Source organism: Narcine bancroftii, chromosome 8, assembly GCF_036971445.1.
Source record: "Narcine bancroftii isolate sNarBan1 chromosome 8, sNarBan1.hap1, whole genome shotgun sequence".
Lineage (NCBI taxonomy): Eukaryota > Metazoa > Chordata > Chondrichthyes > Torpediniformes > Narcinidae > Narcine > Narcine bancroftii.
In genome coordinates this window covers 139,696,542-139,840,720 of record NC_091476.1, presented here as the reverse complement: position 1 = coordinate 139,840,720, position 144,179 = coordinate 139,696,542, and the positions used below count along the sequence as shown (strand labels likewise).

The 144,179-nt window shown below is 41.3% G+C and overlaps 2 protein-coding genes and 2 long non-coding RNA genes across 15 annotated transcripts in view; 1 reads left to right on the top strand and 3 right to left on the bottom strand.

Moving 5' to 3' along the window:
- LOC138741254 (importin subunit alpha-7) overlaps positions 1 to 40,856 on the bottom strand; it is a 55,648-nt gene extending 14,792 nt beyond the window's left edge. For 2 of the 4 annotated variants that reach the window (XM_069895040.1, XM_069895043.1), the window contains exons 1-10: positions 40,554 to 40,856; positions 36,418 to 36,541; positions 33,594 to 33,689; positions 30,482 to 30,581; positions 27,289 to 27,383; positions 16,155 to 16,286; positions 10,054 to 10,142; positions 9,549 to 9,648; positions 9,209 to 9,372; positions 5,321 to 5,399 (exon numbers count right to left, since the gene is read on the bottom strand). In XM_069895040.1, the coding sequence (XP_069751141.1) occupies positions 5,321 to 5,399; positions 9,209 to 9,372; positions 9,549 to 9,648; positions 10,054 to 10,142; positions 16,155 to 16,286; positions 27,289 to 27,383; positions 30,482 to 30,581; positions 33,594 to 33,689; positions 36,418 to 36,516 (954 nt within the window). In that variant the 5' untranslated portion in view covers positions 36,517 to 36,541; positions 40,554 to 40,856. The remainder of the gene's footprint in view (positions 1 to 5,320; positions 5,400 to 9,208; positions 9,373 to 9,548; positions 9,649 to 10,053; positions 10,143 to 16,154; positions 16,287 to 27,288; positions 27,384 to 30,481; positions 30,582 to 33,593; positions 33,690 to 36,417; positions 36,542 to 40,553) is intronic. The other 2 variants (XM_069895041.1, XM_069895042.1) reach the window with 2 other exon arrangements.
- On the bottom strand, positions 23,223 to 25,273 carry LOC138741255 (uncharacterized). Its single transcript, XR_011343429.1, has 2 exons — positions 25,087 to 25,273; positions 23,223 to 23,356 (listed from the first exon to the last, which is right to left on the bottom strand). It is a non-coding gene; the product is annotated as an uncharacterized lncRNA (long non-coding RNA).
- A 14,785-nt stretch (positions 40,857 to 55,641) lies between the features above and the next one.
- Positions 55,642 to 104,649, bottom strand: tmem39b (transmembrane protein 39B). Of its 8 annotated transcripts, XM_069895035.1 has the most exons (10): positions 103,269 to 103,487; positions 89,119 to 89,302; positions 84,530 to 84,749; positions 78,139 to 78,222; positions 75,863 to 76,017; positions 73,150 to 73,480; positions 70,370 to 70,557; positions 60,340 to 60,460; positions 57,658 to 57,755; positions 55,899 to 55,984 (listed from the first exon to the last, which is right to left on the bottom strand). In XM_069895035.1, the coding sequence occupies exons 2-9, from the start codon at positions 89,244 to 89,246 to the stop codon at positions 57,690 to 57,692; spliced, it is 1,293 nt and encodes a 430-aa protein (XP_069751136.1). In that variant the 5' UTR covers positions 89,247 to 89,302; positions 103,269 to 103,487; the 3' UTR covers positions 55,899 to 55,984; positions 57,658 to 57,689. The 8 variants fall into 8 exon arrangements, with proteins under 8 accessions (XP_069751132.1, XP_069751140.1, XP_069751131.1 ...); XM_069895031.1 differs by lacking the exons at positions 57,658 to 57,755; positions 103,269 to 103,487 and adding an exon at positions 104,361 to 104,649 and having other exon boundaries at positions 55,642 to 55,984; XM_069895039.1 differs by lacking the exons at positions 57,658 to 57,755; positions 103,269 to 103,487 and adding an exon at positions 104,232 to 104,406 and having other exon boundaries at positions 55,642 to 55,984.
- On the top strand, positions 103,638 to 114,743 carry LOC138741253 (uncharacterized). Of its 2 annotated transcripts, none has more exons than XR_011343427.1 (4): positions 103,638 to 104,668; positions 104,833 to 105,205; positions 112,992 to 113,082; positions 114,544 to 114,743. It is a non-coding gene; the product is annotated as an uncharacterized lncRNA (long non-coding RNA). The 2 variants fall into 2 exon arrangements; XR_011343428.1 differs by having other exon boundaries at positions 114,441 to 114,743.
- The last annotated feature ends 29,436 nt before the right edge of the window (positions 114,744 to 144,179 follow it).

The window sequence follows — 144,179 nt, the reverse complement described above, 5'->3', positions numbered from 1 at the left end:
TAAAGTAGCCAAATTTATGGTTAAATCAATGCAGGAAATGAAACTTATGGATATATGGAGAAGGCAACACCCAAGAGAGAAGGAATTTTCATATTATTTGAGTAGTCACAAAACTTATGTTTTTGTTGTCAGCCCATATTCAAGGGAGAGTTAGGAAAACTGAGTATAAAGCTAGACTACTATCAAAGCATTCACCCCTATTATTAGCAATAGAACTGGAGGACATCCCACCAAGAACATATAGATGGAGGTTAAACTCCATGCTACTTAAAAGACAGGAATTTAGGGAGTTTATTGAATGCCAAATTAAAACATATTTTGAAATAAACACAGGATCAGTGAAAAACATATTTATATTATGGGACACAATGAAAGCCTTCATTAGAGGGCAGATAATAAGTTACGTGACTAAGATGAAAAAGGATTACAATTGGGAAATAGAGCAGTTGGAAAGGGAGATAGTAAGTACAGAAAAGGAATGAGTAAAAAGGGATGATATAATGAAAAGGAGAGAATTGGCAGACAAAACAATTAAATACGAAACGTACAAGGAGGAGAAGAACATAATGAAAGCAAAGCAAAAGTATTACGAACTGGGAGAAAAAAACACATAAAATATTAGCCTGGCAACTTAAAACAGAACAAACTAATACTGGCATCAAGGAAAAAGGACAAACAAATTACATATAATCCAACAGAGATTAATGAAAATTTTAAGAAATTTTATAAACAATTGTATCAACGAGTGGAACGAGGGCAAAGATGATAAAATAGAGAAATTTTTAGGTAAAATTGAACTGCCAAAATTGCAAGAAGAGGAACAAAAGAAACTAATAAAACCATTTGAAATAGAGGAAGTACAGGACATATTAAAAAAAGATGCCAAACAATAAAACACCAGGAGAGGATGGATTTCCAATAGAATTTTATAAAACATTTAAAGAGTTATTCATTCCTCCTCTCCTGGAAGTAATGAACCAGGTAGAAGAAACACAAAACTTGCTGGATTCATGTAAGACAGCAATAATTACAATAATACCAAAGACGGGGAAGGATCCATTAATACTAGCATCATATAGACCAATATCTCTATTTAACTCAGACTATAAGATAATAGCGAAATTATTAGCAAACAGATTGGCCGACTGTGTACCTAAAATAGTAAAACAAGATCAAACTGGATTTATTAAGAAAAGATGAACAGCAGACAATGTCTGAAAACTTATTAATCTAATCCACGCAGTTCAAGGAAATAAGAAACCAACAGTGGCTGTTGCTCTAGACGCAGAAAAAGCCTTTGACAGAGTAGAGTGGAATTACTTATTTAAAGTATTACAGAAGTTCAATCTACCCGAAAAATATATAAATTGGATTAAAGCATTGTATAATGGACCATTGGTGAAGGTAACAGTAAATGGATATGTATCGAGTCAATTTAAATTAAGTAGATCAACTAGAGTTTTGGAGAGGGGTGGGTAGAGGGGAGGGAGGGAAAGGGGGGAAAAAAAAGGGAGAAAAGACCACTGTGTAAATTTAATGAGAAAAGTTTGTACACATTTTGGTTGACATGGTTCATAGTGTGAAAAATAATAAAATATTTTTAAAAAAGAAATAAAATCAGATCAGGAGAGTAATTTTATGTCAAGTTTGTTTCAGTAATTAGTTTATAAGTTGAGAGCTAAACATTATTTTCATATCACCCAAAATCTCAAGGGGCTTTAAAAAGATTCCATTCAACCCTAAAAAAAACATGACAAGAACCTATTCTCTCGAGAAAGAGAAGGATTGGGATGAGGGTGTCGATTCAATTTAATTTGCAGTGAGAGAGTCTGTACAAGAATCATTAGGTTTTAGTCCTTTTAAATTGGTATTTGGACATAAAGTTAGAGGACCTTTAATGTTGTTGAAGGAATAATGGATTAATAAGGATGTGCAGTTGAATTTGTTGGATTATGTTTCAAAGTTTTGAGATCACTTACAGAAAGTCTATAAGATAGCTGAGGAGAATTTGAAAGTGGCTTAAGACAAAATTAAACTCTGGTGAAGCATGATAAAAGAAAAGGTATGAGAAAGAACTTCTAAACCATGGGATAAAGTGTTAATTCTGTTCCCAATAAATTTAATCCTCTGAGAGCAAAATTATCAAGATGATATGAGATAGAATCCAGGGTTAATGAAGTCAATTACGTGGTTAAAACATCTGATAGGAGACATAAAACACAGTGTTGCCATGTCAACATGTTAAAAACCTTATTTTGAGAATTTGAAGCAGCCGTCACCAGAGGTAATTGGTTGTGGATAAAACTGAAGGATTTGAGGCTCATGAAACAATACAAGCTGATTCTTGTGAGGGTCATGTGCTAAGGGTGTAGGTCAATTGGTTGTAAATTGGGCAGCATGGTGCTGTACATCTAAATTTTAAAAAAATGGCTGATTAAAATCCATGTACACCGCATTTACCACCCTATCTTCATCAATATTTTTTGTCACTTCCTCCTAAAATTCAGTTATACTTGAGGCATGACCTACCCCTCACAAAGCCATGCTAACTATCTCTGAGAAGACTATGCCTCTCCAAGACCTTGTAAATCTTGTCTCCAAGGTTCCTCTCCATTAGTTTGCCCACCACTAATGCATGACTAGCAGGTCTATAATTCCCAGGATTCTTCCTATTACCTTTTTTAAACAAGTGTTATTTATAGTTGCCATTCTCCAATCCTCCATTCCATCCTCTATAGTCAGGAGAATGCAAAGATGCCAATGCCCCAGCAACATCTTCTCTCACTGCCTTGTGAAACCTGGAGTATATCTTGTCCGGTCACAGTGAATCTGTCAAGCCAAATGCTTTTAAACAGCTCCAGCACTTCCTCTTTCTTATCCTGAACCTCCATTACATGAGCCTGTTCTATACTACCTCACATTGACCCCACAGGTCCCTCTCTCTGGTGAACAGTGAAGCAAAATATTCTTTTAGGACTTCCCCTGCCCCCACACATGTTCCCTCCTTTAGCATTAAGCAGCCCTATCTTCACTCCAGACATCATTCTGTTCTTCATGGATCCCTAGAACACCTCAGGGTTCTCTTTAATCCTACTTGCCAAGGCCCTCTCATGCCCTCTTCTAGCTCTCCCTAGTCCCTCATGGCGACCATACAATTCTCATGAGCCTTTCTTGATATTTTTTATTTTAAACCTATTTATGCATCATTTTTTCTCTTAACTAGCTGTCTCACCTCTTTTGTCAACCATGGTTCCCTATCCTACCATCTTTTCCTGGTCTCAGTGGGACAAACCCATCCAAAACCCCACAGAAGTGGTCCCTAAACATCCTCCGCATTACTCTCAAAGAATAACTCAAGATTCAATTTATTGTCATGCAATAAAGACAGAGCAATATTACACAAAATTTATTTTAAGGCAGACAGATTCGCCATCATCAGAGATGGCCTGAAGCGCCTCTTACAGTCAGAGAAAGAGAAGCAAAAGCGAGTCTCTCCCAGAGTCACTGAGTGTCCATGGATTCGCCTCCAATGCTTCCACAGTTCCCTCAGCCACACAGAGTCATCCAAACCATCAGCAATCACTCTCCCCAGTATCTGCCTGATCCTAATTAGCCTTTTACTAACTGAACACTTCACTATTTTGTCTACTCCTATCTTTGTCCATAGCTATGCTAAAGGTCAGGGAGTTGTATTCACTGTCATTGAAATGCTCCTTCACCGAATTCTGTCTCCTAACCAGGTTCATGACCTAGTACTAGATCCAGTATGGCCTCTCCTTTAGTCAGCTTGATCAAATACTGTGCCAGGAATCCTTCTTGGACACAATGACAAATTTTGCCCCATCTATCCCTCTTGCAATTAGGAGGTCCCTGTCAATATCAGGGAAGTTGAAATATTCCATAACAACAACCCAATTATTTTTACATCATCCCAAAATCTGCCTATTTATCTGCTCCTCAGTTTCCCAAGGGTTATTTGGGGGCCTGCAGACTACTCCCAATGCAATGATCGCTCCGTTCCTATTTCTTACTGACTCAGTAAACCCTCCACAATGTTGTCCCTTTCTGCAGCTGTGATACTATCCCTGATTAGTAATGCAACTCCCTCCCCCCTCTTTCACCTCCCTCCCTATTCCTTTTGAAACAGCTAAACCCTGGTACCTTCATGAGCCAATCCTGTCCTTGTGTCAGCCAAGTCTCTGTAACAGCCACAACATCGTAACTCCATGTACTCTTCCATGCTTTAGTTCATCTCCCTTATTCCTAATACTTCTTGCATTGAAGTAACCACATTTAAATCCCTCAAACTTACTACGTTTATGCTCCCTCAACTGCCTGTCCTTCCTCACCATCTCATGACACGTTGCATCAGCCCTTCCCACCATCTGTTCTACCCTATCATTCTGGTTCCCATCCCCCTGCCAAATTCTTTGACAGTACCAGCAGATCTTTCTGCCAGCATATTGGCCCCCTTCTAATTCAGGTGTTATCCATCTTTTTTGTACAGATCTATCCTTCCCCAGACCCTGGCACGTGGGAGGCAACAAACCATCCAGATGTCTCTTTCGTGTCCCTGGAATCTGCTGTCTGCTCCTCCAACTGTTGATTCTCCTATCACTGCCACTTTCCTTTTCTCCCACCTTCCCTTCTGACCCAAAGGGTCCAATTCCAGAAACCTGGTCACTGTGGCTTTGTCCTGTTAGTTCGTCCTCCCCAACAATATTCAAACAGTATACTTATTATTGAAAGGGGTAATGGCCACGGGATATCCTGCATACCTGTCTGTTTGCTTTTCCCTTCCCTCTCCTGACAGGATAAGCTGGCTGCCTCCTGCAGTTTCAGTGTGATTGCCTTCCTGTTGTTCCTATCTTTGAACTCCTCATTCTTTTGTACGAGCTGAATGGTCAATGAGCTTCAGCTCCGGTTCCCCAACACAGTCTGTACGGAGCTGCAACTTGATGGCAAGTCTCCCAGAATTCCCACATCTCACAAAACGGACACTCCACTAACACTTGAAATTCTGCCATGACAGCAATACAAAGTCAAAGAATAAATAACAATAAAATCTCATGAGAGTCTTCCGTTATTCGTCACCTCTTGTTGCTGAAGCTTCTTGAGCCAATGCCTTAACTCACCATTGCAATTCTGGTCCACTTGCATGATGGCTGCTCTGCTTATACCTTTCCCTTTTGCATTCTCTCGCTCAACTCCCATTAATGTTAGTTTTAACAAAAGTGATAATAATAAAAAGCTATAAAACTACAAAAGGCAATATTTCTTTACAATTGGCTTCAAACTCACAGTTCTGTGGTGCGCATACCTGTGTCTGGATATCATCACCTGTTACTATGTTACCAACAGCTCTTAATGCTGGTGATGCAACTTTATAATTATTATGCCTAAAAGAAATACAGAAAAATTACCTTTCACAAATTATTCATTCAACATTTCAACTGCCGATATTATACAAATGACACAAATCCTACTTAACATGAGCAATTCTCAAGGATGTGTACTCACTCCCCAACTATATAACCTCCAGAGCCATGACTGTACGGCTAAATACCATACCAACTCCGTCATTTACCAATGACTCCATAGTTGTGGGCCAAGAATCAAATAACAATGAAACACAATACAAGATATGGGGGGAGGGGGGGTGGTTTAAATTAATTTGGTAAGGGTGTGGGAACCAGAATGAGACTGCAAAGAATAAGGCAGAAGATCAAAAGCATGATGCTATGTGTTCTTAGCTTGTGAGGAAGGACAGACAGGGGACAACACATAAATATAGTCAGTAAGAGGGTTTGAAATGCGTCTATTTCAACACTAGGCATATTAGGAATAAAGGGAATGAACTTAGAGCATGGGTCAGTATATGGAATTATGATGTCGTGGCCATTGCAAAGACTTGGTTGGAGGAAGGGCAGGATTGACTGATGCAGGTACGAGGGTATAGGTGTTTAAAAGGAATACGATGGGAGGTAAGAAGGGAGGAATAGCATTACTGGTCAGAGATAGTTTCATGGCTACAGAAAGGGAGGACGCTGGTGAGGGAGAGCCTACTAAGTTGGTGTTGGTTCAAGACAGAAATAGGAAGGGAGCAATCACTGTACTAGGAGTAGTCTACAGACTAGGAGTAGTCTACAGGCCACCAAATAGCCCCGGGGTGCCGAGGAGGAGATAAACAGGAAATACAGGGTTGTAGATATGGAGACTTTAACATCTCTAATATTGACTGGCATTTCTTGACTGCAAGAGGGATAGATAGGACTGAATTTTTCAGGTGTATTCAGGAAGGATTCCTGCACAGTATTGCGGCAGAGTATATAGAAATGATTTGGGGAGATAAATTGGGAAAGGTTTGTTAGAGTAGGTCACATGCAAACACTTTAAAACAGATCTTATTTGAAATATTGGAGACATAGTGGATTCTCACACCTTTTTGCAAGAGCTTTGAAGAGTGCTCAAAAGACTTTACTAATGGGTCATTGTTTATCAAGGCAACGGATGAAAGAGCAGGCTGAGAACTGTGTGTGCCTGTAATGCCTTACCAGGGATAGTGGTGGAGGCTGAAACATTAAGAGCATTTAAGAGACTCTTAGACAGGTACATGGATGGAAGAAAAATAGAGGTTTACAGGGTAGTGAGGGTTTAGTACCTTTTGTAAGGAATATATGGGTCGGCACAACATCGAGGGCTGAAGGGCCTGTACTGAGCCGTAGTGTTCTATGTTCTAAAGTAATTGAAAGTCTTGTTGCATGATGTCAACATTGCCTCTTTCTCAACATCAATACAAAGAAGAGGAGGAAAATTCCTGACTTCAGGAGAGGGAGCAGAGTTCTCAGCCATGTCCACATTAATGGTGGCAAAGTCAAAAGGGCAGATATCTTCTTGTCCTGAGGAAGAGATCTCCAATGACCTGACCTGTGACAAGCATGTTGATATGACAGTCAAGAAACCACACAAAACCTTCTACTTTCTTAAAATACCAGGAAGTTTGCATGACTGCTCCCCCAACAGCTTCTACATGTGCACCATCAACAATTGCCAATGCCAGAAGACATCTGTTTCAGACGAGTGGAGGAAAGTATAGGGGAGATGTTACTGGCAAGTTTTTTTAAAACACAGAGTGGTGGGTGCCTAGAATGCATTCCTGGGTGGGTGGTGGAGGCTGGTACAATGGAAGCAAGAGAAAAAGAGGGTTATTGGCTGCAAGGTTTGGAAAAGTTAAATTGATGGTTGGATATATTTTTATCAGTTGGCACATGCTGTGGGCCAAAGGGCCTGCATTGTTCTATGAAAGTATATTTGCTGGATGCATCACAGGCTGGAGCAGCTCAGTACGTAACAAACCCATCTCCTCCATGGACTCCATCTACATCTCCAAGAAAAGGCAGCCAACACACTGTGGACACACTCACTTCTCCATCCTTTCATCAGGGAGAAGGCTAAAGAGTGGGAAAGCTCTCACCAACAGGCTTAAGACAGTTTCTTTTCCACATCCTTCACAGTCCTGATTGAACCCCACAACAGTCCTATCGTGCTGTTCTTCTTTGGTGCCCAGTTGATCATCCTTTACTTGTAATTCTATATTCTGTCCACAGGGATTTTTATAGAGCTCAAGTCAAGTTTATTGTCATCTGATTGCACAAGTACAACCCGATGAAACAGTGTTCTTCGGGCCTCAGTGAAAAATATGCAGACACACAATCAGACATAACACGCATAGACAAACAATACATATGCAGGACAAGTATTCATATTACAAACAAATAAATAAATACTGTTTTGTTAATATGCGAGTCTCAGATAGTTAGTGTGAGCAGTTCTTTTGGTCGTTCAGCAGTCTCACTGCCTGTGGGAAGAAGCTGTTCCTCAGCCTGGTGGTGCTGGCTCTGATACTCCTGTATCTCCCAACAGGAGCAGCTGAAAAATGATTTTGCACGCTCTCTTCAGACAACAATCCCAGTAAATCATGTTGATGTGGGTGGGGAGAGAAGGGAGATCCCCTCTCCCACTCTTATGGTCCTGTGGATTGACCTCCAATCCATTTTCTCTGCAGCAACTGTATCACGCTGTGATGCAGCTAGCCAGGACACTCTTGATAGAACTCCTGTAGAAGGTTGACATAATGGGTGGCCAGTAGCCTTGCACGCTCAGTCTTATCAGGAAGAAGTCACTATTGTGCCTTCTTGACAAGTGAGGAGATGTGTGTCTGGTAGGTCACTAGTTATGTGAACTGCAAGGAACTTGGTGTTCTCCACTCTATCTACCACAGAGTTGTTGATGTGTTTTGGAGGGTGGTCATCCTGATTTTCCTAAAGCCTACGATCATCTCCTTCATCTTGTCCTCATTGAGACTCATGTTGTTACTCTCGCACCACATCACAAAATTTGGCTTCATTGTTGCTGATGAGGCCAACCACTGTTGTGTCATTGCAAACTTCATGGCACTGTTGGATCTGGATCTGGTGATGTATGAATGTTAGAGAAACTTGTCAGACTGCTCGCAGGAAAATCCTCATTATACTTGGAATTTTGTGACAAATAAACTTAAATCACAATGGACAGATATTGCTCAATATGTCCCCTTTCTCCAATTATTTATAAAAAAAAATTTGTTGCTTGAAGAAAAACAAGATACAACTAAGAAGCCAAACACAGCAGCTGCTGGAAATCTGAAATAGAAACAAAGGCAAAAATACACAGCAAGTCAGGAAGCAATGGGGAGAGAAACAGTTAACATTTCACATCAATATTCTTTCATTTGAAATTCAAAACATTGTTTTTCTCTCTCTGTCTGACTTGCCAAGCATTTCCATCTTGATTATTTAAGGCGTGACCAATTTAGCAGGCAATCTGGCAAAGAATATTCTTAACCCTCACCTTTCCAAAACTGATAGAAATAAAGCAAACTATCAGCTGCGTAGAAGACATGTGGACCCACAAATAGTCATAATGGGGTAAAATCCAAACAATACAATGTACGTGAACAAACAGTTAGAAATGGTTTTGTGACTTTAATAAGAGAAGATAAAATGGAAGTAAGCTAATAATTGCTTTACTTCATAAAGTTTTGGTTCAACCCATCGAGCATTGAATGCTGATGTTTCTAATCTTTGTCTAGAAGCTTGCCATGAGTAAACATTTGTGACTCTTGTCTGAGATCACACAAGAAAGTGCCACTCTTGGTAAATAAACTTACATTAAGAGTTCCACTAATCGTTTGCAAATCCCAGAATCAATAACAGCTTGAATTTTCTCATTAGGTCCATCTGACAAGTATGATAATGCCCAACAAGCATCAGCAAGCAAATCAGGGTCTCTGCTGAACAGCAATCTGGACAGTACAGCTAAACATGGTGATACCTGTAAGTAAAAAGGGAAGACCTTTCAGTTGCTTTGTAAATTGAAGATATCTTTGCGACATGGGTATTATCAAAGTGTTTGAGATAATGTTCTGCCAATAACAACATGGAAATACACCTGGTAAGTATTTAAATTAAACTACATAGTGATATAACTAAATAAAGGAGGATATTTACCTTTTCAAAATCAGGAGGTGGATTTTTCCCTCTACACAAATTGGACAGTGCCCAGACAGCATTCCTTCTCATTGTGACTCTGTTAGATGTTGACAAGAGCCTACCATAAAAGAAATGCAGAATTATGCAGCTGCTAGAATAATCAGATTACTAGTGCATTTTTCAGACAATAACATATGCTAAAGTTTAAAGAGAAAAATGTACCAGAAAGGATATTTCATGAAATAACCCCACACAGCTTCTTGAACATGTATACTAATATTTTACTGTGAGTTCCTAATCCATATTCACACATTTTATAGAATCTCAAATCCTGGTCAAAGAAAAAAAGTTAATTGACTTTTACTCCACTTATAATTTAACTGAACGACAACTCAAGCTTTAAACCATATATTTCACAATGAAATTCGTTGGCCTAAAGGCAACATGATTTTTCACTCCTGCCCAGCTGCTAATTAATTCCTCATATTTCTTGTGAAAAGTTCTGACAAATACAAATACTTACTGCAACAAAGGTGGAAGGATGCCACAGTGAAGGACGAAGTCCCTGCACATTTCACTATCACCTGCAATGTTCCCCAAGGCCCAAACTGCCTAGGAAACAAATTCAAACTTGAAAGCAAAAGATAATTTTTCATTAAAAGGCAGATATGTTGTAAAAAGTATCACAAACTATAGCATTGGCCAATTTACCTTATTCTAAACAAAAAGGAATACAATTTAATGTAGATTTCTTTTTGAATATATATACTGCACCATCACAGCCCCTTCCAGCACACAAGCCTGCACTGCCCAAATACACACTTGTGACCAATTAAACCCCATAGATTTTTGGAACATGGGAGGAAACCAGACCACCCAGAGGAAACCCACACAGACATGGGGAGAACGTGCAGACTCACTACATTATCTGTGCTATCCTACAAGAATTGAAGGGATATCTAAAGCAACCCATCCTTCCAATACAAGTGTTCTGGGTTCCACAATTTTGAAATATTAACAAGGTGTCGGGACAAAATTTCTTGAATAATACCAGAAATTTAGTTTGGTGGAAAGATGAGAGGACCCAGAATTAAGAGCAGAAAATACAGGAAATAGTCAATGGAAAAAGGAAAAAGAATTAAAGTTTGAGGGAAACAGAAACAGAGAATATCGATACATCTATTTTAAAGTATGGAGTATCTGGATAGGACAAAGAGAAAAATCTCCTTTTGAGTGATGCCGAGGACACTGAGGTGATCAGGTTAATGGATTTACGAGAATAGACCCATTTATTCCTTGTCTCCTGTGTTTTTAAGCAATTTGTCAAAATACTGCAGAGTTTTTGTCCAATTCTATATGCTTTACTTTCACACAATGTCATATATGGGATTTCATCCAAATTGGCTTGAAATCTTTTTTTTTTCTTTCTTATCTACCAGTTTCATCCTCAAATAATTCCAAGTTTGTCAATGCCACTTTTCTTTCATAAGTCTATAAGAGCTAATCCCTTTGGTACTTGCTCATCACCTTATCATAATAATCTTGATAATCCTGCAAATACATCAAGAGCAAGAGGGCAGTAGGGAAGCAGCAGGTCCTTTGTGGGTGAGATACTATATGACTATTTCTCATCTGTTTTTACAAGGAGAAGGACACTAGAGAAAGTGAGTTCTGAGAGGTGCCTGCATAATTTTGTGCATCGGCTTTCACCAGCCATCTTGGACCTCACCATGCTGCTGGATCCAGGAAGGGAGTTGAAAGAGTGGGTCTGGACCTGTGCAACCCTATCTCACCTAAATCCATTCATGCACATGCTGTTCCTTTCTGAGGAGTGGGGTATCCTTGTATCAAATCCCACAAACTGACTGAAAGGAACCATCATCATCCTATGGGTTTGATAGCCAGATAGAAGAAGATCGGGAAAAGGAAGTTGAGATGTCACGGGACACGAATTGGTTAATAAATTCCTCAGGGCCTAATGAGATCGATTGCAGATTGCTATAGGAAACAATGGAGAAGATTGACACGGCCCTGACAGAAATATTTGCATCTTCTTGCAGCAGAGATAAGCCAGAAAACTTGGCTATTGAGTCTCACATCAGAAGAAGGACGATTCTGTTGGAAATCAAAAAGGATTTGATTCATTTTTATTTGAGTTCAAGTCCCACAGCAGAGAAACATTGGCTAAGCAAGTCTAGTTTGTTGTATTTGGCCCATAGACCTCGAAATATTTTTAGTCCAAGTGCCACGCAACTGCCTTTCGAACATTACAATTGTCCCGCTCTACCATTTTCTTTAGCAGCATTCTCCATATTCCCACCACCCTCTGTATGAAGATGTGCTCCTCAAGTCCCTCTTAAATCTTTCCTTTTTCACATTAACTCTATGCCTACTAATTTTAGATTCACCTATTCTGGGGAAAAGGCTATAACTAGCCTGATGTCAGTGGTAGGTAAATTATTGGAACCAGGAGACTTATCCACTTTTACTGACCCTAGAAGCTCCAAAACCCTCTCTTTACTAATCCCTGTCTTTTCCATGACTAAGCCATTTGCCTCATTTATCTCACATAGTCCAATGTCCTTTTCCTTCATGAACATAGATGAGAAAAAAATCATTTAATATCTCTCCCATCTGATATGGTTCCTCGCACAGTTCACCGCTCTCATTTCCCAGCGGTCCTATTCTATGCTTAACCCTCATTTTATGATTTGCATATCTGTAAAAACCCTTAGGATTTACATTTACCTTATCAGCTATTGACGCCTCAAACCTTCTTTTTGCCTTTCTAATCTCTTTCTTAAGGTTTTTTCTGCAATCTACTTAATAATCATATATCTTATTATTTTTTTGCTTCTTAAATTTAGTAAATGCCCCTCTCTTATCTTGAACCAACTTCCTAATTTTTCCAGAAAACCACAGTTCCTTTGAACTTTTGCCCTTGCCTTTTGATCTGACTGGCATGTAAAGATCCTGCACTCTCAATATCTCTTCTTTAAATACCCTCCAAATCTCCTCTACATCCTTTCCTGAAAAAAAGATCAGCCCATACAATTTTCTGCAAATCCCTTCTTATTTCTTCGAATCTGGCCTTCCCCCACTCGAAGACCTTCAACCTCGGTCCTGACCTATCCCTTTCCATATTTAAGTTGAAGCTAATGATCACTGGATCACTGGATCCAAAGTTCTCACCAACACACAGTTCCGTCACCTGCCCTATACCGTTCCCTAACAATAGATCTAACACTGCCTCCTCTCTAGTAGGCACCTCAATATACTGCTGTAAAAAGCAATCCTGAACACATTGTACAAAGTCTAAGCCATCTTGCTCTCTCTGATTGTGTTTCCCAATCAATGTTAGGAAAATTGAAATCCCCAACTATCACAACCTTATTTCTACTACTCATCTCAGCTATTTCCTTGCACATTTGCTCTTCCAGTTCCCTATCCTCTTTTGGCAGCCTATAATATATCCCTATATTTGTGGCCTCACCTTTCTTATTTTTTAGTTCAACCCACAAAGCCTCCTGCGATGAGTCCTCCAGGTTAACTTGCCCCAGCACTGCTGTTATATCTTCCCTGACAAGCAACGCCACACCTCCCCCTTATACCTCGCCAATTCTGTCATGTCTAAAGCAGCAAAATCCTGGAATATTTAACTGCCAGTCACAACCTTCCTTCAACCATGTCTCACAAATTGCTATCACATCATAATGTCACGTGTCAATCCACACCATTAGTTCATCCACCTTGTTTACCACCCTCCTTGTATTGAAATAAATGCATCTCAGAGATCTACCACATTTAACTTTTTGCCTCTCACCTTCTCTACAATTGTTACTATGGCCACTATTTATTACCTGCTGCTGTTCCACCTCCAGATTGTGTGAAAAAGCCTTTTTTTCTTTGCCTAAAGACTCTGTTCTTGTTATCCTCCCTGACATGAACCCTTGTCATCAACCTTACTAGTTTAAAGCCCTAGCAAATGCCCCCGCCAGGAGACTGGCACCTCTGGGATTTAGATGTAACCCATCCTTCCAGTATAGGTCTCATCTCCCCCCAGAAACAGTTCCAGTGGTCCAAGAACTTAAAACCCTGTCTTTTACTCCACCCCTTCAGCCTCACATTCAATCTCCACGTGACTCTATTTTTGCCTTCACAATCGCGTGGCACAGGAAGTAATCCAGAGATGACACCCTTAGTTGACCTTCTTCTGAGCTCCCTGCCTAACTCCTTATATTCATTTTGCAGGACCACTTCTTCCTTCCTACCAATGTCATTGGTACCGACGTGAACCACAACCTCAGGCTCTTTCCCTTCCCCCTTTAGGATGTTCTGGACACATGTAGCCACATCCCGATCCCTGGCACCAGGGAGGTAAACCACCCTCCGGTTTTCTTTATCTCGTCCACAAAAACCTCTGTCCGTCCGCCTCACCATCGAGTCCCCTATAACTATTGCCCTATTCTTCCTATTACTTCCTTTACACCTACCTTAGCCTGACTATCCCCTTCCTCAGTACTCAAGGAGGAGTACCAATTTCTGATGATTTCAGGCTCAGATGCTCTCTCTGGAGCCCGACCTTTCTCTTTCCTCCTCCTAACAGTAACCCACTGCCCCTCCTCCCTTGGGCCAGGTGTGACCTCCTGACTATAACTCCTATCTATGATGGCTTCACTCTCCCTGACCAAAACAAGGTAATCGAGCTGCAGCTCAAGGTCCCTGACTCGGTCCCTTTGACACCGCAACTCAGCACACTTAGTGCACGTGTGGACATCCGGGAGGTTAGAAGACTCCATGACTTCCCACATGTGACAAATTTTCCTGCACACATTTGACAAACTCCAAGCCAACCAGCCCTTTTACAGTATGGGAGTCCAAGTCAATAAATAGAAAATAACTATCTCCTACTATCACAACCTTGTGTTTCCTCCAATTGTCCGCTATCTCTCTACAGATTTGTTCCTCAATTTTTCGCTATTGGGCAGTCTATAATACAATACCATGAGTGTGGTCGTACCTTTCTCATTCCTCAGCTCCACACACATATAGCCTCAATAGATGAACCCTGTGAGCTGTCCTGCCTGAGCACAGCTGTAATATTTTCCCTGAAGTGGAATGCCATGCCTCCCTCTTTCATTCCCCCATTCTATCACGTCTAAAGCAACAGAAGCCAAGAACACTGAACTGCCAGTCCTGCCCCTCCTTCAACTAAGTTTCCCTAATGACCACAATGTCATAATTTCATGTGCCAATCCACTCTCTAAGCTCATCTGCCTTTCCTACAATACTCCTTTCCTTGAAATAGATGCACCTGAGAGCATTTCCACCACGTTTAACCCATTGACTTCTAACATCACGTGCAACTTGTGCATCATCTTTTTTCTCCTCCACTCCTCTATCTGCTTTGGCACTCTGATTTTCATCCCCCTGCAAAACTAGTTTAAACCCCGGAGCAACACGAGCAACCCTTCCTGCAAGGATATTCATCCCTCTCTAGTTCAGATGCAAATTTTCTCATCAGAACAGGTTCCATCTTCCCTGGAAGAGAGCCCAATGATCCATAAACTCCTTCTTTCACCATATGTTAAGCTGCACTATCCTCCTATTGCTAACCTCAGTGGCATGTGGCACGGGCAGCAATCCTGAAATCAGAACCCTGGAGGTCCTGTTCTTCAACCTAGAACCTAACTCCCTGAACTCTCCTTGCAGGACCTCCTCACCCTTCCTACCCACATCATTGGTCCCTCCATGGAGCACGGCATCTGGGTTCTCACCCTCCTTCCTGAGAATGCCATGAACTCGATCCAAGATATCTTGGACCTTGGCACCAGGGACACTACATACAATCCAGGGAGGCAACATAATATCTGGGTATCCAAAAAAAAAGGGCAAAAGTTTAAGTTCAAAGGTCAGAATTTTAAAGTGGATTTAAGATTTTTCTAAAAGAATGGTTGATATCCGAAATTCTCTGGCAGAAGAGGTGGTGGAGCATTCAGATATAATTACGACATAAGAGACACTTGGACAAAATCTTTCAATAGGAAAAACTTACAGTATATGTATAAATGGGATCAGTGCAGTTGGGTAAAAATGTTGGCATTGTCATAGAGGGCTGATTGGTCCATTTGCTGGACAAATCTAATATTACATCATTTGAATAGATCAATATTTTCTAGCAATAACAAAAGAATAAATAGCAAGGAATATTAACCAAAAGTAAAAATACATTGAAATGCTGTAGGGACTCAGCCGGTCCTTCAGTTTAAGTAGGACACAAAGATATATTGGCAATGTTTTGGACCTGAGCCCTTCTTCAAAGAATCAGCAGAAGGTTTCTCCAGCATTTCGGTGTGTTTTTACTGCAATCACAGTGGCTGCAGATTTTCATGTTTAACTCATATTAACCAGACGATTGGCAAAAATAGAATAGTAAATTTAAAAAAGAAACAAGGAAAATTAAACAGCATGGGGATCGGCCACCTAGACACCTTTTACAAGGAGCTGTCCTGGGCACAGTAGGTTAATGGTCTCTCTCAGGAGACAGAAACATGGGCAATATAAATATAAGGCTTGGTCTTTGTGATGCAAAAACGTCAATTAAAATGAAATATAGTATCTTACCTGTTCTTGTACATCTTCATATTCAGAGTTTAGCAGCTCAATAAGAATTGGGACAGCACCAGCCTCTATTACCACTTTGGTCTGGAGAGATGTACCTGAAGCTATATTTGTCAAAGCCCATGCTGCTTCAAACTTGAAAAGAAAAAAAGAGAAAACTGGAATTTTATTTTAGTCTATGTCAAAGAAAATAAAGTTACCTGATACAGATTATGTGTTGAAGGTACTCCAGTAATATTCTGAACCAATATTAATTTCCAAAAGCAAATCGCATTGGATTACTCACCTCCAGCTCCAAAAGTAAATGTGTGAAGAGAAGAGAAATGCACACAAAATGTTCAAGTAACTGTCAGTAATTTTCAAACATATATCAAATATACATCTTTTACATAAATATAATAAAATAGCCTATATGCTGCTTACATACAAGATAAAAATCCTTCTTAAAAAATACAAATTTTCATAAATATTTGTAACAAAAATCAAGCAAAAAAAATCCAAGCAATAAACATTCAAGCACCCTCCCCCCTCCCTCTGCTACCTCCTTTTCCTTAACTTAAGCAGGATAAATGGATATAGGGTCTTTCTGTCCACTGCCAGAGCTTACAGACTATTAAACTAAAAAAAATAAAAATAGTATAAAATTGAGGGAAGATCATACCTGTTTTGCGGAAACTGCCAAAATGTTTGGCCTAGAAGTCAGCCTGAAGAAAACTGAGGTCCTCCATCAGCCAGCTCTCCACCATGACTACCAGCCCCCCCACATCTCCATCGGGCACACAAAACTCAAAATGGTCAACCAGTTTACCTATCTCTCGGCTGCACCATTTCATCGGATGCTAGGATCAACAACGAGATAGACAACAGACTCGCCAAGGCAAATAGCGCCTTTGGAAGACTACACAAAAGAGTCTGGAAAAACAACCAACTGAAAAACCTCACAAAGATTAGCGTATACAGAGCCGTTGTCATACCCACACTCCTGTTTGGCTCCGAATCATGAGTCCTCTACCGGCATCACCTACGGCTCCTAGAACGCTTCCACTAGCGTTGTCTCCGCTCCATCCTCAACATTCATTGGAGCGACTTCATCCCTAACATCGAAGTACTCGAGATGGCAGAGGCTGACAGCATCGAATCCACGCTGCTGAAGATCCAACTGCGCTGGGTAGGTCACGTCTCCAGAATGGAGGACCATCGCCTTCCCAAGATCGTGTTATATGGCGAGCTCTCCACTGGCCACCGTGACAGAGGTGCACCAAAGAAGAGGTACAAGGACTGCCTAAAGAAATCTCTTGGTGCCTGCCACGTTGACCACCGCCAGTGGGCTGATATCACCTCAAACCGTGCATCTTGGTGCCTCACAGTTTGGCAGGCAGCAACGTCCTTTGAAGAAGAGCTCAGAGCCCACCTCACTGACAAAAGACAAAGGAGGAAAAACCCAACACCCAACCCCAACCAACCAATTTTCCCTTGCAACCGCTGCAACCGTGTCTGCGTGTCCTGCATCGGACTTGTCAGCCACAAACGAGCCTGCAGCTGACGTGGACATTACCCCTCCATAAATCTTCATCTGCGAAGCCAAGCCAAAGAGAATAGATTATACTTATGCACCAATATTATTCAAATACATTTGCCAGGTCTTGAGGAATATATCATGTTTGTTTTAAGTGATCTTTTCCATAGGGATGCAAATGTCCATTTCTGATATCCATTTTGCCATAGAGATCAGTGTATTTGACTTCCATGTGACTGCCACATATTTCTTGGCTATCGCCAGTGTAATTTTAATAAACGATATTTGATATTCTGTTTTACATTAGGTTTGTAATAAAATGTTACAATTTTATTGTAAAATTCCCCAATATATATAATTCCAGGAACCAGGAAAATTAACTCTAGTAATCTTTGTTAAGACTTCTGACACTCTTTGACCACACATGACCACACAGAATGTAGAAACATTCCTTCCTCTATTTCGCATTGAAGTATCTGTCTGATATTTCTGAGTTTGATTTGTGCAATCTTTGCAGAACCAAATATAATTGATGCAAAAAATTATGTTGCACCAAACCATACCTTGCACTGATAATTGAAGTTACCTCATCTTTACACCATTCAGCCCAAGATTGTTCTGATATGTTCACTGCTAGATCTGCTTCCCATTTTTCTCTTGACCTATGTATTCCAGACTTCTTCCTGTCCATTTTCAGGGCAATGATATATTCAAATAATCAATTTAGGTATTCTACCCATCCATAATGTACATTCCAAATGACTAATTTCAGGAGTCATATCATTTTCCCAAGTTTCTCCTAGAAAAGTCCTTAGTTGTAAATAACAAAGAAAAGTGCCATTTGGAACACCATAAGCTTATTTTATTTGTTCAAATGACATTAAATCCCCATCTTTGTAGCAGTCAGCAATATATAAAATCCATTTCTGTGACCAGATATTTAAAATCCTATTTCTCATTATCATAGGCAATATTGGATTATTATAATGGAGATCTTAAAGATATTCCAGTTTTCCTTTCTATATTGTCAGTAATATCTTGCCAGATCTTTATCAAATGAATCATTAAATTCTCTTTCGATCTTTTTTTGTAAATGACATGATTTGTCCTCTTAAGTATGCCTTTAATGTATCTCATATTAAAAAAACTATTATCTGTCGATCCCAAATTTGTTTCACAAAAAAATTCAATCTGCCATCTTATAAATTGTCTAAAATCCTTCCTTTTTAGCAACATCATATTTAATTGCCATCTATATTTGCTTTCCTGTTTCTCTGATATTTGCATAATTAGAGTTAGCGGCGAAGGATCCAATGTAACCTGGGTAAGAATTCTGTTTTTACTACTCTGTCCTTCAAACACAACAAGTCTATTCTGTATGTGAATCATGTTTTTGAATAAAATGAGTAATCACTTTCCTTTGGATTGGACTCCCTCCACACATCCATCAAATTTAAGACTTTCATATATGAAAAAGTTAACTTAGCCACCTTAGCTCTTGTTACTGCTTTTGCCAATTTATCGAGAATTGGATCCAAACAAAATTTAAAGTCTCCACCAATCAATATATTTTGCTTTCCCTTTAGAAACAAATCCTTCATAAAGGCCTCGTCGTCATAATTTGGGGTGTAGATATTCATCAACATCCAAGATTCTAAATAAAGTTTGCCATTTATCATTAAATATCTACCCGCTTGGTCCATGGAAATATTTTCTATGGTAATCGGAACATTTTTATTAATTAAGATTGCCACTCCCACTGCTTTTGAATTAAATGATGAAGAAAATATCTGCCCCCTCCCCCTTATAACTGCTTCAGTTTATCATGTTCTTGTGTTTCTTGGAGAAATGCCACATTGGATTTTTATCTTTTTAAATATGTAAGTATTCTTTTTTTCTTTTGACTCTTCTATTCAAGCCATTAGCATTAAAACATAAACTTCAATGTCTTTGCCATAGCAGCGTATTATAAATTCTGTGCATATAAATAAATATGTAAACAGTTTCATGATCTGTACCCTCACTCTAAAAATTACGCAACCTCCGCTCTGCAAGTGACGTCAACAAGAAAGTCCTCAAGGCCCACCTAAAAAAAGCCCATAAAAGCCTCCAGGGATGAGGAAGAAGAAGAATCCCACCCTAAAGCACCATCTTAGAAACTAAACTCCCCTACAGATGCCATTACCCCCCCCCCCTGAAATCAGAGTTGCACTGTACTGTTACCTTCATTACCTTCTTTCCACTCTCCAAACTCCCCGAGAAACGTAGATAGGATAAAACTTTAACATTTCTTAATAAAATTAAGATGACCTTCACAAAAAACTTTACTATGTCCATAAAATATCTTATTTATACCAATCCTTTCTCTTGTCTTTCTTCCTTTTCTTGCTCTTCTTAATAGTTGTCGAATAAACTCTTCAGCCTTGTCTTTCAATTTGAAATATCTTCTGTTACCTTCAGAGATTTCCACTCCCAACATCGCTGGGTGCAACATCATGTACTTAAAGTTCTTTTCACAGAGCTACCTCTTGACCATGTCAAATTCTTCTTTTCTGAATTACCATATTGCTGAAGTCCTGAAAACACATGATCTCTGCATTTTCCCACCTTATTGGGAAACAAGAATTTCATGTATTTTCATAAGCATCTCTCAGGATAATCTCTCTACCCTTGAAGCTCAGCAATCTCACAAAAATGAGTTGAGGGCGTGCTTCTCCTATTCTCCTTTGTCCAAGCATTCGGTGAGTATGTTCAATATGGACTAGTTTTCTGAGTTCCTCGGTGCGAAGGACTTGAGGAATCCAAGTCTCAAAGAATTTTGCAGCATCTCTGCCTTCTGCACCTTCTCTCAGGCTGACTATTCTCACATTGATCCTCCGTCTGAAGTTCTCCCTATGATCCAGTTTGTCCAGAAGATGTTGCTTAACTGTCACCCATTTTTCGGCTTGCTTTTTCAATTCTTCAATTTGTTTGTCATGTTTGCTGAGATCTCTTTCACCGCTATTCATTCTTTCAGTTAAATTGCTAATGACCACTCACCTCTTTCACTGAAGTATAAGCTCTTTAATAGTAGTCTCCACATTTGTGAAATGTTGTCCCAGACCTCTGAATTCTTGCAACAGAGTTTCCAGATCTAGTGTTCATTGGGAAGATGAGGCACCTCCATCCATACTCTCCATTGGAGCGGCTGGCGAAGCCAGAGCGTATTCCATCGTTCATTTTGTTTTTTTTCCATGCGATCTTCCAGTCATCCTTCAACAGTTTTTTTCAGAAGATATATCCACAGCTTTTCCAGTAAAAAATTCTGTCAAAATCACTTTTTTGTCATCTTTTGATAACTTCGGAGAGCTCGGAGAAGAACATCTGCTCAGCCGTCCAGCATGGCCACGCCCACTCTCTGTCAGTAAATGTTTAACTACAGTAAAACCCCTGGTATCTGACACCTCAGGGGATTGGTAGATGCTGGATATTACTTGAGACTCACTCTTACAATGCCTAACTAATACACCTGCATTAAGAATAAACAATTTAAAAGACAAAAATGCTATACTGTACTTAAACGGAACAAATTTCACTTGCAGTATATATTTTATAAACCTTAAAGCATTTTACTTTATTTTCAGTCACATTATTTGAAAACATTTAACTGTTGCTGCATCTGCAGGTTCCTCCCCTCCACAGAGCTGCCCGAAAGATGAACAATAACGTTATAGATAATTAACCCTTCCCTCTCCAAGTTCACAGAAAAAGCCTTACTAATATACTCAATAATATACTAATAAAGACTCTTACTAAACAGGGAGCCAATGGTGAATTACATCAACCAGCTCTTCATTCTCAGTTACAAGATGACTTAGAACATTGGAAAGATTTACCACTAACACTGATAGGAAGGGTAAATTGGATTAAAATGAATATCTTTCCAAGGATACAATACCTATTTCAATCATTACCAATTCCCTTAACAGAGAAATTCTTCAATGAGCTAAAGAAAATAATAAGGAAATTCTTATGGAAAGGGGGGAAACTGAGGATAGCACTAGATAAATTAACAGAATGGTACAAACAAGGTGGTTTGCAGCTACCAAACTTTAAGAATTATTATAGAGCAGCACAATTAAGATATCTATCAGATTTTTATCAAACAAGGGAAAAACCAGATTGGACCAGGATAGAGCTAGATAAAATAGGGGAGAAGGTACCAGAACATATACTTTATAAGTGGGATGAAAAATTGGTGCAATATAGAAGTTCACCAGTACTGCACCATCTGCTCAACATTTGGAAGAAGATTCACGTAGAAAGGAAAAAAAACAAATTACCAACTACCAAAATTATTATTGACGCAAAATCAACTAATCCCTTTCACAATAGATAACCTTTCCTTTAGAGAATGGGAGAGAAAAGGGATTAAAAGAATAGAAAATTGTTTTTTGGGAAATAATTTATTATCATTTGAACAAATGAAGTACAAATGTGGAATAACTCATGGTACAATGTTTGCATACCACCAAATGAAAACCGACTTAAAGGACAAACTGGGAAGCAGACTGATATTACCAGAAGGAAGCAGCTTTGAATATGTGATTACAGACACAATGATAATTAAAAGATTTATAACAAACACGTACATTAAGCTGCAAGAGAAAGAAAATGATGAAATAAGCTATAAACCCAAACAAAAGTGGGAAAAAGATTTAAACATAAAGATAAAAAATGAAATATGGGAAAAGGTATGCTCTGGAACTATGAGAAATATAATAAACACGAGGTTACGCATGATACAATATAATTGGTTGCACAGGCTATATACCACACCCCAAAAGTTAAATAAATGGGATCCAACATTATCAGATAGATGTTTTCGCTGTAAGAAGGAAACGGGAACAACAGTACATGCAATTTGGGCATGTGAGAAAGTGGAAAAGTTTTGGGAAGATCTAAATCAGGTATTAAATAAAATCACAAAAAGCAACATACCAAAAAATCCAGAGATCTTTCTTCTAAGTAATATAAGAAGGAAAGAATTAGGCTTCAAACTGGATGAAGCGCAAAAAAGATTTATTATGATAGCCTTAGCTGTAGCAAAAAAATGTATAATGTCAACTTGGAAATCAGAAGAGAGCCTGAGAGTACAGCAATGGTACATAGAAATGAATAAATGTATTCCACTGGAAAAAATAACATTTACAATTAAAAAAAATAAAGTCACATTATTTGAACAAATTTGGGAACCGTAGATGGAACATAACATAGAGGGCTTGCCTCGGACCTCCACCCCCTCAAATAATAGAATGAGAAGAAGACGAAATGAACGGACCCAGTGTGTAACAGTAGATGACACAATTTTCTTGTTTATTTTCATTGTGTAATGACATTGTTTAATGGGTTTATTGTGTTGTATATGTTGAGCGTTTAATGGGTTTGGAGGGGGGTGGGAAGGAGGGAGGGAAGGGAGGGGAAAAAGGGGAGAAAATTAGGGAAATGTTTATGTGTATTTTGGTTAACATGGTTCATAGTGTGAAAAATTTAAAAAAATAAAAAAACCCCAGCTCTTCATTCTCAGTGATGCCATTTTATTCAAACATAACTTTATTCAAACAGCCATCTCTTTGCCCATTCTCCAATTCTCTCTGCAGCCTTTCCATGTCCTTAGCACCACCATCTCTACCATCTATTTTGGTGGCATCTGCAAATTTAGCACAAAGTTATCCATCCCATAATCCAAATCATTTATATACTATGTTAAAAGAAGCTGCCCCAACACTGAACCCTGTGGAGCACACTAGTAACAGGCAACCAACCTGAATAGGATCCCCTTAATCCCATTCCTGAAAGAGCCATCAAAATACTGGCACTTTTGAAGATCTATCATCCTCTCAGATTCATAGGTTTTCAACAAGTTTCTGTTCAACAATTCTGATTTATCACAGATAGTCGTCCAACTCCGTGTGTGTTCCTTTGTTTCTGGTATTCTCACCGAGCGTTACACCTATTTTGTATTCAACTGTCACTTCTCTGCCCTTGTAATGCTTGATGTATCGCATTCAAGAGAGTATAGTCCATTGTATAAGTGTAGTTTCTTTTGGTCAACACTTGTGTTATTAATTTGTGCAGAGCTTCAGACTTCAGCAAACAAAACAAAAACATAAATGCTGATAAAGCCCAACAGGTCAAACAATGATTCTGGAGTAGGAAACAAGGTCAATGCTTCACCTCAAATCGTTCATCACGTGAAAGGTTACGAGTCTGAGTTTTAGAGCTCAAAAACAAGCCCTTCAGTCTAACATCCATGCCAATCAAGCTGTCTACCCAAGCCAGCTCCATTGGCTTGTGTTTGGCCCATCCCCCTCTAAATCTTTTCTATCCATGAACCTGTCTAGGTGTCTTTCAATGTTACATGTACCCATCTGCACACTTCCTCTGGCAGATCTTCTATATACCCACTACCCGCTCTCTCTGTTCCCCTCTCACCTTAATTCTATGCCCTGTCATTATTGATTCTCCTAACTTGGGAAAAAGGTTACTTGGCCACTCATAATTTTATAAACCTCAACCTGTGGTCTCACCAAAGCTCTTACATTCCAAGAAGCCCCAGCCTGTCTAGCCTCTCTTACTGCCAATCCCAGTAACATTCTTGCAAATGTTTTTTTGCATCCTTTCCAGTTTAATGATATTGTTCAGCAAGCTGGATGATGCTCATAATTGTCCAATTGTCACCTCACTGGTTGGAAATTGACATCCCTGCTCCTGTACTTAACACACTGTCCAATCAAGCCAAGTGTGCCAAATGCCTGTCTGACTGTGTTGTCACTTTCATGGAATTATGTACCTGTAACCCAAGGCTGCAGCACTCTCCATTCACCATTGACCTGATACACTCTGCAGTGGTTTGCATTCCTGATGAAGGGTTTTGGCCCAAAATATCAACTGTCTATTTCTTTCCATGGATGCTGCCTGACCTGCTGAGTTCCTTCACGACTTTGTGCATTGTGACTTGAGATACTAGTTCCCTCTCCACCGATACTGTGTGCTGAACATTTCCAGCACTCCCTGCTTTTGTGTATTTCAGACCAGCTGTAAGTTGAGTGGATAGCAATCTTTAATAATGCTCTGCCACCCAGGATTTCAATTACAGCATTACTATTACTTCTGACATTATGCAGAGAAAATCACAAATAGAAACAGCATGAAACCTGCAACACCAGGTTCAAAATGCACTGAATATCAAAATCTGAATACAATATATTCCAGCTGCAGATCTTGTTGTTAAGAGGATAGTGGTGAGGTTTGTTTTTCTGTCCACTCTGTAACCAGATGGTTACAAAGATGGTTGCTGAATCTTTGTTAAAGGTCACATATATAAATGCTCCAGCTCCCTCAACAGCCCTTAAGGCTAGAGCTGGATGAGTTCCTCACCTGGGAAGAGACATATAAGGCAAATGAACAACTGAAAAGTGGCAAAGCAGCAGGTATGGATGGAATCCCCCCCAGAGGTCTGGAAGGCTGGCGGCAAAACTCTGCATGCCAAACTGCATGAGTTTTTCAAGCTCTGCTGGGACCAAGGAAAGATGCCTCAGGACCTTTCTGATGCCATTATCATCACCCTGTACAAAAACAAAGACGAGAAATCAGACTGCTCAAACTACAGGGGAATCACGCTGCTCTCCATTACAAGCAAAATCTTCGCTAGGATTCTCCTAAATAGAATAATACCTAGTGTCGCTGAAAATGTTCTCCCAGAATCACAGTGCGGCTTTCGCGCAAACAGAGGAACTGCTGACATGGTCTTTGCCCTCAGACAGCTCCAAGAAAAGTGCAGAGAACAAAACAAAGGACTCTACATCACCTTTGTTGACCTCACCAAAGCCTTCGACACTGTGAGTAGGAAAGGGCTTTGGCAAATACTAGAGCGCCTCGGATGCCCCCCAAAGTTCCTCAACATGGTTATCCAACTGCACGAAAACCAACAAGGTCGGGTCAGATACAGCAATGAGCTCTCTGAACCCTTCTCCATTAACAATGGCATGAAGCAAGGCTGCGTTCTCGCACCAACCCTCTTTTCAATCTTCTTCAGCATGATGCTGAACCAAGCCATTAAAGACCTCAACAATGAAGACGCTGTTTACATCTGATACCGCACGGATGGCAGTCTCTTCAATCTGAGGTGCCTGCAAGCTCACACCAAGACACAAGAGCAACTTGCCGTGAACTACTCTTTGCAGACGATGCCACTTTAGTTGCCCATTCAGAGCCAGCTCTTCAGCGCTTGACATCCTGTTTTGCGGAAACTGCCAAAATGTTTGGCCTGGAAGTCAGCCTGAAGAAAACTGAGGTCCTCCATCAGCCAGCTCCCCACCATGACTACCAGCCCCCCCCCCCCCCCACATCTCCATTGGGCACTCAAAACTCAAAACAGTCAACCAGTTTACCTATCTCGGCTGCACCATTTCATCGGATGTAAGGATCGACAACAAGATAGACAACAGACTCGCCAAGGCAAATAGTGCCTTTGGAAGACTACACAAAAGAGTCTGGAAAAGCAACCAACTGAAAAACCTCACAAAGATTAGCATATACAGAGCCGTTGTCATTCCCACACTCCTGTTTGGCTCCGAATCATGAGTCCTCTACCGGCTTCACCTACCGCTCCTAGAACGCTTCCACCAGCATTGTCTCCGCTCCATCCTCAACATTCATTGGAGCAACTTCATCTCCAACATCGAAGTACTCGAGATGGCAGAGGCCGACAGCATCGAATCCACGCTGCTGAAGATCAAACTGCGCTGGGTAGGTCACGTCTCCAGAATGGAGGACCATCGCCTTCCCAAGATCATGTTATATGGCGAGCTCTCCACTGGCCACCGAGACAGAGGTGCGCCAAAGAAGAGGTACAAGGACTGCCTAAAGAAAGCTCTTGGTGCCTGCCACATTGACCACCGCCAGTGGGCTGATATCGCCTCAAACCGTGCATCTTGGCACCTCACAGTTCGGCGGGCAGCAACCTCCTTTGAAGAAGACCGCAGAGCCCACCTCACTGTCAATAGACAAAGGAGGAAAAACCCAACACCCAACCCCATCCAACCAATTTTCCCTTGCAACCGCTGCAACCGTGTCTGCCTGTCCAGCATCGGACTTGTCAGCCACAAACGAGCCTGCAGCTGATGTGGACATTACCCCTCCATAAATCTTCGTCCGCGAAGCCAAGCCAAAGAAAGAAGATATCCTTGATCTATCTGAGCATCAGTGTAATGGAGAGGCAGCATCCACCATCGAGTGGCACTGCTGCGCTCCTGTTCGGAGGACACACTGCCTGCCAATCAAAGTCAAAGACTCACCCCAAGTCATCAAGGTGACCCTTATGATTGGCCCACCTAAATCACCAGATGCCGCAGTCCAGGCAGCCCGCCTGGACTCGCCCCAACCTTTGCTCGATTGGCCCAGATGAATCACCTCAGTTCACCTCTGCTGAGGCCCTGCACTTGGCTTTGAGCCATTGGCCACAGCAACCAACCTCAGTCAAGAGCAGTAAACCATTCATTAAAGCAATCCTTCTCTTTAGCACTAGCTATTAGCATCAAACATTATGTAAAATCAAAAGCATAAGATTGTAAAATGTACCTGTAGTGTGCAATTTTCTTTTTTTTTCAAGAATTCCACAAATCTTTCCACAACACCAGGTGTGTTGATTACTTCATCAATGGGGGGATTTGGTTCTACAGGAAACAAGATTTCATTGAGATGGGAATTTATGCTCCCACTTTATCTTAAATATTGTATGCAGTTCTGTTCACCATAGTATGGAGAAAATGTGATAGTGCCAGAGAAGTTACAGAGATTTTCCAGGATATTGCCTGGAATTAAGAGCTCTGACGCCATAACATATCCACATCATTTCATGAATCAACCTGGTGAACCTCCTCTGCACTGCCTTCGAAACCATTATATCTTTTCTTGAGCAAGGAGACCAGAACTGCACACATTACTCCAGGTGCAATCTCACCCATACCCTGCTCAGTTTGCAGCAGAATCTCTCTGCTCTTCAATTCATTCTCTGGCAATTAAGGTCAACATCCCATTTCCCATCTTTCAGATGTCAAAGTGAAGAAATGCAAAGGGTTGGATGAGATTTATCCCAGACTTCGACAGAAGGCAAGAGAAGAGATTGCTGAGCTCTGGCTGAGTTTTTTTAAAATAAAATCTTCGGTGAACACATGAAGTTTCAGATTAACAGAAGATCACACATTGTTCTTTTCAAGAAGGGTTGCAGGTAAGAACCAGAAATTATTGATGTGTTGGTCTTGCAGTAATTATAAAAATTTCTAAAGGTCAGGATTATTGATCACTTGTAAATGTAGGAACCAATCAGAGGCAGGAATAGATCTTATCTGACTGAATTTTTGAAGAGCTATTGATGAGAGTAATGCAGCGGATGTGATTTACATGGACTTCAACAAGGTTCCACAGTCCTTCTCTGAATGCATTCTTTGAATCCTAATGATGCTAAGACATGCATTATGAATGGGTCCAAGGGAGCACTGAGGAAAAGATTGATCTTGGCATCCAAATCCAGAGATCCTCAAAGATGTCAGCCCAGGAAGATAATGTGGTTAAGAAAGAGCATGGGACACTGTTCTTCATTATATGGGATACTGAATGCAAGAACAGGGAAGTTATGCTCCAACTTTAAAAAATCATGGTCAGACTTTAGCTTGAATACTGTGTGCAGTTCTGGTCACCACACTGTGGAAAATATGCGAATGAACTCAAGAGGATGCAGAGGAGATTCTCCAGGATATTATCTGGGATGCAGATCTCCAATTCATGAGGAGCCTGGGGAGCCTGGGTCTGTTTTAACTGGAGTAAAAAGAGATTAAAGGACATGTGTGGACCCTTTTTAGAACCATACCAGACCTTATACTTGGAAATGACTCTGTCCAGGTGATTAGAGTTTCAATGAGGGCGTATTTTGGGATAGTAATTAACATGCCTTAAATTTCAAGGAATACTAAATTGGGGAGGACAAATTATGACATTATTAGGCAGGAGCTAGGGGGAATTAATTGGGAGTTGTTGTGACCAGTTCATGAAGTCCAGGATCAGCATGTTCAGTGCACAGGAAGGTCAGGGATGGCAAGGGAAGAGAATGAGAAAGGTCATGAATAGACTCAAAAGGAAACTGCAAGATTTAGGAAGCCAGACTTGGACATGAGCCTGGAAAAGTAGGATTGTTGGAAAGTTCAAGCAGAGCATTAGGAAAGCCAAAAGTGGACAGGAAATGTCTTTGCGAAGCAGGATTAAAGAGATTCCAGAGGCATTTTATAATTACATTAAAAGCAAGAGAATGACAAGGGAAAGAACAGGACCACTCAAGAACAAATGAGGCAGAGAAAGTGGGCGAGATACTGAAACAATATTTTGCATCAGTATTCAGCAAGGAAAAGGAACTGCACGATGATGATGTGGTGAATGTATGATGTGTTAAGGCATTTTGAAAACAAGAGATAGTGCTGGGTCTTTTGAAGAGCATTAGGATGGATGTCTGCATCTTAGGTTATTGAAAGAAGGAAGAAAGGAGATTGTTGGGGTCTTGACAAAGAGTTTGTATCTTCACTTACAACAGATGTGGATTTGGAGGACTGGATAGTACGTAAAAGGGATAATCCAAAAAATTAAATCCTGATTATCAGAGGATCTTGAAAGATGAAAGAAAAGTCAACAAGACTGGGAACTGATAAAATTACTGCAACTGACCAAAGAGATGGTCAGCAACTGTGGAGCTTACAAGTGGCATTGGAACAGGGAAGGGTTGGTGGGGGTGAACAGGATGGTAGTTGGTTAGAAAATTGGTCAAGAGTCTGAGACGCTGAAAGTTTGGAGTGGTGCAATTGGAGGACTATGGAATGTTGATCACATCAAGGATGAGGGGCAGGGTGCATGGTAGATGGCCCTGAAACCAGGTGTCAGGAATATGGGGTCCAAGCCAGTTAACTAGGACTTACATGCTGGTTATGTAGGCAGGATACCTAGATGGTTTTAGATTAAATACAGTTTACGCAAGGGGGACATGACATTGGTTTGGAGAGAGAAAGAGAAAAATAAAAGGTAACTCCAATGACCTGATCCCATTGCGATCGCTATTCATTCTGTCAAGTACACTTAAATTTCTGGCTGTTAATGTTCAATCAGAAGGAACAATAAGTTCAAGTTCATAACTGTCTCCAATAGCGACTTTGCTCTTGCCATTTTTTTTGTTTGGGCATGTTCCTACCAAATTTCAAATATTAAAAGAATCAAAAGCAAATCTAATTTAAAATGAAAAGCCTATCTATTTGATTATTACTTGAATGCAGACCGTGCCTTTTAAAGAAAAATCAGTAGTTCTCTTCTCAGCTGAAGGTGAATAAATAAACAAACAGATTGCTTTTGTAAATTTGGCATGAACAAGGATATTTGCTACAATTCTACAATAAAAATAATATTATAAGGATTATATAAATGATCATTCTAATGCACATTTTAATATTTTGTACTTTCATTTACAGAAAAAGGTTTTGTTCAGCTGTAGACCACTTTTGTTCTAGATATCCTAGGGTTTTACTGACAAACTGTTGGATGATGAAAATTCTTGCAGTGTCTATTTAAGTTGAGATAAATCAACACAAGTCATGGTGACTCAACCTCCATTAGCACCACACATAACAAGGTGGATTGTCAATGCAACTAAATCTCTCAAGTTAAAAAAAATCCTACTGGGTTTCTCTATCAGGAAACTTAAACAATAGCAAAATATTTTTGCATGAGCTATTATTACCTTTGGAAAGCAATTTTCGAAACTTCTGAGTGCTAGCTAGTAGCTCTTCATTATTATCAGAGAAAAGCATCTGGACCATTTCTCTTGTGATCAACCCCTCCTGAAATGGAAATACAATTGTAAGATTCCATTTCTGAAATGTATTTTATAACAGCATCGCAAGACAGGATATCTTTACAGAAAGCACCTTATAAAGATATTCTTAGCCAAACAAGTGTGGACCTGCATCCAGATCTGTAAAGCAAACACATACAAGTGAAGAAAATCAAAACAAAACTGTTCATGGGGATGATGGTTGAATTATGACTTTGCTTATTTCCTTCATAAAGTCGCAGCTACAAGATCAAGACAAAAATAAGGCTGTCGTGAAAATGCTTGCAGCTAAATAATAAAATAATGATCAGGATGTTGATATTATTTGCCATGTATCAATGCTTCATCTGGACTCTGTCATCACTAACGGGTAGTCCTGTTGTCTCCTGGCCAAATGGCAATCTGATAAGAGATTTGATCAACCCTGCTCCCAGCCTAACATTGGAGTTGTACAGTCCCGCTGCTGTCACACTTTCTTGCTTAGCCCACCATAGAATGTCAGCACAGGCCACATCACTCCATGGATCAATGAAATCCTCATCCGTCAGCAGCGCGTCAATATCTTCTGGCAACTGCTCCAAAAAAGCATGGAGTTGTTCAAGTGAACCGGTACGGACTTGAAGGGCCGACATGGCCTGTTTCCGTTCTGTAAACGGTTATATGGTTATAACCTTTAAATAGCTTGAGCACTATTTCTCAGTGTCAGGACTTCACGTGCACTCTGTCCACACATCACTTATTGCTGTAAGCTCCCAAGTCTGTCAGATACTTGAGAAATTGAGAGATAAATTTCCAAACCACTTGAATCAAGTGGCTCTCTGTTGAACATGGTGTACACAAGATCATAAGACCACAAGTACAGAATCAGAATTTAATGTCACGAACATGTCACAAAATCTCAATCAGATTTTTAAGACATAATGACCTACCCTGCTCAAATCTATGTTGACTATCCCTAACCTGACTCGGCCTTTCCAAGTGTTCAAATCCTCTCCAATAGTTTCCCTACCTCTGATGTGAGTACCAGCCAGCCTATAATTTCCTGTATTATCCTCATTTCCCATCCTGAACAAAGAAGCAATGTTGGCTTCTCTGGGGACAGAGGGTAGGGGTGAAAGGGCATTGTTCTGTCTGTAGGTCTGTGAGCAATGGTGTTGTTGCGATAAGCGCCTGTTCACCTGCAACAAGTAAGAATTTTAGTGCATAAGTACATTATATTATGTATATGACAACCAACTCATTACCATTAAAGCTTTGATGTGCAGAGTTATCTGGGGGTCCAGGTCTATTATTCTTTGAAAGTGGCCACTCAAGTAGATAGGGGGAAGGGCAGCATGTGGCATGTTGCCTTCATTGGTTTGGACCTTGAGTACAAGAGTAAGGAGGTCACAATGAAACTGTACAAATTTAAGAGCATGGGGTGCAATTCTGGTCACTTTATCACAGGAAGGATATGGAGGATTTGGAAAGGTTATTAGTGATTTACCAGTGATGCTACCTGTATTAAAGGGTAAGAGCTTTGGAGAAGGTTTGGATAAACTTGGGTTGTTTTCTCTGGTGCGTTGGGGGAAACCTGATGGAAGTTTATAAAATCATTCAAGGCCTTGAACGTGGTCAGAAACTTATTTTCCCAGGGTAAGAATGAGGTGGACTGAAGGATGTACATTGATTGATACTTGAAGAAAATACGCGAGCAAATTTTATTTTAATCCAGCGAGTGGCAGATTTGTGAGATTGGCCCCCAGGAGTTGTAGTAGAAGCAGATATAATAATTTAAAAGGGTTTCAGAGAGACACATGAAAGTGGAGGAAATAGAGGGCTATATAACACGTGCTAGCAGCATGTTGAGGGCTGACTGGCCTGATTCTGTGCTGCATTGTTCTTAGTTCTTGGTTGGCATGCGTAAGTTAGGCAAAGATCTGTTCCCTGTTGTGGAGCTTTAGTATTTATTCGTGGCCAAAATTGGAAATGCAGAACATTTTTGGTAAATGTCTTGTTAATTTTGCCAAAAAAAAAGAATAGAAAGCTATTATGTAAACAAGGAGAAAATGCAAAATGCTGCAATAGAAAGGGATTTAGAAGTCATTTTGTTTGAAACACACCATATGCCTTCATAACTTCCTGTTCCAGCTGCAATCTCAGTTTTCAATGAATTCACAGCCTTATTTGCAAATTCAACCACTTACTTTTTTAACAATATTAGACTACAGGTCATTTACATTTTTTTGACATACAGCATGGTCACAGCCCACTAGCCCATGAAACCCAAATACACCAAATTACCAACAAGCCCTGCACATTATATAAGAGTGGAAGGTAACCAGATAATCTCTTCCCCTCTGCTTTCCAAAATGGTGTGGCCACATTTTTGTACCCTCCAATTTATAGTAACGATTCCAAAATCTACACAATTCCTCAGTCACTTCCTTATTCCCATGACAATTCACCCAGTTCTGTATGCAAGGGACCCACGTTTGCTTTTTTCCTTTTTCACGTATCTTAAGAAGATCTTACAATCTGTTTTTATGTTTCTCATTTGTTTACTCCTGTGTTAAATCGAAGATTCTGAAAAATTGACATATTGGAAAAAAATATATAGTTCTTAAAGGCTTCTATAAAGAGGGACCTGAGTATGTTCATGCATTAATCTTTAAAGATGTTGCAGAAGATTAAGAATATTAAAGCATGCTTGATCCTGGATTTTAGAAAGAGCTATATGCTAATAAACACGACAGGAGTTTTATCCAGGCTGTATGTGACTTTCAGCCAAAACTCCGGAGTGCTAAACCAAAGCAAGATGCAAAGAACATTCTTGAACCAAGAGTCAAATGGTAACAGGTGCCACTATGGATCTGAAATGTTTCATTGTCATTCATTTTTTTCCTGTTTAAAATTAGTAAATTTATTGAATGCAATTTCATAATTCACCATACCAATTCACAACCTCAAAACTGCTCATTCCGAACCACTGCCACTTTGCATCTCCTTAAATAGGACTCATACATTACATTGTTCTTACTCTTGATGCAGAAGAGATGACAAATGAATCAGTGAGAGGGCTTTTAAATATGGCAGATTCTTCATTGATAAGTTCCACGTTTCTCCTTTTAAACAGCTGGAAAAGAAAAGATATATCAAATCGCAAGAACTGACAACTATGGTGTTCGGTGAAATAAGTTTTTTCTGAAAATCAACTGGAAATAGGAGTTACTGACTTCCTGCATTTGGGTTATCATTTAGCCAAACTCTTACACTCTGTCTATGTGTTTAAAAAAGTTTGAAATTCCAGTCACCAACCATTTCAATTCTCTACCATTCCCAAACACTCATATTTATCCTACACCTCAGCGTGAGAGCAAATGTAAACGTGGCAAACAGCGCATCATTTTATTCCTGGAATGCCTTAATCCTGGCATGAACAAAAATCTTTCCAATTTCAGGTAGCCTCCAGCTGCATATGGGTCCACTGTTTCCATTCATTGTTTCCCTACTCCTGTTCTTAGTTTCCTCACTAAGTGGTCTCTCCACCTTTCCCATTTTCTGTCCAATGTGCTATCCTCTCCTGGCTTCTCCAATCTTCTTTCCCACTTAATTTACATATCATCACCCCTTCCCTCTTACTATAGTTTTAATAAATTGGCCCTTCCAAAATGCTGAGTGATCATGATCCCAATCTCATCTGGTGCCACCAGATCAACACAGGTCTCCATTTGAAAGACTTCCACCTTGGTAACTCAGGTAAAACACTGTCTTGCAACATTTCCTCAGGTAGACCCAGGCTCTTTGTACCCACGATAATGCACCAGGAGGTTTTCACTGCCTTCCATAACCTGTCTCTTTCAGGTAGGAGAGTGTTGGTCAGGCTGATTACTGAATGGTTTACCTGGCCTCACATTAAGTGTGATGTCAGATTATGGGCGAGGATCTGCTTACTGTGTCAACGTTCTAAAGCTCCAGACACACAAAATTCAGACTGGAAGAGTTTCCTGTTTCAGATTCTCATTTAAATCATGTGCACCTGGACTTGGTCAGTCCATTCCCACCATCATGAGGGTACCCTTATTTACTCATACTCATGTATGGGGACTGAGCTACCAGATGGCAGGAGGCCATTTTGGTCACCAACATCTCTGTGGAGACTGTCGCTCGGGCCTTCGTTAACATTGGATTTCGGCTGTCGGAGCCCCAGGCAACATTACGACAGAATCAGTCAGCACTGTTCCGAACCCTTGCTGATCTTTTGAGCACCACCCACATTCTGACTACAGCTTATCATCTGCAGGGCAACAGCCTTGTTGACCGTTTCCACCGCCAATTAAAAGAAGGATTGACAGCGGGTGGTGATTCGCCTCAGTGGAGCGAACGTTTGCCCATGGTCCTCCTTGGGGTGTGCACTGCTGTAAAAGCAGACCTAGGTTATTCAGCTGCGAAACAGGTATATGACTGCCTGGTGAATTTGTTGAACCATGTCCTGTGACTGCACTGTATAAACCGTCCAATTTCGTCAACCGACTACGGGAGTCCATGTGATTGTTTAGACCAACACCCTCACAGTGTATGTGCAACTGATTTACGACACTGCAAACACATTTTCATTCAACATGATGCCATTCGTTGGCCACTCCAGCATGTAATGGATTAAGAGTAGTTTCTGGGAAGTAGAAGGTTGTTTCTTGAATAATAAAATATTGACACCATTTTGTGCTGAAGAACAAGTCTATCTTGCAGTCACAACAATCTCTCAAGGTTGCAGTGCAAGTTGACAGGTAGTTAAGAAGGCTTATGGTATGTTGCCCTTCATTAGTCGGGGGATTGATTTCAAGAGCCGTGCAGTAATGTTGCATCTCTATAAAATTCTGGTTAGACTACACTTGGACTATTGTGTTCATTTCTGGTCACCTTATTACAGGGATGATGGAGATTTACCAGGATGATGCCTGGATTGCAGTCAAGCTTAACAGAGATAAGGCATTTCTCTTTGGAATGAAGAAAAATGAGAGGTGACTTAATAGAGGTCCACAAGATTGTGAAAGGCACAGATCAGATGGACAGGCGGCAGCTTTTCCCCAGGATGAGAGCAGTAAATACAAGAGGTCATCAGAGATGAGGAGAGGAAAGTTTAGGGGAGATGTCAGGGGTAAGATTTTTAAAAATTACATAGAGAGTAAAGGGCACTTGGAATGCATTGCCAAGGGTGATGGTGGAGGCTGGTACAATAGGGTATTTCAAGACTCTTGGATGGGTACAGAGATACAAGGAAAATAGTTATTGGTGTGACATGGGGAAAGTTTAGTTTTTGAGTATGTTTCTATCCATTGGCCCAATGTCGTGGGGCTGAAGGGCCTGTACTGTGCCGTAACTTCATGTAGATTCCATGTAGAATGAGTGGAGATTTACTAGCGGTATACATAATTATGGATATGTTACATGCAAGCAGACGTTTTCCGCTGAGGTTGGGTAAAACAAAAATAGGAAGAAATAGATTAAGGATAAAAGGCAAAATGTTTAAGTGTAACATCAGAGGGAACGTCTTCATTCAGAGGCTGGTGAGAGAGTGAAACAACTTGCTAGCAGTGGTGGTGATGTGGGCTTGATTTCAACATTCAACAGAAATTTGGATAGGTACATAGATGGGAGGGGTATGGTGGTCTATGGTCTGGGTGCAAGTCAGTGAGACCAAGCAGAATAATGATTCAGCATGGACCAGATTTGCAGAAGGGCCTGTTTCTATGCTGTAGTGTTCAATTCGGAACCCTTCATCAAATTTTTTTTCTCCCAGTGATGCAACTTCCCCCAACTGGGCTCCCCCAGCATACTTTTGTTTGTTGTGATGGAATATATACCTGTTGTTCTCGTTTTTGTTTCCTGAGCTGAATCCCTTCTTCCTCCCTTCTCCTACGCATCTCTTCAGGATTTAATGCTTTGTTCTTGTAACGATTCATTCTATAGTTTTCTTTTGCTGGACTGCTGGTAGTTTTGAAAGGAAAAAAAAAGCTCAGTGCTCAAAAGGGAACAATGCAGCAGTGATGGCAAATGTATAAGAAAAACAGTGGAAGCACTCAACAGGTCAGACAACGCATATGGAAACAGAAACTGTGCGATTGATGCCCATCTGAGATCCTTGGTCAGAAATAGGAATGAAAGGCCCAAATGTTTAACTCTCTTTGCACAGAGGCTGCCAGACTTGCTGAGTGCTTCCAGCATTTTCACTTTTTATTTCAGATGTCCAGGATCTTTAGTTTTTAATTTATTTTCATTTACTGAAGACAAGCGTCTTGTATTAGAATACCTCGGTGTGCTCATTGATCCTCCAACGATGAAGTTATATCCTAATTTGCTGGAAAAATTACAATGCAATGAACAAATTGGTAACATAACAATAACTTGATCTGGATCAGCGAAGATTTAACAAGGCCCTTAATTCAGCAAGGATAGTGGTGGAACATGCATTTGGCCGTCTAAAAGGCCGCTGGCGGTGCCTGTCGAAGCATTTAGATAGCTCTACCGCCTTAGTCCCAGATGTTGTGTTTGCCTGCTGTGTTCTGCACAATATATGTGAGATTACCAAGGAAGACTTCCCTTCAGAGTGGACATTGGTTGAAGCAGATGGTTCTGCACCCAATAGCACAGATTGTGCTGATCAACAGGCCATCCGTTCTGTCATCATGTCCATCCTGTAAGGGTATGTCCCTGCTACCCAGCTCCCCATTTTCCACAACTTGTACCCCCCTCCACCCTCCCCACCCAATGCAGTGACATGAGCCTGCTGCCTGGTATGTCATGTGCTCTCGCGAATGAATGGGTGCATAATAAATGAAACATGTGACTTGTGTGCTTGTCAAAAATTTAATACAAGACATTCTTTGAGAAATCTCACTGCTTCATAAATATCTGAGGTAGACATCACAATGTTAACATTTCACTTCATTCTTAAACTTGAAGTAAACCATGGAATGGACAAATAACAGTGCAAATCCACTCCACACTTGAACACCAGAGATCAAACACTAAAGCAGTAAACACAACAAACACAACCACCCGGCACCATACCATCTCCCTGCTGAATGTTTCCATCCTTAAAGTGTCGCACAGAACATTGCACTTATGAGGGGCTTCATGAACAACAAAAGTGAACAGTGAGTTAGCAGCATGAAGGATGTATATTCTGACACATTCCAGCATTGAGAGGAATGAGTTGAGGGGGGATGATGAGGAACCGGTACCGGACCCCAGCATCTCAGTCATGCCAAAGCGTCCACTACTGTGATGCACTGGTGTGGAATGAAATGGCATACTGGATGGAGGGGCCAGGTCAATGGGATGAGGCTGACCATATGACTGTGGGAATGAGGATGGGGAGGCCTCCAATCGTGTGACCAATCTGCCTGTTTATTGCAGCACTCAGACATCGACTGGGCAGGGAAGCTGCAAACTCAGACATCGACTGGGCAAGCTTCTCCACTTCGGAGCGGCGCGTTACTTCCTCATCCTCCCTCAGGTCAGTGAGTATGACTCTCTCGTGATCCAGTGCCTCCTCTGCATGCTGGCGATCTCTCTCACTGTCCTCCCTGTCAAGTGCCAACATCATCGCCTGCAGCTCCTTTGTGAGAATCTGACCCTTGGTCAGTCACTGGCGCTTGCGTCTGGGACCAGTGGCAGTGGGTGGAAACAGGAAAAGTGCATCAGCATTGGACTTGGGTGCTTCTCCATAAACATAACCTCAATGCTACTGTACCTGTGTTCTCTGTTGAGAGTGCCTCCTTGCCACTTCCAGGGGCAGTGACCTCTGAGCTTCCTCTCTCAGGGTCATCCAAATCCATGGCTGCTGGGTCCTTGGCGGTGGCCTCCTCCTCCTGGACCAGCATGTCTCCTCCATTGCCGCTGTGTGAACCCTGAGATCCCTCAGGGATGAGGTCTGGGGATTCAGGGGTCTCCAGAGTGCTGGCTACATTGAAGGGAGTAGCTGAGCAGCTAGCCCCCCAGAGAGTGTGGCACTGGTCGAAGAACTGCCACTCCTTGCGCCCAATGCCGCTCCTCCTGTTGTGGTCCAGGACTGCGTGGAATTTCTTCCTCATGCTCTTCAGCTTTGTAACCATCTGGTTTTTACTGCGCTGTGCCCTTGTGCTACGAGCACTCCAGACAGCTGCTCAAAAGTGGGACCATCCCTAACTGTCCCAGTGAGCTCCCTTTTTTGGTATTCCTGAGACAGATGGTCTAGAAGCAGTCTTCCCTCTTCATCAGACCAGTTACAAGCTTTTTTTGGAGTCATTGTTCAAATGCACTGTTTTCCTGCACTGCTAAACAAGACGACTGAATCTGCACTAGCCTGCCTGCACAATGTGCTTCAAGATTCGCGCCAGGCGTCTCAGGCTGACGACGTCACTGCCACGTCAGCAGCCCACTCCTTTAACAGCCGCTTTCAGCCAGCTGCATTCAGGTGGCTGGGGGAGCCACTGAGTTGAGCTGATTATCCCTCTCAGAGGAGGGTTATGTAGCTCGCCTCAAGGGTGCCTCCTGCATATTCACGTGGCCTCCCCACAGCCGCATATTGCCAAAATATGCAACTTTACATGCGGGGCAATTGGCCACCTGAAAGTGCCTTCTAACAGCGTCAGCTCAATCCCGACCCAATGTTTCAGCCCAGAAGCTTCCCTCTCCACTGCTAACTTTAAGGGCTTAATATTATTGTGAAACCAACTCTTTACATATGACAATTAAAGACCAGACATACAGGAAACAGAAGTCACTGTGTATTGGAAGCAACTTTTCCAGACCTCTGTTAATTTTATAAGCAAGAAGGATATCTTTTAATTATGACTTGTACATGTGAATAAATGATTGATGTCAAACCATTTCTCTGTCTTTAGAAGGGAGCGATACCTTATGTAAAATTTTTTAGTTTGTAACAATAATTTCAAAGAGATTTCTATCAGATTGGTATGCAGGAAAATACCTTGTATACTGAACCTTCTCACTGTGATTTTCAAATGAGGTTCTGGTATTATCTAAGGCGACTTGGTCTACCTTACCTTAATACCATTCATTCCTGCTAGCGAAATGTAATAAAGGTTTTTGTATTGCTGTGTAGTTGCTGTGCTTTTCTTTCTATCTTGACAGTGGGGTCACTGCAGTGAACTGGAATTCATTGTCTATGTATTGTTCAGATGGTTGACTCCTCCCTTGGCTCCACCTTCACCTACCCCTGGTTTTCCCATCTTACCTCGGACTAGCCCAGCAACAACTTCAAGGGCAAGTAGCAATGGTCAATAATTTCTTGCCTTCCCTGAGGACTATTATGAAAGCACCCACACAAGCGGATTGGGTATTAAAGATGGCATTTCGCAGTGTAAAAATATCACATACCAGAGGAGATCTTTTGAAGCTTAAAGAAAATGCAGGGATAAGTTTTATTTTAAAGAAAACAGAGTTGTAAATGCCTGGAACAGATAGGTAGATGCACAGACAGAATGTTAGGGACAGTGGTAGCAGCAGATAATAGCATTTCACAATGAGAGTTTCCTGTTAATGAGCACATTTTAAATCCAACTTTCACTTTCTCTTGGGCTTGTTTGTTTTTAGATTGATCTGCCATGGGAGATTTAGATACAATCTGCCACATCAAACACAATTGACCCTCAAGAAATTCACAGTGAACAGCCTTGATGAACAAGTGCCTCCCTAATTTCTGATTAGCACCATCCCAGGAACTGTTCCCACCTATTATGCGGACAGATTTGAAATTCATTGTTCATCTTTGTTTAAATGACCAAGTTTCATTCCTTTGATTCCATACCACAGCTGAAGATCATATAACATTGTTGCCATTGTCAAATTATAGGTGCAAAATAAAATATAGAATAACCCATCCTCTTCATTCCAATTAATCAGCCACCAATATTTTGTTTGTGGAAAAATTACATACGCATCATCATGACTTTAATATCAGAAAATTCCCAACCCAACAGCATTGTGGGAATACCTTCAGTGTACGTCTTTAGAAGTTCAAATAGCCCAGCAACAACTTCAAGGGCAAGTAGCAATGGTCAATAATTTCTTGCCTTCCCTGTGATGTCCACCTCCTGAAGAATGATTTTTTTAAAAATTCTCATTTATATGCTCAAGACGACGCAGAGGGATCCATCCACTTTTCCCCCCGAAAAGGAGAAACAAACTCTTCTGTTCTTCCGGCCAACGTTCATTCCTCAACCGCACCACTAAAAAGAGATTAAGTTGACATTCATCTCAAGAACCTCGCCCTGTGAATTAGCTACCTAAAAGTGACTATAATTCAAAAGCTAATAATTGGCTGAAGTGCTTTGTGAGGTCACAAGGACATAACAATGCTTTTTAAAAAACAGTTTACTTAAAAATACAAAAATAACAATCCAGGTGATTTTATCTTTTTCTCTTCCCTAAGTAATGCTGTGATCAAAATCCAGTATTCACCAGATGACCAACTTTCATGCACCATTCATCCAAATTAAACTGATCAGTGGTGAATTCAATGCCATTCAAGTCGACAATGGAACTTGGAAGGTGATGTCATCCATCACCTCTTCAAAATGATTCCAGTTTCATGGGGTTTGGTTTTTAATGAATGCAAGACTCAGGATTTGGAGGGTATGCAATCTTGTGTAGCCTAAGAAAGAGGTGCCATTCTGCTTCTTTTTTTTAAACTCTGAATTAATCTAACACTATAAATGCATGCCAAAACAATTCAGATCCATGGAGAGCATATTGTGTGCAATGTGTGAACACCAGGATGCTTCCCACGTGTGGATAGAGATGTCAATTGTAGGAATTCTCCATATTTTGGAGTCTGACCAACAACTGGAATCATTGCAATTCATCCTCAAAGTTAAGTAGTTCATTGATGAAGTAAATGAAACTGGCAGGTTTCAAGGGTCAGGACATTTAACAAATCAAAATGAAATGAGAGATCAGTGGCACAGGCTAGTGAAGAGGTGAATGAAAATCAAAGCAGAGAGTAGCAATGAGTCACAGAAATTGGAAGCAGGGTATCAAGTTGCAAAAGGGTAGTTATAATAAACAACCAAAAGTTGGAAAATCATAGAACATTGAAGAATAGAACACGACCTTCAGCCCAGTGCTGTTCCATCCATATAAACTTATTCACTAACAACAAGCTATCCCTTCCCTTCCCTACCATACACCAATAATCCTCTATGTTTATGACATCCATGTGCCTATCTAAGAGCTTTTTAAATGTATCCACTGGACCAGCCTCCACCACCAACTCAAACAATGCATTCCAGATACCCACCACTCTGTGCAAAGAACTTACCTCTGATGTCACCTGTAAACTTTCCTCCACTCAGCTGAAACAGACGAAACCTGGCATTTGCTATTGTCACTCCAGGAAAAAGGTGCTAGATGTCCACTCTATCTTAGCTCCTCATAATCTTACATACCTCCAATAAGTCTCCTCAAATCTTTTGTTGCTCCAAAGAGAAAAGCCCCAGCTCAGTCAACAATGCTTCCTACATCACGTAATCCAAGCAACATCCTGGTAAATCTCCTCTGCACCTTCTCTAAAGCTTCACATCTTCCAGTAAACAATCCCCAAGTGTGGTCCAACCAGAATTTTGTATAGCCTCAAATATTACCTCTTGGTTCTTGAACTCAATCCCCCTGCTGATGAAGGCCAACACACCATGCCCCTTCTTAACCAGCCATCAACTTCTACAGCAACCTTGAGGGATTATGCACTAAAACTCCACGATCCTTTGCTCCTCCACATATGAAAAATCCTGCCATTGACCACATAATCTGCCTTTAAGTTTCACCTTCTAAAGTGCATCATATCACACTTATTCATATTGAGTTGCACCTGTGTTTTGTGTGGAGGGAATGTGGCCTCCGATCCTGCCTGGAATGTGTGTATTGTGGGTGGTCACATGTCCTCCCTACCTGAAACATTTGGAAGTCACATTTCCTGTCAATTAAGGTTGGACTCTTGGCCACCCATTAGTGCACACCTTGCCATTGGCTAATTTAAATTACCTAGGATCATTATTGGCTAGGTGCCCAGATCAGAATTGTATAAATCATTGATGCACAGCAGATTTCTTTCTATCTGCCTCGTGGTCCAAGCCCTGGACATCGGTCTATGGCAGGTCGCTACTGTGGGGATCTCTGGAAGTGAGGTTTGCCCTACAATGAAGCTGAGCCATAGTATTGTAATAGATCAATACTTGCAGAGAGCCTCACCTTGTTGGTACAGGGAACGGGGTGTGAGTCAGAGTCCCTGTTTGTAATGTGTGTACTCAAGACTGTGAGTGTGTCGAGTATGGTTCACTATTATTGGAGTCCAACCTGGATCCAAGGTGAAGGTCTATATCATTGCTTAAGTGAAATAGTAATCGAGTATCATTTGATATTCTCCCCATTTATCTCCCATGTGTTAATTAAAGTTATGTGTGATTATAACACTCATCTCTCTGTGAACCCATCGAACCTGATACTCTCCCCAACATGACAATCTGTCATCTCCCCACCCAAACCTGTATCCTGTCTATATCCCATTGTAACCTCTGGCAATCTTCCACAGAATCCTCAACCACTCCAACCTTTGAGTCATTTGCAAACTTACTGATCACTTCCACTTCTTTGTCCAATATGTTCCATCTTCTCTACCACTCTCAACTTCTGAGGGCAAAGCAATTTCAAATCCACACAGTCAGGGATCCATGGACCTCATGCCTTATGACGCTCAACCACATCTCCACAATATTTTAATGAATGGCATTGAAAAATAAAGAAGGTTGATAACAGCAATTGCTAAACATGGCAGGGCATGTTTAGTAATTGGAGATATATGTACATCAGACTTTTGAATTTAATAATATTATGGAATCTCATTCATAAGTTAGGTCACCATTGTAAGGATTCTATATGATGAGATTATTATAGAGGTCCAAATCCTAGATGTCATGATGCTGTGCCATGCCACAGTGTCTGGACTCAAGGAAAGATTGGGAATAAGTGGCCAACATGCAGAAACAGTTCAGTACAGAAAAGTGCTGTAGAATTGCAGAATCATGCAACATCCACATAAATTAAAAGGCAGTCAATGATTTGGGCCTGAGCCCTTCCTCGTGAGTGCCCAAAAATCAGGCAGATACCTGAATAAAAAGGTGGAGGTTGGGGGTGGGAGGCGGAAAAAGAGGAGAGGAGCATCAGCTAAGAGGTAGAATGGAAGAAGAGAAAGAAACTGAGAAGTGATAGGAGGAAAGGGCAGAGGAGTGGGGGAGCTGGTGGAAGGAAAAGGGAAAGAGAGAGAATGGGGTGGGGGGATTAACAGAAATTGTCAGTCAATATTAATGCCATCTAGTTGGTGACTGCCCATATGGAATACAAAAAAAAACAGATTAATATGCAGATTTTCAGTGAAAGGCAGGTGCCTGAATAAAAAGATGGGGCATGGAAGAAGAAAGGTCAAGAGGGAGGGACGGGGGGAGGAACAGGCTAACAGGTAAGAAGTAATAGGTGGGAGAGTAGAAGACAAAAAGCTGAGGTGGCCATTGGCAGGTCCTTGCTATTGCAGCAGAATGAAGGTTCTCAACAAAACAATCTCCCAGACTGTATTCAGCTTTCCTGATGTAGAGCAAGGGCCTCCCAGCAGCCACACACCATTGCCACATTGACATGTCCATCCATTGCTTTGTACTACAAAACCGGGACATTGACATGTCCATCCATTGCTTTGTACTACCAAACCGAGCCCACATGCAAATTGGAGGAACAACACCTTTTACATTTAAAAGAAATTTGGACATACAGCCAATGAGCCCGTGCCGCCAAATTACACCCAATTAAACTACAACCCCTGGTACATTTCAAACAGTTTCCCCCTCATCTCCATTCAAAATCTACTACCCTGAATCTTAAGGCGATGTCCCCTCGTTCTCATCTCATCTCCTAATATAAACAACTTATCTACCTCTATCTCATCAATGCCTTTCATAATTTTTATATATTTCTCGAAGATCCCCTCTCATTCTTCTGAATTCCAGCAAATACAGTTCCGAGTGACTCAATCTCTCCTCATAGACTAACCTCCCGCAATCAACCTGGTGAACATCCTAACTTACGGATAAGTATTTTATGCAACGCCTTATCAAATGCCTTCTGGAAATCCAAGTCAACAACGTCTATCTGCTCCCCTCTATCTACAGCACTTGTTACAACTCAAAGGACTCCGGTAAATTTGTCCAATAGGACCAGTCTTTGTTGAATCCGTGCTGTGTCTGTCTGATGAATCTATTTCATTACAGATGCTGAGTTATTTCTCCTTTAATGATAGATTCAAGCATTTTCCCAACTACCCCTATGTTAAACTAACTGGCCTATAATTCCCTGCCTTTTGCCTACATCCTTTTTTGAACAGTGGTGTGTCATTTTCCATCTTCCAATCCACCAGGATCTGCCAAGAGAATTTTGGTAAATGATCACCAAACCCTTGACGATAACCTTCCACTTCTTTCAGTACCCTGGGATGCATTCCATCAGGACAAGGGGACCTATCTATCTTCAGACCCTCAAGTTTGCAAAGGACTACCCCTTTAGTGATAGGGATTGTATCTAGGTCCTCAAATCCCACCACATCCATAATCTCTGTCTTTAGCATGGCAGACACGTCCTCCACCACAAAGGCTGACACATTTTTTGAGTGAGAATTAAAATTTATTTTAATGCTTAAAAAGCCTTTCCTTGTTGTTTGTTGTTGTATAAACACTGTTACAAGTGATTTGCTGTTGCTACTAGGCTGCTTTTAAAAAATGACCGGTTCTCCAAAAAAAAATGTTTATCCAAAATGGGCCTGCTCCAGACCATTTCAGATAATCGGAGTGGTACTGTATCTGTATTCCCAGGTCCTTCTGTTCTACTGCACTCCTCATTGCCCTACCATTTACCATGTACATCCTTTCTTGGTTTGTCCTTCCAAAATGGAACACCTCACACATGTCTGCATTAAATTCCATTTGCCATTTTTCTAGCTGGTCCCAGATCCCTCTGCAAGTTTTGAAAACCTTCTTCGCTATCCACAATGCCCCCTTTAGCCATATTAAGACAGCGCTCCCAGTCAATGACGCCTGTGGAGAAATCACATGCAGTGCCATCCACTACTGTTCAATATGCATGTTCAATATGCAATTCTTCTGTGCAGGTGTGACTTGATGAATGGCACAGGCCGCGGATGCAGAAAACACATCATCGGTTTCCATGATGGTAAGTGACTGTCAGAGTCCAAAGAGTCAAATAATTGACTCCATCTCCAGGTAGGTCCCCATTCATTTATCTAATTATGCCTTACACTCACTATTCTTTCCTGGACCCCTCACCACACAAACACACCCCTTTTCTCAAGCCATTCTGATGTACCAATCCCAGTCCTCATTTCCAAACACCACCAATCAAAGCTTCTGCACTGAAGCTCAATGTTACAATATATCCAAGAGCACATTAAAAAACAAAACAAGTTAGCACCCAACCCTTCAAATCTAAAGAACTCTAATGCACCCCAGTTTTAATTGGTTACCCTGCCATCTGCATCTGTCTCCACCTTTGAGACAATCTGAACAATGGGATTTTTTTTTTTTGAGTTGGAGTCAGGAGGTTGCAAGGAGGGTCTGTGAGTGTGTGGTGCGAGTAGCCATTTCTATTTTTTTTTAATTTGGGAAAGAAGAGGGCAGACTCCACAGGTGCATGATGTTGACACAGCTGAGAGGGAGGTTTGAAAAGTTGGCGTCAGGAGGCTGCAATTGAGATGATAGATGAGAACATATAAAAAGAGGGACAGCTATTAAACTGGCCAGCAATTGAATGGCTCAGAGAGGCGGCGGCAGTGGCGGTGACATTTGTTGCTGATGACTACACCTACAAGAGGTGCATCCAGCTACAGCTCCTGATAAACTGAGTAAGGGAACTGGAGCTGCAACTGGGTGAACTTTAGATCATTCGGGAGGCGGAGGCAATTATAGTGAGGAATTCTAGGGAGGCTGTTGCTCCTAAGAGTCTTGAGGCCAGGTAGCTGGGTGACTGTCAGGGAAGCAAGGGGGAGTGGCAGAAGGAGCAGAGTACCCTGTGGCTGTTCACATCAATAATAAATATACCATTTTGGATTCTGTTGGTGAAGATGACCTACCAGGGACAAGTTGTAGTGATCATGTCTCTGGCACTGAGACTGGGTCCTCAGTTGAGAAGGGAAGGAGGAGAGGAGTGCAGTAGTGATAGGAGGTTCTGTGGGAGAGAGTGAGTATTTTGGATGGTCTGTTGCTCCACTGGTGCCAGGGTCTGAGGTATCTCTGATCTAGTTCTCCTGATTCTAAGGAGGAAAGGTGAACATCCAGTTGTTGTAGTCCATGTAGGGTAGGAAGAGTGAGAAGGTCCTGCTAGGAGAGTTTAGAGAGTTGGGTGCAAAGCTGAAGGACAGACCTCCAGGGCTGTGACCTCCAAGTTGCTACCTGTGCCATGTGCTAGTGAGGCTAGAAACAGGAAGATAATGCAGTTAAACATGTGGCTAAAAAAATGGACAGGAGGGAGGGCTTCATGTTTCTGGATAATTAGGCTTTGTTCTAGGGAAGGTGGGACCTGTTCTGATGGTAGAGTTTGCATCTGAATTGGAGGGGGACTATGATCCTTGCAGGTAGGTTTGCAGTACTGCTCCTGGAGATTTTAAACTGGATTTTCAGGGGGAGGGGGATAAGAGTGATAGAGCAGATAGTGAGGTGGAGGATGGTAAGGGTCATGTGACGGCCATATGTTAAGAATGAAAGCAGAGATTTGTACATAATAGAAATGATCTCAGATGTACATTTCAAAGCGAGGAGTATTGTCAGTAAGGCAGATGATCTTAGGGTACGGATTTGCGTGTGAATTATGATGTTATTGCCATTAGTGAGACTTGGTTGCAGGAGGAGCAGCTCAATAGTCTGGAGTTCTGATGTTTCAGATGTGATAGAGGGGGAGCAATGAAAGGGGTACGAATGGCCTTGCTAGGCAGGGAAAATAGCACAGCTGTGCTTAGACAAGACACCACTGTGGACTTGCCTACTGAGGCCATATTGGTGGAGTTAAGGAACAGAAAAGATGTGAACACACTAATAGGCTTGTATTGTAGACTACTCAATAGTCCAAGAGAATTGGAAGTGCAAATCTGTCAGGAGATAGTATACCATTGTATGAAACAAAGTTGTGGTAGTAGGATATTTTAAACTTTCCACATATTGAATGGGACTCCCATACTGTAAAAGGACGATGGCTTGGAGTTTGTCAAGTATATACAGGAAAGCTTTATAAATCAATATGTAGAGGTACCAATGAGAGAGGATGCAATACTTGACCTCCTATTAAGGAACTAGGCAGGTCAGGTGGCAGAAGACTGTAGGTTAGCATTTTGGGTCCAGTGACTATGGCATTAGTTTGAAGTTAATTATGGATAAGGATAGGTCTGGTCCTTAAGTTGAGGTTCTAAATTGGAGAAAGGCCAATTGTGTGGATCCTGGAGGAGTTGATTGGAATAAGCTGTTTTTTTTGGAAAGGATGTGTTTAGCAAGTGGAAAGCATTCAAAAGTGATTTTGAAGGTGCAGAGTTTGCATGTTCCTACTAGGATTAAAGCAAAATTAACAGGCATAGGGAACCTTAGTTTTCAAGGGATATTGGTGATATGATCAAGAAGAGGTGTATAACAAGTATAGGGAGCAAATGAGGTACTTGCAGAGTATAGAGAATGTCAGAGAATACTAAAGATGAAAATCAGGAAGTCAAAAATAAGGCATAAGGGTGTTTTGGGAGATAATGAGAAGGTAAATCTGAAGGGTTTCTACAAGTATGTTAAGAATAAGAGGATAACAATGGACAAAATTGGTCCCCTAGAGGATCAAGTGGCCAACTATGTGTGGGCCATCATGAAATGTGAGATTTTTTTTGCATCAGGAAACTGGCATAGTGATACAGATAGAAGGGAAACAAATAGATGTGCCATGAAACATATGGATATGAAGGAGGTGATTGCTGCCCTTCAGTGGAAAAAAAATATAGACAAATCCCTTGGGCCAGGGGATTCCCTTGGACTTTGAGGGAGATGAGTATTGAAATTGCAGGAGCCCTGATGGATATAATTCAAAATGTCCTTAGCCATGGGAGAAATGCCAAAGGATTGGAGAGTAGCTCATGTTGTCTTGTTGTTTAAGAAAGGCTCGAAAAGTAAACCAGATAACTATAGGTCAGTGAGCCTGATGTCAGTAGTAGGTTAAATTATTGGAAGGAGTTCTGAGAGATGGGATGTATAGGTATTTTGATAGCCATTAGCTCATTAAGAAGAGTCAGTATAGCTTTGTGCCTGGCAGGTTGTGTTTAACAAATCTTGTAGAGTTGTTTGAGGAAATTACCAAGAAGGTAGATGAAGGAAAGGCTGTGGATGTTGTCTCCATTGACTTTAGTAAAGTTCCACATGGGAGGTTGGTTCAGACACTGGGTATACGTAGAAGAATTGTAAACTGGATTCAAAATTGGCTATGTGGGTGAAAACAGAATGGTAGTAGATATTTGCTTCTCAAACTGGAGGCCTGTGATGAGTGGTGTGCCTCAGTGATCTGTGTTGGGACCATTGTTTTTCTATATCAATTATCTGGATGATAACATGGTAAATTGGATCAGCAAGTTTGCAGATGTCACTAGAAGGAAGTGGACAGTGAGGATGATTTCCAAAGCTTGCAGAGGGATCAAGACCAACTGCGAGAATGGGCCAGTAAAGTTTAATGCAGACAAGTGTGAGGTATTGAATTTTGGAAGAGCAAATCACAGAAGGATGCACACTGTAAATGGTAGGGCACTGAAGAGTGCAGAGGAGCAAAGAGGCCTGGGGATACAGGTACATTTTTCTCTGAAGGTGGCAGTGCAGGTGGACTGGGTTGTAAAGAAAGCTTTTGGCATCTTGGCCTTTATAAATCAAAGTATTCAGTATAAGAATTGTGATGCTATGTTGAAGTTGTTTAAGACATTGGTGAGGTCAAATTTGGAATATTGTGTACAGTTCTGGTTGCCCACCTACAGGGAGGCTACGAATAAGATTGAAAGAGTGCAGAGAAGATTTACTGGGATGTTGCCAGGTCTTCAGGGGTTGAGTTACAGGGAAAGATTAAACAGGTTAAGATTTTATTCCTTGGACTGAAGAATAAAGGGAGATTTGATAGAGGTTTACAAAATTGAGGGATACAGACAGAGTAAATGCAAGTAAGCTCTTTCCACTGAGATTAGGAAAGATAAATATGAGAGGACATGGCTTTAGGGTGAAAGGAGAAAAGGTATGGGGGGGGGGGGGGAGAACATCTTCATTCAGAATGGTGGAAGTGTAGAATGAGCTGCCATCTGATGTGATGGGTGCAGACAATATCGTGAGTTTTAAGAATAAATTGGATAGATAAATGGATGGGAGATGTTTGGAAGATTATGGAATGGGAGCAGGTTATTGGGACCATCTGAACAATGGTTGGCAGAGACTAGAAGGGTCGAATGGTCTGTTTTCTGTGCTGTAGCATTCTATGTCATCATCTTTCTCATGACCCCTTTAGAACTTTCAATAAGATTGCCCCAATCTTCTAAAAGCTGAATAATGCAGACCACACCTTTTTCACCCATAGTCTATCCTGCCATTTAATCATGAGCTGATTAATTTTCCCACTCAGCCCCACTTCCTGCCCTTTGACCTTTGATGCCCTGGCTTATCAATATCTCCCTTAATGACAGTATTCACAATCACCTGCAGCAACAAATTCCACAGATTTACCACCCTCTGGTAAAAGAAATCCTTCCACTGTAAAAGAATTGTAGTCAATTAAGCAGTATCTTGTGACATTGTAAAGTATTCTGGGAGTTTTTACAGTGTATGTGGCCAACTCTGATTGCTAAGGATTATGGAATTGTAACTAGAGATGAACTTTTAACTAAAAATGAACTTTCTTGTTCAGTTTCTGTTTAAAAACACAAGTTTTATATCTCCCCAGAAGGACTGTCACATAAATCAGTTGTAATGGTTTTCATATCAAAGAGCAACAATTCCACATCTGTAAGAGACATTAGCTGTGACAATGTTGAATGAGTATTTGAAGCTAAGAAGTAATTAAAGGTTTTGGGAGACATCTCTAAATGAACAAAGAAATTCTAAGTCTATGAACAAATGTGAAAGCTGTTTCCAATTAGTTAGAACATGTATGTAGTCATTGATCTAATTTACTATACAAATTGACCCAGACCCAAATGAACTTTGAGAAAGGGATTGAGCATTATAGGAATATCACTGATATTTCATAGCTCCCTTCCCCCCCCCCCCCCTTCCACCGGTGTTACAATTGAAGTATTAAAGCTGGTTCTGTGGTTCTCTGCTGTGTCCTTTATTCACAGATAAGTTTGCAGCATGGGCAGACTTTAACACCACATCTTTTCTAAGTTGATGTCCTCTAGTTAGATGACTAAAAATGCACTATATTCCAAATTTGGCTTTACCAATGTCTTGTGCAACTTTACCGTAACATCCCAACTCCTGTACTCAATATATATGGGGAGATGATGTGGGCAAATATTTACAACTAACCAAATCTTTGCATGTTTTGCATTCACAGGTATGCCAAGTACGTTGGTCAGAGGACACTAGTGGTAAGGAAAAGATGATTATCCTGCGATCCAGCCCGATTAAGAATTGGAAACAGAAGAAATTGGAGCCATGCAAAGGACCAATCCAGGTACTTTTCACCACTCTCTCTGCAGTAAAGCTTGAAAGGCATCCCAGGTGAATTTGTCAGAGAGACTGTAAGAAACTGGAGCGATGGTGTATTCAGCTGGAGGCTGAATAGGAACAATGAAGTTATTGTGTTTTTTGACCGTTGCCCTGGCCATTAGCACTTTATAAATCTAAGTGCAGAGACAAACAAGCATTGCACCCCAACTCCTTTCTGTCTTATTTATATGTGGATAGAGGAATAGCTCCAATTGTTGGATTTGCTGACACATCCCTATCCAGTCTGATGGAGGAATTCCCTTGCAACCAGTACCATATTCAGTGCAAGAATCTGTTGAATAATACAGGACACCCATTGCCACTTGCTGGAAACCCATAGGTACAAGCAAGGAATGTTACAAGATGGTGAGCCAAACATTCAGGGGCAACATTAAGAGTACTGAGGAAAACAGTGTATGCTATTTAGACACCTTGAACCTTTGCCCACAGCTACCTGTCCCCATATGATCACACCCATACACCTCCAACCCTGGTTATTGCAGATATTGGTACAAGGGGCCTGCTCAAAGGAGAACTCTGTTGGGTGCAACATCAGAAGGTGGTTTTCTGGTTAGAATTAACATGTGCCATGTAGATCAACCCTTGCTGCTAATCAATTTGACCAGTTTTGAGTGGTTGCAGCCAGGACAACACTGGCATGAAATCTCTGACCCTGAGATAGACAACAGTACTTTTACTATACCTTACCTCTTGTGACAGGTAAACTGGATAGGCTGAGCTACCTTGGTAGCTGTTCCCTATATCAATCATGTGCCACAGTTGGCTGACCATTCAGCCTGGCCTGGGAGAGACAAAACCAAAAGTAGAATTTCCACTGTGGAGCAAGTCTTTATGACCCTGTTCTCCTTCGGTACTGGTAAAGCATCAAAAGAACTCATCTGCCTTGCTTCAGTCTTGGAACAGCTAGCCAATGGCATGGCTAACACAAGCTGCAGGGGATGTGATGAGGCAGCTGTCTGCTAAAATGGTTATCATGAGAACAGTGGCAATGCAGAATTGGATGATGTTGGACTTGCTGCTTGCTGTCCATGGGGCTCCATGGGTCAGGAATGTTGTATGTATATCCCAGACAGCTCTGAGAATAATACTGATCATGTGAAACAACATATAGATGATTTAAAGAATGTTGGGATAGACAAGCATAATTATTAAAGATCCCATTGGGCAATGATTTGGTACATATTGGTAAAACAGGCTTGAAAAAGGATGCATCATTTTGTTAGCTATTCTCATGCAAGAACACTGATACTGAGGTAAACTTGCTTTTCACCAGCTCACGAGTATTCATTCATAAGTTATGAAATGTTAAAAGGAGGGAATGAAAATACAAGTTTTAAAATAGTAACAAAAATAATATCGCAGAGAGCATTCCATGGCATGTGTTGATAATTCAGCAAGGTTAAAGTTGATTACGAAGAACAGCAACAATTGCATTTGGCAAAGACAGTGAAAGATTATTAGCCATGGGGTAAGGGATATAGCCCTGATTTATGAATCCCAAGAGAATTCTAAGAAGCATGTACTTGAATGGAGAACTGTTTGAGCGTACTGGAAATTTATGTTAAAATATGCAACCTGCCAGAAATGTGCCTTGTGGTGAGTTTAGCTACAGAGGACAGTGCCTCCTGCTGTAATGGAGTTCTTGTGCTTTGCAAAGTGAAAATAAAGCATTTGGCATCTGTATTTGTTCATTTGTCAAGGTCCACTTTAACACAAGCATCTACCATTCCCTCCTCTCATTCAGTCCCACTTATGCAGTTTTCAACCAGATATCAACAATTACCTACCTTTCCCAAAACTTTGTAAACACTCTTCCTCTTGTTCACAGCCCCTAAAGCTCAGAGGTAGGTTTTTCTTTTATAGAAAGTGGTGGAACCTGGAATCCATTGTCATGGCAGTGCTAGAGATTGGTAAAAGTCTTTTACATTGGCATATGAATGTCAAGAAAAACGAAGGGTTATGGGTGTGAGATAGGCAAGGATTAGATCGTTAGAGTAAGGCTTTACATTGACTGGCTCATTATGGGCATGTCCTGCAATGTTCTCTCTTAAAATTGCCTCAGTGGAAGGAGGCAGTGGATTGAAGTGGAGGGATATTTTTCTAATTGGGGATGTAGCCAGTGGTGTGCTGCAAGTGTCAGGGCAGGGTGCACTGCTGTTTGTTATCTATATTAATTATTTGGATGGAAATTTCAACATGATTAGTGAATTTGAGAATGACAGTAAAATTGGTTGTTCAATGAGGAAGGATATCTCTGTTTACAACAGAATCTATATTGGTCAAGAACTTTGGTCAAGAATCAGTCAAGAACTTTCAAAGAGAATTTAACTAAGTGAGGTCTTGCATTTTGGTAGGATTTGCAAGGAGAATGGCAGGGCCCTTGGAAGTTGAACAAGGGGAGGAAAAAGTGCTGAAGAAATCACTTAGCATGTTTGCCTCCATTGGGTAGGGCATTAATTACAAAAGTTAGGACCTCACGATTCAACTGAGGTGCTGGTGAGATCACACTTGGAGAACTATATGCATTTGGACATTGTAATACAGTCATCTTTCTGGTTGGACAGGAAATGGTCAAAGGTCACTGCCTCATGTCATTGAATGTCAGACCTCATCACAGCTGACACCAGTTTGTCATCGAAAGGTGCACAAACTAGTACTTGGGGGTCAGTCTCCAGGTGCTGAATATAAAACCCATTGTGTACTCCAGCCATTTTCTTGGTCCTCTTGCTGAGATAATAACCCAATCCGCTCCACATTGGGAATCACAGTGCTTGAGAATGAATTAATTCAGTGAATGGATGTTTAGGGTGTCTTTTGCATACACCTCAAAGTGAACAATCATGTGTTGTTTGATCTAATTTGTAAATAACTTCTGTAAGTTGAGATGCTTGTGAGGGGAAAGGATGCAGGTATTGTTTAAAGCCTCTGCAGTTTGTATTATAGCAAAGTTGATTTGTATGCACCTTTGCACATCTCCTGTTGGGTATTTGTTCTCCATTGAAAATAAAGTTTAGTATCATCACAGGTCCAGGGCTGTCACTCTGAACCTTTATTCATGCCCTTTGGCAACAAATTCCACCCTCCGGTTGAAGAAATCCCTCCACATCTTTGTTCTAAGCAGACTCTCTTCAATCCTGAAATTGTGGCCTCTTGTCCTAGACTTTCCCACCATGGGAAACAACCTACCTATATCTACTCCGCCCACGCCATTCAGCATACAATGTTTCAATGAGATCCCCTCTCATTCTCCTAAATTCCAACGATTGCAAGCCAAGAACTGTCAAATGCTCCTCATATAACCCTGTAATTCCCAAAATCCTCTGAGTGAACCTCCTCTGAACCTTCTCTAATGTCAGCACATCCTTTCTCAAATGAGGAGCCCAAAACTGCTCACAATACTCCCAATGAGGCTTCATCAGTGGCTTATAAAGTCTTAATATTACAACCCTGCTCTAGTATTCTAATCCTCTGGAAATGAATGCCACCACTGCATTTGCCTTCTTCACCAACAACTCAACATGCAAGTCTACATTACTGCAGGACATCTCCATGGTCCCTTTGCATCTGGGAATTTTTAATTTACTCTCCATTTAGAAAATAGGCTGCTCATTTATTTCTCCTCCCAAAGTACATGACTGTACATTTTCAGACATGTTATTTCATTTGCCTCTTCTCTGTCCATTCTCCTAAACTGTCTAGGTCCTTCTGAGTCTCCCTGTTTACTCAAAAGGAAAGATGACCACAACAACAGACCAGCAAGGAGTTCAGCGGCTGAAGAATCCACACATGCTGCAGGCTGTCAGTGACTTGTAGTTGAAGAACTCACACAGACTGCAGCCAACCTGCAGTTGAAGGACTCATATGCATGCTGCTGAAGACTGGCTCATAGGAACCAGGTATTCGAGGGCGCTGATATCATATCAAGAAAGGGCTACCGAAGGGTTCCTGATCGTAGCGAAGGATTGGATCTGGAGCTCAGGTTGCTGATGGTTTGAACAGGAAACTGCGTGGCAGCAGGAGTGCAGAAGGCAAATCCATGAACACTCAGCCTCTCCGAAGGAACACCCTTCTGTTTCTCTTTCTCTAGTTGTTAGGAGCACTGGGTAATGCTGATGGCGGCGGTTTGCCTTATGGAAGGCAAAAGTTGAAGTACAAAATTTTTTGTATTATTATGTGACAACAAAAGGAATCTTGCATCTTAAATGTTTTGGCTCAAGACCCTTCATTTGGACTCAAGAATAATAGATATTTGACATATAAAAATATTTTAATGCAAATTACAGGGACAAGAACTAACAAAAAATACAAACTTTTATCATTTTAACAAATATTGTGGGGATAAGGGACAAAACATCTAGTTCACTTTATGTTCTGAATTTGCATTTGCAGAATATGCATATGCTTTGCCCAGGACTATTCGGTCTCTGAGTAACTGAAAGAAGGCATAATAATTACTGAAGAGAATCAATGCAAGAGATATTGTTTGATGCCACTTTTCAGAACATAGTAACGAGTACAACTGATAGAGGATGACGAGTCCTTCTATAATTATAAGAATATTCAGGATCCTCAATGGTTTATTGAAGAAAAACTGCAAAGATAAAATGCACCAGATCATTTATAAAAGTTTTGCAAAACAAGTTTTAATTCAAGTTACAATTAATAGCAATTCTGTTGGCATTACACTTGCAAACTGAAAATAAATAAAACCAGAAGAAATGTTGCACATTGTATAAAAAGGAAGATCACAAATTAATTTTGACTTGGTTGAGCTAAGGGTCCCACAATCATCACCTGCTGATCACCCATGCCTCCAGCTTGAGTGCGAGATGGAGATCCAGCCATCACAGAGATGCGCTGGAAAGGGTGTGAACAGATTCACCAGGCTGTTGCCTGGGATGGAGTATTTCAGTTACGTGGAGAGACTGGAAAGAATAAGTCTGTTTTTCATGAGATGGAAGAGGTTAAGAAGGAACATGAATGTTTTCTAAAAATTATGAAAGGAACAGATGGGGGAAGACAGCAGGAAACCTCTCTTCACATCAGAGACAGACAAAACTACAGGTCATAGATTTCAGGTCAGGGATAAGAGACTGAGGGGACCTTTTTACAACCAGAGAATAGAGATGACCTCAAATACACTGAAAATGTGATGCAAGTGGCCATTGACAGCATTGTCCTATGCACATACACAATCAAATTACCTAGGCATGGAAAATATGGGCTAAGTGCTAGAAGTGACAGGTGCACACTGGTCAGCATTGATATGGGGGAACAAAATTACCCATTTCCATGCTCTATCACTGTTTACACAGAGTCATCTGCATTCAGAATCCAATGCTATATATGGACTTCAACTGGGCCTTAGATGACTGAGAAAGGAGTCCTAGCTCGAGAAGCAATCTGGCAGGTAACAAAACTGGTGGTAACTTTACTCACCCAAAAATTTGTCACTGATTTTAATATACAAAATAGAATGCTGGAATTGTTCAGTGAATCAGGCCGCATCAGAGGGGAGAGAAAAAGAGTCAATGTGGCAGGTCGAGCACCTTTCACCAGAAATGGAATGACATGACAACAAATCTTTTGGGCTCCAGAGAAGAAATGCAGACCAAAGTTGTCAAGGTAACCATGACTTTAAAGACAAAAAGTGGAAACAAAATTGGACAGAAGCAAAAGTAAAATCATATCCGTGGAAAAGGGAGTTTAACAGAATTGAACAATGTTGGGGAGTCACAGATGGTAAACATCAACATTAATTTTTAAAAATACTCCTTAGACCCTTCTCTCTGTTCTAATCCCACCTCTCCCCAAATCCCATCTTCCAAACTTTTCATTCTCCCTAACAAACATTATTTTTGTTTTTTAACAATCAATCCTCAACTGAGGCTTCTAACATCCCCATCTTAATAATTTACAAGCCAGAAGTTATTCAAAGTGTAGTGGGTATTCTTTTGTGACAGGGTGATATCAATGAACTGCGGAAAAATGGCAGATGGATCTAATCCTGAGAAATGTGAGTCAATGCATTTTGAGAGTGAAAATGAGGCTGGGACATGAGGAATATTGATTAATATTGAGGAACAGAGGGACCTCGATGTGCAAGATCAAAGATCCCTGAAGATGGCAGCGCTGGGAGAAAATGTGGTTCAGGAAGCGGCGTATGGAAGAATGGCCATCATTAGTTGGGGGTACCAAATTCAAAAGCAGGGAGGTTATGTTCACATCCAAAGTGACCATTTCTATTAATTGATGCCATCTGACCTGCCGAGTTCTTCCAGCAATTCTTCGATTGCTCATCTGCAGCTCTTGTGTTTCTCTTGGTTACGCTCCAACTTTATAAAACATTGGAAGGGCCTCAGCTAGAAGATTGCATACACTTATGATCACCACACAGTAGGAGAAAATAGATCGGGCGCAGAGAAGATTCACCAGGATTTTTCCTGGATTGGAGTGTTTGAGTTACAAGAGTCTGGGTATGTTTTTTTTCTCTGGAGCAGAGGGGACAGGATTGGTATATAAAACTATGAGGGAAACAGACAGGGTATTCTACAGGAAACATCCACATTAGGAGGTAGATAAAACTAGAGGAAATGTGTTCAGGGTAAGATCTAAGAGATTTAGAGTGAATTTGAGCAGGTCCTTTTTCACCTTCAGAGAAACAAGCACCTGGAATAGACTGCCTCAGAGAGTGGTTGAAGCAGAGCCAAATAGTATTAAAGTATTGAATTGAGTATTTGAATCGCCAGCCCGTTTACAGTATGGGAATCTGTCTTTAAAATCTCCTACTATCACAACCTTATGTTTCCTGCAGCTGTCTGTGATCTCTCTACAGATTTGCTGCTCCAATTCTCACTGACTATTGGGCAGTCTATAAAATAACCCTGTGGGTGTGGTCATACATTTCCCATTCCTCAACTCCACCCATATAGCCTCAGTAGGTGAGGCCTCTAGTCTGTCCTGCTTGTAAAGCACCATGTCTTTAGCCACGTTAATCTGCATTATCCCCCAATTTCTAATCTCACTAACACATGGCACGGGTAGCAATCCTGAGATCAGAACTGTGGTCCTTCAACCTTGTGCCTAACTCCGTGAACTCTCCTTGCAAGAGCTCCTCACCCTTCCTAACCACGTTATTGGTCCCCATATGGACCTCGACATCTGGCCTCTCGTCCTCCCTCCTGAAATGCCATGAACTCAAACTGACACATCTTGGACCCTGGCATCAGGGATACAATATACCATCTGGGATACTCCATCTCTTGCACAGAACCTTTTTTGTCCCCCATCTATGGAATTTCCTATCACTACAGCTCATCCCTTCTCTTCCTTTCCCTTCTTAGCCACAGAACCAGACTCCATGCCAGTGACTTGATCACTGCGTTTGGTCCCTGGTTGGTTGTTCCCCAATACAGTATCCAAAATGCTTTATCCATGCTCCTATCTTTCCTGTAATTCCATGGGCTCTCATCTTGTTACACAGCCTCATGTGCAGAGTCTTGTCGAAAGCCTTTTGAAAATCCAAATTTACTGCATCTCCTTTGTCTCACCTACTTGTGGTTTTCACAAAAAAATTGCAAAATGTTTGTCAGGCAAGATTTTCCTTAAGAAACCATGCAGACTTTGGTCTATCACAGAGTCCCTCTGTTCACCACATCATACTCCATCTGGAACTTGAGAGATGTTATTTCTCACTTCTACAATTCTAATGAAGGCCTGTTGTCCTAACACATCAACTGCTTTGCTCCCCACTGATGCTGTCTGATTAACAGTGCTCTCAGCAACTACATTTCTTTGACCAACTGATAACCATATAACCATATAACCATCTACGGAGCGGAAACAGGCCATGTTGGCCTTTCGAGTCCGCACCGGTTCACAAGAACAACTCCATTAGCTCAAACCTCCCGCTCTCTGCCAATAACCCTCCAACCCCCTCTCCTCCACGTACACATCCAACTTTCTCTTAAATGAGGGACAAAATAGAGACGAGGCAAGATGATGTCACTTCCAAATGCTTTCTGCAGTTAAGCCATTTCTGAATCCACACATCCAGAGATCCCAAGCCTTATGACTGAGTCTGTGGAGCCTATTAAATGCCTCACTAAAATGCAGACAAACCTCATCCTCTGCCAGACCTTCATCCATTCCCTTTAATGTCTGACATTCAACATGGCTTTAAGAGTAAGAAAATTAAAAAATGAGACTGGGGAAAAAAAATTACTTTCCCTGGAAATTTACTGCCTGATAATCCAGACAAAAATCACTTGGCTGTCTGCCACAGATCTGAGGGACAATTTTGAATCAATAAATTTTGGAACCAACCCCCTCCAATGAAAGTGGGATTTATCTGAAGAACAGACTGAAATTTCCAATACACAGGTCCAGGATTTGTATATTGCATTGCATATGTCTAGGACTAACTCAAATTTCAATGACTGAATGCCATCAGTAAAAGTCAGTACAATCCAGAAAAATATTACACACTGATGTATTGATAACTGAATCTGCACATTGACAGTTAACAGCTATGATTCAGAGAAATGACCAGTTACCAGAATGTGTTCTAACCACATTCTCATCATTCAAGTGACTGGATGACAAAATGATGCAGTATCATAATTAAATGTTGATCATCAAATGAATTAGATTTAGTAGTTTTGAATTCCAATCAATAACATTCCATATTTAAAACAAATGTGGAATATTATTGATATTGGAACAAATTTTTAGAAGTACATGTTAACAATTGAGTTAAACAATGAAGACTGCATGCAGATGCTGAGATTCTGGTTTAATGCAGAAAAGTGCTGGAGAAACCCAGATGGTCACGGAACATCCATAGCTTCCTAGTTTCTCCAGCACTTTTGTTGTATGATTGCAACAATCGTTTTTTTTTAAGTGATAAAAATTTTTTAATCCTCTAAAAATGTTAATCATACTTACATAAAATCTGAAGTGTGAAACATCTGAAGGGACTGCCACATTATAATTTCCCATGGCTTTGTACACATTCTTATTATGTTTTACCAACACTCCCTGTGGCCACATGTACTCTTCTGACCAGCTGAAAGAAAGTTGCAAATAAAAGCAATGCAATGGTTGGTCTTTAAATTACATCATGAAAGTTCAAAGTAACAATCTTCAATTATGGTGACAATTCAGAATTTAATTACTAATATATTCCATTAGACTCAAAACAATTAAGAATAAAGGTTTCAGTTTCTCAAGGGAGAGTGGTGGGTGCATGGGATACACTGCCAGCAATGGTGGTGGCAGGTGCAATAGGTTCTTCTATGAGACGATCAGATCATAAAACATACGAGCAGAATGTGGCTATTTGGCCTGTCGTGCCCTCTCCACCATTCCATCATAAGTTGATCCATTCTCCCATTCAGCCTCACTCCCCTGCCTCCCCCCCACCCTTCCTCATAACCTTTGATACCTTGATTATTTGGATAGTTATCAATTGCCTGGCCTTCATAGCCACCTGTGGCAGCACATTCCAGAGGTTAACCACTCTCTGGCTAAATAAATTCCTCCACATTTCTGTTTTAAATGAGCTCCCTTTAATCTTGACGTTCTGTCTCTTGGCTCTCCTATCATGGGAAACAACTTTGCTACATGCACTCTTCCCAGGCCTTTCAACATTTGAAATGCTTCTCTGAGGTCCCCCCTCATTCTTCTGAATGTCAAGTACAGCCCAAGAGCTTTCAAACATTCATCATAAACTAATCCCTTCACTCTAGGAATCATTTTTGTAAATCTTCTCTGAACCCTCTGCAATGCCAGCACATCCTTTTTTAAATAAGAATCCCAAAACTGCACCCCATACTCCAAGTCAGGCCTCATCAGTGCCTTATAAAGCATCAATATCACATTCCTGCTCTTGTATCCTATACCTCCAGATACCAACATTGCATAGGCACATGGAAACAAGAAAAATGAAGGGTTATGCAGCAGGAAAATTCTAGGCAGTTATGAGAGAATGTTATTAGATCAGCACCACACTCTGGGGCAAAGGTTTGTACTGTGCATAGATTTCAACATTCGATTTTAAGATGCTCTCAATTCCCTAACACCTTTCTTCAGAGTTCTTGCAATACAATTTTCATTGCTGAACTGATCATTAAAAAAATTTCTATTCTGAGTAATTGGAATAATTTGTCACTTTGTCAGTACATAAAACCTTTAATTCTTATGTTCAGACTGACATTAACATTACAAGTCAGAGTAAAATGAAACATAGTCTGGCCCTGACCTCATTGCTTGTGCCACTTGAGAAGGTTTAAACTGGTCTGACAAGGGTATGGGACCTTATTGAGACTGGATAAGTATTGCTGAGAAGCCAGTGGAAAGACAGCAGGGTGGGAGGGGTAGAATGGGTAGGGTGGCAGGTGCATAGAAGGAGGATATCATAACTATTATTGGGCTGAGCAAGACTGACAAGTCAATGTTCTGGGATACAGATTCTAACCCTAATTCATTAGAGCACATAAAAATAATAATCAATCCTTTTTACACTGCACAATTGGAGGTGGAGATAAGAGGCGAAAAGGAGAGGGCGAACATGACAAATACTATTTATTGCCATGTAATAAAACAGAACACAATGTTACACTGCCCATAAGACAGTCAAAGATTTGCCATTAGCATTGCCCTTTAGTCAGGAAAAAAAAGCAAGAGTCCCCTCAGTCACTGAGCATCCGTGGATTCGCCTCCAGTGCTCCCGCAGCTGCACAAGACCCCAGTTCAGTTCACACAATCAGCAACCTGAGCCTAGTCCAAACCTCCGATACCCAGTGTCCATCAGAAACCCTTCTTGCCCATATCACTCTCTCAAATCCCAGTTGTAGTACAGTATATGGTTCCCATAGAACACTACAGCACAGTGCAGTCCCTTTTGGCCACCCATGTTGTGCCGCCACCTATATTCCTAAAAAAAAGTCCTAAAGCCCCCTACCCCATAACCCTCTTCTTTTCTTCCATCCATGTGCCTGTTTAAGAATCTCTTAAATCCCCTAAAATGTTTTAGCCTACATCACCATCCCTGGCAAGGAATTCCAGACACCCAGACCCTAATCCTAATGTCTCCCCTAAACTTGCTTCCTTTCACTATGTATACAAGTCCTCTAGTGTTTGCTATTCATGATCTGAGAAACAGGTGCTGGCTGTCTCTCAATCTTGTACACCTCTATTAAATCTCCTCTCATCCTTCTAAGCTCCAAAGATAAAAGTCCCAGCTCTGCTAACCTTGCCTCACAACTTATTTTCCAATCCAGGTTACATCCTGGTAAATCTCCTCTGCACCCTCTCCATAGCTTCCACATCCTTCCTGTAATGAGGTAACCAAAACGGAACTCAAAAGTGTGGTCTCACCAGAGATTTGTAGAGTTGCAACATGACCTCTCTACTCTTGAACTCAATCTCCCTATTAATGAAGCCCAGCGTCCCATAGGCCTTCTTAAATATGCTATCAATTTGTGTGGTGACTTCGAGGGATGTATGGATCGGGACCCCAATGTCCCTCTGTTCATCCACACTCTTAAGTAACTGACCATTAATCCTGTATTCAGCCTTCTGGTTTGTCCTTCCAAAATGCATCACCTCACACTTATTTGGATTGAATTCCATCTGCCACTTTTCCAGCCAACTCTGCATTCATCCAGGTCATTTATAAAAATCACAAAGAGCTGGGGTCCCAGAATAGATCCTTGTCACTCCACTAGTCACTAACTTCCAGGCAGAATACTTTCCTTCCACCGATACTCTCTGCTTTCTACCTGTAAGCCAATTTATTTTTCATCCACACAGCCAAAGTTCCATGGATCCCATGCTTCATGACTTTATGAACGAGTCTCATGGGGGACCTGAGCCAATCTCCAGCAGCCTGTGTGGAATCCTCAACTGCAAATCACCGACAGTTCGTCGCCTGTGCGTGTCCTTCACCCAGAATCCCTGGCTAGTCCGCCACAGTTGTCACCATCTCTTCATCAACAAAGTGTGTTCTCCCGTTACAGGTGCCTGTGCCAGTCCACTGCTCCTCCAGTGTCTGCAACCCCTCAAAACCGCTGCCATTCACAAGTGCTGCCATCTTGGGCCCAGATCACCATGGTCACAGAATTTTAAATAAAACACCTCTGGCTCCTTTAACAGGCATTTAAAGCTGTCGGCAATAGGCTGGGCAGTAGGACCTTGCTGGGGAGCACTGTGCTTTGCGTTCTCCCTGCCATTACAGCAGCTCCAGCAGTGTCTTTTTTTTTTAAAGAAGGAAGATATTCCTGTGGGATTTTCTTGAGGCTATCTGGGTGAAATTCAAAAATAAGAGGGATGGGGGGGATTGTACTATAGGCTACCCAATTGTCAGTAGGAATTAGAGGAGCAAATATCTAGAGATTACAGAATAGATCTGTATAGCAGGTGATTTTAACTTCTTTGCATTGCCTGGGACTACCACAGAACTAAGGACTTGGAAGAGAAAGAATTTATAAAATGTGTCTACGAAAGTTTTCTCTATCAATATGCATATGGTCTTGAAAGGAAGCAACATTGGAGCTCCTTTTGGGAAAAAGAGACAGGGCAAGTGGCTGCAATGGGGAAGCACCATTTCCTTAATTTTAATAAAGTTATGAAAAGAGATACAACTGACTCACGTGTTAAACATTTTAGAACAAGGCTACCTTTGATGTCATAAGATGTCTGACGAGTGAGGTTTATAAAAATGAGATAGGGAGAGTTCAGGGCCAGCAATTTTCTCAATAGCATGAAGGGCAAGGATCAGCAGGGTTACAGAACCTTGTTTGAAGAGGGATATTGAGGCTCTGGTCATGAAAGAGGGAGACATATGTCACGCTTAAGCATCTGGGATCAACAAATCCCTTCAAGACTACAAAGGGCATGTGGGAGGAAGTTAGGAGGATAAAAAGGGGAGAAAAACACGTGGTGCAACAAAATGATACAGAAACCAAAAAGATTCTCTGTGAAGAACAAAAGAATAACTAGGAAGATCTGTTCAAGGATCAGAGTGGGTGTCTATAGGAGGAGCCATGGAAGATGGGCAAGGTCTTAAATGAATACTTCTCATGGAAGCTAGAGAACAGTGGAGTCTTAAAACACACAACTTCACAAAAGCATTGGTGGTCTTGAAGAACACAAAGGTGGATAAATTCACATAACCAACAATTCACATTCACAACAATTGTGGGAAGTTGGGGAAGAAACAGCTGGAGCTCAAGCAGAGACATTTCAATCAACATCAGCCACAGGTTTGGTGCTGAAAGACTGGAGAATAGCTAATATTGACCCTGAATTTAAGTAGTTCTGCAAGGACAAGCCAGGTCATAAGATACAAGAGCAGAAGTAGGCCAACTGGCCCATCAGGACTTCTCTGCCATTTAATCATGAGCTGATCCTTATCACTCCCCAGTAACCTTTGATGCCCTGACTAATCAAATACCTGTCAATTTCAGTCTTAAATACACCCAACGACCTCACTTCCAGTTCTGCCTTTGGCAACAAGTGCCACACACTCCTGACCTACTGGCTAAAGAAGTTTCTGCTTTAAATTGATGCCCTTTTTTCCTGAAATTGTGGCCTCTTGCCCTAGACTCCCCTACCATGGTAAACAACTTTGTCACATCTGCTCTGACCAGACCTTTCAACATTCGAAATGTTTCTATGAGGTCCCCCGCCATCCTTCTGTTCTCCAAGAGTACAGTCCTCATATGCTAGCCTTTTCATTCCTGGTATCATTCTAGTAAATCTTCTCTGAACCCTCTCCAATGCTAGCACATCCTTTCTCAAATAAGACACTCAGAACTGGACATAGTACTCCAATTGAGGTCTCACCAGCGCCCTATAGGGTCTCAACATTATATCCCTGCTCTATTCCTCTATTTGAATGCTAACATTGGATTTGCCTTCTTCACTGCTGATTCAACTTGGAGGTTAACCTTTAGGCTATCCTGCATGAGGACTCCTAAGTCCCTTTGCACCTCCAAATTTTGAATTTTCTCCCCATCTAAATAATATTCTGCCTGTCTATTTCTTGTTCCAAAGCATATGACTACACTTCCCAACAATGTATTCATCTGCCATCTCTTTGTCCATTCTCCTAATCTATCCATTTCTCTCTGCAGCCTTTCCATGTCCTCAGCACCACCCACCCTACCACCTATTTTGGTGTCATCTGCAAATTTAGCCAAAAGCTATCTATTCTATTATCCAAATTATTTATTTACAAGGTAAAAAGAAGTGGTCCCAACACTGACCCCAGTGGAATACCACAAGCAACAGGCAAACAACCCAAATAAGATACCCTTATTCCCACTCCACTGCCTATTAACCAATGCTCTACCCATGCTAGTATCCTTCCTGTAATTCTATGAGCTCTCATCTTGTTAAGCAGCCTCATATTCTAATGGTCCTATGTCTACTCTTGTCTCTCTTACTCTTTTTATACTTAAAAAAGCTTTTAGAATCCTCTGATATTATTTGATAACCTTTCATAATTTCTCTTTTCCTTCCTAATCACTTTCTTAGTTGCCTTCTCTAAGTTTTTAAAAATTTCCCATTCCTCTATCTTGAAGGCTGGCACTCATGTCAATTCACATGGGACCCAAGGTGACCAAATGAGATAAAGACAAAATTGGCTTGGTTGTAGGAGTAAGAAGATGGTAGTGGAAGGCTGCTTTTCAGATTGGAGGTCTGTGACCAGTAGATTCAGTACAAGTTCACTGTTCGATTTATATTACCAATTGAATGGAAATGTAGTTAACATGAGAGATTTAAAAAAAAACAGAAATCCTGTGATATTGCAGTAAGGGAGACCTGGAATAAAGCCGACTTTGGTTGTTTACACAGAACCGAACAAAGCTGGCATAATGCCGGGTCAGTGTGTCATTTTACAAAGCAAGCCAGCATTCCAGGAGCAAAAGGGACAGAACATGCAACTCAACAGCATCAGTGTCTAGTGTGATGTACAACATATGCGTCAGACATCTTTCTACACAGAAATGGTGGTATATCTTGATGTGCTTATACTTCCAGCTGTAAATACATATAGCACTCTTCGAACACAAGCACATTTCCTGTGCACGATACATGACTTTGTGATGCGCAGATCGACGCAGAATTCGTGTGAGCAATGTGTTCATGCAATCAGAAATTAATTGAAGGAAAAATTGAAGAGAAGCAGAGAGATGTTTGAGGCAGAAAAGCACTTGGACCTCAGATGCCATAGACAAATGTTTAGTTCTTGTAGTCAATTTGCGCTGGTCTTGGATAGAAATATGTGGAGGAGAGAGAGGGACCACATGGGCCCAGGTTCTGGTCTAATCTCCGCAACAATTTTGATGAAGATGAGTGGCGGAGTCATTTTCATAAGGCTTGGAACACTTTTAACTTTGTATTGGAACTTGTTGAGCCACAACTGAGGCACAAGACAACAAACTGGCAACAGCCTTAGAAACTTCAGCTTAGACTCGCCGTGGCTGTGTGCTACCCCATGTGAATATGATCCATAAGTCGTATTTTTTGGTGTCGGGGTGTGTGTGTGGGTGGGTATGTGGATGGGTGGGTACAGCAAGTTACTGGAGCATTGAAGAAGTTCCCATTTAAATGTTTTGTTGACCTGCTGAGTTGTGCACATCTTCAGGAGACAATGGATGGATTTACATAATGGGGGTATCCATTGTGTCCTGGTGCCATTGATGGCACACATTTCCCCATCAGACTACCCCCCACTGAGGACACATTAGCCAACTTCAATCAGAAAAGGTGGCACTCCATTGTTCTTCAAGCTGTTGTGGACCATAACCAACAATAAGTTGAGTTACAATTATCTAATTGGAGACTCAGCTTACCCCCTCAGGAAATGGGTGATGAAGTTCACTAACCATCATGACTCAATTAACGTCAGCAAAGCATTAACTACCATTTGAGCTCAGTAAGGATGGTGGTAGAAAATACTTTTGAATTTCTCAAAGGTCGCTGGAGGTGCCTGACTATTTGTATCAGACATTGTTGTTGCCTGTTGTGTTCTACACAATATATGTGAAATCAACAAGGAATACTTCTTGCCAGAGTGGATCAGTGAGCTGCCCAATTTCCCATAGGAGCCTGAGCGAGTTGCTTATCAGGGTGTGCAAGTACACAGTCACCAGGCTATCCATGAGGCATTTATGTCCCTTCTGTAAACAATTTTAGCAAGCACATAACAACTTTTAGTAAATGTATATTGCATATGTCAAATAATTGTAGTAAACAGGAAACATGTAAATCAACAATAAAAAGGTTTAAATCAACTGCGTACCACATTTACAACTGTCCAAATATACAAAACATCAATAACCATGTGCTAAAGTAGCAACTATCACATCACTCCAGTAGCTGGAGGTAGGAAAAGGAAGAAGGTAATTGAAATGATTCGTATGCCTTGACTGTGTGTTGCATGCTGTCATTCTGCAGTTGTGCCAGAGAAAAGTACTGGCTATGGGGTGCAGAAGCGCGGTGCAGTCATGTTGTAGTACAGTGCAGAAGATGACATGCATCCAATCATTCCCCGTAGAAGTGATGCCTGGTTCTGCAGCTCACACTGGAAATCTTTGAACAGGTTGCTGAATCCATTAATTTCCTCAGCCCGCTCGCTCACATCTCTCAGACTCCTGCGCTGTCAGCTCCACCTCCTGTATCTGTCTTCTCAGCTGCTCCTCATGGGTCCTCTGCACGTCCACGTCCTCATGGTCCATAGCCAGTAACATCTCCTTCATCTCCTTGATCACAACCTAGGTTTTCCTTTTTCTGCTGTGGCTGGCATCCTAGAGAACAATAGAACACAAGCATTATAAGCAAAACACACTTTCAAAAACACATGACAAAAAAATGTTAATCTTGAAGAGAATTAAGTTTTTACCTGGTCCCATCATGAGGCACGGATTCTTTATTGCTGGTCTCTGTATCCATTCCACAAGGGTCTCCGGCATCAGGACTACTGCTGGAGGAGGGAGACGCAGTTGGAATGGTCTCAAGGGAAGATAGATCCTCCATGTTGCTTAGAAGAGAAGAGCAACCAGATTTGCAGAGTGACTTGTGCCGCAGATGGAAAATGTGGCCAGTCCAAATACCCTCTACCACTCCTGCGGTTGTGGTCATTTACCTGGTGGTATTTGTTACGCAGGCTTTTCAGCTTGCTTATAACCTGTGGCTTGTCCCTGGCAAAGCTGTGTCTCTTAGCTTTTGAGTAAGCCTCTCCAATAATGGGCCATCCTTTACCGTTCCTGTAATGTGGCACTTAATTCCTTCTTCAGCATGGAGGCTAAAGAGCTCATGGATCTCTTTATTCCCCCACAATTTGCAGACATCATGACCGTTACATGCTGAATCCTGACTGTTGCCTTAAAATTTTCAAATTTTGCGCTGATACAACGCACGCATCACACGTCATCACAATGTCATATTCCTTACCTGATCTGGTCCTGGAGTGCCAGATTGCCTTTTACAAAGCCGGCATTCTGGGGCTGACTCTGTACCTGCTGCTGGTAAAAAGCCGGAATTGGAATGATCCCACCATTCCATATCTGTGCTTTTCAGACAGCAAGGTGTAGCATAAAAAAATCCACAAATATCCCAGAACGAAGCAGCTGTGTAGAAGTGTCCACTGTTAGATTATAGACAACAACAAAATTGGTGGCATAATGGATTGTGATGAAGATGATCTAAGATTACAAAAGGGTCTACATCTGGGAAACCAGGCTATGGAATGGAGGTAAGTGATTCATTTTGGTAAGTAAATGTCAGGGCTCTGGAAAGTGTTGTGGAAAAGTGAGATGTCAGGGTACAAAACCATTTTCTGAAAGCAATGATTCAGGGTGGTGGTGAAGGTGGTGTTTTGGCAAGCTTGCCTTCACTGGGTGGGATATTGATACAGCAGTTGAGGTACCACAGTTAGCATAGCAGTTAGTGCAATGCTGTTACAGTGCCAGTGATTGAGACCGGGGTTCAAATCCCACACTGTCTGTAAGAAGTTTATATGTTCTCTCCTGGTCTGTGTGGGTTTTCCCCAGGGGTGCCGGTTTCATCCCACCCTTCAAAACGTACCGGGGAAAGTTGTAGGTCAATTGGGTGTAAGTGGTTGGCAGATGTCTGTGGGCCCAATAGGCCTGTTACCATGCTCTGTGTTTAACTTTAAAAATGTAATTGTACACTTTGGTGGTGGGACCACACTTCCAGTACTGCATACATTCCTGGTTACCTTGCTGTAAAAGGATATCATTAACCTGAGTGGTCGACTGCAGACTTTCTTGTTTAACACTTTCATTAAGCTGGAAAGAGTTTAGAAAACTATTACAAGGATGCTACTAAACCAGTTGGCTTGAGTTACAAGGAAAGATAGAACAGGTAAGGACACTTCTTCCCTGAGCCATATGCAGTTGAGGGGCAATCTTAGAGGTATACAAAATCATGATCGCCATAGATAAGACATCACCTTTTTCCCTATTTTAAGATGGTGTAAAACTCGTAGACATGGATTTAAGGTGAATGGGGGCAAGATATAAGGGGAAACACAAGAGACTTAAATATGGAACAAAATGAATCTGCTGGAGGGACTCAGTGCTTCAAGCATTATGGGTGGAAGACAATGGACAGTGAAGTTTCGGGTCAGTACCCTTCAATTGGAATGGAATGGCAACTTTTTCCACACAGAGGATGGTGAATATATTGAATGAGCTGCCAGAGGTGGAGACAATTTTAATATTCAAAAGGCATTTGAGCAGGTACATGGATGAGAATAACTTAAGAGGAAAATGGGCCAAATGCAGAAGAATAGAACAAACTCAGAGAAGAAACTTAGGCATGAACAAGTTTAACCTAAGGACTCATTTCTCTGCTGTTTAACTCTATGACTCTAATATTTGTCCAAAAAGAAATGTAATAAATGCAAGAAATGCAGAGCTGCAAATATTAACTAGTTACTTACGGATGCTGAAGCACATTGGAACACAATGTAGGATCTACCTTCTGCCAACAACCCAGATGTGCTGCTGCCTTGTGTAATAGGTCACAATACCGTGGTGGCAAGAGGTGCCTTGTTAGTATTACACAAGTGCTGACCGAAACCAAGATAAAAAGCTCACATGACCACCTTTTGTCGTAATATTGTGTACTCTGTTAAAAACAAATAAATGAACATATTAATTATGTCATACTTCACTTAATAAATTCAGCAGAAAATTATTAGGAAATCAGAGATGTCCCATTATTGCTTAATTTGGCATTAGAACCATTAACAGTGGTCTTTCGGTAATCTGATGACATTTCTGGTATTACAAGGAGTTCATTAGGTCTTGCTTTATGCGGATGACCTTTTATTGTATATAATCGGACTCTGATTGTTTGATTCCAACTATTTTATTAGTCCATTAATTTGGTCAATTTTCTGGATATAGATTAAATCTCCATAAAAGTGAATTTTTTGTCTTAAACTCCTCTAGCTCACTAGATTTTGTCATTCCTTTTAAAATTGTTAATCATCAATTTAATTATTTAGGTGTTACTATTATCAGGAATTTCAACAATTTGTTTTGGAGAACTTTCTTACTTTAATGAACCATGTTAAGAAATCCTTAGTTCAGTGATCTCCTCTTTCAATGTCCCTAATTGGACATATTAATGTTATTAAGATGAATATCCTGCCGAAGTTACTATATATTTTTCAAGCTGTATCTTTGTTCCCAAAACTTTCTTGATTCACTCCATTCTATGATCTCTTCCTTTGGAGAAATAAATGCCCAAGTCTTATAACTTTCCTACAAAATCCTAAAAAGGGGGATTGGGCAGCTCATATTAGAGATATATTAATTTTTGAATTTTCATCATAAAGACAGACAGGACGCTACTAACTGGATTAATTTGGAAATTGATTCTACCAAGAAGTATTCCCTCATTTCAATAGTTGGAGCTCTATTACCCTTTTCTGCTTCTAAATTAACTGATAATTTTTTTGTTAATCAAATGTTGAGGATTTGGTTTCAATTTAGAAAACATTTTGGATGCCATAGATTTTTATTAAATCAGTCCTCTTTTAGCTAATTCCTTTTTATTAAACTTTTGGTACAAGATTTTGTTTTTTGTCAATAGTCAGAGATTGGAATCCAAGATCTCTTTACTGACCAAAATTTGGCCTATTTTTAACAATAATCTTCCAAATGTAAAATAACTAAACTTTAAAAAAAAACATTTTTGCAGATGATGAGGAGCCTTTTAAATTCCTTGGTATTAAAACTCCCTCAAGATTTAGAATTAAAGATAATAGAGAAGATTTATAATCTTAAACCAAATACTAAAAAGTTGTTATCAGTTCTCTCGGAGTTATTATTGATGTCTAGTGTTAATTTCCTGGACAAGACTAAGAAACGATGGGAGCAAGATTTTCAACAAGAATTTTCTGATGCTACATAGGATTCTATCTTGAAATTGGTAAATTCATCTTCTCTATTCATTCATTATTACAAACTTATAGTACATAGAGTTTACTATTCCAAAGTTCAATTTGCTCAATTTTTCTCGTCAAAATGTGATAGATTTAAGACTGAAGAAGGTATTTCATATGTTTTGATCACATTCCCTGCTTTCCAGTTATTGGGAAAGTATCTCCTGCACCATGTCTTTAGTTCTTAATATTAATTTGACTGCTAATCTTTTTCTTGCCCTATTAGCTGACTTAAATTTGTTTGGGCTACAGTCCTGTGCAGTTGCCTTTGCTCTTTTTATTGCCAGAAGAGCTAAACTTATGAGATGGAAGGATGCTGTCCCTCCTACATATATTCAATGGTTATCTGATGTGATAAACAGCACAAAAAATGAGTCCAGAATCTGTAAAATGATTGTATCACATTTTATAGTTGATAATAATGAGTCCTCGCTTTCATGAATTAGTGGAACATACATGTTTAATCATAACTTCACAAGAGAAGGGTTAGATTATTAGAATAGTTTTTGTTTTATGTACATGGTTTTTTTTGTCTCTTTCATAGGTTGTTTAGTTCTTTTTGTTAAACTGTTTACTTTGTTGGGTGTGTGTGTGTGGTATGTATATATAAACACACATACATACTCAATAAAAACATTGGAAAGAGGAAATCAGAGATGTCTACTGTACACTTAGTGAACTACTTGGAACTCAAAAATCAATGAAAGGTCCAGACCTGAAATGTTAACTGACTATTTCCACCCATGGATGCTGTCTGACTTGTTTCTCCAGTAATTCTTCATTTGCTCAAGATTCCTCCATCTGCAGACTTTATATTTCTGTTTTCCCAAGTTCTATCCCTACTTACAAGCTTTCCTTTACAAATCTATGCACATTATTCATTGGTTGAAAAACCCTCAAAGTTCAATGATATGTATGAACAACTAAGAGATTGAAATAGTATATTCTTGGGAGTTAGATAGTCCATTGAACCTACATTGGTAGAAACAAGAAGGCAATGATCACTTTGATGGGGCTGTGAAGGCCTCCAAATCATCAACAGGAATTGGAAATGTAGATGTGCAAGGAAACTGCAGTAAGAATATTACTGAGAGACTTTAACTTGCTGAATATTGACTGGAGCACACATATTGGTCTTGGGTGAAATTTGTATCATGAAGTCTTAAAATATTTGCCCTGGCAAATTAAGGAAAATAGGTCAATTGCCTTCTTCTCCAGTGTGTTGGTCCTCCCCATATTAGTTATCCCAAAATGCAACAGTGACTTACTTTTATGAACCAAACAGGCACAAAGGCTATGTAATAGGCACTCAGCATTGCATTAACCAAAACTTCCTTCATGCGCCAGTTGAAATCCACTTTTAGGTGTTCCACTTCGTTTCTTATCAAGTCTGGAGATAAGCAGCATGCATGTGTTGGCATGGTGTTCAAGCTGTGCATCTGGTTCGTATGACTTTTCAAGGTCTCTTTTAAAACTGTTAAATAGTCTTTACTTCTTTCAACTGTTGTTATTGTTTCATTGGGGCCTATGTTAGCCACAGATGAGATATTGGACCTTTTTAAATATTTCAACCGAAAGAAAGGGATGTACATTCCAAACCTGCAAAAACAGTAAATACAAAAAGCAAATAATTCCTTGCTTATTTCTGACAAGCAAATATGCAAAAAATTTGATGAGTATTTATAGTTGGGGAAACTCAGCTAAGAGAAAGGTGAAATTATGGCAAGTACCTGTAAATAAAGAGGAAGTACTTGATAATTCAGCAGCTGAAAGGTGAATAAATTCCCAGGGCCATTTACCCCAGGTTACTACAGAAAGAAAAGGAAGAGATTGCTGCAACTCTGGCTGAGATCTTGATATCTGAGATAGCTTGATATAGGCCCTTTCGGCCCATGAGCCCGTGCCGCCCAATTCAGAATCAGGATTTATTGCCTTGAAATTTGGTGTTTCGTGGCAGCATCAGAGGGCAAACACACTTATTATAACCATCTTACGACATTACTATAAAAATAAAATAAAATAATAATAATAGTGCATGAAAAGTAAGGCAGTGTCTTTGGTTCATTGATTATTCAGGATCTGATGGCAGTGGGGAAGAAGCTGTCCTTGTGCCACTGAGTGCTCGTCTTTGAGCTCCTATACCTTTTTCCTGATGTTAGCAGAGAGAAGAGGGCATGGCGTGGGTAGTGGGGTCTTTGAGGATAGAGACTGCTTTTTTAAGATATTGCCTCATGTAGATGTCCTCGATGGAGTGAAGTCTGGTGTCTGAGATGTCGCAACCTTCTAGAGTTTGAGAGTTGGCACCTCCTTACCAGGCAGTGATGCAACCAGTCAGAATGCTCTTCATGGTATACCTGTAGAAGTTTACGAGAGTCTTCAGCAACATGCCGAACTGCCTTAGACACCTCAAAGTATAGCCACTGGCTAGCCTTCTTTGTGATTGCATCAATGTGGAGGCTCCAGGACAGATCCTCAGAGATGTTGACACCCAGAAATTTGAAGTTCTTGACCCTTTTAACTACTGAGCCCTCGGTGAGTGCAAGGTTGTCTGGAACTTTTCTCTTTAGAACAAAGAAGAATGAGATGAGACTTTGAGGTCGACAAGATTCTGAGAGGCATAAACAGGCTGGTTTTTCCCAGGGCAGGATCAGCAAATACCAGAGGACGTGTACAAAGTGAAGGGAGGGACATTTAGGGGAGATGTCAGGGGTACGTTTTTTAAACTTTTTAAAAAAAAAACAGAGTTGTGGATGCCTGGAATGCCTTGCCAGGGGTAGTGGTGGAGGCTGAAACATAAGGGGTGTTTAAGAGACTCTTAGACAGGCACATGGATGGAAGAAAAATAGAAGCTTATGAGGTATGGAGGGTTTATCAACTTTCCTGGTAACCTCCTCAAAAATATCTCTAAGATTGGTTAAACACAACCTGCCATGCACAAAGCTCATAAGTTTCTGGCTATCCAAATAATTGTGTATCTGATCTCTTAGAACACCTTCTAATAATTTACCCTCTACTGATATCAGCCTATAATTTCAAGGGTTACTTTAGAGCCTTTTTTAAACAACGGAACAACGCGAGCTACCCTCCATCCTCTAGCACCACACCCATGGCTAAAGACATTTTAAATATTTCTGCCAGCACCCCTGCAATTTCTATACTAGGCTCCCTTAAGGCCCGAGGGTATATCTTGTCAAGTCCTTGGGATTTAGCCATCCTTATTGCTTTAAGACAGAAAACACTTCCTCCTCTTTAATCCGTATAGGCTCTATGACCTCACTGCTTGTTTTCCTTACTTCCCACAACCGTGTCCATTTCCTGAATAAATACTGATTTTTCTTTTAAAAAAAGCATTCAAGATCTCTCCTACTTCTTTCAGCTCCATACAAAGCTGACCACTCTGATCTTCAAGGGGACCAATTATGGGCATTGCTATCCTTTTGTTCTTAATATAATTGTAGAAACCCTTAGGACTTTCCTTCACATTGTCTGTCAAAACAACCTCATGTCTTCTTTTAGCCTTTCTTTCTTGAGGTTTGTCTTACATTTTAAAAAAAAAAACTCAAATATCTAATTTCTTCCATGTTGCCTATATGTTGTACAACTCTCTCTTCTTCTGAACCAGATCCCCAATATCCCTCGAAAACCAAGGTTCCCTATGCCTGCTAAGCTTGCCTTTAATCCTGACAGGAACATACAAACTCTGGAGTCTCAGCACAAGACATTGGTAAGGCCACATTTGGAATGCTGTGCACATTTCTGACAACCTTGCCAGAGGAAGGGTGTCATTAAACTAGAAAGTATGCACAAATGATTCACAAGCATGTTACCAGGGCTTGAGTTGGCTAGGATAGCATTTTATTCCTTGAAAACCAAGAGCTCGAGAGATAACCCCACAGAAATGCTATAGGAATTAGAATTTAGAGGTTTGATTACACCAATCGTCACTAATCACAAAAAAAATTATGGAAGTTAATAACTTACGGATAACACAAGAACAATAAATTCAAAAAAGAATATGTTCGAAAAAGATAAATGAGCGATCGGCACAGGCTCCATCCTGTTCCAGTCAAAACTGCGAATCGAGTGGTCACAAAAATGACTGTCTGGGGTACTGAGATTTTACCTCCATGAGAAGCCTGTAAAATAAAACCAACACAAGATGGTCTGAGGCAATACATTGAAAAATGGTTCACTATAAAATTGACATTTATTGTTCTTCTTCATTCGGTTAAAATGTTACCAAATCATAACCTGAACAATTTTTGGAATATACACATTTCACCTTCTCAGCAGCTCGTGAAGTTTTATCAGTTTATTATTTACTTGGAATTTTATCTATTGAACTATAGCTTCCAGAAAACTGCGGCACTTATGGATAGCACAGTGAAGGGTTTTTGCTTGCTTGCCTTCATTGGCAAGGGTATAGAGCATAAGCATTGGAGCATCATGATGTAGCTGCACAATACATTAGTTAGGCCACAAAAGAGACTGTAGATGCTGGAATTTGGAGCAAAAACAATCTGCAGAAGGAACTCAGGTGGTCAAGCAGCACTGGTGGGAGGGAAAAAAAAAAGTCAACATTTCAAGCCAGAACCCTTCCTCAAGACTCATTGATTAGGCCACACTTGGAATATTGTGTGCATTTCTTGATGTCATATTATTGCAAGGATAGTCAGCTACAGAATCCTACAAAAACATTTTGCTGCTTGAATTATACAGGATACATTGGACAGCTGGGAGCATTTCCCTTGGAGTGAAAGAGGCTGAGGGATGACCTTACATGGATGGAATAGATTTTTCTAAGGAAAGGGGAGTCTAAAATTAGAGACAGAGGGTTAAGGAATGGAAGGCAAGAATAAAACAGGTCTCATGAGTAAGCTTTTCCATGGAATGCTGCATGAACCACCAGAGAAGTGGTAGTAGGAAGGTACAATTACAATGATCAAAAAGCATTTCAACATATATGTGGATAGGAAAAATTTAGAGGAGAAAAAAAATACCGGCTAAATACGGGAAAATAGGACTGGCTCAGAAAGGCACCTTGGTCAATATGGACTATTTGGGCCAAAAGATGAAAAAAAATCTGCAGACGCTGGAATAAATAAAATGAAAATATCCAAAGAACACAGCAGGCCAGGCAGCATCTCGTAGAAGCAGTAAGTCAACGTTTCAGGTCAGGACCCTTTGTCAAGACTGGTGAAAGAAAGGAGTGTTCAGAGATATTCAAAAAGGGGGTGGGGGAGGGGGAGACTAGTGACTGGCTAGAGGGATAGAATGGGGAGGATCCGTGATAGACTGAAGAGAGAGAAGTATAATAGGAAGGAATGCATGGAATGCCTAGGAGGAATGGAGGGGAGGTTAGGAGGTATGTGGAGAATAGGTAAAGAGAAATTATGAGGAAAGGAGAGGGAGGATGGGGTGAAAAAAGAAAGGGTGTGGAGCCAAAAGATTGTTTTCCATCATACTACCAAATCTCCACTTGTAATCTCTTTCTCCTTGGTAAATACAGATGGAAAGTATTAATTTAGGATTCAGCTCATGTAGCTTGGCTCCAATGAACCACAAGACATAGGAGCAAAATTCAGTCATTTCATTCATAGACTCTGCTTCACCATTTGAATCATGGCTAAGTTAATCTTCCATTTAACCATGTATTCCTTCCTTCTACCCAGAACCTTGGATACTCCTCTGGTGTGTCACAGGGTGCATCTTTGCTTTTGCTCTTTCTGTAAAATGGCATGGGATTTTCCTTAATCTTATCTACCACACATTTCAGAACCCCTCTTTGCCATCTTGATTTCTTTAAGAAACCCCCGATACTATTTCTGCTCATGAAATAGCTGCTACCAATTTAATTTTCCAAATCCAGTTTAATATTAAAAACAGTCTCCCACCCCCCCACCACCCTTCCAAGACAAACACAATTTCTGGACTATTCTTTTCCCTTGCCAATTCTACTTTAAACTCACTGAGATATGATCACGAACCAAAAAGAGTTTTCCAATTGAACGTTCATCTATCTGACTTAATTTCCTTGAATTAGATCATGCACAGCCCCTCTACAGGTGGGACCTCTACATATTGGCATAAGCAGCTTTCTTTGGCACAATTTTTATATACCACATTATCTAAACCTTTCACACAAAAGTGATCCAAGTCATGGTCACCAACACCAAAATGCTCTCCCATCGACATTGCAACCACCAGTCAGCTAGATTGCCAGATAAAATTCTTGATTAAATACTACACGCACTTACCTCTTTGACAACTGCAATAATAAGACGACGTGCCAACACAATGGAAATGAGAATTAATAAATTGTAATCAATCAGATGAAAATTCTGTAATGGAAAAGGGTAAAAAAGTTCACCAAGCTGAATACTTTGGTGCAGAGATGCATTAATTCAGACCATGAAACAAGATGTCTCATTAAATCTAATACTCCATTTGAATGTTTTCTAATTAATGAGTACATCATTGGCAAAAAATGTCAGCGAACGTCATACAAGAACACATTTTAAACAAAAAAAAATCACATACACTTTACAGTGATAAACTTTCTTCCAGATGTTAAATATTTTGTTCAGAATCTTTAATCAATTTAAAATCCTGGATAATCTTTGTCACCTTTTCAATAACCTAATTCCAAATAAATCCAGTAAAAATAAAGTTTAACTGTATTGTTTTCATTTTTGCTCTGGTGAAATCACACTTAGAATGTTGTGTTCAGTTCTGGACACCTCATTACAGGTAATGTGTGGAAGCTATGGAGAGAGTGCAGATGAGATTTACCAGGATGTTGCCTGGATTGGAAAATATGTCTTACAAGACAAGGTTAGCTAGTCTACAAGATTATGAGAGGCACAAATCAACACCTTTTTTTCTAGGGCGGGAGTAGTAAACACCAGAGGACATACAAAGTGAAGGGAGGAAGGTTTAGGGGAGTCATCAGGGGCAACTTTTTCCTTAAAATATAAACACAGTCGTGGGTATCTGCAATGCATTGCCAGGGGTGGTAATGGATGCTGGAACAATAGGGGCGTTTAAGAGACTCTATGGCAGGCACATGGATGAAAGAAAAATAGGGGGTTATGAGGTGGGGAGGGTTAAGTTTTTTTTTGATAGTGTTATGGGCACAGAGGACCTCAAATACCAGCAGCAATAAAAATTCACCAAGACAAATGATTAATTAAACAAAATTTACTTTTAATTATCTTTAAACATTAAAACAGGATCAAACTTTAACTTATTACTATCAACTTAACCCCCTTCTAATTCTAAGCGTGTGTAAGTTCAGGAAAGTTCTTTGATTCACAGTCCAATTTCACTTCTCACTCCTCTAAGTTCATTGGTTGCAGGCAATTCTTATTTAACATTTATGAATTTCACCAGGCTTTGGTGCTTGAAAGGTAAATGGATACTCCTCAGGAAGGTTCTTGTCAATTTGTTGCTCAATGGACACAAACTGATTCATTCCGATCAGCCATTTCGTGACTTGCCAAAGAAACTTGCCCCATCAGGGTTTTCCTTTCTTTCAGGTCACCACAGAGTTCCTTTTCTGTTTCCCTTATTTCAAGAGAAACATTATACAGCCAGCCATCTCCTCTTGTATAGACCACAAGGGCTATGGCCAGGTTGAACTAAGAACTCACAGTCTTCAAAAATCTTGTGAAATGGTGCGAAGTAATAACCCGAGCCTCAACATGGACAAGACCCTCCACTACACATCAACAACTCTGTAGGAGAGAGAGTGGAGAGCACCACTTAACTAGTGACCTATCATGGACACTCAGCATCTCACTTATCAGGAAGGTTCAATAGTGACTGCACTTCCTGAGAAGACTGAAGCAGGCAAGGCTACCAGCCACCATTATGTCAACCTTCTATAGCAGTTCTATCGAGAGCATCCTGGCCGACTGCATCACAGTGTTATATGGTTGCTGCAGAGAAATTAATCTGAGGCCAATCCACAAGAGTGGTAGAGAGGATCACTGGAGTCTCACTCCCCAACCCCGCCCCCCCAATCAACATGATATACTCGGATCATTGACTGAAGAGGGCATGCAAAATCATTGAGGATCCCTTCCACCCTGCACATACCATCTTTCAGCTGCTCCCGTCAGGGAGGAGATACACGAGTTTCAGAGCCAGCACCACCAGGTTAAAAAACAGTTTCTTCCCATGGGCAGTGAGAATGTTGAATGACCAAAGAAACAGCTCACCCTAACCATCCTAGACACTCATATTCATAAAACAATATTTATTTATACAGATGAAATACTTGTCCTGCATATGTATTGTTTGTCTTGTATGTGTTCTATGTCTAGTCGTGTATCTGCATGTTTTTGCACAGAGGATCGGAGAACGATGTTTTGTCTGAATCGATTTGTAGAATCAGGTGACAATAAACTTGACTTGATCTCTAGGATCACCTACCAGTGGAAAAAAAAATTCCTTGCTCCATCTTATCTATCCCTTTTATAATTTTGTGCTTCCGAGATCCCCTCTTATTCTTCTGAATTCCAGTGAGAACAGTCTGAGCCGACTCAATCTCTCCTCATAGGCTAACCCCATCATCTTCAGAATGAACCTGGTGAATCTCCTCTGCATTGCCTCCAAAGCTACCCTTTGCTTTTTCTAAGGAGAAAAGTGGAGGGTTATGAGGTAGGGAGTGCTTATTTTCTTTTTAGGTACATATGGCTCAGCCTCACATTGTGGCCCAAAGGACCTGTACTGTGCTGTAATGTTCTATTTTATTCTATAGAGACCAGAATGTATGCAGTATTCCAGGTGATACAGTACCCTGTATCAGATTCAGAACATCCTTGCTCTGAAATTCAATCCCTCCAGCAATGGCCAACATTACCTTTGCTTTTTTCATTACCTGCTGCACCTGCAGACAAATCACTCCAATATCCCTTTGCATAACAGCATATTCCGATCTTTCCCATCTTTAAATAATTAGATCTATTTTTTTCTTCAAAGGCACATGATCTGTCATTTACTTAATCTCTGCATTCTCAACATAATTTGTTTTTCCACTCATTTTAGTGTCATCAAACTTACATGTGCACGATCAGGCCAAAAAAACAAGATTAAGGATTTAACTTGGGGTACTTTGGAAACAAATTAAACAATGAAGCTTTGTATTTAAATGCCCACTGTACAAGAAATAAGGTTGATGGTCAAGTAGTGTAGCTGGAAGTTGGCAGGTACAACATTGTGGCCATCATGGAGTTGTGGCTGAAAGAAGTCTACAGCTGGGAACTAAATATCCATGGATACGCAGTGTATCGGAAGGATAGGAAAGTAAGCAGAGGGACTGGTGTGGCTCTGTTGGTTAAAAATGGAATTAAATCTTTGGAGAGTAGATATTGGATCAGAAGGTATAGAATCCCTGTGCGTGGAATTAAGAAACTGCAAGAGTAAAAAGGTCGACGGGAATTGCACACAGGCTGCCAGGATGTGGCATTCAAAATACCAAGGAAGATAAACAAGGCATGCAAAAAAAGGGCAATGCTACAACAGTTATGGGGGATTTCAATATGCAGGTTGATTCAGAAAGCCACATTGGTAATGGATCCCAAGAGAATGAATTTATCGAATGCATTCAGGGTGGCTTCTTAAGAACAGCTTGTGACTAAGCCGACCAGGGAAGTAGCAATCCTGGATTGGGTACTGTGTAATGAACCAGAGTTGATAAGGGAGCTGAAGGTAAGGGAACCCTTCAAAGGCAGTGATCATAATATGATGAATTCATCCTACAGCCAGAGAGGGAGAAATGAAATCACAGGTGTCAGCCTAAAATAAAGGGGACTATAGAGGTATGAGAGAGGAACTGCAAAAGGTTATGGGAAAGACCCACAAGCAGGGAAGTCGACAGATCAGCAATGACTGGAGCTTCTGAGAGAAATAATGAAGGCTCAGGCCAGGTATATTCCAAAAAAGAAATATTTGAACAGAAAAATGACAAATGAAGAGAAGTCAAAGCCAGAGTAAAAGCAAAAGAAAGGGCAAACAAGGAAGCAAAAATTAGTGGGAAGATAAAGGACTGGGAAGCTTTTAAAAGCATATAGAAAGCAAGGTAAGGGAAAGAAAAATGAATTTTTAAAGGAAGCTAGCAAATAGTATCAAAAATAATACTTAAAGCTTGTTTAGTGTATTAAGACTTTAAAAAGAGATGAGAGTAGATACAAGACCGATAGAAAATGATGCTGGAGAAATTATAATGGAAAACAAGATGGCAGAGGAACTGAATGAGTATTTTTCATCAGTCTTCACTGTGGAAGATATTAGCAGCACACCAGACTTTCAAGGATATCAGGGAGGAGGGGCAAGTGCAGTCACAATCATCAGAGAGAAGGTACTTCAGAAGCTGAATGGTCCAAGGATAGACAGGTCTCCCAGACCAGATAGGATGCTTCTTCAAAATCTGAAAGTAGAGAAAGATATTGTGGCAGCACTGGCAATTGATCTTCCAAGAATCAATATATTCTGGCATGGTTCCAGAGGACTGGAAAATTGCAAAGGTCACTCCACTATTTAAAAAGGGAGGGAAACAACAGAAAGGAAATTATAGACCTGTTAGCCTAAACATTGGTAGTTGGAAAACTGTTAAAGTTGATTGTCAAGAATGAGGGTATGGAGTACCTGGAGGTACATGACAAGACAGACCAAAGTTAGTATGGTTTCCTTAAGGGGAAATCTTGCCTGACAAACCTACTGTAAATTTTTTGTGGAAACCATAAGCAGGCTGGACAAAAGAGATGCAGTGAATATTGTATATCTGGATTTTCAAAAGGTCTTTGACAATGTGCCACATACGAAACTGCTTAACAAGATAAGAATCCATGGAATTGCAGGAAAAATACCAGCATGGGTGGATCATATGCTATTTGGTAGGAATCCGAGAGCAAGAATAAAGGGATCATATTCTGGTTCACTACCAGTAGTGTTGTGCAGGGCTCGATGTGGAGGCCACTTCATTTTACATTGTATGTTAATGATTTGCATTGCAGAATAATTGGTTTTGTGTTAAGTTTGCAGATGATGCAAAGATGGGTGAGGGATAGGTAGTGAGGATGAAACTGATAGGCCAGAGAGAGTTAAATAGGAGAATCGGCAAAGTGGTAAATGAAATACAAAATTGAAAAGTGCATGGTCATGCATTTCGGTAGAAGGAATAAAGGGCAAGCTATTATTTGGATGGGAAGAAAATTCCAAATTCAGAGGTGCAAAGGTACTTGCAATTCTTTGTGCAGGATACCCTGAAGGTTAACCGTGAGTGGGTGGTGAAGGCAGCGAATGCAATGTTGGGATTCATATCTAGAGAAATAAGATACAAGAGAAGGGACATGATCAGGTTTTATAAAGCACTGGTGAGGCCTCACTTGGGAGTATTGGGCACAGTTTTGGGATCCTTATTTAAAAAAGGATGCGCTGGCACTGGAATAGGTTCAGAGAAGATCCACAAGAATGATTCCTGGAATAAAGATACAAGCAACATTTTGATGACTCTTGGATTGTACTCCTTGGGAGTTCAAGAATGAGGGGGGTGGGGGATGACGGACCTCAGAGGAGGATTTAGAACATTGGAAGGCCTGGACAGAAAAGATATGAAAAAGTTGTTTCCCATGGGAGGAGACTCTAGGACAAGAGGGCACTACTACAGGATGGATGGGTGCCCATTTAATATAGAGATGCAGAGGAATTTCTTTAGCCAAAGTGTGCTGAACTTTTGGAATTTTCTACCACGGGCTGCTGAGGAGGCCAAGTCGTTGGGTGTATTTCAGTCAGAGATTAATAGGTATCTGAACAATCAGGGTATCAAAGGTGATGAGGAGAAGGCACTGAAGTGGGGGAACGGATCAGCTTATGATGGAATGGCGAAACAGACTCGATGGGAAAATGGCCTCCTTCTGCTCCAAATCTCATGGTTTTAATGGCAATCTCCTTCACCAGGACTGGGAAGACCAGGGACCAGTGTATAACATTGGTTATACATCTTTACCTCCCATGGATGCTGCCTGACCTGCTGAGTTCTTCCAGCATTTTCTGTTTTGCTCTTGTTCTCCAGTCTTTCTTGTTTATCTCCACCATGCAACGATCTTTCTGTAATGGCCACTAGATCACACCAATCTACTGATTTCTACTACAAGTTCATCAACTGCATTTCAAATACTACAGGCATTCTGATAAAGTGCACTTAAGATTCATTTCCCTTCCAGATGTTAGCAATCTTATGTATTGCACTCTATGATCTTCTAAGAAGACACAATACATTAACAATGAAGGCTTCATGAATCTACCAGATCAAACTAATTTCATTCCATTTGTACAAAAAGATTTGCCATCAAATTCATTGCCTCTCCTCTCAATTTAAATTCCTCTAAATGCTAAGAATGCTTTTCCTGATGTCCTTTTCCCCAGCTCAGAACTGCCTCCACAACCCAAAGTAGCAGTCAACTTTCTAGATACAGACAACACAGTACAATTGAAAATTTTATCAATAGAATGATAAAGATTTCAGTGTAGAATACAATTCTTTTATTGAGTTATTTTACCTGAAGTGTTCTCAAACCTGACTGCACCACAAGATTTATCAAAAGAATTCACACATACATCACAGAACAGTAAACTGATACCCACCAGTGATGTACATGAAGGTGGATGAGCAGGAGGATACCACCAGACTGTTTTATAGATGTTGACATAATGAACAAACAAAGCAATGAAGTGACAAAAGAGAAGATGAAATTCAAATAGAATGCTTTTCTCAAGAGGTAGTTCAGGAATCTTGTTGTGTTTCAAAGGAATCACAGTCTGGGTTGCAAGAGGAGGACTTGTCAAGCCAGTTCCTGACCCACTCCTAAAATAAAAATTGAAAAGAAATTCAGTTGGTTATGTTATGATAATGGTGACATCACATTATTCATTTATGTTATCCATTTATGATAAATGAAAGGTACAATGCAATATGAATCAAAGCATTATTTTTCACCTGTCCTTTTTGTGAATTAATCTATTTTCCCTGCATGCTTCCCTGGAGTATTGTGCACAGTTCTGGTTGCCATAGCACAGGGGGGATATGTTTGCAATGGAGAGAGGGCAGAGGAGATTCACCAGGAAGTTTCCTGGACTGGAGGGCATTAATCATAGAGACAGGCTTGGCTCGGTTTCCTCAGGGAAAAGGAGGCCAAGTGAAGTATGCAAGATTAGGATATGGTAGAGACATCAAAAACAAGGGGTTTATAATGAGAAGTTTTAGAGTGGACCTGAAAAGTTTTACATTTTTAAATAAAACAGATTGATGCATCTCAAACACTCTGATAGCAGAAGTGGTAGAATTAGATGCAATTGCCATGTTAAGGAAGCATTGAAAGAGGCACTTAAATACACACAGATTAATGAGGTACTCCAAATCCAGGCAAATGAGATTTACGTTGATTGGCCAAAACATCAGCATGGTCATAGTGACCATGCTGTGCTGTTTGGTGCAAAAGGGAATTGGATAATGGAAGTGGATAACAGGTTGATTACGCCTGTATGGATTGAGTGGCCACTGCTGTAACTGCTGGTGACTTTCAGATCTTTAACCAATATCCCAGCACATTCAGAGAAATGCAGTACAGGAACGTAACATTTTGCCATCTTGTAGGTGCAGACCATGATGCCAATTTAACAGAACATCAGCATGCAGATGGTCAAAATCCTTCCATTTCCTGCCTGATCATTTGTCTCAAAGCCTCTTAAATGTGGGATTATTTTTTCTGCAACATCTTCCACCACACTGCCACCTCCATCAGTGTAAAATAACTTAGAACACAGAAAAATAGGGCAGTACAGCATCAGCACACCCTTTCAGCCACTTCTCTGCATTAAACAGGGTGCTCAAATTAAACTCAAATTTACACAGCATTCTCATGTGTCTATCTCAAGCCACTTATGTCTGCTTCCACCACTTCAACTAGTATTCTGTCTCAGATGCTAACCATACTTTTCCTGCACATATCCTTCAAACTTTCCCCTTCACTTCAAATACATCCTCTCGTAATATAACATTATTCTGGGAAAAATATTCTGACAATCTACCCAGTCAATGCCACAAATATTTTTTGTAAACTTTAAATAAATTTTTTTTTAAATTTTTCACACTATATACCATACTGACCAAAATACATACAGACATTTTTCTCTTGAATATATAGTGTCATTTTCTCCCCTTTTCCCCCCTCCCTTCCCTCCCACCCTCTCCCCCACTTCCCATTTATTCAAAGTTCAATCTATAAGATACATTAAACCCGATAAACAATGTCATCACTTCATAAAAATAAACAAGAAATTTTTATCTTTTACTTTTATAGACTGAGTCAATTCATTTCGTTGTCTTCTCCTTCTGTCATTTTAGGTGGTGGAGGTCCATGGATTTCTCTATTGTATTTCATGTATGGTTCCAATTTTTGTAAACTTTAAGAGATTTACCCTCAGCTTCTGACCCTCCAGAAAAAAAACAGCCCAAGTTTGTCCAAACTCTCCCAATGGCGCATATCCTAGCAAATCTCTTCTGCACCCTTTCCAATTTCTGCACATCCGTTTGAGAATGCATCGACCAGAAATGCACACTTTATGCCAAGTGCAGCCTAACCAAAGTTTTATTTTACTGTAACAGGATTTCCTTACTTTTGGACTCAATGTGTTACCTATGAAGGAAAGTAAACTCAACAATTCATTTACCACTTGCCCTGGAAATCTTTAGTTTTCCCTTTCACTCAAGAGCCAAGCCTTCCTGGGTGTAAAAAAAACAAGCGACTACATGTCTGCCTCTCATAATTTTCGAAACTTCAATTAGATCACTCATCAATCTCTGATCATCCAAAACAACAATCCAGTTTCTCACGAATATTGCAGTAAATGGTAGAACCCTGAAGAATGTTGTAGAAGAAAGATAACAGGTGTATAGTTCTATAAAATGGCAACTTAGGTGGACGGAAAAGTGTATGGCATGTGTGCCTTCATTGGGCAAGGTATCAAGTTCAAATCTTGAAACCTCGTGATACACATATACAAGGTATTTGTGAGACTATATTTGGTTACTGTGTGCTTTTCTGATCACCCAGTATAGGAAGGATATTAAGGTTAGTTGGAGAAGGTTCAGAGAGAACAGATTCACCAGAATGCTGCCAAGACTGGATTTTAAATTTAAAATTTTTAATTCAAATGAACAGCACAGTATCAGGCTATTTTTTTTTTCCACGAATGGATGCCGCCCAATTTCACCCAATTCATCTATAATCCCCGTTACGTTTTGAACAGTGAGAGGAAATGGAACCCCTGGAAAAATTTACACAGACACAGGGAGAACGTACAAACTCCTTACAGATAGAAGAGGATTCAAATCCCAGACCTGATTGGTGGCACTGTGCTAATTACTTCGCTAACTGTGGCACCCTTGTGTGCTTGAATTATAGAGAGGTTGGATAGGCTGCATTTTCATTGCTTGGAGTATAGGAGTCAGAGGGATAACATTACATGGGTATCCAAAATAAAGAGGATAGTCAGAGACCTTTCCAGATTATTCTGGAATTTGAGGGCATCAGTGAGAAAGCAAACACAAGAGGGACCAGAGAGGCAAATTTTCAACTCAGAGATGAGTCCATATCTCGGATAAGCTGCCAGAAGATACTGCAGAAGTGGGTGCAATTATGATGTTCAAAAGACATTTGAATAGATCTATGGATAGGAAGGATTTATAAGTAAATGGACCAAATGCAAATACGGAACTAGCCCTGAATACGAACTTGATAACATTGACGAGTTGAGCCTGAGGGCCTGTAAATTGCTGGTCAACTCTGTGGCTCTCCTTCGAAGCAAATACTCTCTAATATGGACACATGCTGGTGAACCTTTTCGACATCCTCTGCTAAGCCTCCATATCCTTCCTGTAATGGGGCAACTAGAAATAACTATTCACACATACTGCTTCAATGTGATAAAAGCAAAGTTTTATGCAGCTGTAAGAAGACCTCCCAATTTTTACATTCAATGCCCTGACTGATATCATTATACTTTATCACTCCATCCGTGTATTTCCATTTTTAAGGAGCTTTGCATTTGTACCCCATGATCCCTCCACACATCAATGGTCCCAAGAGTCCTGCCATAAACTGTCCACTTTGCTCTCGCATTTGACCTCACATTTGTCCAGATTAAACTCCATCTGTCACCTGAACAGCCAAATTTCCAATTGACCTATATTCCGTTGTATCCTTGACAATTTTCCTCTCTGTTCATACTCCAATGTTTCTGTTGTGGCAAACTTACTAATCAGTTATAATTTTGTCCAACTTATTTATATAATCACTAACAAGGTCTCAACACTCGTACTGATTCCTGCAAACCACTGTTGAAAGTATTTTGCAAGCCCATGCTCCATCTTAATTCATAATCCAAGACATCTCCTCAAAAATGCACAGACAAGTTTATAAGACGTGACTTAAAACATAAAATAGTACAGAATAGTGCAGGCCCTTCAGCCCACTGCTTTGTTCCGACTTGCAAAAAACTACTCCACTATCAATCTTACCCTTCTAATCTTCACAGTCCAGCAAATGTCCATTTTACTGATATCCATGAGTCTTTTAATGAGTCTATAAAAGGTCCCTATTGTGCCAGCCTCCATCACCACGAGTAGAAATTCAAGTCATCCACCACTCTTTAACAAAAAATTACCCGATATCTCTCTTAATCTCTTCCCCATTCACCTTGAAAGGATCTCATCTGGTTTTGGTGATGTTAGACTTCTGAAAAAAGGCTCTGAGTGTCTACCATATTTGTGCTTTTCATAATCTTATACATCTCAATTAAATCACCTCTCATCCTTTGTTGCTCCAAAGTGAAAAGCCTTACATTGCTCAACTTTTTGATAATCCAGGTAACATGCCAGTAAATTTAAAGGCCAGATTTAAAACATTGCCCCCAACTAACAGTGAAACAGTCTTACTAGATTTCAATATTATATGTTCAATAATATCAATAACATTTTATTTGTGGGGGGGAGGGGGGGGGTGAAGAGAATTGTATTGTGATTGCACAAAGACCAAAAAGATAAACACATGGAATGATGGCATGGTATTTCCAACATCCACCTCACTTTCTGGCCTGCAAAAAAAGTAATCCTGTCAACCAGATTAGACAGAAGGCTGCACAAGTGATTTTCACTTGCTCAAGGAGCTCTTTACCTGGTTCTGGACCGCACTCCAGTAATAGGTGAGCTGGTAGAATAGCCAGAACCTCCTAAAGATCCAGATTCATTGAGTGGTGTCCTGCAATAGGATGTTCGACTTGGCCCTCTTCTGCCCCCTGCCATGCCAAACAGTGGCACTTTATTTTTCACCCCTGATGTTTTATCTTTGATGAATGTTCCTGTAATGGAAAATAAAAATGCATTTTTCATTACCATTTGTATTATTTGAATTACAAGTAAATAAAAAAAATCCACAGCAGCTGTGGAAAAAGTCATAAAAGTAAACATTAATTTCATAAATGAAAATGAGCTGGTGATAGAAAGGGAGAATGAAATTTTGCCCCATGACAAGAGATGTCAAAATCTAGAAGTCCAAGGTTGAGTGCACGGAAGAAAGTTTCTCCACCCAGAAACTGGTTGGAATCTGGAATGCACTGCCTGTGTAGGTTGTGTAACAGGTGAAATCTGGACAAGAACTTAAACTGCCATGACAAAGAAAGTGGAGGACCATGCATGAACAAATCTGACATCAGTGGTTGGTGTGGAAATAATAGGCAAAAGGGGATGAAAACAACCCTTCTGCAAAGGGATATTTTAATTTAGACATCAGCACAGTAACAGGCCATTTCGGCCCATGAGCTACCCAATAACACCACAAATTAACATACAGCCCCGGGTAGGTTTCAAATGGTGGGAGGAAACCAGAGCCCCCGGTGAAAACCCATGCAGACACAGAGAGGTCATAAACTTTTTACAGATAGTGCAGGATTCGAACACCCAGTCGCTGGTGCTTCAACATCATGGAACTAACCGCTAGGCAAACTGTGCCTCCTGATATGAACAGTTTAAATCACTAGGTAAAAATTTTGAAGGCAGAGGTCCTCCAGTTTTATTAGAAAATATAAGGAAAAACAGAATATGGTTTCAAAGACTTCAATGCTGCACTGCACGAGAATTTGGGCACCCTCATACTTGAAATAATTACACCAAGTAAATGAGAATGCAAATACAATAGTGATTGACATCAAATACATAAATGGTGGCCTTGCCAGCAAACACACACTCAACAATTAATAAAGTAACTGATCCTTACCCCTAAGTATCACTGTGAGAATGTGGAAAATAATACCACAGGAAGTAGATGAGGCAAAGAGTGGGATGCATTGAAATAGAATCATACAGCATGGAAATAGGCAATTCAGCCCAACTTATCCACAATGCCATTGTTGAGCCTTTGATCCATAGATCTCAATGCCAAAGTAATTCAAATGCTCATCAAGACATTGCCACCTTCTACTTGACCAACAATATTACCCCAGACAAGGTCCAGCAATGCTCCATCTCTTGCTGGTCTCGCCACATACTGGGTCCAAACAAATCTGGACACAACTCAAAACATCCACCCTGTCTGAGCTAATCCCAATCTACATTTCGGAAACAGAAATTCCCCAGAAATGTAACTCAATTTTAGACCACAATACTGCAAGACATAGGAGCAGAAATAAGCTATTCAGCCCATAGAGTCTGCCTCACCATTCACTCATGAGCTGATCCATTTTCCCCGCTCCTGGCCTTCTCTCCATAACCTTCGTTGCCCTGGCTAATCAAGAACCTGTTCCAGCCCAAAATATACCCAATGAGCTGGCCTCCACAACCACCTGTGGCAATAAATTCCATAGATTTACTACCCTCTGGCTGAAGAAATTCCTCCGCAATTCTGTTCCAAGTTGTGTCCTCTTGTCCTGGACTCTCCCAATGTGGGAAACAACCTTTTTCCATCTATTCTGTCCAAGCCTTCCAACAATCAAAATGTTTCATGAGATTCCCCCTCATTCTCCTAAATTCCAAATGCTCCTCATATGAAAACACTTTCTTTTCCAGTTCATCATTATGAAGCTCTTCTGAATCCTCTCATAAATCAGCAATTCCATTCTTAAATGAGGAGCCCAAAACTGCTCACAATACTCCAAGTGAGGTCTCACCAGTGCCTTATAAGCTGCAACATCACAACCCTCCTTGTATATTCTATTTGCCTTGAAATGAATGCCAGCAATGCATTTCCATATATAACCAAATAACAGTTTACAGTGCGGAAACAAGCCATAATCGGCCCTTCGAGTCCGTGCTGGTTCACTTGAACAACTCCACTAGTTCCTCCCTCCCACTCTCCACCCAAAATCCTCCAACACCCTCATATTCATGTACATATCCAACCTTCTCTTAAATGACAGAAAAGACCCTGCTGCAACTATCTCCTCTGGAGATCATTCCATTCTGCCACCACTCTGAGTGAAGAAGCATCCTTTTTTCCTAAAGTTTTGCCCCCTTACCCTTAACTTATACCCTCTTGTTCCAACCTCCCCTGCCCTCAGAGGAAAGAGTTTACTCGTGTCTAGTCTATCTATTCCCTTCATAATTTTAAATACCTCTATCAAATCCCCTCAACCATCTACATTCCAATGAATAAAGCCCCAGTCTCCTTAATCTTTCTCTGTACTCTAGATGTTGTAAGCCAGGCAAAATTTTTGTAAATCTTCTCTGCACCCTCTCCACCTTATCTATATCCTTCCTATAATTTGGAGACCAGAACTGAACACAATACTCCAAACCTGGCCTCACCAATGCCTTAAACAGTCACAGCATCACTTCCCAGCTCCTTTTTGAGATGATTTATGAAGGCCAGCAAACCATATACCTTCTTAACCACCCTGTCTACATGGGAATCCAGATTCAAGGAACTCTGTACCATACTCCAAGATCCCTCTGTTCCTCTGCATTCCTCAGTACCCTTCCCTCTACTGCATGTGTCCTATTTTGGTTATTTATTCCAAAATGCAGCACCTCGCACTCGTCTACATTAAATTCCATCTGGCATCTTTCAGCCCACTTTTCAAAACAAGCCAAATCCTTCTGTAATCCAAGAAAATTTTCCTCTCTATCCACCACTCCCCTAATTTTCATATTGTCTGCGTATTTGTTTACCCAGTTAACCACACTCTCATCCAAATCAATAATATAAATGATAAACAACAGGGGACCCAGCATCCATCCCTGAGGCACACCGCTCGTCACAGGCTTCCATCCTGACAGACCGATGTCCACCATGACTCTTTGCTGTCTATCTTCCAACCACCTCTGAACCCATCTATCTCTCTATTAATCCCTAGTGACTGAACCTTCCTTACTAACCTTACATGCAGAACCTTATCAAAAGCCTTACTAAAATCCAAATAGATCACGTCAACCGCTCTACCTTCATCCACTTTTCTTGTCACCTCTTCAAAAAATTCAACAAAATTTGTCAAACTTGACTTTCCCTTCACAAACCCATGAAGGGTGCCCCTGATCAATCTCTGCCTATCCAGATATTTGTTCATACTATCTCTTAGTATACCCTCCATAACTTACCCCACCACTAAAGTTAAACTTATTGGCCAATAATTACTTGGCCTGCACCTTCTACCTTTCTTAGACAACGGAACTACATTTACAACCCTCCAATCCCACAGCACCACACCCTTCTCCAGTGATCACTGAAAAATTATTGTCAGAGCCCCTGCTATTTGCTCCCTGACCTCCCTTAATGTCCTGGGAAAAATCCCATCAGGACCAGGAGACTTATCCACCTTTATTGACCCTAGAAGCTCCAAAACCCTCTCTTTACTAATCTCTATCCTTTCCATAACTAAGCCATTCGCCTCACTTATCTCACATAATCCAATATCCCTATCCCTCGTGAATACAGACGAGAAAAAAAATCATTCAATATCTCCCCTATCTCATACGGTTCCTCACATCATCCACCGTTCCCATTTTCCAGTGGACCAACTCTATCCTTAACCCTCCTTTTACAATTCATGTATCTGTAAAAACCCTTAGGATTCACTTTCACCCTATTAGCTATGGACACCTCATACTTTTGTTTTGCCTTTCTAATTTCCCTCAAGGTTCTTTCAGCAATTTAAGTAACGATCATACATCTCATCAATCTTTTGTTTCTTATATTTAGCAGAGGCCTCCCTCTTATCCCGAACTAACTTCCTAATTTTTCTAGAAAACCACAGCTCCTTTGAACTTTAGGTCTTGCCTTTCAGCTGAACTGTAACATAAAGATCCTGTACTCTCAAAATCTCACCTTTAAATTCCCTCCAATTTTCCTCTACATCCTTTACGGCAAAAAGATCAGCCCACACAACTCTCTGCAAATCCCTTCCCATTTCTTCAAATCTGGCCTTCCCCCACTAGAAGACCTTCGATTTCAGACCCGACCTATCCCTTTCCATAATTAAGCTAAAGCCAATGGACCCATGATCACTGGATCCGAAGTTCTCCCCACGCTCACCTCTCTCACTTGCCCTATTTCTTTCCCTAACAGATCTAACACTGCTCCCCCTCTAGTGGGCACCTCCAAATACTGCTGCAAAAAACAGTCCTGAGCACAATGTATAAACTCTAAGCCATCCTGCCCTCTGACTGTGTTTCCCAATCTATGTTAGTAAAATTGAAATCCCCAACCAACACCACCCTATTCCTACTGCATATCTCAGCTATTTCCTTGCACATTTGTTCTTCTAGTTCCCTCTCCCCATTTGGCAGCCAATAATATACCCCTATAATAGTAACCTCACCCTTCTTATTTTTTAGATCTACCCATATGGCCTCCCTCGATGACCCCTCCAGTCTATCCTGCCTCAGGACTGCTGTAATATCTTCCCTGACAAGTAATGCCACACCTCCCCCTCTTACTCCTCCAATTCTGTCACATCTAAAGCAGCAAAATCCTAGAATATTTAACTGCCAGTCACAACCCTCCTACAACCATGTCTCACTAATGGCCACAACATCATAACACCACATGTCAATCCACACCTTTAGCTCATCCACCTTCTTTATAACACTCCTCGCATTGAAATAAACGCATCTCAAAGATCTCCCACATCCTACCTTCTGCCTATCACCCTTTCTACCGTTCTCACAATTGTTATTATAGCAACCATTCATTACTTTCCTTCTTTACCACCAACTCATCATGCAAGTTTACTTTCAGGTTATATGGCACAAGGACTCCCAGGTCCCTTTGCATCTGAGTATTTTCAATTTTCTCCCCATTTAAAAATAGTCTGCTTTTTTCTGCAATAGTGCATGACCGTACACTTTCCAACATTATATTTCATTTGCCATTTCTCCCAATTCTCCTAATCCAAGTCATTCTGCAGCCTCCCCGTTTCCTCAACGCTACATATGTTTTGAGGCAAAAAATGACATGGTGGCAAAGAAGACCATCTCTCCTCCAAATGATCAGGTGCTGTGATTTGCAGTGGCCGACGTAAAGAGAGTTAGGCAAGGTCAACCACGGAAAGCTGCTGGATAACATTCGTGGCAGAGTGCAGCTCAGCTGACAGATGTTCTCACCGACATCTTTAACATCTCCAAGAAGTGCCGTGGTCCCAACGTGCTTCAAATCCACCACCATTGTTCCCATGCCGAAGAAGTTACCTGCGTCCTGCCGCAAGGACTACCACCCTGTTGCACTCATGTCCATTGTCGTGAAGTCTTTGAGAGGCTTATCATGGGCACATCAAGCTCCTGCTGCCCCGTTATAGGATCCCCTGCAGTTTGCATACAGATTCAACTGCTTTACAGATGATGCCATTGCCACTGCCCTCCATCACCTGGAAAATAAGGACTTGCATGTTCGACTGCTGTTCATTTACTTCAGTTAGGCATTCAATACAATCATACTTCAGTATCTGATAAGAAAGTTGAGCCTACTGGGTCGAAGCACATCCCTCTGCAATTGAATTCATATCGGGGAGATCTCAAGCAATCCGGATCAGTAACAGCACTTCCAAGACCATCACATTGAGCACAGGGCCCCCCAGGGCTGCATGCTTAGTCCATTGCTGTTCACTTGGCTGACCCACGACTATGCGGCTAGAGATCAAACCACGTCATCGTTTGCTGACAAAATGATCGTGGTGGGCCTTAATAGTATGAATGAAGAGTCAACATACAGTGATGAGGTGCAGTCACTAACAGACTAATGCAGAGCCAACAACCTGAATCTGAACATTAATAAAGCAAAAGAGATAGTTATTAACTTCAAAAGGGCCCAGGACCATGCTCCACTTACCACTGACTGCTCGACTACTGAGGTCATCAAAAGAATCAAGTTCCTTGGTGTGCACTTGGCAGAGAATCTCACCTGATCCCTTAATACCAGCTCCGTAGCCAAGAAAGCCCAGCAGCATCTCTGCTTCCTGCGGCTAAGGAAAGTTAATCTCCCACCTTCCATCCTCACTACATTCTAGAGAGGATGTTTTGAGAGCATCCTGTGCAACCACATCACCGCCTGGTTTGGAAGCTGTACCACCTTGGACCGCAAGATCTCTAACCCACTCCTGCCTGTGTCATTGGTACCAATATGTACCATGACCTCTGGCTGCTCACTGTCCCACTTAATATTCTGCACCCACTCAGAGACATACCGGACCCAAGCACCAGGGAGTAAACAAACTATCCTGGAGTCTCTTTTGTTGCCGCAGAATCTCCATTCCATTCCCTATGACTATCGCCCTGTCTAACTGCACCCTTCCCTTCCGTGGCTCAGAGGTGACCATGGTGCTATTGGTGTGGCAGCTGCCTGGTCCAGATTGGCCATCTCCCCAGCAGTATCCAAAGAGGTAGACCCCTTGCTGAAGGGAATGGCCACATGGATACTCTGCACTGTCTGTTTTTTCCTTTTCGTTCTCCAGCTCCCTTCCTCCTCATTGAGATTGCGTCCCTGAAACTCCTGTCTGTCACCCCCTCAGCTTACCGAATGATCCGAAGTTCATCATACAACTCCAGCTTCAATTCCCCAACTGCAGTTGAGTGCACCTCCCACAGATGAGGTCAACAGGGATACTGTTGGCTTCACTGATAATTCACATTCTTCAAGATCTTCATATCCCTATAATGAATTAGAAAAACCTGTCCTTGCCTTGTCTCATCTCTTATACCTCTCCTTCAATCTCTCCTCACCAAAGCCTCTCAAATTGAAGTCTCAAATTCCTACTCCAACATTGGACCACTTCCACAATAGCTGCTCCTCTTGACCTTACCTTCCTTTTATTGGCTGTAGCTAATTAGTCAATGGAGAAATTGAAACAAACACCTCATTTCATTCAGTCCTGCTCTCACGGTCCCCAACTGGATCCGCAAAAAGTTCCTTTTTAAAACTCTTACCTAACCTGAGTGTAGCTCTCTCACTCTAAATTGATTGGTCTGCCACTAATGCCTTTTTAATCACACCTCTCTGATATCAGTCATAGCTACAATATTTTAGATCAGTATTAAAGCTTTGAATCCATTTGCTTTACTACTGATACATATTGGATTGAAATATTTCTAATTTAACTTTAATTTCCTTGATGATTTTAGGATACTTAAACAGGTGCATGAATAGGAAAGGTTGAGGGAAGAGGCCAAACACAGGTAAATGGAACTAACTTGGAGAAGACAACTTGGTCAACACAAACAAGTTGAGCTGATGGGCCTATTTCCATCCTGCAAGACACTATACTGGGCAATGAAAAAAATTGGTGAAAATTTAAAAAACTGATTCAAAAATAAAAATCCATGCTGCAGAAGATATGGGAATCTCAATGCAATTATAGCAGAAATCCAAAAATCTATCAAGCTACATTTCAAACAAATTAATCAATTCATTCAGATAGTTTAGTAATGTGCAATTGGACACATTTTTTCATTCCAATGAAACATTAATGCAATATGTCATCATAATTTAACTTCAAAACTGATTGGAACTAAAAACTGTCTTACCATGGTTTCAACAGCATGTGAAGTTTGTCACCAGAGGAGAAAATCCTGGATCGGGTGTATAGCAATGTCCCTAGTGCATACAAGGCTGCACCTCGCCCCCACCTTTGTTACTTGGTTCATATCCGCTCTGCTAACCCTGGGGTAGACCACTGGCAAAGCAAACTAGGTCAGTTCGCAGGAGAACAAGAGACTGGAGCTATTTTAGGGAGGCGGCAACCTATAAAGGTCTTGTAAAGATAGAGGAGTACACGAGCTCAGTAACTGGATACATCAGCAAATGCATTGAGGATGTCACCGAGATCAAATGCTTCACACCAGGGCTAACCAGAAACCATGATTGGGTACATAGGTCTGGGCCCTTCTCAGAACTCATGATGCTGCCTTCAGGACAGAGGATAGGTTGTGCAATCCAGAGGCAAAGCAGGGGTGAATCAGAAGATACACCAGTGTCACCAGCGACACGAGGCGTATGTGGGAAGGGATGAAGATTGTAACGGATCAAAAGTCAACCATGTGAATCAAGGACAATGACGCCTCCCTTCCAGACAGACTGGACACTATACATAGTTTGAGGAGAAGAACAGGATGATGCCAAAGAAAGTGGTGTCCCTCTGATAATCAGGTCTCCTGCTCGCCACGGCCGAAGTGAGGAGAACCCTAACCAAGGTAAACAGATGCAAGGTGGTGAAACCACACCACATACCTGGTAGGGTACTGAAGGACTGTCCAGACTGACGATGGTCTTCACAGACTTCTTTATAAACTCTTTTCTAAAATGCTTGTACTGTGTGTGTATATATATATATATATATATAAAAATTTGGTGTTTGAAGATTTAATTAAAGAAGGAATGCTTCCATCATCTTTTGAAGCGAGCATCTTTCTTTTGGAAAAAGCAATAGAATATGCTTCTTGAAGACCCATTTCATTACTTAATGTTATTATGAAGATTTTATCTAAAGTGTTAGCACATGGGTTAGAAAATATTTTACCAACAATTATTAATTCAGATCAGACAGGTTTTATTAAAATATATATCGAGTACTGAATACAATATAGCTTCCTTCTACCCACATGACGGAATGTGTACTTTTAATAGATGCTGAAAAAGTAGAATGGAATTATTTATTTGCTACTTTATAGAAATTTAATTTTGGTCCAGATTTCATCAATCAGATCAATTTATTATATTTATGTCCGATGTCTTCAATTAATGCAACATCTCTACACAGCAGGGATTTTAGGGAGATGCTGACCTGTGGAAATGTCGCACAGGAGAGTGCTACCTTGCAGCCCAAAGGCTGTATCCTTGAGTTGCAGGCTCGTGACAGCAGTTCTACAAGCAGGAGTTTGTTGTCCTGGCACTGAGCTTTGGCAAGCGCCATGTAGTCTACACCCAGAGAGAGGGTATATACTGCTTGTGGGCCAGGGCATCAACCACCACATTACTCTTACCAGAGATATGTTTAATCCTGGTTGAAAACTCAGATATTCAAGATAGGTAAGATAGGCAAGATAGCCCATTGCTGATGGGCTGACCAGGGATCTGATGCCTTCAAAGGCGAACATTTCCGGTTTATTGTCAGTAAAAACCGTGAAGTAACTGCCTTCCAAAAAAATAATAGCAGAAGCGTCTGACTGCTAGGTACAGCGCCAGCAGTCACCTATTGAATGTGCAGTATTTAGTTTCCAGAGGGCTGAGGTGCCTACTAAAAAACACTAGAGGCTTCCATTGTCCTTTGGTGTATTGTTCCAAGACCCCATCTACTCCCCACATCTGACACATCTATTGTCAAGGTGGCTGATGCACCCATTTGTGGATGGACCAGCAATGTTGCTTTCACATCTTTGATCTGCTGTAATGTTACAGTCGTCTTCTTTGTCCACTCGAGTCCTTTGGCACTGTTGGACATGAGGTTGAAGTGGGGTTTCATAATATAAGCTGCAGAGGGTAGAAAGTAGTGACAGAAATGACCATCCCCACAAATTCTTGGAGTCCTTTGATGGTATCAGGCCTCAGGAATTTGAGAATGGCTTCCACCTTGCTAGGCAATGGAACGACACCCCGGCTGCTGATCTGATGTCTCAAGAACTTGATAGAGGACTGCCCGAATTTGTACTTGGCAGGGTTCACAGTTAGCCTGAACTCTTGCAGGCGATGGCAAAGTAAATGCAGATGCTGCAGGTGTTCTTTGTGGGAGTGGTTGGTGATGAGTATGTCGTCCAAGTATACAAAAAGAAAGTTCATGCCATGTCCCACTACGTCCATCAATCACTGGAACGTTTATGCAGCATTTTTGAGCCCAAAAGGCATTCTCAAAAATTCGAAGAGGCAGAATGGTGTTATGATGGCAGTTTTGGGCACCACATCAATTTTAGAAAATATCCTGGCCCCATGAAGATTACCTGTATATGGGGCACAGGGTAGTGGTGCGCAGTGGTTGAGTTGTTGAGATGCCTGTAATCCCGCAAGGTCTCCATCCTCCTGTGGCTTTGGGCACCATATGTAGCAGGGAACCCCTTGGGCTATCAGCCCTGTATGATTCCAAGTTACTCCATTTTGTGGAACTCTTATTTTGCAAGCCGCAACTTGTCAGGTGGCAGGCGTCGGTCTCAGGCATACAGAGGAGGTCCTTGGGTGAGGATGTGGTGTGCAATGCCATGTTAAGGTGTGGCAGTGAAGAACTGGGAAGTGATAATGTCTGGAATCTCTGCAAGTTTGGCAAATTCGTTGCTCGAGTACTCCACGATGTCTAGATGCAGGGAGGGTAGTTTGGCTTTTCCAAGGCGGAAAGTCTGGAACATCGTGGTGTTCACCAACCGGGGCACTTTTAAGTCCACCATCAGTGAGTGGGCTCTGAGGAAGTCAGCACCCAGCAACGGCCAGGGCACAGCAGCAAGAATGAATTTCCATGTGAATTTATTGTCGCCATATTTTAGGGGTATAGTCCATGTGTTATTGGTACAAATCGAACTGTTATTCACTGCAATGAGTGCCAGACCCAAGCTGTTGGTATGGGAATCAAGCACGAAGGAGGAAGGACACTAACCTCTGCACCTGTGTCAACTAGAAATATAAACGCTGGGAGAGTTCACCCCAGATGCAGAGTAGGCTGCTATGGTGGCCAAATGACATTACCGATGACTGGCCATGGCGTTTCCCTGGAAAAGTGCAAGGGGGTCGGCAGAGGCGAGCTCCAGAACCCCAATGTTGATGGTTAAAAAAAAAAACCAGGTGGTTGTCATGGAGTCATGCTTGTCTGGAGGAACGTGCACCCTCATCGCTGGTACTCATGGAGTCTGGGCCTTTGGGTGTGAAGCAGCATTAACATCTGTGGGCCTTGCACCTTGCTGATTCGTGTGCCATAAAATGTCTGCACGGGCAACCACTGTTCAAGGTTATCAAAGTCCTCGTCAGCCAACATGAGGCAGATGAGCAAGCAAGGCCTATGGCTGTCTGCCAGTGCCAACATCATTCATTAACTCCGAAGGGGCACAGTTCCCTTGGCCATCGATATGGAGGAGCCGTGCAGCTCGCTCACACCATGAGAGACTGTAAATTCAGAGAAGAAGGGCTTTTAGGGCTTTGTACTTGCCGAGAACTGGTGGGTCCCGAAGGAGATCCGCAACTCGACCAGCCGCGTCCTGGTTGAGGGCGCTTACCACATGATAGTACTTAGTGACGTTCACTTCTATTTTGCGAATATGTAACTGCACAACAGCCTGCCCGAACCAAACTTCAGGTTGAGTAGTCCAAAAGACAGACATTTTGAGCAAAACTGCTGCATTGTCCATTTTGGGTCCAATATCTGTTTAGGCCTTTTGGGGTCATCAATGTAGCAACTGTGTCACAGTGTGAAATTAAGAACAAGAAAAATGATCAGACGGAGTTGAGTCGAAGTTCAGAAAAAGTCGTTACTCAGTCACTTGCAGCTTCTGAAAACCCTACATGTTCCAAATGACATCATCGCATTGCGACATCATGATGTCACTTGGAACCTCCTGAGCCAGTTCCATTAAGCCTCTGGTGAGATGCTACAACTTCACACTTATCCGGATTGAATTCCATCTGCCACTTTTCTACCCAACTCTGCATCGTGTCTCTATCCTCCTTTAACCTTCGACAACCTTCAGTTCCATTCACAACTCCTCCAACCTTTGTGTCATCTGCAAACTTACTGACCCATCCTTCTGCCTCTTCATCTAGGATATTTAAACAAATCACAAAGAGCAGGGGTCCCAGAACAGATCCTTGCAGCTCTCCACTAGTCACCGACTTCCAGGCAGAATACTTTCCTTCTATTACTACTCTCTGCTTTCTTCCTGTAAGCCAATTTTTTATCCACAGTGCCAAGGCTCCACTGATCCCATGCCTCATGACTTTCTGGATGAGACTTTCACGGGGGACTTTGCCAAATGCTTTGCTAAAATCCATGTAAACCACATCTACTGCCCTACCTTGATCAATTTCTTTTGTTACCTCCTCAAAATAATTAGGCTTATGATTCATAAAGCCTTCACAAAGCCACACTTTCTATGCTGGAGTAGACTACTTCTCCAAATGCTCTTAGCTCTTATCCTTAAGAATCCTCTCTAATTTAGTTTAGTCTCACTGGTCTATAATTCCCCAGATTCTCCCTATTACCATTTTGAAACAAGGGGACGACACTTGCCATCCTCCAATCCTCCAGCACCTCCCCTGGGGATCACAGCTACTGCCCAGCTATCTCTTCCCTCACTCCCCACAACAACCAGGGTACATCACATCCTGCCCTGGGGACATCAATCTTGATGTTTCCAGGAAGATCCTTCACTTTCTCTTCCTTAATCTCCACAATGTCCAGAACACAGGCCCATTCTATTCTGACCTCACCATCATCAAGGTCCTTTTGTGAATACTGAAGCAAAATATTCTTTAGGACCTCCCCAACCTCCTCCACCTCCGGGCACATTTCACCTCCTTTAGTAGCCCCACCCTCAAGATCCTTCTGTTCACACACGCATAGAACACCTTGCAGTTCTCCTTTATCATTCAAGCCAAGGCTTTCTCATGCCCCCTTTGAGCTCTCCTTAATCCTTTCTTAAGCACCTTCCTGGCAACTATACATTTCTCATGATCCTGTTTCCTGCTTCCTATATCTAACACGCTTCCTTCTTCCTCTTGACTTGTTGCCTCACCTGTTTTGTCAGCCATATTTCCCATTTTCTAGTCCCAGTGGGACTCCACGACTTCCATGCTTTTTTAATGTACTCGTTAGTTCCTGCCGCATGCCATCTGACCAGGTTCATTACCCAGAACTAGATTGAGCATGCCCTCTCCTCTCGTCGGCTGGTCCACATATTGTGTCAGGTATCCTTCTTGAACATACCTGACAAATTCAGCCCCATCTATCTCTCGCAATCAGGCAGCGCCAGTCAATATTATGGAAGTTAAAATTACCCATAACTACAACCGTGTATTTCCTGGACCATTTCAAGATCTGTCTGGTTATCTGCTCCTCGGTGTCCCGAGGGCTATTTGGGGGGTCTATAGACTACTTGAAGCACAGTGATAGCTCCCTTCCTATTTCTGACTTCCACCCACAATGACTCCGTGGATATCCTTTTGCAGCGCCCTCCCTTTCTATAACCAGTAATACTACTACTCCCCCTATTCTACCTCCCACCCTATTCCTTTTAAAATGCCTCAACCTACGTGCATTGGCCAATCCTGCCTTTTCTCGAGCCAAGTCTCTTTAACAGCCACAACATGGTAGTTCCACACACTGATCTAAGTTCACCCCCTTTATTCCTAATACTCCTAGCGTTGAAACAGACACATTTCAACCCCCACCCCACCCTTTTACTGGCTACATTTTTTTGTTTTGTCCCCCTGCCTGCCCTTCATCATCAACTCAGAACATTGCTTTGTGCGTTTGTCCTTCTTCCCCCCCCCCCCAACTCGTTTAAACCCTCCCCAACAGCTCGAACCAACCTCCCCGCCAGGATATTGGTTCCCCCTCCAACTCACTGACAATAAATCTGAGAGAGATGTCAAACTGGATGAAGCATGATCTGGTGCTGAGTTTTCTCCAACTTTTGTGAGCTGCATATTTGCTGATTGACTTCCTTTCTGTTAAACTGTACAGTATGAAATTACAAGTACATTATGCAGTATTTATACCTTAGTCAATACAACAGTTTGACTCATTTTTGTCTCTGCATTTGGGAAACAAACAATGCATTATTTCAAGATAAACGTGCAACCAAATTCCCTTCGAGTGAATGCAGACACAATAACCACAGCAGCGAAGCGACGTCCCCCACTTCCCTGGGTCGCACCTGGCCGATAGGGTTGGAGCACCGTGACCAGCCTGACTGAGAGGAGAGCGGCCCGGACCACACTGGGACAGGCAAGTGATGCAACTGCGGCCAGGAAGGCCGGCCGAGGGGGGGGTGAGGGGAGGCCAGGGCAGGGGAAGGGGGTGCGGTGACAAGGGGGCGCCCCGGCTCCTCCCGTTACCACGGCAACGGGACGAAGAGATTCGCGCCACGTCCCAGACTCACTGATAGACGCGCTCCACGACGACCGCCAAATGCAGGCCAACGGAGGCCCAGCGGTGCCAAGACGCCTGCGCGGCCCACGGGGCGCGCTGACGTCATCGGGAGCGTGGGGCGGAGCGACGAGCCGAACTCCGAGTCAAGTTTCTTGCCAGCTGATTGGGTGAGTCCAAGGAACAGCGTGGTCCCGCCCTCGATGCAAACAGGCAGGTCGAACACACGTCCAACCTGTCTGCAGGCCAAGCCCTTCCCATGTGCAAACAGTGAGGCTCGGAGGGTCAGTGTGAGCAGCTCCTTTGGTCTTTCAGCTTTCTCGCTGCCCGTGTTCCTCAGCCTGATGGTGCTGGCTCTGATCCTCCTGCATCAGCTGAAAGATGCTGTGTGCCAGGTGGAGGGGAGGGGGTCCTCAATGATTTTGCACCCCCTCTTCACTCAACGATCCTGGGAGATCAATGGGTGCAGTGAACTGGGATTCACGGGGAGTGCGTTGTTCTGAGGGTCGGCCCCGTCTCCCAGCTCCCCCCCCCATCTGCTCACATACGACCCTGGTTCCCTGCCTAAACCCAGAACCTTTCCCAAGACCACTGTGAGAGCCTACCCTTAGCTTTCTTTCTCCCTCCAGTCATGAGAGCTTTATTTATGCTTCGTTTATTAGCTTATTCCCTAACGATGGAAGCACCACTCAAGCCAGGTATGCTACTGATAGACCCTGTGTCCCCCGACACGGCTGAGGAGTTCACCTACTAACTAGACTGCTTCCAGGTCGACCTGAACCATAGACGTCTTCCACACCGAGGAATTCAGGTGGTCCGCCTCGTTTCGAGGGGAGATCATTAGGGACTGCTCGACATCGAGACGTCGAAGCCTCGGTACCTGAAGTCGCGAAACTACGTCCTAGCAGGGCACCGGCTCGATCTATGTCGCCAGCGGCCAGGAGAGATTATCGATGCCTCCCTGCTGGATCTGTGGATGCTTGCCAAGAAGTGCAGGTACTGGTCACATTTGTGAGGAAGAACAGATCCGGGGCACCCTAGTCGTGGGGGACCGCTCAAGGTCCAAGAGGCAACGACTGCTCGAGTCGGGAAAGAAGGACCTGGCGAGCCACGTCGAGCGGGTCAAATGGCTGGAACAGGCCAAGCTCAAGGATGACGACCTCGAAGCCAGTGAGCTCGCTCACCCAGGTGACCCCGCTACCCCTGCCCTTACAGCTGCCACTTCTCTTGCTTGGGAGTGGTCTATCTGCACCAAGCGCCAGCATCCTCGATCTCGTTGCCTGGCAACTGTGGTAAATAACTATTTTTAACCATTTTTTTTCTGAACCTATGTTCTCGGTCTTCATTCGCAGATCCTAAATTCTACAGGAAGGGATGAATGCAGTGAACTGGGATTCACTGGTAAGGTGTTTTGCTGATGGCTGGCTCTGCCTCCCAGCTTCACCCCCATCTGCCCACGTATAACCCTGGTTTCCCGCTTAAACCCAGAACCCTTCTGAAGACGACTGTGAGACCCTACCCATAGTTATCAGCTATTAAAAGCATTTTTTCACCCTCCAGTCATGAGAGCTTTTATTCACACTACACTGTACCACATCCGTACCACACTGTGATTGCAGCTGGCCAGGACGCTCTTGAGAAAGCTCCTATGCCCACTTCAGTCTTCTCAGAAAGTGCAGCCTTCTGGACAAGTGAGGAAATGTTGAGTTTCCACGAGGTCACCAGGTAAGTGAACTCCAAGGAACCTGATGCTCTCCCCTGTCTCTACTGCAGAGTTGTGGAGGGTGGTTGTTATGAATTCTTCTGAAGTCCATGATCAGCTCCTTTGTCTTATCCACATTGAGATTCAGGTTGATACTCTTGCAAGATTTTCCAGCTGTTCTCTTCAGTGCGATTCATTGTTGTTTAAGCCAACTGCTGTTGTGTCATCTCTAAACTTTTTTTTTAAATTTTTTATTTTTCACACTATAGATCACATTATTCAAGATATACACATTTCTCCTTTCAAATATATACAGTTTCATTTTCTCCCCCCCCTCCTCCCCTCCCCCCCCCACCACCCCCTCCATCCATTCAAAACTCTGAGTCCAAGTTACATCAAACCCATCAAACAATGTTGTCACTCAACATTAACGAACAAAAACTTCCACTGAGTCAATTCTTTCCATTCTCTTTTCCTTTTGTCATTTTAGGTGATAGATGTCCCGGTAGGTTTTCTCTATTATATTCCATGTACGGCTCCCATATTTGTTCAAATAATGTTATATTATTTCTTAAACTATATGTTATTTTTTCTAATGGAATACATTTGTTCATTTCTATATACCATTGCTGTATTTTCAAATTATCTTCTAATTTCCAGGCTGACATAATACATTTTTTTGCTACGGCTAGGGCTATCTTAACAAATCTTTTTTGTACACCCTCCAAATCAAGTCCAAATTCTTTATTTTTTAAGTTACTTAGGAGGAAGATCTCTGGGTTTTTTGGTATATTGCTTTCTGTAATTTTATTTAATATCTGGTTTAGATCTTCCCAAAATTTTTTTACCTTTTCACAAGTCCAGATTGCATGAATTGTTGTTCCTATTTCTTTTTTACAACGAAAACATCTGTCAGATACTGTTGGATCCCATTTATTTAACTTTTGAGGAGTGATATACAACCTATGTATCCAATTATATTGTATCATACGTAATCTCGTATTTATTGTATTTCTCATAGTTCCTAAACATAACCTCTCCCATGTTTCCTTTTTTATCTTTATGTTTAGATCTTGTTCCCACTTTTGTTTAGTTTTATCATTTATTTCCTCATTCTCCTTTTCTTGTAATTTGATATACATGTTTGTTATAAATTTTTTAATTATCATTGTGTCTGTAATCAGATATTCAAAATTGCTTCCTTCTGGTAACTTCAGACTACTTCCCAATTTATCCTTTAAATAGGATTTCAATTGGTAATATGCCAGCACTGTATCTTGAGTTATATTATATTTATCCTTCATTTGTTCAAAGGATAATAATTTATTTCCCGAAAAACAATTTTCTATTCTTTTAATCCCTTTTTTCTCCCATTCTCTAAAAGACAGGTTATCTACCGTAAAAGGGATTAGCTGATTTTCCGTCAGTATTAGTTTTGATAATTGGTAGTTTGTTTTATTTCTTTCTACATGAATCTTCTTCCAAATATTAAGCAAATGGTGCAATACTGGAGAATTCCTATGTTTTACCAATTTTTCATCCCATTTATATAATATATGTTCAGGTATCTTCTCCCCTATTTTGTCTAGCTCTAATCTAGTCCAATCTGGCTTTTCTTTTGTTTGGTAAAAATCTGATAGATATCTTAATTGTGCGGCTCTATAATAATTTTTAAAATTTGGCAGTTGTAAGCCTCCTTGTCTATACCATTCTGTTAATTTATCTAGTGCTATCCTCGGTTTCCCCCTTTCCATAAAAATTTCCTTATTATTTTCTTTAACTCCTTAAAGAATTTTTCTGTCAAGTGTATTGGCAGTGCCTGAAATAGGTATTGTATCCTTGGAAAAATGTTCATTTTAATACAGTTTATCCTTCCTATTAGTGTTAATGGTAAGTCTTTCCAATGCTCTAAATCTTCCTGTATTTTTTTCATTAGTGGATAATAATTAAGTTTATATAGATGGCAGAGGTTTTTATTTATTTGTATACCTAGGTATCGTATTGTTTGCATTTGCCATCTAAATGGTGATTCTTTCTTGAATTTTGAGAAATCCACATTATTCATTGGCATTGCTTTACTTTTATTTGTATTAATCTTGTATCCCAACACTTCTCCATACCCTTCAATTTCTTATGTAATTCTTTTATTGATGTTTCTGGTTCCGTTAGGTATACTATAACATCATCTGCAAATAAACTGATTTTGTATTCCTTGCCTTTTATTTTTATCCCTTTTATTTTATTTTCTGTTCTTATCAGTTCTGCAAGTGGTTCTATGGCTAACGCGAACAATAGGGCGATAGTGGGCATCCCTGTCTTGTTGATCTGCTTAAGTTAAAATGTTTTGATACATATCCATTTACTGTCACTCTTGCCAATGGCCCCTTATATAATGCTTTAATCCAATTAAAATATTTCTCTGGTAAACTAAATTTTTGTAGTACCTTGAATAAATAATTCCATTCTACTCTGTCGAAGGCCTTCTCTGCGTCTAAAGCAACCGCTACTGTTGGAGTTTTATTTCCTTCTACTGCATGAATTAAGTTAATAAACTTACAAATATTATCTGTTGCTCGTCTTTTTTTTATGAATCCAGTTTGGTCTAGACTTACTATTTTTGGTACATAATCAGCTCATCTGTTTGCTAATAATTTAGCTATTATCTTGTAATCTGTGTAAGGTAGAGATATTGGTCGATATGATGCTGGTGCAAGTGGATCTTTCCCTGCCTTTGGTATTACTGTAATTATTGCTGTTTTGCACGAATCTGGTAAGCTTTGTGTTTTATCAATCTGGTTGATTACTTCCAGGAGGGGAGGAATTAATAAATCTTTAAATGTTTTATAGAATTCTATTGGGAGACCATCCTCTCCTGGTGTTTTATTATTCGGCAGATTTTTTATTGTCTCTTGTATTTCTACTATTTCAAATGGTTCTATTAATTTATTTTGTTCCTCTGTTTGAAATTTTGGTAGTTCAATTTTAGTTAAGAATTCATCTATTTTGCCTTCTTTCCCTTCGTTTTCAGTTTGGTATAATTGTTCGTAGAATTCTCTGAAATTTTCATTAATTTCCGTTGGATTATATGTGATCTGTTTGTCTTTTTTCCTTGATGCCAATACCATTCTTTTAGTTTGTTCTGTCTTAAGCTGCCACGCTAGAATTTTGTGCGTTTTTTCTCCTAGTTCGTAATATTTCTGCTTTGTCTTCATTATGTTTTTCTCCACCTTATATGTTTGAAATGTTTCATATTTTATTTTTTTATCTACCAATTCCCTTCTTTTAGTAGTGTCTTCCTTCCTTGCTAATTCTTTCTCTATATCTGCTATTTCCGTTTCCAACTGTTCTGTTTCCTGATTGTAATCCTTCTTCATCTTAGTTACGTAACTTATTATTTGCCCCCTGATGAACGCTTTCATTGCGTCCCATAATATAAACTTATCCTTCACTGATTCCGTATTTATTTCAAAATACATTTTAATTTGTCTTTCTATGAATTCTCTAAAATCCTGTCTTTTAAGTAGCATGGGGTTTAATCTCCATCTATACATTTTTGGAGGGATATCCTCTAACTCTATTGTCAATATCAAGGGTGAATGGTCTGATAATATTCTAGCTTTATATTCTGTTTTTCTAACTCTATCTTGCATACAAGCTGATAACAGGAATAAATCTATTCTTGAATATGTTTTATGTCTATCCGAATAATATGAATATTCCTTTTCCTTTGGGTGTTGTTTCGTCCATATATCCAAAAGTTGCATTTCTTGCATCGATTTAATTATAAATTTGGTTACTTTATTCTTTCTGTTAATTTTTTTCCCGGTTTTATCTATGTTTGAATCCAAATTGAGATTGAAATCCCCTCCTATTAATATATTCCCTTGCGTACTTGCTATCTTCAGAAAAATATCCTGCATAAATTTTTCATCTTCTTCATTAGGCGAATATATATTAAGTAAATTCCAAAACTCCGAATATATCTGACATTTTATCATTACATATCTTCCTGCTGGATCTATTATTTCCTATTTTAATTGGTACATTTTTACTGATTAATATAGCCACTCCTCTAGCTTTTGAGTTATATGACGCTGCCGTTACATGTCCTGTCCAATCTCTCTTTAATTTCTTGTGCTCCACTTCAGTTAAGTGTGTTTCTTGCACAAATGCAATATCATTTTTTTCTTTTTTCAGTAAATTTAGCAGTTTCTTCCTTTTGATTTGGTTATGTATTCCATTAATATTTAAAGTCATATAGTTTAATGTAGCCATTTTATACTTTGTTTATCTTACCCTTCCGTTTCCTCATCATCACCTTTCCTTCTCAACCATTTCTGCTTTCTTTCTTTGAACAGTTTATAAGACAACATTTTTAACACATCAAACATTCCCCTTATTCTTCTACCTAATATTTCTTTAACCCCATTGTCCCCTCCCCTTCCTGAGTTGCCCATTATCCCTTGTCGGGCAACCACATCTCCCCTCTCCATTTAGATTTGTGAATTCACTCGCAAGCGTCAACTGATTTTGCAGTGACCGTAATTTCTCCCTACCCAGCCCCCCCAGAAAAGATTTCAATTTTTATATACAACAAAGGTCACTCTCTAAATTCCCTCTTTATTCCTCTCTTCCCCTTTTTTCCCTCATTAATTCTTCTCTATACACTATATATTTTCTTTTAAATGCACATACTTATGTAATATATGTATTATATATGTATATAGTCCTATACACACGTCTTTTTAGTTCGCAGTCTTTTGTACTCTCGTTACACGTCTTCATCTCTGTCTATTTTGTAATTGTTCTGCAAATTTTCGTGCTTCCTCTGGATCCGAGAATAGTCTGTTTTGCTGTCCTGGAATATATATTTTCAATACCGCTGGATGCTTTAGTATAAATTTATACCCTTTCTTCCATAAAATCGCCTTTGCTGTATTGAACTCTTTTCTCTTCTTCAGGATTTCAAAACTTATATCTGGATAAATAAAAAATTTTTGCCCTTTGTACTCCAGTAGCTTGTTGTCCTCTCTTACTTTCTCCATTGTTTTCTCCAGTACCTTTTCTCTTGTAGTATATCTTAAGAATTTTACTAAAATGGATCTTGGCTTTTGTTGTGGTTGTGGTTTAAAGGCTAATGCTCTATGTGCCCTTTCTATTTCCATTTCTTGCTGTAGTTCTGGACATCCTAAGATCCTGGGGATCCAATCTTTTATAAACTCTCTCATATTCTTGCCTTCTTCATCTTCCTTAAGGCCCACTATCTTTATATTATTTCTTCTGTTATAATTTTCCATTATATCTATTTTCTGAGCTAACAGCTCTTGTGTCTCTTTAACTTTTTTATTAGATTCTGCTAATTTCTTTTTTAAGTCCTCAACCTCCATTTCTACTGCTGCTTCTCGTTCTTCCACCTTGTCCATTCTTTTTCCTATTTCTGATATGGTCATATCTATTTTATTCATTTTCTCTTCTGTACTGTTTATTCTTCTTCTTAAATCACTAAATTCTTGTGCTTGCCATTCTTTAAATGTATTCTTTAATAAGAGAAAATATATCCATTGTCTTGCCTTTCCCTTCTTCTTCCATTTCACTGTACTCTTCCTCTTCTTCTTCCTCTGGGTTGGCCATCTGTTGTTTCTTTGTTGTCTTTTTCTTCTCTTCTTTCTTGTTTTCGTTGTCTTCTATGTTCTCCTCTTGCTGCTGCTGTTCTGTAGCTGTCATTACCGGCTGTGGAGATCGACTCCCCAGCTGGTCGCCCCTCCCGTCGGTGTGTTTTTTTGCATGCGCGGTTGCGCACTTTTACTCAGCTCAGCGAGCCATTTTTGTAGTCCACTTTCTACCGACCTGAGGGAGCGGGCTTCTCTCTCCACCGCGGGCCTCTTCGAACAGGTAAGGCCTTCTCCTTCTTCTTCCGTTGTCTTCTCTTCCTCTCTTCTTACCGTTGGTTTCAACTTTTCTTTTTTCGTCGCCATCTTCTTTCCACCTTTATATTCACTTTACTTTAATTTTTATTTTTGTGCCTTTGTGCTTTCCTTTATTTTTCATCTCCAAACTTGATGATACTCTTGGTGCTGGATCTGGTGAACAGCTGAGCACGTATCTGCTGTCAATTGTTCAAAGCTGAGTGGCTTTGCATGAACTGTGAGAATGCAACAAACCTTTGAGCAAATTTTTTATTTAAATTTAGACACACACCACAGTAATAGGCCATTTTAGCCCCTGAGTCCATGCTGCCCAATTGACACCCAATTATCCTACAACCCTCTGTACATTTCAAATGGTGGAAGGATACTGGAGTCCCCGGGGAAAATCCATGCAGACACGGGGAGAATGTGCAAACTCCTGTACAGACAGCACAGGATCCAAATCCCAATCCCGATCGCTGGTGCTGTAAAGGCTTAGCGCTAACCGCTTCGCCAACTGTGCTGCCCCTATATATAGGCAGATGAACTGAATGGAGAGAATGTGACAGATGAAATGATGATTTAACTCAGTCATTCATTTTGATGGAAAAATAGAAAAGTGGAGTATTAGCCTCTTTGCCTCCCCTGAGCATACGGTACATGTGCCTTTCTCACTCAACCTGAGCAGTGAAGTGAAAAGTCATATTAAGGTGAGATTTGAAGTATTGTGTACAGTTCTGGCCACTGCAATACAGGAAGGATGTGGAGGCTTTGGCGAGGGTACAGAAGAGGATATACAAAGAGATTGGCCAAACTTGGCCATTCTCTGAGTGTCAGAGGCTGAGGGAAGCTTGATAAAATGATAAGAGGCATAGATGAGCAAGACAGTTGTTTTCCTCAGGTGGAAATGCCAAATGCTGGAATCCACAAATTTCAGATTAGCAGGAGAACATCGAACAGCACAACACAGGAACAGACCTCCAGCCCACGTGTCTGTGCTGAACATAACACCCAAGTTAAACTGAAGCTCTATTATACATATCCCTCTGCTCCCTACTTGTCCAGTCACCTTTTAAGTGTCACTTTTGTATCTGCTTCCACCATTTCTACAGGCAGCCTTTTCCTAATGTCCTTTCTTAATGTGGCAGGTGCTCTAACGAAGCTGAAGGCACGGCATCAGGGGGATTCCAACAACACCACCCTGATTGGCATTAAACCTGCTCTCCTACATTCTCTTTGTACCGTCGGGGCACTATGCCATCACATTGATTTTGTGCAGGAGGAGTTTAAAGGCAACACTAAGGCAGATACTGTTCATAATAATAATAAGATTGGTTGTGCACCTTCTTGATGTAAATATGTAGATTTGTGATGGGCTTGAAGCTAAGAAGCAAATCACATTTCAGCTTCACGATTCAGAGGCCCCATTTTTCAGTGGCACCTGAGAGGAATGCCTCAGAATCCGAACAGTACTGTACAAAATTTTGCATCTCCCAGTGAGCCTCCACTGGATGACATCATCATACTGGCTATCCAAATGTACCCGTTTCAATTCAGACATCATTTTAACTTGGGGTTACTATTGAACCAGTTCGTAGTTTATCTTGTTCTTGTCAGTTTGTGATTCAAGCAAGATTATCAAATGTTATAGAATGTATTGCTTGCAAAGAAGAGATTTGTTTCTTTGGACTCACTTTCATTTTCAGCATACTTTCACAAAATATACCATCTGTTTTATAATGGATTAGCAGACTTCCTACAGTTGATAGCCTATTAAAAGACAGGGTTGTTGTTTAGAAATAAAAACGTGATTTGTGATTTGGGATCCAGAATGGAACCCATGGATGCTGTGAGTGGAATTCCACCTGTTATTTAGTGGCACTTCTGCTCCCTTCACATTCAGGTGATTATTGAAGAGAAGGTTCTTGAGCTTCTGCTCTACTTTACCAAGCATGAAGATGAGGAAGTACAGACCAAAGCAATCATCAGCTTGGGTAAGTGGGAGGAATTGGATAAAGAGGGGTAGTTTAGAACACATTCCTGCAGACAGGGTCCAGGCCAAATTTCTAGTCATTAAACAGATTTTTTTAAAAATATCAACACCAAAATGAAATAGAAAAGAGCTGCAAGTTAATGAAACTAAACAAAAATAGCATTCAAAGTACTCAGGTAAACAAGAAAATCTGCTGATGCTGGAGTCTAGTGCAGTGCACAAAAGTACTGGGGAAACTCAGCAGTTCCTGCAGTATCCACAGAAAGTCAAAGTTAGTCACCCCAATGTAGAGGACGCCACAAGGAAGCACTGGGTATAGTAAATGACCCTGACTGTGTGGTTGTTTTGGTCCCTGAATAATGGTGAGGGAGGAGGTGTAAGTGCCACTGTAGTGTTTCTTGCGTTCACAGGGACAGATATCAAGGGGGCGGTAGGTGAAAGGGATAAGTGGATGAGGGAGTACCAGAGGGAACAATTCCCAACGAAAAGCAGAGGTTAGCGGAGATGTGTCTGGTGGTGAAATTCCATTATAGGTGATAGAAATTGCAAAGAATAATATGTTGGATGAGGAAGCAGATGGAGTGGTAGAGAAAAACAAGGGAACCTTGTCCTTGTTACGTCTGGGCAGGGAGAGGCCAGAGCAGATGTGTGGGAAATAGAGGCAATGTGGGTGAGGGCTAAGTTAAGAGTTGTAGAGGGGAGGCCACAGTTTCTGAAGCTGCTGTGGAGTGGAGAGTCTCATCCTTGGAGTAGATGTGGAGAACGGAGACAGAGGAATTTAAAGAAAGGAATAGAATCCTTATAGAAGATGGGTTGGGAAGAGCAGCAGTCAAGGGAATTGTGGGAGTTGGTAAGTTTATAAAAGATTTGTGCAGATAGCGTGTCTCTCAAATTGCAGAGATCAAGAAATGAATCCACATTAAACCAGTCAGCATCTGAAAGAAGCTGAAGTATCTACAGGAAACATGGAGGTTCAGCATTATAGAACATTACAGCACTGTTCAGACCCTTCAGCTCATGATTTTGTCCCAACCTATGTAAACTCACTCCATAGCAATCTAATCTTTCCCTACCCCACAACCACACAGCGTCTTTCTTTTTCACTCTTAATTAATTAAACAATACATGAGAATAGGAGTACATAATTAAAAAGGTTAAAAAATCACTATATGACATCATATCATAACATATTGCATTACAACACAGTTAATGAATATGTTGTTATCTCGTCAAACTGAAATCTTCAAAAAAAGAAAAAAATTATTATATAAAACCCCTAAAAAAAAAGAGAAAAAGACTGAGCAGCCTATCCTTGAATTTATTAGTAAAAAATTAATTGTTTGGTCTTCACCAACAAAGAGAAAGGAAGTATTGTGGTGGCCCACCACCGCGGAGATCGAGCCGGAACATCGCACGGAAGTAAACAGCGGCTTAACACATTGTAACATGTCCCTTAACACAGCGAACCAGCGAGATTGAAATCTGGAGCAGTACAAGACCCGCAGCCCTAAAATGGTGCTGGCCAAGCTGCCCTGCTAACAGATCAATAACAGTCTGGGGAAGAAGGGTATTCACATGCAAGAATATTCTCACCCGCTATTGCTATTCCTCCAGCTGATGTCAGCCAATCAAACAAATGGTGGGAACTTCAAATGTATAAAAGGAGCCATTCCAGCCTCAATAAATCGTAGAGCTTAACCTCCCACAGGGCGAGTGTGTGTGTTTCTTTGTAGCAGTCGGCTACAGTAAAATTAAATATAGTCCGGAAGGAAAAATAATTATACTAACCAAGTCATAATTTATACAAGGTCGCCAAGTCTCTTCAAATTTAACAGAAGTATCAAATATAATTTTCTCGAAACTTAAACATGACATAATTTGAGAGAACCACATCATTTTATAAACTTCAATTAGATCTCCCCTCAGCCTCTGATGAAGGGCTCAGGCCAGAAATGTTTGCTAACCTTTATTTCCAATCGGTTCTGGATGGCCTGCTGAGTTTCTCCAGCACTTTTATATATTACACCCAATCACGATGTTTTCAGGCTTTACTGACTCGTGGTGTTCTGCCCAGAACCCCTGTTATTTGTGGTGTATATGAATGACTTAGATAAAAAAGTAGGCATGTGAGTTAGTAAGTTTGAAGATGGCACAAAGATTGGTGGAGTCATGGTAGTGTAGGAGGTTATAAAGGAACACAGCAGAAATATAGATAAATTACAGATAAGGGCAAATAAATGGCAGATAATTTTTACAGCATGGTAGAAGCCGATTCTGTCCTGTACCGTCATGAATCTGCAGACGTACTCCTGTAATCAGTGTTTCTCAACAAACATCAGGTGGGTTAGTATGTTTGCAAATGACACGAAGGTTGGTATTGTTGTGGATAGTCTGGAGGTTCGCCAGAGAGAACATTGATAGTGAAGAGCTGAGCTGAGAAGTGGCAGATGGAGTTTAACCCAGAAATGTGCTAGGTTGTTCATTTTGGGAGGTCAAATTTGAAGGCAGAATACAATGTTAATGGGAACTTCTTGGGGTCTGGATCCATAGGGCAGTCACTTCTGCACAGGTTGATAGTGTTGTAAAGAAAGCGTATGGTGTGTTGGATTTCATTCAGCATGGTACTAAGTGCAAGATCCGTGAGGTGATGTTACAGCTGTACAAGACCTTAGTTAGACCCCACTTGGAATATTGTATTCATTTCTGGTCACCTCACTACAGGAAGGTGGAAAGGGGATTTACAACGATGTTGCCTGGAGAGCATGCCTTATAAGAATAGGTTGAGTCACCTTAGTCTTTTCTCCTTGGAGTGACGGAGGATTAGGGTGGGCTGACCTAAGTGTACAAGATGATGAGAGGATTGATCGTGTGGATGACCACAGGTTTTACCCAAGGCTGAAATGGCTAACACGAGGGGGCATAGTTGTAAGTGCTTGGGAGTAAGTGCAGGGAAAGTAAGTGTTTTACACTGTATGGAATGTGTTGCCAGCACCGGTAGTGAGGGCCAATATGGTAAGATCTTTGAAGAGACCTTTAGATAGGTACATGAAACTGTGGGCTAAAGAGCCTGTAGTATGTTCAAACTACAAACAGGAGCAGAAGTAGAAGATGTGTCCTTACATCTGCTCCGTCAATTAAGGTAAGGACTGATCTGAATGTCTCTCTTCTCTTCCCCTTCTAAGCAACAGAGCCAAACTCTGTGCCAGAGACCTGGTAGGTTGTTTCCCCCCCCTCCCCCCCCAACCACCAAAATGGTATACTTGTTATTGAGGGGAATGGCCACAGGATATAATTATGAAGGCCAATGTGTGAAAAGTTCTCTTTAGAACCCTCTCTACCTGTGATGCCACTTTCAGGAAGCTATGTATCTGCATTCCCTGATCCCTTTGTTCTACTACACTCCTCAGAGCCCTACCATTTACCATGTATGTCCTACCTTGGTTTGACCAAAATGCAACACCTCATATTTGTCTGCATTAAATTCCATCTGCCATAATCAACCCATTTTTCCACCTAATTCAGATCTCTCTGCAAGCTTTGAAAATCTTCCTCACTGTCTACAACACTTCCAATTTATGTGTCATCTGCAAAATTGCTGATCTAATTTACCACATTATCGTCCAGATCATTGATATAGATGACAAACAACAATGGTCCCAGTACTGATCCCTGAGGCACACGATTAGTCACACGCCTCCAGTCTGAGAAACAACCATCCAATACCACTCTCTGGTTTCTCCCATAAAGCCAATGTCTAATCCAATTTACAACCTCACCATGAGCACCAAGCGTCTGAACTTTCCTGACTAACTTCCCATGTGGGACCTTGTCAAAGACCTTACTCAAGTCCATGTAGACAACATCCGTGGCCTTTCCTTTGTCAACTTTCCTGGTAACCTCCTCTGTAAGATTGGTTAAACACGACCTACCACGCACAAAGCCATGTTGATTATCCCTGATCAGTCTTGATTTATCCAAAGACTTGTACATATATCTGATTACCTGCCAATAATGTACCTACTACCGACATCAGGCTCACCAGCCTATAATTTCCCGTATTTCCTGTGAAATCATCAGGGACGTAAGTGGCCAATTCCACTGCCTGGCTGGTGATCCCACAGTGTAACCCTCCCCCTCCCTGTGCCTTCTGTCTGAAGTCTTTGGTTTAATCAGGCCATTATCACTGAGACTACCTGCACCTTTTCTGGTCAAAGCCTTGGTGTCGCACTCTTACACGGGCTCTTTGACAGAGTGGATGCTCTTCTTAGGCTTCTCTTCCTTTTACTGGCCACAGGGAATTAGTTCATGACAGTTTCCATTTACCGGCACTTTTTTAAGTGTACTTCTCTCGCTCGCTCACACACCTACACTATTCTCCTCCTGCTCAGAGAGTATTCTTGATATTTCACGTCACTTAAAAGTTTGACGTGTATCGTACAGGGAATCTGGGTAAGGGCAGCAGATTCTCTTTCAGACAAGATGTGACAGAGTGGTGTCAAATCAGTTCAGGCTCCTTGTTTGCCTCATTCCTCTGTTGTTTCCCCATCAAAAAGCAAGTTATTTCCCATGGACGCCTTTCAATTTCAGTGTGAATGCCCTGACATTTCTCCCACTCCCCCCATTTTGACAGGTGGCAATTTTTGATTCAAACACTGTAACACACAGAAATGCTGGAGAAATTCAGCAGGTCCATACATTCATCATCCACAGGAAATAAAAGGCAACCAAAGTTTCAGGCCTGGGCCTATGATCATATATTTAGATTTGAACAATATTTTTTTACTCAATTTTCCATCTATCTCTTTACTTTCTTGTAAATTCCAAAATTGACATGCTGGCATGGATCCCGGAGAGCAGAGAGTTGTGACTCAGAGCTTCTCCGCAGGGTCCTACTGCCCGGTCCTGATGCTGACGGCTCCATACATACACGTTGAAGGAGCTGATGTTTTTTTTAAAATCCTGCAACCATGGAGGTCTGTGCCTATGATGACGGTGTGTGTGTGTGCTTGGTAGTGGACCTCATGGGGTTGCAGACTTCAGAGGACCACAGGGCACGAGAAACAGGGAGAACATCCCCATTGAGAAGTATGGGAGATGACTCTACAGGATGGTACCACAGCAGCAGACCAGTGAGGAGCTCAGCGGCTGAAGGACCCTCACAGGCTGTGGACTGTTAGCAACTCATGGTCAAAGGAGTTGAAATCTGTCCAGAATTATTCCATACCTTCTTTGTTAGGATCAGCATTACCTTTTAGACTATCTATGATCAGTAAATATATTTTCAATCCAATTATTCATTTTGTTTTTGGTTTTCATTTTGAAGGTTTTTTGGACTAAATTTTTTTTTACCTTGGTTAATATTAACATAACATAACAATTACAGCATGGAAACAGGCCATTAGGCCCTTCTAGTCCGCACCGAACCAAACACCCCTTTCTAGTCCCACCTCCCTGCACAATGCCCATAACCCTCCATCTTCTTCTCATCCATATACCTGTCCAACCTTTTCTTAAATAATACAATTGACTCCGCCGCCACTATTTCTCTCGGAAGCTCATTCCACACGGCTACCACTCTCTGAGTAAAGTTCCCCCTCATGTTACCTCTAAATCTCTGCCCCTTAATTCTTAACTCATGTCCTCTTGTTTTAATCTTTCCTCTTAACGGAAATAGTCTATCCACATCCACTCTGTCTATCCCTTTCATAATCTTAAATACTTCTATCAAATCCCCTCTCAACCTTCTATGCTCCAAAGAATAAAGACCTAATCTGTCCAATCTCTCCCTATACTCTAGATGCTTAAACCCAGGTAACATTCTGGTAAACCTTCTCTGCCCTCTCTCCACTCTGTTTATATCCTTCCTATAATTAGGCGACCAGAACTGCACACAGAACTCCAAATTAGGCCGCACAAACGCCTTATACAATCTCAACATCACCTCCCAACTCCTATATTCCATGCAATGATTGATAAAGGCCAGCATACTGAAAGCCTTCTTCACCACCCTATTCACGTGAGTTTCTACCTTCAGGGAACGATGTACCGTTACTCCTAAATCTTTCTGCTCTTCTGTATTCATCAATGCTCTCCCATTTACCACGTATGTCCTGTTCTGATTCTTCTTACCAAAATGAAGCACCTCACACTTATCAGCATTAAATTCCATCTGCCATTTTTCAGCCCACTTTTCTAAGCAGCCCAAATCCCTCTGCAATCCTTGAAAACCTTCTTCATTATCCACTATTCCACCTATCTTAGTATCGTCTGCATATTTACTAATCCAATTCACCACCCCATCATCTAGATCATTAATGTATATAATGAACAACAATGGACCCAATACAGATCCTTGAGGCACACCACTGGTCACCGGCCTCCAACCTGACAGACAATTATCCACTACCACTCTCTGGCCTCTCCCTTTCAGCCAATGTTTAATCCATTTGACTATCTCAAAATTTATACCTAAAGACTGCACCTTCCTAACTAACCTTCCATGTGGTACCTTATCGAAGGCCTTACTGAAGTCCATATAGACAACATCCACTGCGCTACCCTCATCCACATTCTTAGTCACCTCTTCAAAAAATAATATATCTTAATTTTATTTTTACACAATATACTCTTCACCAAATCTTCCTTATTTGGAAGATTAAAGGAATCATCTCTTTTGTAGATACCCCTCAAAAACACTCTCAATCTGGGATTCTTTTAAGGACTCTTACTTCTGCACTACCATTGTTTTTAATTCTCTCTGAATTGCACACAGTTTGTTTCCATTCATTATCTGTTTACATTTCTTTATTTGTTTACATGTGTATGTTTTGTACAGTTTTTTTTGCACTGCCAATAAATGGTCTTTCTGCCTCACCCACAGAAAAAAGAATCTCAGGGTTGTATGTGAAGTCATGTATGCACCCTGACAATAAAGATGAAATCTGAATCACCCTTCTGCCTCCAAAACTCGAGGAAATAAAGTTCCACCTTGTCCAGTCTCTCCTAGCGCCAGCACTCCAGTCCCAGTTAAAATGAGACATAGGAGCAGAAATAGGCCATTCAGTCCATCATGGCACAATACCATCATCTGGTGTTGGGGGTGAGTAAACTGCAAGAGCCCACATGTTAGGTGCAATACCACTATCTAGTGTCAGGGTGAGCGAACTGCAAGAGCCCACATGTTAGGTACAATCCTGTCATCTGGTGTCGAGGTAAGCAAACTGCAAGAGCTGTACAGTAGTGTCATCTCGTGTTATACTGCATAAAATGATATATTAGAAACAATACCGGTGTTGGAATAGTGAACTACAAGAGCTGATTTAATATTTTTTATTTTATCTCATCAATGTTATAATGAAATGACAATGGATGAAACAACATTATTCAAGAACTTTCTGTTTGATTGAAATGGATAAATCCATAATATCCACATCTATTTATATACTGTCTATCTATCTCTTGAGTTCTAATGTGTTGTTAGAACATGGGAGGGAACTGGAACACCGGGGAAAACCAATGCAGACACAGGGAGAACATACAAGTCCTTACAGGCAGTGTCGAATTCGAACCCGGGTTGCTGGCGCTGTAGCAGCTTTGTGCTAACTGCTACACCAACCGGACCACCCTTTTATATTTATAAGATACGAGTTTTCTCTGCCTTGCAGATAACGTCGGTGAAGCAAATCAAAAGGAAAAAAAATGACACGAAAATCTGCAGATACCATAATTGAAGTAAAAACACAATGCTGGAGAAACTCAGCAAGTCAAACAGTGTCCTTTATGTAGCAGAGATAAAGATACAAACCCCTTCATCAAGGATGAGCAAAATGTAGGCAAGCACCTGAATAAAATGGTGGAGAAAGGCAGGGAGAGGAGTACAGGCCCCAAGGCAAGAGGTGGATAAGGGAGGGGGGGCACAAGAGAAAACAGTGGTGGGGGGGAATCTCTGTGAATGGAAAGGGAAGGGGTAGAGAACTGGAGATGTTGCGGTTGTGTACCTACCTTTGTTGGGAGCGGTGCCGGCCGCCACTGATGGCGTAACCGATGTGATGTGCGAAGGTAATAGTGGCATGTACGTGTGTGTGTTAAGCATCAGTATACGGGTGATGGATCTCGGACACAGGAGGAGAAGAGTGAGAGTGTCAGGATCACCCGGGAGGTGATGAGTCAGTGAGGGGGTCAGAGGGGTTTGGCTGGGTGGGGAGTTGAAGAATACAGTGTTGTGTCAAGTGAATAATAAAGGAAGTCGACTTCATGGTGGCTGAAAGAAATGAGCAAGTGTATTCTTTATTTGTTTGTCAGCCGTGGTGAATCTGTGCCGTTACAAGTGGTGACCCCAATGTAATCACAGTACCTTCTAATTTAAAACAGATAGTTATGAGGATAAACTCCGCAGAGGAGCAGTTTGGGAGGTCAAACTAAAGATCCCCCCCCCCTCCTTTTTATTAATAATGCACCATCAGCGGTAGGGGTCCCAACGAATCCTCCAATTTCTGTCTTTTCGTTGAGTTTGTTCTAACTTTTTCTTAAGAATTTTTATATGTAATCGTTTTGTTTTACTTTTTGGTCTTTATGTCCCTAATATGTCTGGAAGGTAAAGGGACATTGTAAAAGGCTACAGGAACAGGGGATGAGGACTAATTTATTGCTGCTCACTCCCTTTTCAGGGAAATTGTCTATTTAATTTGGTGTCTGGTTATATTAATTGGGACAAGGGAGGGAAATTGGACTCGACGGTGAAGCTTGTACATAACCGGAAAATGTAATAGGTTTTTATGATTATGAATTATTACGGATTGTTGATACTGTTTGAGTTTTTAAAAATTATAAATAAAATATTCCAAAAAAAACCACCAGCATAGTTTATGATCCTTGAAGAGCACTTCTCTACCCTCGGAGTGATGAGTCTGAAGACGAAGTATGTTTACTTGTGGAGCGTATTCCAGAGCAGGTTGCCTGTGAAGCTGAGGGTGTCTTAATGGATCCGGATGGTAATCTCCCACACAACATGCTTAAGGTGGCGATTCTGCAATGCTCTCAGCCAACTGGGCAGACTCGCATTGACAGCCGAGGCGATAGGCAACTGGAACAGACCCCGTCGAATGTGATTTTTGGGAACCGAGATTCTTTGCATGGCTTGGAGAGTTTATATCTCAGTGCTTAAGCTTTTGCTGTTAGAATTAGAAGGCAGTTTCTCGTTAAAATGGCTGAACTCATTGTAGAGTTCGTTGAAAGAATCAAAGACTTGTTGATCCAAACCAAGGCTTTTATTAGCAAAAGACAGGAGCTCTTCACAGGTGGCTGACCAGTCCGGAATGATCCGACCTGGCTTGGGACACAACCCTTTAAGGCCCAGACAGTAGGCGTGGCTTAGCTCTCAGCCAATCGCTGTAAGCACGGTCTAGATACTGTAACTATATACACTATATACATTGGTGATAGATCTGTACTATCACACTCATTTTGCAAACTCCGCAGAAAACAGGCAGTAGACATTGCTTAGACAGAGATAAGAGATGGCTTTGCATAAACATCATTAAAATTGTATCCTTCAAGGTTATTTTCTCTTTTCTCTTTGGCTTGGCTTCGCGGACGAAGATTTATGGAGGGGGTAAAAAGTCCACGTCAGCTGCAGGCTCGTTTGTGGCTGACCAGTCCGATGCGGGACAGGCAGACACGATTGCAGCGGTTGCAAGGGAAAATTGGTTGGTTGGGGTTGGGTGTTGGGTTTTTCCTCCTTTGCCTTTTGTCAGTGAGGTGGGCTCTGCGGTCTTCTTCAAAGGAGGCTGCTGCCCGCCAAACTGTGAGGCGCCAAGATGCACGGTTTGAGGCGTTATCAGCCCACTGGCGGTGGTCAATGTGGCAGGCACCAAGAGATTTCTTTAGGCAGTCCTTGTACCTTTTCTTTGGTGCACCTCTGTCACGGTGGCCAGTGGAGAGCTCGCCATATAATACGATCTTGGGAAGGCGATGGTCCTCCATTCTGGAGACGTGACCCATCCAGCGCAGCTGGATCTTCAGCAGCGTGGACTCGATGCTGTCGACCTCTGCCATCTCGAGTACCTCGACGTTAGGGGTGTGAGCGCTCCAATGGATGTTGAGGATGGAGCGGAGACAACGCTGGTGGAAGCGTTCTAGGAGCCGTAGGTGGTGCCGGTAGAGGACCCATGATTCGGAGCCGAACAGGAGTGTGGGTATGACAACGGCTCTGTATACGCTTATCTTTGTGAGGTTTTTCAGTTGGTTGTTTTTCCAGACTCTTTTGTGTAGTCTTCCAAAGGCGCTATTTGCCTTGGCGAGTCTGTTGTCTATCTCATTGTCGATCCTTGCATCTGATGAAATGGTGCAGCCGAGATAGGTAAACTGGTTGACCGTTTTGAGTTTTGTGTGCCCGATGGAGATGTGGGGGGGCTGGTAGTCATGGTGGGGAGCTGGCTGATGGAGGACCTCAGTTTTCTTCAGGCTGACTTCCAGGCCAAACATTTTGGCAGTTTCCGCAAAGCAGGACGTCAAGCGCTGAAGAGCTGGCTCTGAATGGGCAACTAAAGCGGCATCATCTGCAAAGAGTAGTTCACGGACAAGTTTCTCTTGTGTCTTGGTGTGAGCTTGCAGGCGCCTCAGATTGAAGAGACTGCCATCCGTGCGGTACCGGATGTAAACAGCGTCTTCATTGTTGGGGTCTTTCATGGCTTGGTTCAGCATCATGCTGAAGAAGATTGAAAAGAGGGTTGGTGCGAGAACACAGCCTTGCTTCACGCCATTGTTAATGGAGAAGGGTTCAGAGAGCTCATTGCTGTATCTGACCCGACCTTGTTGGTTTTCGTGCAGTTGGATAATCATGTTGAGGAACTTTGGGGGACATCCGATGCGCTCTAGTATTTGCCAAAGCCCTTTCCTGCTCACGGTGTCGAAGGCTTTGGTGAGGTCAACAAAGGTGATGTAGAGTCCTTTGTTTTGTTCTCTGCACTTTTCTTGGAGCTGTCTGAGGGCAAAGACCATGTCAGTGGTTCCTCTGTTTGCGCGAAAGCCGCACTGTGATTCTGGGAGAATATTCTCAGCGACACTAGGTATTATTCTATTTAGTAGAATCCTAGCGAAGATTTTGCCTGCAATGGAGACCCAGACAGTAGGCGTGGCTTAGCTCTCAGCCAATCGCTGTAAGCACGGTCTAGATACTGTAACTATATACACTATATACATTGGTGATAGATCTGTACTATCACACTCATTTTGCAAACTCCGCAGAAAACAGGCAGTAGACATTGCTTAGACAGAGATAAGAGATGGCTTTGCATAAACATCATTAAAATTGTATCCTTCAAGGTTATTTACCAGCAAAGAAACATACCTTTCTTTTGTGTAAGATGAACACTAGAAAACAGGTGTTTGAGCTGGGAACATGGTTTTTCTTAATGATGAAATAATGTAATGCTAAAAATTGGGGGGTGGGGGGTCACTTCTACCCCTTACCCATTTGAAATTGTATAAATATAGAATGAAATCTCTGCATCTTTGGTGTGAGAGCTAAAGGCTTCAAACCAGTTTTGAAGTTGATTTTTCCTGATTAACCCCTTACACTATTACTGAAATAAAGATCTAAATGTTTTAAAGCAATATTTTGCTATATGTTCTATTCTGCCGTCTGATTTCATTTCAGCGTGGGCTGATGTCCACATAGGCGTAGTTAGCGAAAATCTTGCAGAAACTATTGACTCAGATGGAATAAGTGGCCACAGGGAAACTGGGACTTTGGACAGAGTGAACAATGGAGCTTCAGGACCCTTGAGCCCGCACTCCATTGCCCACTCCTGGGAACACTGTGGTCCCTCGTTCGAAGTTGATCTGGTTCCCTGCCGAGATCCATTTAAAAAAAAAAACCAAGAGATATAAAGTGTACAGGTCAGTGGAAAAGTAAGGTTCATGGTTGTGTGACAAATAAGGTTATATTGTTTGCCTGAAGTTAAAGTTAATTGGGTCAGTTGGCCAGAAAGGCCTGGGTAAGAGGTTTTAATTTGTGAAACAGGCAGGAAATAAGAGGTGGGTCAGCAAATGGATCAGGCAGATGGAGGTGTCCTGGTTCAGCAAATGTGCAATTTGTATCCGAAGTATGGTAAAGATTAAGGGTAGGAGTTGAGCAGGAGGCCAGAAAAAGGTCTGGCCAGGTAAATTTATGATAGAGTTAAAAAGGTAAAGAGGGACCATTCCCGTCCATGTCTCGTCACCAGAACTGTTCCAAAATGACGCGGAGCAGAAGGAAGAATTTATAACACAAGTAATATATTGATACAAACATCACATGATTAAATAAACCCCACCAACCTCCCTCGCCCACCCTACTAACACCCTCCCTCCTTCCCTACCCACCCATAAAGAAAGGAAGAAGGAGATCATCAATAAAAACGATCATAATCAACTTTTTAGCTGCGGAAGGAGAGACATCCACTGGAGCGGACCGAGAGATCAAATTTTAATCACAAGAATTTTTAAGTATGGGCTCCACACTTTTACAAAAAAAGATATTTATCTCTCAAATTATGTGTGATCTTTTCTAAAGGAATACAAGCTTTCATTTCAATGTGCCATCTTTTCAGACTTAAAACCAAATCCGATTTCCATGTAATAGCTAAACATTTTTTAGAAACAGCCAAAGCCAAACATAAAAATTAAATTTGATACCTCGTCAATCTCAACCCTCAGGCAATCGACTTAATATCCCCTAATAAAAATAACAATGGATCAAATGGTAAATTCACATTTAATTCCTGCTCTAAAAATGATTTAATTTGTAACCAAAAATTTTTAACCTTAAAACAAGTTCAAGTCGAATGAAAAACCTATTTCCTGACCACACCTAAAACACAAATCTGAGGAACTAAGTTCAAACGATCAATATTGAAATAAAGATCACAAATGGCTAAAATTTAAATAAGGAACAGATCAGCACTAATTACAGACTGTGAAACTGATTTAGCATTTCAGATTAAAGATATGATATTTACTATTAAAATGGTAGTGCACTCTCTTGCCTTAAAGTGAGAGAGATTTTTCTCTGCTTCCCTTAGTGACTGATTAACCCTTTGTTCCGCTAATCTGTATGTGCATTCTAAGACCATATTAAGCCCAGTGCTTCCAGCATTTTCAAAACCGCACTGAGCCTAACACTTCAAAGATAAAAACATGTTATGAACCCAAACAAGTTAATAATGAGCAGATCTTTAAATACACGTCGAAAAAAATTTAGGCACCTATAAAACGGATTAATTTATCAAGTGCCCATTTTTTTTCCTTGCTTCTGAAACTTTCATACAGTGAGTCACCTTGTTAGAAAGGAAACACCTTTGCCTGATTATCACTCTTTCCCTTGTGCAACCATTTCCTTTCCCTTTAAAATAGTCGCATTTACTGCTTCCTGAATTTTAACTACTTTGAAACTCTTTAAAAAAAATAAACAATAAGAGGGGAAAAAAGGAAACAAAGGGAGTAACTTAAGAGTGATCACAGGGACAGACAAGTGTAGGAAAAGGATGAGGTAAAGAAATAATAAATGGAGAAGTCCTTCGGGCTAAATGTGAGAGGAAAGAAATCAGGTTCCAAATGATTCACAAACAGAAGGTGAAAAGAAAAAAAACCCAGGGTCCCAATCTCAGGCAGGCGACCCTATTCGTGCAGAATGATGAGAACGAGGAATCAAAAGATTCCCTGTGGACAAGTCCACCCCCACATGTACCCGAGCAGCCACAGTAACCAGTCCTGTGTCTCACTAGATACAATAAAGAAGAAGGTTTCAGACTTCGCTTTGATGGAGAATTGTTGCTCATTTTGGAAAAAGAAACTCGAAAAAAAAAGTTTGCCTCCCATCTTCGATCACTTTTGTTTGTGTAATGAGACTGTGCAGGAATGAGGAAGAAGTGGTTTTAAAAAAAAAACACAGCTTTTTATAGCTATTGGACATTTGTAACAGTTAAGAAATGGTGTTTAACTCCTTCAGTGTTGCAATCTCAAGTTAAGCCCCTCCCCAAAGACACTGCACAGGGATTTTGGAAGCAGATCAGACATATAAAGCAATGTTACCAGAAAAAACCTGCAACTTTGTTTAAAATAAAGAACAACCTAGAAGAGCGGTGATGGCCTTCTGGCCGAGTAACAAAGAGAGAGAACTGAGGCACCTTTGGAACCCAGAGTGAAATTCATCCAACATTCAGTGGCAGCTCTCCTGATGCTTAATCAAACAGGCCACATGACTTGAACACTTTTGAGCTACTATGAATTTTTCTCTCAGTGAATTCATCTGATTTTCCATGACTGCATTAATGTTAACTCGACAGCCTTTTTAATACCGCCTCCAGATGAACTAGAAGAACCAGATTATGATTATTGATGAAACTACAACTTGGTTTATTGACTGGTCAGCCATTGTAGATGATAATGGTCTTCACTGTGCAGGTTATGCCATTGAGAAAAATAGAGAAATTAATAATAAAGATGGCTACCTTCTATCATCCAGTTTCCCAGCAATTTGAATTGTTAGTCCTTATTAGAGCCGACAGAACAGGGAAAGGAATAATTATGCCCATACGAGAGCTCTATAGCCCTTGGGAATGCTTACAAATAGATGCTACTGCAAAAGCTGCTGTTATAAACAGTCCCTTCGCTGTTTTTTCAGAAAGCAATAAGATGCTTGAAAATAGAATGGTTTTCACTGATATGGGGATGAAGCATTACATAACTTCAGGGGCATGCCTCTGCCCTGCTAATTTCATTAAGCTCTGAAACCAACAGGGGTTATGCCAGAAATCCAGAAACTGAATTATTAATCACCTCGTGGGACAATTTCTGTACCTCATGCTCTTTAGAATATACATGCAATAATATATTTGACTAAGGAGGACTAGTAGGAATGGCACATCACTTAATTTGAGAAAATAAGCATAAAGAAAGGTACAGGAATGTATCATCTGTCAACAAAATAATTCTGGTAAAGAAATTAAGTGCCCTCAGGGAAGGACATAAATGCTTACCATTTGAGTGTATATAGATTGATTTTACAGAATTAAGTACTTAACTATAATATTGTCTTTTTATTATTGATTTACCTGAGACCTTAAAGAAGGCTGTGTGTTCTGTTGTCTGACTTCAGCACAAGCTGACCTCCACAGGAGGCTGGGGGGTGGGGTGGGGGCTGTTGTGGTAACATACTCACCTTCGTTGGGAGCAGTGCCAGCCGCCATTGATGACATAAGTGATGTGATGTGCGGGGTTAATAGCGCACATGCACGGGTGTGTTAAGCGTCAGTATACGGGTGATGGATCTTAGACACAGGAGGAGAGTGAGAGCATCAGGATCACCCGTGTGGTGGTCAGAGGAGTTTGGGTGGGTGGTGTTTGGGGAGTTGAAGAGTGCAACATTGTGTCTAGTGAGTAATAAAGAAAGTCGACTTCATGGTGTACTGAAAGAAAGGAGTGAGTGTCTTCTTTGTTTGTAAGCTGTGGTAAATCTGTCCTTACAGAGAAAAGGAGACAGAGGGATAGGGAAGAGATGGAGAATAGGGAGTAGGCAGTCTGTGTTCCCTGGTTCAGTAGGTTTAAACAGCACAGAATTTTACTGATCCAATCTGCTCAATTGGAAATCCAGTTCACATTTTGTATTTCTCTCATAATCACCAATTTTTTTTCAGAACGCCAAAAAATTGTTGTCCAGTGTTATCGCTTTCACTTTAAGATTTCTTTCTATCCCTGTCTCTCAGTTCCTTCATCCCTCTCTCTATTTTTTCAAGTTGTCAACAATAAGATATGGGAATTTTAGATAATTGATGTGATTGTTAAGAACAAGAAGGATTTGCCTCCATCCTGCCAGATCACCTTCACCCTGGTTTAATATTTGTGTTGTCCCTCTTTGTTTGGTAATTGTTCTTTAATTTTACTCTCCGATCAAATACTGTCCTGGATTTTCTCTTTCAGCTATTGCTCTCCTTGTCTACGGTTTTCCTTTGGCTATTCTCTAACCTTTCTTATCTCCCTCAGTTCTTACTCTCCCTTCAGTCATTCCATTGCTAGCATTTCCCTGTCACAGATCTCTCACATAATTCAGCAAATTTCCCTCGAATGGAAAACAAATTTCTGGGAGAACTAAACAGATCAGCCAGCATCTGTGGAGGGAAAGGGACAGTCGATGCTTTGAGTTGAGATCCTGCATGTGGTCAGGAGGAAAACCCTCTACCAAATGAGTATTTTCTGAAGAGACTTCACAGTAGAGCAGTTAAATTTGCCTTTTCAATGTGCAAATTTCTGCATTGCAGTTTGTCCTGTTTTATGTTCATATTCAAAAAATCATTTATATCAAAGCTTTGCCTGACCACAGTCACATTCTAATCGTAGCAGGAAATATTAAAATTTAATATAGGAAGCAGAGATTAGTAGGTCAAAATGTGTTTTTGAATGGATGTAAACTTCAACAGAAAGACCAAAATCTCTTGCCCATTTCTGACTGGATTAGTGAAAGTGACAGTGAGGTGGTACATTTGTAATTCAACTGGACAGTAGCAACATTAGCTATCACACAAGAGAGTCATAATATTATTAACTTCATGGCTGTAAGAGGCTTTACACATCTGAGTAAATAATGTACAGAATTAGAGCATTCTGGCTTCACAGAAGATCAAACTCCTGAGTTTGGATGATTCATTTTTGCTAGCACAGAGAACTATCTTTAGATAATACTTAGTACTGACAAGTGTGACTTTTGATACTATTCTGTGCTAATACCCACAATCTTATCTGATAGGATGTGGTGATATTCTAATGCATGCATTAAGCAACACTCACATTTCTGAGATTGGTTATGTGAAACACCTACACATCCTAACTGAAGACAGCTCTGTAACTTTAAAATGCAAAGTTGGACTTTTTTTGCTCTATTTCACACTTTCAATTTGATTGACTGCATGTTGCCCCAGAAAAACAGCTCTATAGATATGACACCTTTCATACATCAAAAATTATCAACCAACAGCTCTTGCATTCTAATATTCCCCTAGATCTTTCATCCCCTTTTTTTGAATATTTTATTTTAACTTTTTTAGACTTGTAAAATTCAAACCATATAATTTATTTTAACATTAATGTAACATACGGAGTCTGTATTTATTCCCGCCCCCCACCTCCCCAGTCTCCACCCTCATATAACTGAAAATACAATCAATTAAATTACAAATTCCGATGGGGTCAAAGACCCCCACAGAACCCTAGGGAAAAAATAATCAAAAAGGCTAAGTAAAAAAGGATAAGAAATTAAAAATAACTTAAATGAATGTAAATTAACTTAAATTAAAAAGAAATTTAAAAACTCAAAATGAAACTGAAAAAAAACATGTCATCTGCACCATGTCCCACTTCCTTGATCACATTCATTTCCCTGCTGGGACGGATTGCTACAGTACCCCTACTTCAAAGGTTGGGGGGGGCAATCAATCTGAGTGCCAATGTATTTCAAGTAAGGTTACCACACCTTAATGAATGTGTTGTGTTTCTTCTTTAGATTGTACGTGATTTTCTCGAGGGGAATGCATTTCTGCATTTCCACATTCCATCGTGTGGTATTTAGTTGGGAGTCGGACTTCCACGAAACCGCTATTCACTTCCTGGCTACTGACAAGCTGACCTTCACGAGTGAAATTTGGTATTTGGACATTCTGAAACTCACAACCACAGTGTCTCCCAGAAGGTACATTTCTGGATCCTGTGGAAAACCTACTTTGGCAATTTTTTTCAGAATGTCCTTCAGGTCTTTCCAGAAAGATCTCACCTTTGTAAGTAGCCAGGTGGAGTGGTCAAAAGTTCCAATATTCACTCCACACCTAAAGCACATTTCTGAAGTTTATGGCTTTGATTTATGTAATTTTTGTGGTGTGAGGTACAACTGGTGCAAGAAATTGTACTGCACCATCCTGTATCTGACACAGGTCTTGCCACCACTTATCATTGATTGTTGTACCCAAGTCTGGCTCCCATCTCTCACTCATCCTGTGTAAGCCCGGCTTTAGGCCCTCACTTTGGAATATGTAATACATCTTAGAGATAAATTTACACACATTCCCCTGTTGAATTAGAATCTCCACATTACTTCATTTAGATAGGGTCATAGATGGTCTTAATTTTTCCCTTATGAAAGATCTTATTTGCAGATAGCAGAAGAATGTTCTGTTAGACAAATCATATTTGTTCCTTAACTAATCGAATGACATGAGCTGCCTTCGCTTGTCACAATCCTCAATACACCTGATCCCTTTTCTGACACCAGTTGTCCAGGATTTTATTACCCAGAGGCAAGAGTATTAAGTTGTTCTATGTCAAATGCGTTTTGGGAGATATCCCCATTTTCAATCCAATACATTGATTCATTCTTTGCCATATCTGAAGTACATGCTTTAATATGGGGTTATCAGTTTTCTTTGAAATTAATTTAGTATCCCATTTGTATATACACTCTCCAGCTATCTTTTCATCTACTGCATGTAGTCCAATTATTGCCCAGGAAAGGTGGGGGGGGAGGGTCACTCAAAGAATGAAGTGATAAACCTTGCCTGGACTGCCCAGTAATATTTTTTGAAATCAGATAATCTTAAACCCCACCCAAATTATAGTCTCATGTCAACTTTTCCATGGAGATTCTAGCCACTTTACCATTTCACAAAAAGCTCCTGACATATTTGTTGAGCAACTTTTAAAAGCCATGTAGCAACAAAATGGGTAATGATTGAAAAAGCTACTGTAGCCTTGGCATCACCTTCATTCTGACACAGTTAACTCTGCCCACCAGTGTTATGGGCAGAATCCTCCATCTAGCAAGTCCTCCTCGATCTTCTGGAGCAAAGGGAGATAATTAAGTTTGTACAAGTTACATAAATTTTTATCCACATTTACCCCCAGATATTTAATACCTTCTTGCGACCATTTAATTGGACTTCTCTGTTGATATCGTCTATAATCCCCATTCGTCAAAGGCATAATCTCACTTTTGTCCAGATTTGCTTTATACCCCGAGACCATCCCATAATCCTCCAGCCTGGCCAATGACCTCACCCCTGCCCCCTCCCTGGGGTCTGTCAATATACTAACACATCATCAGCAAAAAGGTTGATTTTGTCCTCCTGAATATTTTTGATTTTGTGGCCCATCCTGAACCCCTTTATGCCTGGATTCCACCGAATGGCTTCCGCCAGCAACTCAGTTACCTACTGGACCTGCTCAATGGGAACACTGGAGACATCTGCCCATTTGTAATAATTTTTGCTTGGGGTTTATAGTAGAGTGTTCTAACCCAATTAATAAATGTTTGACCCAATCCAAATTTCTCCAGTGCCTTGAACAAAAAGTTCCATTCAAATCTGTCAAAGGTCTTCTCTGCATCTAGAGCTACAGCCACTCCTGGATCCACACCCACCCCCCGGCTGTTCCAGATGTACTATATTAAGCAATCTAGCTATGTTGTTTGCTGATTGTCTCCTTTCTACAAATCCAGCTTGGTCTGGATTCATTAATTTCAGCAAATATTCTGCCATTGGGCCAATGATTTTGCAATGATTTTATAATCTGTGTTCAATAACAAGATGGGTCTATATGAGGCGGAATTTGATGGGTCCCTGCCTTTTTTTTAAAAAATCACTGAGATGATTGCTGTGAAGAAGGACTCCGGAAAGGTATGAATCTCTGCTGCCTGATCACCACCTTCATGAGAAGGGGCATTAAAAAGATTTTTGAACTCTTTATAAAATTCAGTGGGGAAACCATCCTCACCTGGTGATTTTCCAGCCTGCAAAGAGCTCAGGGTCCATGCAATCTCCTCTTTCCCTTCTTGGTGCCAATACCCAAGATACTGGTGCCAACTTCCCTGCCATTTTGAAGTGTGCACAGTGCACCCATTTACCTCTTACTTGTTCCCTCCCCTCTTTTTTGAGCACACCGTCATAATTCATCATTTAACTTGAACAGTCATATTTAAACAATGATACAACAAATACATTCCCCAATATATTTATAGCACTTACAATATGTACAGGCAGTCTTTCTATTCATTATCCCCTTATTTATATTTAGTCCCAAGATGGTGGCAGGGTTTTTACATAGTCAATTGCCTCGCCAGGGTCCTAAAAAAAAAACCTTTTTCTCCCTCCTACCCCTGTTACCAGAGTTGCTGGGTGAAGGAAGGTATACTCAATTCCCATTTTCCAAAGATTTCTTTCTACCAAATCAAATTCCCTCCTGTGCCTTAAAAGTGACATTCTATGTCCGGGAAGAATTTTTTTTTAACTTCCTCATGTATCACCAGACCCTTCCTTTTCTTTGCTCCCAAAGCCACTGCCATAAAACTCGCTCTCTGTCCTGGTGAAGGAATCTATTCAGAACAGAGCAGGATCATTGGTTTGAACCCGGGTGGGGGTGGTAAGAGACCGGGTGTGTTCCCTCTAATTCCAAATGTTCCCCAATTTTTTCCCACCCCAGCACCTCTGGGATTCACTTTTTAAAGAAATCCACCAGGTCTCTCCCTTCCGTTCTCTCCTTCACCCCCACAACTCTGATATTATTCTTCCTGCTATAATTTTCCCAAATAATCTATCTTTTCCCACAGTCTCTCTCACCCAAACATCCATTTCATTCTCTCTTATCCAACCTTTCCTCCACCCTCTCAATTCTTTCCTCTCTTTCTGTCATCCTATCTAACAAGTTATCTAATTTCTTTTTATTACCCCTTGGCCTGCCACCAGTGATTTCAACCTTTTTTTCATCTGGCCAATGGCCATCATTATGTCCCTGGTCAAGGATATAATCAAGCCCACTACCTCCTTTCTTTTTTGTTCTCCCGTGGTCTTCCTCTTCTTCTCCATCTTCCTCATCCACCTTGCTCTCCAACAATGAGTTGTCCAGCCTTTCTTCCCATCCTGCATTCCTGACGCCTCTTTGACCTTGCTTCCCACCTGGTCCAATGACTTAACTTCCCAAAGGAGCTTCAGAAACAGCCTCCTCTTGATTCCCAGGCAAATAAGTCTTTGATTTTTCTTGCAGCCACCAGCTCAGCCTATCTCCCTCACGTACGGGCCTCCCTGTTTTTTGCACCTGACAACACACCAGACCATGCTCCCACCACCTCACTCACTGTTCCCCGCCAACCTCCTCTGGGTCACCCCTGCTAAGGCTGCCCTCCTCCATTGCTCTGGGTGAGTTGTCGGCCCAACAGGGGTCATGATGTTGTGATCCCCCATTCATCACCACTGCTGCTGTCACTGCCTCAAGCCAACTCCCTCATGTATGGGCCTCTTCTTTATTCATGCCTGACAGTTCTCCAGATCACTCTCTCACCACCTCACTTGCAGCTCCCTGCTGACCTTCTTTCAGGTCAGCCCCACTAGAGGTGCCCTCTTTTGCAGCTCTGGGAGAGTTCTCAGCCCGACAGGGGTCACAATGTTGTGATTCCCCCATCCATCACTGCCACTGCTGTAGCCATCCCAGGCCATCTCCCTTGCATATGGGCCTCCTCTTTGTCTGTGCCTGACAACAGTCGAGATGGTGCTCCCGCCACCTCACTTGCGGCTCCCCATCGACCTCCTCTCGTGTCAGCCCCACTAGGGCTGTCCTCTCTTACTGCTCTGGGGGAGTTCTCGGCCTAATGGGGGTCACGATGTTGCCATTCCAACTCCGGTGCTGTCGTTGACCTTGTGGTTGGGTAAGTCCTTCCCACTCTTTATTTTTCCCATTCTTTCTGAAACCAATGTTTTTGTCTTCTTTCCAATTTTTCTTAACCTTTTTTCTTCTACGTGCTATTTATATCCTTCGCTATTAATTTTCTGGGGGAACTTCTAATTTTTTCTGACTGTCTGGGGAGCTCTGGAAAACAACTACTGCCCCTCTACCACCATCTTGGATCCATCCCCTTCACTTTCCCCATTGACACAATTTCTTCCATAAGTCCTTGCTATGTTCATCCTCCCTTCTAATCCTTGCCTCTAATCCCAAATGATCATTGAAGCTTTAACATTTGCTTGAGTGAATTCCAATTGTGATGATATGTAATTACACAACTAGGTCATCAGGGGTCATCCCGGTGACCTTGTACATAAAGCAGTCCCGAGCTACAGTCTAGCCTTCCAGGTTCGTCTTCCAGAGAGACAAGACCTCTTAGTATACATATTAGTTTATTAAAGCTGTCTTATAGTTTCACTGCTGGTGTGGTTATTGTCAGTACAATTTAATAAAATAATATCATAGCTACTAGGATGGAAGCTATGAGGCAATGAGCATTTTACAGAGGCATTACAGTAAGGGGCATAGCGAACTCCACTCCCGGTACAGGCTCATGACCAGGTCACATCAAGTAGGGGAGTCTGCCAGAGACTCTATACTCTCTCTCTGAAAGAACTGGCAAGGGGCTGCAGCTTTAAAGCAGTATCAGCTCAGGAGTATGTGGAGGACTTTATTAGAGACAGAATTGTTGCAGGCATACAGTCCACTGAGACGAGACATCGATTGCTGGAGAAAGGAATGATGGGACTAGATGAGGCAGAGACTATTGCAGAAGCTTTATAAAGCACGAGAAAAGAATTGGAGGAGTACTCGCAGGACCCTGCGGCTGGGACAAATGTCACTCTGCTGGACACTCTAGCCCCACGAAAAGAAAAGTTTGCTGCCTCACAGGAATTCAACAGCAGCAGCAGCACCTTGAGGGTCCCAAGTGCTTTTTCTGTGGACAAAGAAAGCACCCCAGAGACCTCTGCCCTGCCAGAGAAAATGTCTGTTCCAACTGTGGAAAACGTGAGGATTATGCAAAAGTCTGCAGAAGCCCCAAGACCACAGCCAAGGCCCATTCTCATGCTAATGAGAGGCTGGAAAGCTCATCTTTCTCCACAGACAAACAGAAGAAGAATGCCATGTGCAGCCGGCCATCTTGGACAAATGCTACAGAGCAGAGGACAAAGTCTTCAGGAGATGAATATGACGCCGAGTAGTATCGGATGGAAGGACACAAAGGACACGCCAGACTTGCTTCCCTATGCATGAATCAGGTGAGTCCACACAATTTATCTGATGCCACTGTGTGTATCAAAATTAATGATGTGAGGGTAAATTGCTTAACAGATAGTAGAAGCACTGAAAGTTTTATTGACCGGGGGTTAGTCAACCGCCTTGCCCTCCCCACATGCCCGAGTGAGCACCGGATCCTGTTAGCAGCCAGCAGCCTTGTGGCTGAGGTAAAACAGTTTTGCAGGGTTACTCTAGAATTCCAGGGCACAAAATACGAAGGGTTCAAATTACTAGTACTCCCTCACCTCTGTGCCCTGGTACTATTGGGGTTAGATTTTCAGTGCCAGTTAGAAAACATTACTTTTAGTGCACATCGGGTCTCACCCCCCACTATGCCGTATGAAGAAACAACATTGCAACCTGTCTGTCCTGAACATAGAACCCCCTCCACTGTTCACACACCTGACCCCAGAATGCACACCAATAGCCACAAAGAGCAGAAGGTACAGCTCGAGGGACAGAGCCTTCATTAGGACAGAGTCCGCAGGCTACTACAGGAGGGCATCATAAAGCAGAACGCCAGCCCCTGGAGAGCCCAGGTGGTTGTAGTAAAGTCAGGAGAAAAACTGCGCATGGTAGTAGATTACAGGCAGATATTCAACAAATTTACACAACTAGATGCCTATTCCTGCCACGCATAGCATGGTCAACAACATTGCGCAGTATAAGGTGTTCTCCACCATAGACCTGAAGGCAGCATACCACCAACTGCCCATTAGAAACAGCGATGGCATTTACACGGCATTTGAGGCAGGTGGCAGGGTGTATCAATTTCTGTGACTCCTCTTCGGTGTCACCAATGGAGTGTCCATGTTTCAGAGAGAAATGGACCGAATAGTAGACGAGTTCCAACTGAAAGCGGTGTTCCCCTACTTAGACAATCTGCGGCCACACTCAGGAGGATCATGACACGAATTTAAAACGCTTCTTCCAGGCAGCCGAGGAAAGGAACCTAACATACAACAGGGACAAATGCGTCTTTAGCGCCAGGAAGTTTCCAATCCTGGGCTACATAATGCAGAACGGGGAAATCAGCCCAGACCCAGCCTGTATGCGCCCTCTCCTAGACCTCCCAGTGCCACACACACTGAAAGCACTAAAAAGGTGTTTGGGACTGTTTGCTTACTACGCCCAATGGGTCCCCAACTACGCCGACAGGGACCACCCACTTATAAAAGCCTCAGTTTTCCCACTGTGCCCAGCAGCCACCAGAGCATTCAGGGAGATTAGGGACCATATCGCTAAACCTACCATACGGTCCATAGATGAGTCGATCCCGTTTCAAGTAGAAACGGATGCATCCAATGTGGCTCTGGCAGCCACCCTAAACCAAGACGGATGACCAGTGGCCTTTTTCTCATGAACCCTACAGGGGTCAGAGGTAAGACACTCAGCAGTAGAGAAGGAGGCCCTAGCTATTGTGGAAGCAGTAAGGCACTGGCGACATTATCTGGCATGCAAACACTTCACCCTCGTCACGGACCAACAGTCTGTGGCTTTTATGTTCGATAACCAGAACAGGGGGAGAATTAAGAACGACAAAATCCTGCGCTGGCGGATAGAATTGTCTACAACATTCTATACTGCCCCGGGAGACTCAACGAGCCCCCGGACGCGCTGTCAAGAGGCACGTGCCATCCTTAACCACACGTCCCAGTTGCAGAGCTTGTACAATGAGATGGGCCACCCAGGGGTTGCTAGACTATTTCACTTCATTAAAACCCAAAACCTCCCATTTTCGGTAGAGGAAGTGAGGTCAGTGAACAAGAGCTGCACCATCTGTGCGGAATGCAAACCACAATTTTACCGGCCAGACAAAGCCACCCTGATAAAAGCTACCAAACCTTTTGAGTGCCTCAGCCTCAATTTTAAAGGCCCGCTCCCTTCCAATAATAGAAATATCTATTTCCTAAACGTAATAGATGAATATTCCCATTTCCCCTTCGCAATCCCATGTTCTGATGTATCAGCAGACACTGTTATAAAATGCCTCCAACTCATCTTCAGCATATTTGGATATCCGAACTACATACACAGAGACAGAGGAGCTGCATTAATGAGCGCGGAAGTACAACAGTACCTGCACGAGAGAGGGATTGCTACCAGCCGCACTACAAGTTACAATCCCAGGGAGAATGGACAAAAGGGAAAATGCCACTATCTGGAAAATGGACCTCTTGACTTTAAAAGCAAAAGACCTGCCTGTTACTAGATGGAAAGAAGTGTTGCCAGAGGCCCTACACTCTATACGTTCTTTGTTGTGTACTGCCACTATCATGACCCCACATGAACATATCTTTTCTTTCACAAGAAAAGCCACGACGGGCATATTGCTGCCTAAATGGATGATGACACCGGGACCTGTTCTCCTCCGGAAGCACTGCAGACCCCACAAAGTGAACCCGCTGGTGGATCAAGTGGAATTGAGGCACGTGAACCCTCAGTCCGCCTTTGTCACATCCCCAGATGGAAGAGAAGACTCGGTGGCCACCAAGGATCTCGCGCCAGCCGGATGTGCAAACACGGAGGAAACACAGATGTCTACGGATCAACAAGGAGCACAGCAGCAGTCACTAGAACAGTTGTCCATCGAGTCACCCCAGAGGACTATACCACCCACCCCGGAAATCAGGACCCTGGGTATGCCTGCCTCACAAAATATTACCACCCTAGATTTGATGGCAGGACCTAATCCCATATGAGGATCCCCAGCCCACATGACCAACCAATACTCCCACACCTCCACCAAGAAAGGCCAAAAGGCAGACCGCACTTCCCACCCCTATACTACTACCGAGGAGGTCCAACAGGCAATGGAAGCCACAAAAATTTTGGACTTATGAACTTACAAACAAGAGAAGGAGGATGGGGGTGGGGGGGAAATAACAATTTCTTAAGGGGGGTGAATGTGGTGATATGTAATTACACCACTAGGTCACCAGGGGTAATCACAGTGACCTTACAGAAAGCAGTCCAGAGCTACAGTCTAGCTTTCCAGGTTTGTCTTGTAGAGACAAGACCTCTTAGTATACATATTAGTTTATTAAAACTGACTTATACTCGCACTGTTGGTGTGGTCATTGTCAGTACACCAATGAAAGGTCATGAACCTAAAACATTTACTGTTTCTCTCTCCGTGGATGCTGTGTGACCTGCTGAATATGTCTGATTGTGTATTTTTAGCTAAACTTTTGATAATCTCTTCTACCTCTTTAGCCCAGCTTTTATTCTAATTGAATTTCAAAAAGGTGTTTATGTTTATTGTTACACAAGACATGATTAACAGAAATAGGCTATTCGGCTCATAGAGTTTGCCCTGCCATTTAATCAGGAGTTGATCCATTTTCCCACTCAGCCCCACTGCCCAGCCTTTTTCCCATAACCCTTTATGCCCTGGCTAATCATGTACTGAAATATAATTTTGCATGCTATCCAGACCTGGCAATAAGTCACCATTCTCCATTACCACTAGGATTTAAAATTTCACAGAAAACTACACAGTAAAAACAATATATCATGATTTTCTGACCTCGTGGTATGTTGGAGCACTTTATAAAGATCCCTCTTTTTCATATATGCAGCATTTGGAACCATTTTTTTTGGTCCCATTGAAATGCAAGTTATTTTTGTTGCAAAGATCATCATCTTTGAATTAATTGGATTGCATGTTTGTTATTTTCCAAACAAAGAATTTAGGTGACTGTTTCTCCATTTTAATCAATCAAGATATAATTAAGCTTCTTGAAACTACATTCTTTTTATAGTCTGAATTGTGCATTGAAATTTCAAGCATGTCAATTTTGCCTGAGTAAAATCAAACCTATCCCATTTATTTGAAGAGAATAAAAGCTTGTTTAACAAATGCTGAAACAGTAAGTTTCCCCTTATCTGAAGTTTTGTAAACCGAAATAATACATTAACTGAACATTTTTGCAGCCCTGACATGACGTCACAAGTTGAAAAAAATAGATCACCCAACTTGCTCTGATGCTCTATTGGTGCCATTTTGATAACATCAGAGCTCTCATGTAGAGATCAAGTTGCTTTTTGGTACGTATTAAACATTATTTCATGTTCGAAAAGTCTGCCGTTGTTTTTTGTTGTTGTTTAATTGCTGATACAAGTATTTTGCTCACGATACAGAGCTGCTTAAAGCCGTTGTTCCATTAACCAAAAAAAGCCTCCAATAACCGTAAACCATCCAGTCCCAAGCTCTTTAAATATGGGAAACGTACAGTACAAGAACCTTGAAAAACAAGTTCAACCAGGAAATTTATTTCAGCTCAATAACAGATTCACCGTGGGTTACCACTGTGTGTAAATTAAGAGTGTTTTTCTATACAACAATATTGTTATACACTTCCTCTTTTCTTGTTAGTGTTTTCTGTGTGTTTCAGCATCTTCCCTTTTTTCTTGTATGAATGGTTAGCGTTGCGGTTATATGCAGCACGTGCAATCGACAGTCTTGGTTTAATCTGGGCATCATGTTCAGCATAGACATGGGACCTGTTCCTGTGCTGTACTCTTCTATCTTCCATATTCTAAGATCAAACTGCAGCATAGGAAATGCACATCATATGCCAGAGATTGCAAGAAGCGCTTGCCTGTATTTTCATCTCTTTATTGCAATAGGGCCATATGAAAAGCAACACAATATTTAATGAAATAAACCAATTCAGCAATTATGTTTGACAAAAATCTCTGCCAGAAAGTATAGCTTTAAATAATCTTTTGTATGATATGAATTTGACTGCTGGTAAAACTTGTTGAAAAAGATCCAGTGCAATGTTGTCTCTGTGGCATTATTTACTTACCATTTGTAAACTCTGCTTGTGACTCCATCTATCTTACAGCATGCCTTCACAATCAATAAGGAATGGAGGCTTTATTGATTTGTGGCATAGGATTTTACAATTAGGTCCATTATGTTTGTCCCAGGTCTGTAAAAGTAACCCACTTCTGTAGTCCTGCCTTTCTCCAGAGCCCCATAAAATTAGTTTTTATTGTATAATCCTCTCCTCTAAATTGTTATTGAATCTCTGTCTCCACTTCAAGCATTTTCTAAATTATAACACGTTTGTCTGTATAAGTAACAATTCACCAATTAACTATTCCTTGCCAAACACCATTATGCATCCATTGGTCACTGATAATATGCAAAGGAATATGGCTTCTCCCTCTTCACTCTTGATAGGGCCCCATCCTAATTTCATCACCTCTATTATCTGAGCAGATGCTCAGACTGCACATATCCAACATGCAGCCCAAATTCAGTCTGGCATGAATAACCATGGCTGAAGCTTTGCTGTGTAGTACTGTTCCACTTGAAGTCAACAGTTTCCTATACTGAATAATGAAGTTCCAGCAAGACCCTGTCGACCTAACTATTTTGGTCTTCTCTACAGCCCTTTTTTATGCTGAAACCCTGCATTATAGCTGGCTCGTTATTTTTTTTTTAAAAAAAAGGCAAATTTACCTTTTATATTGATGATTTATAATCCGAATCCCGTGGTGCCTTTATGCAGAGCTGAGTCGGCTTCCAAAGCTGAAGGAGGCGGGGAAACTGGTGCAGTAGCACCACCCGCCACAATGACCTCAAACATAGGTGCCAAGAAGGGAAAGTGGCCTATACCAGAAAATGGTGATGGAATAGCAGATATGAGCACGAGTGGAGATCTATGCATGCAGTCTTAGAACTCAGGCAGATCTGCGCAACATAATAGCTTCTATTAACCATCGGGTTTTTAAAAAAAAATTTGTGCTCCTGGGTCGCAGGCTGACAGCGTCATCGCAACGTCATCAGCCCTCCCCTTTGGAGACGCATTCAGCGGCATTCCTCTTACAGAGGAGATGGAGCAACTTCACTTCTGAGTCAACCCCCTCCCCCCACCCCAAGGTAGATGGAAGATAGAGCGAGTTCAACCAATCAATCCTCATTCGGACCCTTTATGGAGGTAAGTGAAATGATTTAAAGACAGAATATCTGTCTTTACAATCGCTTTTTCCCCCCCATTATAAAAGGCCTTTGATCAGAAAGACTCGGAGATTGTTTCATTGAGCACCTTGGCTCTGTCTGCTGCAATAGTGTGGATCTCCCCAAGGCTACCCATTTTGATTCCCCCTTCCATTCCCTTGCTGACATGTCCGTCCATGGTCTCATGAACTGCCAGACTGAGACCACCTGCGAATTGAAGGAACAACACCGCATTTTCTGTCAAGGCACCTTCCAACCAGATGGCATTAACATCGACTTCTTAGATTTTCTTTAAGCTTCTCTTTTTCCTTCCCGGTTGCCTTTTTTTTCTCTCTTTTTCTGCACTCCTCCCCCTACCATTCTTCAATCTTTATTCAAACACTTTCCTGTTCTTTGCTTATTCCTTGAAGAAGGGCTCAGGCCCAAAATTTTGGCAATATATATTTACCTCCTACAGACACAGTGAGACTGGATGAGCTCCTCCAGCATTTCTGTGTATTTTTACTACAATCATTGCATCAACAGCCTTTTGTGTTTTGACCCAAGTATTGTGTCTAAGGATATTAATCCAGCAGCATTTCTGGTCTGCTGGGCAGATCTTACTGAGTAGGCATGAATTTAGGCCACACAATTTAAAAACTTTTTTTTTTTTTTTTTTTTTTTTTTTTTTTTTTTTTTTACACAGAGGATATCGTGGGCGAAAAGTCCAGTCCTGCCTCTTTGTGGCCTTCTCTACATCAGAGGGACTGGGCGCAGACTGGGACATCACTTCGCTCTATCCACACCAGTGACAGGGAACCCAGAGTGGCCAACCATATCAGTTCTGCATCCCACTCCCATGCTCGCATGTCTTTCCAAGGCCTCATGTACTATCCCACCAAGATCACCCGTAAATTGGAGGAACAACACTTGATTTACCATCTGCACATTCTCCAACCAGATGACATCAACATCAATTTTTTGTCCAGTTTCTTCTAAGCTAATCACCCTTCCCCCTTCCATTCCCTTCCCCAGTCTTCTTTCCCTCCACACTCCACCCCCTTCCCTCTTCCTCCTCCCTTTGCTTACTGCTATTCTCCACCTTTTACCTCTTGCCTTTGCTACCATGCTCCTTCCCTACAGCTCCCCCTTACCTTTTTATTCAGATGCCTCCTGACATTTTTCTATACCTTGAAGGGCTCAACCCCAAATCGTTGGTTATGCATTTTTATCTTTGCTATATAAAATACACTGTTTGACCTACTGAATTTCTACAGCATTATGTTTTTACTTCAACTACAGTGTCTGCAGACTTTCATGTTTTACTCATGCCAAGAGGACCCCTATCAAGGGCAAAAACTAATGGGTAAGTTATGATTTACTAATGGTACAATACTGAAAGATACTCTTTTGTGTGTTTTTTTTTTTACATAGAACTTGTGCGATTTTTCTGTTCTGAAGTGTCTCCCTACCTTCCAGGTGTGGCCATTCTCACGGGAATGACCAAAACTCCAAATAACCGCGAGTTTAGTCAGAATACCTGAAGTGCGGTATTTAAGGAGGCTGGACGTCCTATTCATTAGCCCGTTCATGGATTGCCTGCAGTTCAATTTTTACTGCAGGTGATCCGTGAAAATAACTAGGGGTTGAGGAGGTAAAATGTCGGAATGGGAACGAGTTCTTATTCCCATTCTGATCTTTTGACACAGACTGCATTCTGGGAAATTGGGAATAATTTTCTGGAACACAGAGGCTGTGTAAAAAAACCCGTAAATGTCATTAAATATTCATATAGTCTGGTTCACTTTCAAACCAAAATGTGGCAAGAATCCCAAAAGTTATTTTACATAAAGACATGGCATCTTCCAAAATCAAAGGCAAGATTATAAAGTGTTAATAGTTTTCAATTCTAAAGAAAATAATGGCTGATATAGAAAATCAACAGTAAACACTTGATTAAACTGAAACAGGCAAGTCTGCATGCACTGTGATTGTAGTAAAAACACAGATATGCTGGAGGAGCTCAACAGGTCTCACAGCATCCATATTTGACTGCATGTTGATTGAATCCTCAA

What these genes read in the sequence shown, in the direction of transcription:
- tmem39b (XM_069895031.1), bottom strand. Translation starts at nt 89,246, where the DNA reads ATGGCAGGGGGCAGAAGAGGGCCAAGTCGAACATCCTATTGCAGGACA. An exon ending in TTATTGCAGTTGTCAAAGAG is followed by an intron (nt 76,018 to 78,138) that starts GTAAGTGCGTGT and finishes TTTATTTTACAG; the next exon opens with GCTTCTCATGGAGGTAAAAT. An exon ending in TTTCACACTTCAGATTTTAT is followed by an intron (nt 55,985 to 60,339) that starts GTAAGTATGATT and finishes TTATCTTTGCAG; the next exon opens with TTTTTCTTCAATAAACCATT.